The sequence below is a fragment of the Andrographis paniculata genome, unplaced genomic scaffold (genome assembly GCF_009805555.1).
Source record: "Andrographis paniculata isolate CXL003 unplaced genomic scaffold, ASM980555v1 Contig34END, whole genome shotgun sequence".
Classification (NCBI taxonomy): domain Eukaryota; kingdom Viridiplantae; phylum Streptophyta; class Magnoliopsida; order Lamiales; family Acanthaceae; genus Andrographis; species Andrographis paniculata.
In genome coordinates, this window is record NW_026137567.1 from 5,599,598 (window position 1) to 5,731,198 (window position 131,601).

Sequence of the window (131,601 nt, forward strand, 5' to 3'; positions counted from 1 at the left end):
TCCTTAGTTATACAATTTGCCTTTTGTAGACATTTAATGAATAAGGTAAATTGAATAATGTCAAACTCACACATGTCTCCGCCCCACGATTCGATAGCAAATTTTCTGCAACATGAGATTAATAGAAAAGAAAAAAACTTATGCATTAATGAAAAAAACGCATTAGTTCATATATGCCAAAATAATTTAGGTGTATTTTACATTCACACAACTATTAAAACTTATCCTAAATGCTATAATTTACTTATATCCAAGTTAAATGTAAATTTCTAACACATGCATATCATCTTCTCCACAAGGTAAGGTAGTTTGGATTTATTAATGCACGAGATAGATACTACTTAACATGAAATTACAGTAGCCATCATCGACAAGTGATCATTAATATATGGAATGATTTCCCAAACTTTGAATGCATTTTAATCTAATTAATTCAATTTAATAGAGAATAAGTATGCAGATCTATAAATGCTTACTTCGTTTTTCAGACATGAATTCACAGTTCAGACCAAATATGCAGTAGGAAAAAAAAAAAAAAAAGGAAAAAAAGGAATCACATAACAAATCATTCACGAACTCTGTGATGATTAATTACTTCATGACATATAAAAGTTATTCGAGTCGTTGACTCCATTAATTAATTGATCTGAGATCGATGTTTCCGATCACCGCCGTCGTCTACCAATAATCTGAATCTCCGGCGCCGGCGGTCTAGTCGCTAGGAAGAAAGCGCGCCGGGGCTCATCAGAATCGACGAGCACCACGCCATCGACGACGGCGACAGGCTGAACAAGGTCGGGCTAATCGCGCCGTAATTGCCGCCGTCAAAACCCAATATATTATTATTATTATTATTCCTCTGGGTCATTATTATTTCTTGCCGCGGGGAGAGGCTGAGCGGGGGCGGCGCCACCTCCCGCAGCCGCGTCGGCCGGAGCTCAATCGCGCCGGTGAGCCTCTGAACGACGTCCCTGAAATCTACAGGGTTCACTTTATATATCTTCGGCGGCGTCGGCGGCATCGGCGCTATTGGTTTCTTCGTGATCACGTTCTTGCCCCCGGGCAACTTCCGGACAGCGTGCAAGGCGGAGCGGTACGCCGGCGGCGGCCGGTAGCTCTTCTGATTCTCCGGATTGAAATGAGTAGAAGCCGACGACGAAGAAGAAGCCATGATACAATTATTGTTTATTATGAACTGATCAATCCAATTTATGATCGATATATAATTGAAAAAATAAAATAAAATCCAATGAATGGATGAGTATAGGGAAAGATGAAGAGGTGGGGGATTTGTTGGTATTTATAGGAAGACATAATTAATGTTGTAATAATTGGGCGTGGAGTTTTTGTCGGTAGCGTCGGCGGTGAGGCGATCATCGATGCGGGTCTGATGCAGGCAGCAAATGGTGGGCGGATTTGACCACATTAAAATATATATATATATACATGTTTTTTATAATAATGTAGAAATTTAGAGCCTTATCCGAAAGTGTGCACTGAGTAAACTTTTGATCAAACTATATCCTATAAATTAAATCTAGAATATAGTCACAGTAGGCGAATTATGTGTGGTTGAGGACTGAAGACGAATTTGACAATTAAAACAATCCTTCTTGTCTACTCGCTTGATCTTAACAATCTATCTATTTTTTTATATGTCCATAACAAAGTATTAATTTCATGTAATTCTACTGTCTACTTAATATAACAAAGTATCCTTCCAATTTACAATATATTACACAAATATCATTACATTTATATCATACAATAGTTAATTTAGTCATTTTACCTTTATTCTACTTTATCCTAATATTTCTAAAACTCCGTATAAAAAACAAGTGGATATATAAATATGGGATTGAGGGAATATATAGAAAGATAATTTTAAATTTTAAAAATGATAAATATTTAATTTATTGTTTTATTAAAAAGAAAAACAAAAATAATGTGATATTTAAATTATTTTGTAACGAGTAATATAAAAAAATAATATGTATGAACAGATTAATACATTGATATTCTTGTTGATAAATAAATAAAGATATATTTGATGTTAATTCTTGATAATATAAACATATGTGTGTGTGTGTTAAGGTAAGTGTGACGATGGAGATGATGTCATGAAGTATAATAATGGAGGAGGGTGGACGTGGGGGAAATTTATCTTTGGATAACCAGCAGCCATAGCAACGACTTTTTTGAGCTTCTTAAGAATTATTAGAAATAATAATAATAGTAATAATATGACACAAATGGTGTTGCAAATGCGTCTCTAACGGGGACAAGAAACATAATCTTTGTTTTTGTGTCATTTAAATTATTATCTATATCTCAATATTTGCACAAATTTTAGGATTTATTTAGATAAAAAGTCCAAAAGTTTTGAAGTTTAATACATTTTAAGACAGGTGAAATAATATATTTAATATAATATTTTACAAAATACGCGTCTCTAATAGTAAAATTAATTAAACAATAATATTAAAAAAATATTTATAATTTTTACATAAATTATAACTATACTATTTATTACACATAATTAATAATTCAAAATATAAAAGATAAAAAATATTAAAAGTATTACATATTTTTACTAACTTAGTGACTTAACTTTGTTTGGAAGATCTGTTAGAATTTTTACTATTCATTTCAAATTTTTTCTCAAAAAATATTAAATCAAACACTTATTTTTAATTTTCTATATTATACTAAAAATCAATTTACATGCAAACTATCATATCAACACCTATTTATATCACATCGTATAATTATTTCAATTCAAGATTTTTATTAACTTAAAATCCAAACCCCCAAACAAAGACAGTATGTGTTAATTTGACTCGATCAATGTAGTATAACTTACCTGCTTATTCATCTATTTTTATTTATATGATTAAATATGACAATAATAATAATAATAATAATAATAATAATAATAATAATAATAATAATGATAACTCTAATTCTTATCTTTAATAAATAAAAACAAATTAAAAGTTGAAATAATTTTATTTTCACTCAATTCCAAGTTCTTTCTACGGGGATTCCATACATACTTTGGCCAAGACAACAATATTTAAAAAATACTAATAATAAATTATTTGAATGTTTGTCCAGCTACGTAAGCAGTCACGTTATTTGTATGAATTTGTATTTCATTAAGGTAAACAAAATTGGATATGCCTGCCTATTGCTTTAATTATTCAAATATTTATTCTTCAATTTCTAACTGTCTCCTACGTTGAGGGAATCTCAGCAGATATTGAAATAATTCGACCACTTTTTTAAATAAATATATAATCAGGTGCAGACCAGTCAATTTTAATTAAGATATATATATATATATATATTTTTATTATTATTCGTACTATTAAATCATAATTATAGAATTATATATTATTGTAATATATAAAAAGCTGAAGTGAATGATTAATGCTTTAATAGACCAGGTTCAGATTGAATTCAAGAGTCAAGATATTGAATTTACTCTCACTATTTGAATAAGTCAAATTTAGTGATTATTATATTTATATATCCACTCCCATACTCATCATTTTATTTTATTTTATTTCATTTCTTCAGTTTCAAACCTCGCACGCCAGGCGTTCGTGCGCGGAAACTTCCATTACGACAAATTAACTTCATCTAAAAATAAAAACGGACACTAGTGTGTGCTTTTTGTATATGTTTGGAATGCGGTGATATTTGCTTTTTGCAAATAGATTTTTTAATATTAATATTATATTTAATTGTAGTAAAAAAAATAAAAATATAAAAGTAATAATATTTTAGGACATACGAAAATAGAAAACGATAACATTTCGATAGGACGAAGGAAATATTATAATTCATCTATCAGCTACTTATAAATATATTTACATTTATTGATACAACATGGACAGAGTGAACTCGTCGAAGAAGTCATAAGTTTAAACTTTCTACGCCTTCAAGTTACATATGCAAGGTATTAGGTTCTACCGAAATTTACTCGGAATCACTCGACAACTAGCGACGACGGATTTTCATGTAAAAAAAAAAAAAAAAAAGTCTCATTTAATTGTAAAATGCACATCTAAGAAAGAATGTATATTGAAAAAAAGGTATTTTGATTTATACTTAATATTTTATTATTATTGTTGGATCCATGTTATTATATAAGAGTTAACTTGTATGGTTAACAACAAAGTCATATAACGCTGGATACTCGCAGCCGTAGCTTTGGGTTCGAGAGGATTGATGAAGACGACGAAACTGAATTCTGGTCGGGCCGGGTCGACCCGACTTGACTTGTTCGTTTTATTCAGGGATAGTTTATTTACTGCATGCGGGGCCTGGAGCTCTGCACCCAAATGTATCGACTACATGAATTGCGTTCATCTGGTGCCGGAGTCCCGGTGCTCCGTTTATGTTTGTGATTTTGCAAACTGCATGGGGTCTAGATATAGGAGTCTACTTAATCAGTACGATAAGACTGTATGCTAAATTATGTGGAGAATTACGTAATTAGTGTTAACATATGCATTTGCTTGATGTCTGTAATGATATATAGAATTTAATTATTTAGAGAATTATTTTAAATGAATCACCAATTTATAGTTGAGTTAAGATTTACATTTACTGCAGTCTATTATTTAAAACAAAACATTAAAATATTTTTTTCAACCAAATAATTTTATAAGCCCAATATAGGCCCACTTTCTAGCGGTATATTAACATAAGCCCAATAAGAAAGTCTATTATTTTCAACAGCCCAATTAAGTTGGAAAATTGCTGCTATTGTGATAGATAATATTTATTTATTTAGAATAGGTATGGTATGTAATTAGTCACAGCCTTAAAATTAACATTTGAGTGACACAAAAAATCCTAATTAAAAAGAAATTTCGAAGTCATTAAATTCGGTTACTATTGTACTCCACGGATAAAGTATACATTTACTTTTGGCACGGAATTTAAGAAATAACAGTATTTTAGTTATAGTGGGTAAGTAAAAGTAATGTAATGACATTTTTGCCTTTACTTTTTGGTATAAAAGTAACGATGTGATGTAAAGTAAGGATATTTGTGGAAAAAAGTGGGATATTTAATGAATTAGTTACTTTGTAATTGAATGTCCCAAAATAGAAATATGTATACTTTGTAGCTGGACGGAGGGAGTATTATACTTAGTCCGTCCCAAAAGTATAGTCTTATTGTGTTGGACACGAGATTTAAGGAATATTGATATTATATTGGTAGTTAGTAAAAAATAAAGATAAATGACCTTTTTGCCTTTGTGAGTATATTAGCGTAAAAAGTAGTGAAAATTGCGTAATAATAATGAAAAGATAGGAATAATTTTATGGCAATATGATTATTTATGAAAATACGACTATTGTTTTAAAACGGATAAAAATAATAAACAAGACTATTGTATTGAGACCGAGGGGTATTTCCTTTTACCATTTTCATCTCTCTCAATTTGAAATATCTATTTTTAATTTTTTAAAAAAATAATTATACATTAATATTAAAATATTTACTCTTATACAATTTGACATTATATTTTAATGACTGTAAAAACTTCAAAGAGCCCAAGAAGTATATATTTTGCTTAGTATATTATGAATTGCCGTTTCTTCCATTCTCTAAAATTATATTCGGAAAGTTGATTAAAATTTAAGTTTATCGAAAAACGCCATCAAAAGAAACCAAGCAATTTAAGAGATTCACCAAATTATTGATTGCCCATTTAAGAGATTCATCAAACTATTAAAGAATACTAATAATAATAACAACTTTCCATTGCAGTGTATGAACTAAATCTGCAATTTAGAAAAAAATAATACAATTATGTAACAAGGGGAGAATGTATTTATTTTGTTTGCCAGTTTGAAATTGTGGAAAGGCAAAGTATGATTTAGACAGAAAATTTGGAGGCAGTTGTGGCGTTAATATCGTTCTTACAAGGACACTATTAATTTCTTCATCTGTCGTCTCTCCCAAATTTCAAATCTCTCCTACATTAAATATACAGATCCTAAAATCCTGTTCTTATACTTCTTTCCCAATTCACAGACATATTCCTGCTATTCCTCTTCCTGCCTGCCCTGCATCATTAAACTCTATCCACTTCATTTTCCATTTCAATCAATTTCCTGCAATTCCCACTTCAAAAAACCAGTCTTTATTCATTGAATTCAAAACATACATATATATATATGTGTGTGTGTGTGTACTTGTGCGTGCGTGTGTGTATTTATCTATGTATGTATGTATGTATGTTTGTATAGTAGTAAACAGTCCAGGCCTCCTCGTATTCTCATTCCCTGACATCCTCAATCTCTTCGAATCGAATTAAGTAATCACATACAGATATATCCATGGCGAAACCCCTTCTCCACGGCAAACCCTCACGCGACAGGCCGTGCTACTCCTTCTGCGTTGCAGTCATCGGCGTCGTTATATTATTCTGGACTGTATGGACCCTCACCGACTCCTTACCCACCTTCTCCGCGATTCTGTCCGTACAGGACACGAAGGAGAAGGACTGTCTGAACCTAAACCAGGCGGCGAAACATGAGCCGTCCGATAAGACCTTCTACGATGACCCGGATCTACGCTACACCGTCGATCAAAGAATCGACGGCTGGGATGAAAAGCGACGTGATTGGCTGAAGCATCACCCGGCGTTCCTCGCCGGCGCAAATAACCGATTGCTTGTCCTCACGGGATCGCAGCCGTCCACGTGTAAGAATCCCGGCGGAGATCATTTGCTGCTGAGATTCTTCAAGAACAAAGCCGATTACTGCAGGATTCATGGGTACCCAATTTTTTACAACAATCTTTTATTACATCCTAAGATGAATTCGTATTGGGCAAAAATTCCGGTCGTCAAAGCCGCCATGTTAGCCCACCCGGAAGTGGAGTGGATCCTCTGGATCGATTCGGATGCCATTTTTACAGACATGGAATTCACGATTCCTTTCGAGAGGTACGAGGATCATAACCTCGTAATCCATGGCTGGCCTGACATGATCTACGAGAAGAAGAGCTGGGTCGCTGTGAACGCCGGAATTTTCCTGATCCGTAATTGCCAGTGGTCGATGGACTTTATGGACACGTGGGCCCAAATGGGCCCAATAAGCCCAGATTACGATAAATGGGCCAAAATCCTGACTGAAACCCTAAAGGACAAAGCGTTCCCAAATTCCGACGACCAATCGGCGCTGGTGTATCTGCTTTTGAAGGAGAAGCGGAAATGGGGGGACAGAATCTACGTCGAGAATACCTACGATTTGCACGGCTACTGGCTGCCGATCGTCGATAAATTCGAGGAATTCGTCGAGGAATACGAGGGGATTGAGAGGAAGGAAGCGCGGCTGAGGCGGCGGCACGCGGAGGTGGTTACCGATGCCTACGCGGCGGAGCGTAATCGTCAATTGGATAGCAGCCGGCGCCGGCGCCGGCGGCCGTTTATCACGCATTTCACCGGCTGCCAGCCGTGCAACGGCGAGCATAATCCGGATTACAAAGGCGATTCGTGCTGGGTAGGGATGGAAAGGGCGCTGAATTTCGCGGATAATCAGGTGCTCCGGAGTTTCGGGTTTGGGCACCCGGATTTGAGAAACGGATCCTACGTCAGGCCATTGCCGTACGACTATCCACGGCGTCAATAGCAAGCACGGAGGAAGTTACTGTTACTGTTACTGTTACTGCTGGTTGGTAAGGATTCTTAATTCTTTCCATCTTTACTGATCCATGGAGAAGATCGATAGTGATAGAAAGATATACATATTTCGCAGCTGTTTTTTTTTTTTTTACCCTGTTTCAATATCAATATGGTGTCGCTTTCTGGTTTTGATGATCGGAGAAGGCCGGCGCAGACAAATTGTGAAATCCCTTAATTAATGGCAACTTTTGTCTTCTCCATCTCCTTTTTCTTTCTCGCCACTGTTCTGGACTTTTAAAAATTGAATCTTGACCGACTGTTGCAACATCAGACAGAGAATTGCTGCTGTGATGGTGGTGCAAATAAATTATTATAATCATTGGTTGTGCATTCCCCTTAATTGCAGGCAATTTTAGACCTTTTTCTTTCTTTCTTGGTTCTTTAACATGGAAGTGGATTGATGCAGTGAGTGGTGCCCCTAAATCAGGCTAATTTGGCGGGCACGCATTGTATTGTGTTCTTGAAAACTTCACTTAAAAAAGACAATTTTTGTGTGTGCTTTTACATAATTGGTGCCTCCATGTCATAATTATACTGCTGCTTTGTACTTTATAGGAACTAGATAATGAAATGAATTCCCATTACAGCCCTATTATTGCTCTTGTCATAATTAACGACTGCCCTGCCCTAATTACACTCACTCACTCATTGAATTTTGGTCACGTGGGTATAAATAAAGATCCAATTTTTAAATGTGGTTGTTGCATACAGACATACTTTCCTGTGATCCTATTTACTCACATTCATGGCGACTCAACTGCCCTTCTAATGAAATGTTTAAATTTAATACATCATAATATGTACTCACGTTTTATAAACTCGGATTAAATTTAGTACCTTGCAAAACTACATCGATTATCACTTAATTTTGCGTGGCGGGATGATTGAACGGCAGCGGACGAACGACGGCCGGATCGATCGTGTCGGGGTGCACGAATCCATACGACCGGAGGACCTGATTGTCGGCGAACAGCAGAGCTCTCTGCATTGCGTCGACGCACGACCGGCCGGAGTAGATCTCGTTGTGCGCGCCGCTGCACGGCTGGCAGCCGGTGAAATGCGTGATGAACGGCCGCCGCCAGCTCCCGCGGCCATGGCCGGCCTCCTTGAGGTGGTCCTCCCACTCCCGGGCGTACCCTTCTGATACCTTTTCGGCGTGCCGCCGCCGCAAGGCGGCGGTGCCCATCTCCACCGCCGTGTACCGGTCGGTGATGTTGTCGAGGGTGCCTACAATGTCCATCCAATACCCCTCGAAGTAATACTCCCCCTCCACGTAGATTTTGGCCCCCCATTTTTCATTTTCTTTTAAAATTAAATATGCTAGGCCTGATTGGTCGTCGGATTCCGGGAAGATTTTGTCCCGGAAAGTTGAGCTCAGAATTTTGCCCCATTCATCGTACTCCGGCGACTGTGGGCCCATTTGGGCCCACCGGTCGATTAGGTCGACGGACCATTGGCAGTTGCGGAGGAGGAAGACGCCGGCGTTGATGCTCGTCCAGCTCTTCTTCTTGAAGATCAATTCGAGCCATCCATGGACAACCATGTTGTGATTCTTGTACCTTGTTGGAATAAGAATCGAAAAGAATAAAATAAAATAAAAAATAATTGGTTGTATATAAAATGAAATTAAATTATATACGTACCTATCTAATGGGAGCTTGAAATCCATGTCGGTTATGGCGGCGTCGGAGTCGACCCACCAGATCCACTCCGCCTCCGGGTGGGCGAGCATCGCCGCCTTCACGGCGGGGGTTTTGGCCCAGAAAGAGAACATCTTGGGGTGGAGGAGAACGTTGTTGTAGAAAATGTCGATGCCGTGGCGGCGGCAGTAATCGACTTTGTTCTTGAAGAGCTTCAGGAGGAGATAATCGCCGATCGGATTCTTGCACGGCGTCGCCTGAGAGCCGGTCACCATTAAAATTCGATTCTCAGCTCCGGCGAGGAACGACGGGTGCTGCTCCAGCCACTGTCTCCTCTTTTCGTCCCAATTTTTAATCGCCGGCGAGTCGATGGTGTACGACAGTCCCGGATCGTCGTAGAAATTCCGGTCAGGCGGATCGTGCAGCCGATCTGGTCCCGAATCGGAATTGCAGGTAACCGACGGCGTCGGTGCCGCCTCACCTCCGCCGCCGCTGCCGGCGGCTGAACCTTTTTTCTGTAAATTAGACTCCACATCGGAAAATGGAGTAGCGGCAAACCCCGGCGGCGGCGGAGCAGGGCTGAGTAGAGACCAAACAGCACAGACGACAAGAAAGGCCACCAGACCCACGCCGGAATACAGAATTCCGTCGGAGAAAAACGCGGCCGCTTTGCTCCGACCGTTAAATTTGGCCATGTGATCGGAAGACACCATTATATACAAAAATGAAGAAACTCCATTACCCTAAGCTCATAAATACATAAATGGAATCTCTGAAAATTGAAAAACAATAGAGAGAGAGAGAGAGAACACGGAATTGGCAATGGGCACAAATAAATGAAGAGGAAAGAAGGGAGAAGAAACGTGTTAATAAAGGAGAGGGCAACGATGGAGATTGTAGACGATGGACACGTTACCAATTGCACCGACAGCTTCAGTACTTTTACACTGTAAAAAGAAAGCTACATACTAAATTAGAAATTCCTCTCAATGGAATCTTATTTTTTATTTAATATTTGTGAATAATTAGTACACACTGCAAATATTAGCCGACGCAGTGATCATTTTAGCATGTAGCTTTGTTTTGTGTTTGAATTTCGATCTAAATATATTTTTATACAATAGTTTGTAAAATAAAGTAATATATATACATATTTATTGAGGATTTAACAATCTATATTTAAATTTGAAATTAAACTCATATTTTTCATTCTCCATTAAACCTCATGGTCTAAAATCTAAATCAAAGATTCCAATCAACCAACGAGAAAAAGACAAGGTATATATAAATTGAAATAAATTTTCTGTTAGTCATGAATCCGAAGAGTGAGTGAGTGAGTGAGTGTTAGGCAAAGAATTAAATAAAAGAATTAAGAAAGGACAGATGGCGTGTGGTGTGTACGATGTTTATATCAATAATTTAATCAAATCTTAAACACGTAAAAACGACACACAAGAATATACATATCCATGCAACTGCCAAACCACAACGCTGCACGATCTGCATCTATCACTGTGCACATGATTTGTCTGCATCTATTATTTGACTTTTCAATTAGAATCTGCTTTTCTCACTGCACTCACTAACCATACTCATTACCTCAATTGACAATAATTAATAAATAGAAATTATTATTCATTTTTATATATAATAAATATATTGTCTAAGGATTTAATTTTTGTGGCTGATGGGAATTGGGAAATGGGTCATAGGTTGTTGGAATGAAATACAAAATAACTATGGAAGAAATAAATGAGGGGGGAAAGGAAGTGGCAGAGACGGCAGCAATAAGATTTAGGGAGGCTTGAAAGTGACAAGGAATGCAACACTATTGTCCCAATCATGTGATGTGCCTCTCTTAAATTCAGTTTTTGTCTATTACATTATATTATTAGGACAATTTTTGCTTGTAAGAAAGGGTTTTTGGTTATTCTGAAATGTGAAAATAAATAAATAAAAAGCCATCTCCTATTTCAAAATATTGCAATTCTCACTATGCACTCCAAACATTGTCACATATATCTTTTAAGAAGCCTGAAATTCAATCAAGCATGATGAGATCAGACATAATTAGATACTGAGGGGAATTTTGTTAAAATTTTTGAACTAAAACTTAAGCAGAGCCCCTAACCTTACGTCGATGTTCTTTGAATCTCCTCAACATCCTTGTTGGTCTCTCCATTTCAGATAAATAAGTCCAGCTTTGTAATGTGTATAAGCTCCAGCAACAACAAGAATGTGGAACAGTTGATGGCTATGGCCTGCAATGTCGAATTTTCCAGGCATCCATCTCTCTGGCACTCGTGTCGCATACACTAATGCTCCAAGACCATAGAGTGCCCCCATTAATACTTCGTACCCCGTTGTGTAGAGTGCCTCGGGCTGGTTCCAGAATAGGATAAGCTTGTGTAAGATAGGCGCCACGCCGGATACCCCCATTGAGAAGAAGAGAGTTGCTCGGAAGTTGCGGTATTCAGGGCTTTGAAACACTGGGAGAAGGGACGCCAAGATTGTGCCAATTCCTAGCAAGGTGATGAACCATAGATACAGATTGCACAAGAGAGGGTAGCATGTGAAAGAGTAGTAGACCGGGGGGTAAAATGATGTTGCGATAAGGGCAGCAATTCCTGCGTAGTCGAGCCTTAGCATGATGTAGGATAAGCGCTCCGAGTGGCAGGACAGCAGGTGGCATGTGCTGCTGGCTAATAAGCAAAACATGGCACCACCTAAGAATGCAAAGAACGGCCATCGCGTGATTGGTGTTACAGTCGAGGGTGCTACTATATTTGCCATGTCATCTTTCATACCATTCTGCAAGATTAAACCATTAATACAACGAATGTTAAATTGGTCATAATACTTCATCCCGGAGGGAAATATGTCCAGAGCTCTGCAAGAAGCATTTTCAATTCAAAAATATAGTTCCTAATGATAGAGAGGAAGATCTTTATTTTTAAAGCAATCCCTTGTTTTTATGAGCATCATCATTTAATGAATGTCTTCTTTCATCCAAATATCCACAAAAGGATCAAAATGAATTATTATAAATGTTATTTTCAATAGAGTTCTCTCTTTGAAAGCACATAATTGTCATTTACAGCAGGTTAAGAAAGTTGTTTATTCAACAAGAAGCTATCATATCAAGTTATGCAATATTAAGAATACCAGTCTCTTGTGCTTCCAATTGAGCCACAATTTTCAAAACAAGTGAGAAAATCAAGCAAAAGGTATACGGGAAGTAGAAAACAGCAAGTTTAAGGAAGAGAGACTCACTGGCAAACAGTTGGAGAGGAGCTCTGTGATATGCCAATTAGATAAGGATGGTAGCAAGTCCATCGAAGGCAATGAGGTTTTTAGATCATCACGAAGTCTCTGCAGATCAGGCATGTGTGACAAGAATGGAAGACAAGCAACCAGGTCAGTTTGAAGTTTCTGAAAATCAGCTTTCTTCAGAGCATCAGAGAAATTTTGTAGTGTAGGAAGGTCCACAACACTTGGAACCTTCATAGCAGTGTATATAGTTAGAAATAAGAAAAGGAAGAACCCTAACAAATGCCTGCATCGAAGAAAGATAATTCATCAATGCCTTGAAAGTAGACAAAATGTAATTTTTTCATGCTGAGAAAACAAGAAAAGATAGTGTCTTTTACACCATAGCATCATCAGTGATAAAGAACCGCCAGAAATATATATATACAAACACATATATAAATATATTAAGAAAAAAAATTAATTCAACTCATTCACATCCAGATCATGAATGTTGTATTACAAATGTATAAGGTATAAACAAAACACATCTCCCTATCTGTAAATTTGAAAATTAATCCTGCTCAAAGAATCCATCTATTCAACATTCTTTATGAATAGTGTAGTTGCAGAATCATTATTAGAGATAACTTGATCTGAGTTGTTAGTTTGTCCTAACCAATGAAAATATACAATCATCAATAAAATATACAATCATCTGATTGTTAGTTTTTCCTAACCAATGAAAATATACAATCATCAATAAACTAGGATCTTTCTTCTCCTTGAATCAGCATTCTAAAAACAGAGGAAAAACAGAGAAGAAGTCCACCCTGTGTACAATGTTACTTATCTCAAAAAACTTAAAACTGAAAAATGTCATCTGGGAAATCCAACATTAACAAAACCAAACCGAACGGTCCGTGGGTTTTTTTACATCATTTATTTATCCACTTCTCCCACTAAACAACCAATCACACAGGAGCTCAGCTTACACAATGTCCGGTCTCAGATTTCATTTTACAGTAAACATGTCATGGCCTCATGTTTTAGTATAAATTCTTGAACAACTTTGCTAATCTTTCAAGTTCAGAAGACAAGGTCTGAATGATGAGCAACAGAACCAAAAAAGATGAAAACAAAGTGGAGCATGAAAACACAATAAATAATATATAATCTTTGTAGGGTAAAAATTGAAACAAACAATTAGTAACTTTGGGTAACTTCTAATACCAGAATCAGCATTAACAAATCAAAGTACTAATAAAAACAGAAACAACAAAAGCATAAACTCTTACGTCCAAACATTGAGGGTTTCATTGTGAATGGTAAAAATGCTGAGTAAGACCTGCTTCAAAGGCCATTCGGCCCTATAATAACCGAGAATATACTCATTGTCCTTCAAATATCCAGGCAATGAGTGATATTCCACCAGCTGGTATTTAACCTTCTTCCACAATCTCTTTCCCTTACCTTCTCTCGACGAAGAACATACTCTCTCATAATCATCCAACTCAGAGCAAGATATCACCATATTATACCCGTGATTCTTACCCATGATCTGCCAAATACACTAACCGTCAAACAGGAAATAAGAACACAAAACAAACAATGAAACAATCATTCAACAACCGATCATCTAATTCAGCCACCAAAATAACAAAATTTAGTGCTCTCCCCATGCACGCCTATAACGCTGCCTCCGTTTTCTTAGGAAAAATAAAATATATATATATACCTAAAACGCGTTCCGCCGCCAGAGAAATAAAAAAATTCCTTCAATTCAAGCTTCTGCCTATCTCTGTAAATAATTAATGGATCATCACAATAGCCATCCGATGGCTCCTCGCGAATTCTTCGAGAAGTCGTCACATATAATTTCGGCCAAAACGCGTCGGAATAGGCTGAGTGAAGCCGCCAATTGATGGCGCAACACGACGCCGGAGACGTGAAACAATTTCTTGGTTTGGCCGCAATAGATCATCAAAACTCAGAGATTTCATATATATACATGCTGAAGAAAATCGGCAACCTCGAAAGCTGCGGAGGTGCATAAATCGCTTGGTTCCAGAAAATGCGACATTAACTATAACAAAAGCACGACTCTACGCAGAAGATATTTTTGTAACACGATTCTTTCGGTGTCCTCTAGACTAGTACACTGTAGAAGTTGCTTCAGTAGACCGGACCCGGACCCGGACCCGGACAGCTACATTTCTCTTGTCTGATGACTTTTTAATTGTTTTATTATATGGAGGAAATGGTTGAATTTCTAATTACAATCAATACTACTTTTCTTTTATTTTATATGAATATTAATAAAAATATAATAATTTTTTTACATAAAATTTCAAATTTAAGTTCAAATTAATGATTTAATTTCAAATCAAAATCAAACAAATTCATATTATATTATTAGCAATTATAATATACGCTTTTCATCATAATTTAATACATATTTCCTTTTTCTTATTAGAGTAAAAGTAATATATATATATAGAAATAGTAAAATACTCATAATTTTTATAAAAAATATTCATTTCATTTATGTTTGTAATGACAAAAAATAATAATTAAATATTAATTTATTATTATTTTTAAAAAAATTAACAATTAGATAAATTTATTCAAATAGACAAAAGAATAAAAATAACTTTAATAGACAAACAAAGTAAGTACTTTGAACGCGACACACAGAAAAATATTTGTGTTAAAAAGAAATTGTAAAATAAAATTTACAAAAATATCTATTTTTGTTTGTTTAGACGACCAAAGAAGTGTGCTTTTTATTTTAATTTATTTTTTATTATATTTTATAGACTAAAGAGCGCATCAAATTAAAAATTTTGGAGGATGACAAAAGCACAATTCCCAATTTGATTATATATAGAGAGAGAATAATTCACATTATAACATTATCATAAAAGAAATTTAAATTTCAAAAATATCAACAATCAAATACTAATTTATAAAAATGATATTGTTGAAATGTAATATAAAAATTTAAGAATATCAAATTACCTAATACTTTTCAATTTTCGTCTTTCATATGAGAACTTTCAAAAATTTTCTTTCGCTAAATTGTTTAGATTTAACTAAACAAAATGATAAAATTGGTTTGTCCAACTAGAAAATTTAAGATCTTTTGCAAATAAGTGTGCAAATAATCAAGATTTTATTCGAAAAATAATATCTAAATCCTATATATAAATATTTTTATAGAAATTGATAAAAAAAAAAAAAAAATTAATTTTAAATATAGTAAGCAAACCATTGTTTTTATTTGAAAAAAAATTGGATTTGAATTTAAAAAATAATAAGGTAAAGGGCTTAAAAGCAATAAGTTAAAATCAGTAGATTAAAAGGAAAATAATAAGAAAATGCGCGAGAGCAAGGGACAATTGGGGAAATGGATCGGTTACAATTGATAGAATTAATTAGGGTTTAAGCGAACCCCAATTCAGCTGGATTTCAACAAAGTGCATCACTCTGCTTCAGTCCCCAATTCCAGTAGCAATGGTTGCTGCAGTTCCGTCTACACTCATTTCATGCTTTATTTTGCTTTCATGTTCATTATTTGCATCCCTTGGGTCCGCTTCTGAGTTCTTCTTAGGTAAGCTCGATCGACAATCTGGGTTCTGTAATTTAACGCGCACACATTTTACTTTCTGTTGTCTTTTGAAGAAAAATATGTTAAGAGTATACGGCGTCACTTTAAGTTGTTGCCGCGAGCTGAAAACATGACATTTTTTACTTACTGAGCTTTTAATCTTTTGGACAAAATGTATAGAGGTTAGTGTTATGAGTTTTAAATCTTGTTTTCTAAGAATAGTATTGAGTTGGGAGTTCAGAACCAAATGCATAATTTTGTGTTTTGAGGAGATTCCGTTCTTATGGGTATTCACCGTTCGAATATTACGGACTACATAGCTCGCCGGCATGTAAATAAACACTTTTAGTAGCTAATTTAATGGAAATATATGAAATTTGTGTGGGAATGTGAGCACTCATTCATTTATGAAAATGATCTAACAATGTGGCTGACCTCTTTGGTTTGGCAGTTGTTTCTAACTCAACAACATTGCAACTATCCCCAAGCTTGTTGGTGGAAAAATCTCCAGGATCCAAACCTGGAACTACAGTGAAATGTGAGAGGGTTTCAATTCATGGTTTGCCACGAATTAAACATTTAAGCAAATTTGCCAATTCGTTGAAGGTAGAGGTTTCATGTGTAAACAAAAGTGGTTGCCCACCTTATATCCAGATCTGTTTCCACAGGCGAGTTGATATGATTTGGCTAAGATGTATAATTATTGTAAAAACCTGGTTTTCTTGTATATATTCTTTTCCACCATAAACCTATGATCTTGTGCATAAGTGTTTTTAGGTAGTATAATGACTGATTAAATTTTTTTAACAAAATGTTGTTATCCCCATTTTCTTCTGCTTGTAGCTTTTACATCGAATATACCCGGTATTTTTCATGTCTACTATGGTGTTTTAGAGTGTCTTTATTTATTTATTTTTATTCAGTCAAGTTTGATTTATTTGTGAAACGCTATGCTTTCTGCGGTCAAAACAGCCTTGGCTGAACCAGGTATTGGCACAATGTCTATGTACCCTTTTTTTTTTTTTTTTTTTTTTTCTAATAAAGTTTTATGCACAATAATTGTAGTTAAATTCTTAGACGTGAAATAAGAGAACTTGATCATACTATGTATTTACATTGCTTATAATGACCCTACACCATTTGAAAATTTATAATGTGCCGAACAATGGTAAAGTGATGGTTCTTTGGTTTGATTTGTTAAGTTTGGCCCTTAACATCCATCATGATATGTTTGAATTTTTATGTGTGAGTATCAACTGCTGTTTTCTGTGCAGAAATTCTTCTCTTGGGATTGGGATGTGCCCCCACGATCAATGGGAAAGGCTTTCCAAAGGATTATGTGTTAAATCAATGTCTCCGTTTGACCACAAAATCTTGGACATAAGGATGGTGGCATCTTATTCAGAGGTTCTTCAAATATCCCTTCATGAAGGTTATTCTCCATTACACTATCTATTCTACGATTAATCCCTACAATATGATGTCCTTTGCGTTATTCTTACTTTATATTTGATTTTCTTTTGCAGAATTTTATATGTACAGGATATTATTCCTGGTTATGGGCATTGTGTTGATGAGTCTGGCTTCCTGTCTCAGCAAATCTTTAGCTTTTTACTATAGCAGTGCAATGCTTGTCGGGGTTTTGCTTGTGGTATTAATAATACTTTTCCAGGTAAGTACTTCATAAGAAAGACCCCCCGGAAGTAGATTATGAAGCTTCATTGAACAATTGCCTGTTAAAGTCCAGGAATTTTGAATACACATTTTTTATAGTAATTAAGTACCTAAAAAAGTAGGATTCCAGATTCAGGATCCAAGAGTGTGTATACCTGTTCATATTTGTTAGTAATTACCTTTTCATGTACGTTGATAGGGAATGAAGCTTCTCCCAACTGGCCGGAAGAGTTCATTTGCTATATTCCTGTACTCATTTTTCGTATGTATCTTTAATTCAAGCCCTGCTTCATATTTTTTTATTTTAGCAACGCTGCAATGGTGACTTATACAATTATGTTCAGGTGGGCTTGGGATCCTTTCTCCTACGATATGTGCCAAGGTTGTTGCAATCACTACTTGTTGAGATTGGGCTTTCTGAAGACATGTACAATCCTGTATGTAAGTTTCCGATAGCAAATTCTTATATTTTTCCTTGTCCGCCATTAATGAGGTTATCCTGTCATGATGGTACAACTTTGAGTTTTCCTCCCCCATCTGCTACCAACAGGAAATTAGTTTTATTACCTGCATGTTCTCGTAGTTTTCTGAGCACCCCATACTGATGCTTGTAAAGCTCCATGTCTTCTTCTTCATATGCCCACTAACAGGAACTTTCTAGATGTACACTACTAAATGTTGTTGAGATATAGACAGATTCATCTTTCTTAATGAAAACCTATAAAATTAATAGATTGGTTCCTCTATTTACTTTCCAAAACTATTTCGAGAGAAATTCCACTTTCAGGCTCTATGATTTGAAATTTGCTTAATAGTCTCTTCCCCAATGAACCAAATACGTGATCTTTATACAATGCAGGTTGCAATATTTCTGTTGGTATTCCTCGCAATATTCGGAGCTTGGCTTGGCTTTTGGGCTGTGCGCAAACTTGTTCTGTCCACAGATGGATCTATCGATACTGGTGTATCTCACTTTGTCACTTGGTCAATCCGGATCGTTGGATCTGTGATGATTCTTCAGGTCTCTTTTCTCTACATTAGAGTAATAACATTATCGCAATCTTTCCTTGATGCAATAGTCACTTTTCTTTCTTCCTGCACTAATTAACGATGAATTACACCATGACTTGCTCAGAGTTCAACAGATCCTTTGTTGGCCGCCGAGGCTTTCGTAGGTGGCATTATTATTTCTTTAGTTTTGAGTAAGTTTGGCCATTCAAAAATAGCTTGCCGTATCTACAGGTGAGTTTGATTCTTAATTTTAAAGTTCTTTTGTGACTTTGTCTTCGTTCCATTTTTGCATTCAGACATTTGTTTCATTAAACCCGCAGAAAAATGTCTAGATTGAACAAGACAAATTTCAGAGAATCTCATAGTCCCTACACATCTCCAGCCACCAAGTCGACTTTCTCCCGACCCTCAAACAGATCTCCATATACTCCTATACAAAGTAAGTTTTCCCTTCCTTAGAACACAAAGATATCCTGTGCTCGATCACTGCAATTCTCAACTGATTTTGCTGCCCTTTCAGGTGCATCAAGCAAATCGCCCAAAAGGTTGTCGAATTCAGAGACATTCTATTCGACCTTCCACAGCACGCCGAACAGAAAAAAAATCACAAAGGACGAATGGGACTCTTTCACTAAGGAGACCACACGCAGCGCCCTGGAAGATCTAATCGCTTCGCCCGATTTCAACAAGTGGGCTGTCTCCCATGCCGACCGGATAACCTTAGCCCCGAAGAATGGACCTGCTGACAAGTCAGGTAGATGGTTTCACTGGTTTTGAAGATCATCCTTGCTTCCTAACCCAACCCCAGTTCAAATCATGATCTGTAGATTTCTGTATGGTTAGTTGATGTTAGTTTAGGAATTAGGACCAACTTATTCTATTATTTTGATGTATGAAAAATAACAGCGGTGATGAACTGGAGCAGACATTGTTGCATTACATGACTGTTGTAGTAAGAATTGACAAGAGGGGTTAAATTTACAAGTATGGAATTTTTTATTTTTTTAAAATATGCTTCACTAATATATTGATGAAAAATGCAAATAAATACGCACTCTCTGATTTAATTTTGATGTGTTAAACCTACACTTTGGTGAAAATTAATGGTAAGTTTATAGAATGAGTTGGAAATCATTAATGGACTGATTTCAACTCGATTCAAATTTTTATATATAAATAGAAAGAAGGATGATAAAAAAATTGATAATAAACTCTGATTCAAAATTTTATATATAAATAGAAAGAAGGATAATAAAAAAATTGATAATAAAAATAAATTATTACACCTTAGAATTTTTTAAAAAATATAATTAGTAAAAAACTAAGAATATAATAATAAAAAAAAATTATAAATTATAAATTAAAAGATTTAAAAAAAAATTAAAGATTAAAATTAAAATTTAAAATAATGTTAAAGTTTATAAAAATTAAAATGTATAATACTTAGAGCAGTCAAAATAGGTTGAATCCTTCGGGTTGGTTCGCCCCTCCTTTACTTTTAAGGAGGATTGGGTTGTGATTTTTTAAGCCCGTTAAAATGCGGGCTTAAATGGGCTAATCCGCATGGACCGCGGGTCGAGGGTGGATTAGTCCGCGGGTCAAGTAAATATAATAATCAGTACCCACTCCTCTGACCAAATGTATTTTTTTACCATTTTTTACTTGTCATATTAAAAAATAAAACTAATCAAATATTAATATAACATTATATTTTAATTTTTTCTAAATTACAAGCATACCTTTATAAATAAGTTAAGATGAATAAAATAAAATTTATATTATCATTAGATTAAATAAATTATTAATATTATTTACACATTGTTTTTATTCTCTAACTATGTTATTCATAACATTGTTATTTATTTCGATTTTTCATCATTTGTTTTTTTCATCTTCCGTTTTATTATTTTATAATTTTATAAATTCATAAAATTAATTATGATTTATTTTAAAATGAAGTATTTCTTATTATTATTATTTTTTTTAAAACACCAATTAATAATATTTAGAATTGAAAATTTTTATATTTTTTATTTATTTTAAAATATTTATTATTTAAATTCTAAAATAAAACCATTTTTAGTTATTTTTAAATATTAATTACAAAAATATTTATTATATTAATATTCTTTTAATATTTTTAAAAAGTCTGCGGGCTAGTCCACTTAGCTCGCCACCCGCCAATAAGTTGGGTCGGGCTAGCCCGCATAGCTCTCCATCCACCAATAAGTTGGGTTGGGTTGATAAAATTTTGATCTACCCTACCATAAATTGACTCGCAAAAAATCAGTTTATTTATGAATTAAGGTGAATTGTGGGTTAGTCCGTCCCACTACGAATAATATTACTTTTTAGAAAAACGAAAGTAATAAAAAGGTGAAAACTGTGGAGCGGAGAGAGTATTAAATAATTACCCCTTTTTGATTGGAAACTTTGTTAAGAGTTTGATGGGTATATATGTCTTTTCAGTTGATTATGATCGCTGGGCCTGGTGTCCTTTCATACTACAAATAATATACTTCTCTCTCTAAATATAAATATATATGTGTATGTATCTGTGCGTATGTGTGTGTGAACGAGTGTGCAGTTGATTCTTTCAGACGGCGTCGGAGAGGGGAAAAAGCGGCGAGGGAAGAACCGAACGGCGCCTCAATTGTACAATTCTACTCTATTAATCTCGTCACTATCTGTTAGGTCTCGAATCGTTCTGAAATTCAATTGTAAATTTCGATTCTCTTCAAAATTCACACAGATTTACTGTTCCCTGTGTTTCGGTATGGCCTAGGCTACTCGAAGAACGCACAGGCACACATTCAACCCCACGCCCCCTTTAATTCGATGTGTATTTAGTGAAATATGTTGTTTCATTGTTTAATCCGTTCGTCCGATTTCTGTTTATACGAAACATACTCTATTTTTTTTGTTTTTGTCAATTTGGCGGTGTGGATGGGGAAGAAGCGGAAATCTCTTTGGGGAACACTAAAAAACTTTCAGATATATGTATTTTGATGGATTGTTTGGAATATGAAGCAAATCCTGTTTCCTGCTAGTGTAGACGATTTTGTATTTTATATTTTTAATCAATATGAAATTTGAGTAATTCCTGTGAAGTCCTCGACTCCTCGTATCATGTTGTAGTTGAATTATGGCTTCTTTCTATATCTGTGAAATGAGGTAACAAATTCTTTGTCTTTCTCAATAGCTTTATGTATTTCTTGGAGAATAGTTAGTGCTATGGTAATGCCATTTTTCATTTCTGAATTATCTCCTCATGTATGTAGCTTTTAGCAAGATGTCTTCGGGTCATGGATTGACATTGGATTAAGTGAATATTGAACTTCTGCTTTTCATAATTCTTATTGTTCAGATTAGCTAGTAACTTGTTACATATGGTGCATTAGTCTTTTTCAATTTATCAGATGAGTGCCCAATGTCCAAATGTGTACTGCTGGTGTTTGTCATATTCGCATAAGCATGATCAAGTATTGCTTTTAAATTGATTTGTGAAGTAATTAGCTATCTTCACCACATGCTTTCGGAGTCCTTTTCTTTAATGGCATTCATGAGTCATTGAATGCTTGTATATTATCTCTGAAAATTCTACACGTGTCGTATGTGTAGATATTTCGGCTTGCTAACGGTTCACTTACCATTCTAGGTAATTTTACGATTTTTGCACTTCTTTATTAGTTATCTATCTATTTCTGCAGGTGGTGGCGTGTTACTAAAGTAATATTCAGTCGGCGTCTATTGTGAAAGTTCTATTCAAGAATATGGGTGCTCCTAAACAAAAATGGACAGCCGAAGAAGAAGCTGCCCTTAAAGCCGGCATACAAAAATACGGGACAGGGAAATGGAGTACCATTCTAAAAGATCCAGAATTCAGCACGGTATTGCGTGCTCGTTCTAATGTGGACCTTAAGGTAGCTTGTCCTGCATTTTAGTTTATAGTTTGCTAATTAATATTGCTTGAATAATATTGGTTTGAACCAAATCATTTCTCTTTTAGGACAAATTTAGGAACTTGAATTGCATGGCGAATGGCATGGGATCTCGGAACCGAGCTAGGGTTGCGGTTAAAAGCAATCCGTTGCTTACTAACAAGCAAGAAGATGATGCTACAGTCCGTGATGTGATAATGGCTGAAAAGGAGTCTGATGTTGTCGATGGAACTTCTCATGCATCATCTAGTGAAGTATCTCAGGATGCGGGTTCTAGAAAACCAATCTCAAGGTCATACAATTTCATTACACAAAATTGTTTATTTTCTTGCCCTTGTCTGGAGGTGAATTGTATACACTGCAGTTAGTCGCCCTCTTGGAAATTATCGTTTTGCTATTAAATTTGTGTCTGTTGCACAAATTAGATGGATAAATGTTATGTGCGGCTTTATTCTTGAGCAGATCATTCCATATTGTTGTCGTGATCTCTGAGGCTTTTTTGGTGATTACATACAGGTTGGATGATCTTATAGTGGAGGCTATAACAAAGCTGAAGGAACCTCGCGGATCCAATCGCGCCACAATTGCACAATACATAGAGGTAACCATAAAAAAAAAAACGAACATTAATCAGCAGGACGGAGTTGGCAATTACTGTTGTAATATTGTGTTAATTGGTTGGAATTTTGGGCACTTTGCCTAACAATTTGCAAACAATTCGGCTTTTATCCCCATTCGCGTCTGCTATCCTCATCTACACCTTAGCTGACTATTGGTTTTTGAAGTTTGATTGTTTGAGCATTTCTGATTTTATGCGAAAATCGTATGTGATTTTTATGGCAGGAGCATTACTCCCCAATACCGGATTTTGAAAAGACTCTGGCTAGAAATTTGAAGATTTTGACAGAGAGTGGACGATTGGTTAAGGTATTTAATTGACTGATCTGAGTTCTCGTATCGATTTATTGATTTTTTTAGTTTATGAAACCCGAACATGAGTCACTGAGTATTGTTGCCGAATATTGCATTTCCAGAAGGCTCTCTTTACCGTTACAAATTTGAAAATTTTGACACTATTAATTTATAATATTTTTTTTCAAAAATACTATTTTTCTCTCACAGTGCATCATTTTAAATACTAACTTCTTTATTATTTTCAAAAATTTTCAAAACACCAAAAATCTGTCTACTCGGAACCATAATACATTTGATCTATCGATCGACAGGTCAAAAATCAGTACAGGATTGCACCAAAGTCGGTATCTTTGGCTGCAGTGAAAGAGCAACCGATGTTTTCTGCAAATGGGGTAAAGGGTCTTCCTCCTTCAGAAGCAAAGACAACTCCGATTGTGCTTCTTACTAAAGCAGATATCGACGCTGAGCTAGAGAAGATGAAGAAGATGAGTGCAGCCGATGCTGCTGCAGCTGCTGCAAAAGCCGTTGCTGAGGCAGAAGCTGCCATTGCTGAAGCTGAGGCCGCAGCAAGGGAAGCCGAGGAAGCTGAGGCTGAAGCAGAAGCTGCGCGGTGTTTCGCTGATGCAGCTCAGAAAGCCCTCACTTGCCCGACCGTTCGTGCCTGGTAATGTCTTAATCTGTGTCTGAGTTCACTTATCAATTCTCTCTTTAATTCTGAACAATGAGTGAGAATAATGAATCCGTCTGATACACAGTTCCGACTGAAGATCGATGGCATGCTGTAAGTTCTATGAAATATATTAGTGCTGCTGCAGATATAGTCAATTTGGTTCTCGGTCTAGCAACCTTTATTGTTATTATTTGTTGTCGTGCAGATTAATAGCCACACCAAACGTGTGGCAGAAGTTCCATGGCTGCTTTGTCGAAGACCTCCTTTATTGCCGCCGGGCGTGTAGATAGGTTTGCAGAGTTGTAAATCTATGAATTTTGTCGATATTAATAGCTTGATCTGTCGATGATCCAATGTCAAGCATATGTATTTGAACCTAGCTTAGTATCAGAAGTATCTGGTTTCCGGCTAATGACATTTACAGACAGTTTCATCTTCGTAACCTATTACAAATGTTTTCGCAGCAATTTTACATTGTCAAGATTTTATTGTGAGTTGTTCGATCTCATTGGTAGCAAAAAGGGTTTGTTTCCTTAAGGTTTTCTCTGGGAAACAAACCCTCTTATTTTTCGGGGCCAAAATTTTCTCCCGACACAAAAGTGATGGTGATAAGATTTTGACTGATATTCGATGATTTAGTCCTAAGAACTTTAGTTGGAATGACCTATGTTGTAAGGGAGGCGACCAAGTGAATTTGATTCATTCAGTTGGTCGCCTCTCCCGTCTCATCGGTTGGACGGAGTGGCTTTCGCTCAAAATATATCCGAGCAAATTGGGAGATTTGTTGATCGAATAGCACATCAAACTACAAGTTATACATCACGGGATCGAATAATATGACCAATTATACCCCCATATCCATGCTCCTTTTATAGCTGATTCGGAAGAAGTTTAACAATTCAAGAAAGGATCTTGTTTAATTACTTACATATGTAGAGGAAATCTAAAAAATGCAAATGTTGTTTCTTGCGTTAGATAGAGTGAGCTAAGTCATATGAAACCAGACCACATTCAACAATGGAGGTAAGACAAGAACAATACCAAAAATTTCGATGATTCAGGTTTTTATGGGAAGATTAAGTAAAGTGTGGATTCGACTATCTGTTAACTGAAATGGAGAATTCAGTGAAGCAACATTGATATTACGGTATGGATGAACCGACACTACTAATTTGATCCAATCAAGTAAAACTACTTTGATGAAAAAAAATTCAAAAATATAGGCACCTGAATCTGAATTCAAACATTCATTCAAGCACCACAGTAGCACCGATTTCTTTGAGCTTCTCCATGATCTTCTCAGCCTCTTCCTTCGTAACGCCTTTCTTCACCACGGCGGGTGTTTTCTCCACCAAATCCTTCGCCTCCTTCAGACCTAAATCGGTGAATGATCGAATCTCTTTAATCACCTTAAGCTTTGCCGACGCGTCGAATTTCTCCAATTTCACATCGAACGCCGTTTTCTCTTTGGCTGGAGCGGCGGCGGCGGCCGATGCGCCCCCGGCGGGTGATGAAGGGGACTGTAGGCCGGAAACTGAAGCCGCCGGTCCGTAGCGATTGAGCCCCATTTTGTGACGCAGTAGGATGGCGTAATCATAGCGCTCGAGCTTGTTAAGGTCCAATAGCTCGTCCGCGATTCGTTCCAGTTTTTGAGTCCGCGACTCGACTGCGGTGCAGAAAGCCCGACGGTACATCGCCTGAGAGGCTGACGATAAAGAAAGTTTTGAAATCATGGACACCATTATGAATTGGGAATGAAATTAGGGTTTTTTAGATATGCATTTGAGAAGGAGAGTACTCCTCTGGCTTCTGTTAGGGTTTAATCTGAAAACCTTTTTCACGAAATAAAAACTTGAAATACAGTTCTTCACCAACTTCTCTCCTCCTTAATAAGCAAATTTTTATATTAATAATTAAATTAAATATATTACACTGCAACAATATTTTTTTTAAACAAAAATTAAGTATACCTAAATCTTAAAATGTTATGTACATCCCCATTGAGGGCATTATTCAGACATTTTGGTTCAATTAATGAGAATTAGTTTTAATCTCCGTATAAATTACAATAATTAATTTTAATCTTATTTATTTTTAATTAATTAACTTTTAAATAATTCAATTTTAACACAAATAATATTTCTCATTCACTGATATACTTTGAAGACATTTAAAAAATCTACAAGGGAAACACATTTGAACATGTCATTGATAGTAAACTCATAAATTCAAACTTTCGAACTTCCCATGTCATAAAAAATAATAATAATAATAAAATAAAATATTACAATGGTAGCAAATGTACATTGTCATCATCTTCAGTTATGCTTCCAAATTTGCAGTATTTCATATGCTGAAGGAGTATCAGATTCAGATCCCTCATCCATTTCATTTGTTGCAATAATCTGCTCCAAGTTTGGCTCACCACCATCGCTATCATCATCAGATTCGAAGAAATCGTCGAAATAAGGCGAAGACCCCTTCGACGTCGCCAAAACATTGTCGAACTGCTCACACCAGCCTCTAACATTTTCATCATCAATCAGACTACCTGTAGCTTCTTCCTCTGCTCTGTTGTTGCTCGGTTCATTAGCGCTATCACAGCCATGGGAAGATGCAGAGTTTAAGGATTCATGATCATCACATTTGCAGATGATTTCCAATGATCTGGACAGATTTACGACCGTTGCCTCTCTGCTTAACTCGTCGCTGGTAATCTTCTCGCATAGTTCACACAGACTCGCCGGCTCAATCCTGTCCCGGTTACTCTCAAAGAGGCTAATCCACTGCTGCAGACTGACTTGAAACGGAGCAAGAGCCATTGTGTTGATAATATTCGTCGCCCTGTCATAGTCGCGCCTGATAATCGCTTGGCATGTCATTTCGGTGAAAAATGATTCCGGAGGTACCTCGCCAGCATCCAAGATTGAATCGAATGCGTGTTCCAGCAAATGCGACTGCATACAATCATACAAATTTAACTGTTAAGAACATGAGTAGCTTTAGATTTCAGATAATGAAAATTAAAAAACAGAAATCCTGTGGAGGATATATGGAAATACCTTTCCAGCTCGAGATGCTTCGACTAACAGAGTAGAGTGTTTGCGCTGATCGACTTGAAACCCAGAGAGCGTCATCTCCTTGTACACATGTTCAAAATACTCCCATTGATGAGCGCCGGCAGATGCTTCAAGAATGGAGGTGAAGGTGTAGGCATCCGGTTTGGGGTCCGATCCATTTCTTCTCGTCTCCTCAAATAGCTCTCTAGCTCTATGAAAAAGATCATTTCGACCATAAACTTTTAACATGGCATTTACCAGACCAATGTCGGGAGCTGAGAGGGTTTTGCTGTGCTCGTAGAGAGATACACAGTCGTGGACATGGCCGCCATCCATGGAAGATTTTATCATTCCTGTGAAGGCCACTGCCAAAGGTCTTGTTGGATGAAGGTTTCGCATCCTCTCGATCTGCGTTCATTATTCATTTTTGCATAACCCCAAGTAAGATATCATATCACAACCTGATTTGTCGCAGTGCAAAAGCAGAAAACAAACCTCCAAAACGGCATCTTGTGATCTGCCATAAAAGCAAAGACATCGGGCCAGTTCATAATACACACTTGCTGTTCCGATCACTCCCCTCCTTTCCATATCCCTGACTGCTTCAACAGCTTCATCGACTTTACCTTCTTCCCAGAAGGCTCTGACAAGAACTATGGAATGCAAGGAGCGTACGATCAATTAACTACAATAAACATGTCAATGGTGGAGATATAATGCAAACCTTTGTAACTTAATGCTTTTAAAGCTTCCCCTCTTCGCTTCATTTTCTCAAAAAATTCGTGGACAAGATCATATTTTCCACATTTGAGCATTACCTTTCAAAAAGAATCGCACATGAGTCAATATGCTTCGATTATAATTCCATGTTTTAAGACATATACCAATCAGAAGTATCACCTCCATTGCCAGTCCATAACTTGCTCCATTAGGTCGGAGACCATACTTTCTCAACTCCTGGAAAACCCAAGATACTCCCTTCCATTGACAAGTCGAAACACATGCATTAAGAACCTAAAGAATCCCGCGTGTTTAGTTATTACATAAGTACTTTAAAAACATCTACAAAATAACCACTCCAAGTCCAAAACTTGCTTACAGCATTAAATACGACAATGTCGGGTTGAAGTTCAGGGCTCCAGTTTTTGCCCTTCATATGTCTCAATTTTTTCGGCTTCTCCTTCATGGATTCAACCACATTCAACAACTCTTTCAGCAAACCAGCTTGACCTAGCGTGACAGCCAAACTATGATATGCTGCCATATCAGGGTAAATGTATGCATCCTTCTACGAACAATTCGACATCAAGTAGCATTAAATAAACAACTGCTAAACACATCCATCATTGGCAAACACATGATAAAATGCAAGAAAAACAATTACACGCATCGAATTGAAGACTCGAAGAGCTTCACGAGGCTTCCTTGCTCTCCCAAGCACCGTTAACAGCTTTGTATATACAAACCTACACTTACACACAAATGACAAATGAATTCTTCGATTCTTTCGATTTGGAACAAGCATACATAATACTCAATGATGAATGCTTGAGGGAGGTTCATGTGTACCTGCTTTTGTAATATTTGTGCTCTTTCGAGCTGTACACCCAATCCACCACAGATAATGCATCCCTCCATCTTCCCCTACTCCCAAGACTCTGAACTATGTTCAACATTTGCCATTCAGTATATTGCAAACCAGAGTATCTCATCATCCGCACGAACTTCCAATTTCTCGCAGTCAACTCAGCTGCACTTAACCTAGGACACTCTGAAATGTGAAATCACGGGCAATGATAAGAATTGAGGTATGTTTATTTGATGTACCTGTCTACGAGAAGCTTAATTGCTTCAGATTCACTGCGCTTGGGGCGGTTCCATCTCTTCCCATCGTTTTCGAGCCAATCTTCTCCTATTTCAATATCGTCGTCGACGAGCCAGGAGAATTTATCCCTTTCGCACTCAATTATATCACTGAGCTCCTTCAGGCGCTCTGGAATTAATTTCTCACCGTCGTACTCCGAGTTATCGCTAGCAAGCTTCCTCAATTGAAACTTCTCTAATCCTTCCCACGGCCTGCCGACAAGCTTCTCGCAGCCTCCACTCCCTACGGTTTTCGCGAATTTCTTGTACTCGTACTTGATCAATTGGAAATGTGATTCTTCATCAAGCGCTTGCTTCTGAGCATCGGAGAGTTGCGGAGGCTGCTTGGAATTGCGCTTCGCCACACGGCGGTTGTGTTTCTGTAACTCCTTTTTGCGAATATTGTGGAGAATCCTGGGTGTTGGATTAACGCCATGCTGCTGGAGCTTTCGCTTGATGCTTTCGAGGTTGGGTTGAGGAGGAGGGGGATTGGGGAGGCTTAAAGGCCCCGTTGAAGCTTCCATTGACGACGGAGAAGTTATTTCAGAATTTTGCCGGCGGAGGCGGAGCGGCACCGCTCTCGTTTACGGTAGCAGCAAAACTATCTTCTAAGTAAGAAATTTACATATACGCTAAAAAATGAATATTGCATTATTCATTCATTATTATCGTAATTTTTCAATATATAGGTTCAGACAAGATTAGTACACCCTTTGTCTACAAACAATGACGCCAATATACGAACATAAATTTTATATTTTTACTCCAATGATTACTTTAATCTCTATTAGATAAATTTGTCATAACCAAAAAAAAAGAAAAAAAAAATCACAATATTTTAAAACAATAAAAATTGAATGAGAGAGAGTATTATATTGATAAATATAGTACAATTGAATACCCTTTTAACATTTTTTTTATATTTGAATAAAAATACATATGAGAAACATTTGTAATGGACGGATTAAAATAATAAAATTGATAGATTAGTGATGAAAGGAGTATTATAATTCTAAAAATATTTATAAACAGTCTTATGGACATGTTTTTTTTATGAATGTACAGGAAATCATGTCCTACTTGGGTGAACAAACCAATTATCTTTTTATTCTTCCACAATTTAATACAGAACAATATATTCTTATTTAAAATAAGTATAAACCTAAAAATCCTTCAAAATTCAAAACATAGTTGTATATTCGCAGGCTTTGTTTATTTGAAAATTTTTATTGATTCCCATCAAAATCACATCTAACAAGAGCTATAGTTGATACATGCTATCAGTCTATATTTTAAAAATATGTGGTTTTTATATAGATAGTTTAATTCACAAACCTAAGCTTGTTACATACTTGCTGTTTTTAAATTATACCTATGAGATTAAAAAAAAAAAAAAAAACTAGACATGTTTGATCCACACAAACGAAGAACACAAAACACAATCTTGAGCAGCCATTCAGCAATTTCAGAATCGAAATTGCACAAACACAAGCAGCAGTCAAAATTAAGCAATCATAAACAATCTCTTCACCAGGGCAATCTTTTTCTTTTGTTTTTCAAGAGTCAGGAACACAAGTTATTCAATGGAAACAGATACACAGCAAGCCCATCATCGGCCAGAAAGAAGAATGTGCAAGCAATCCAGTCAAAACGATTCAAAGAAGTCGAAACAATCTCTTTAAAAATAAAAGGATAAAATCTATAACACAACATATTGCAGTACAAAGCATTACTTATGTTCAGCTCTTGGATTTGGAGTGTTTAACAAGCCAATCGATGACTTGGTCTATGTTGGTAGAGTTCTTGCACGAGATCATAAAGCAGCATACCTCCCTATCGGTGATTGACTTCAAATCCCTGCATAGGAACAAAAAAAAAATGCAGTTTAGAACTAGCAAAAGAGATAGTCTGTCCCAATGACTCTTGACTGCGCTTACATTTGTTCGGTTAATGCCTGCTTAGATAGAGCCTGAGGTTTGTCAATCTTGTTCCCCAAAACCAACAATGGAATGCCACTAAGTGATGGTTTGCTTAAGAGGTCATGAAGTTCACCCCTGGAGATACTGATGTTGTCGTGATCAGCAGCATCAACAACATACCTGCAAGTGTTGAAAATTTTCCGAAAAAGTATAAAGGTGAGACACCGAAGACAGATATATATTTACAAAGATCACATTTTCTGCTAGATGCAGGCATTCTCTAATCTTTACTGTTCAAGTTTATGCAGGCTAAAGAAATGAGACTTTTAAGTTAAATTAATAAACAGTAGAAATATGATCCCAACATTGAAAATGGAAGTGGAATGAGCTGAAAGTCTTGTTTTGGTAATTTTCCAATTATCGCAACAAGGGAAGTGGCAAATACCATATATGACAGAATCTTTTTGCGAAAAATTATTTTGCCTATGGTATTGTTATAGAAGATACACTAAAAGCTATTGGCAGTAACCAAACTATTCATAAGGAAAAACATAAACCGAAAGGATTAATTAGCATACACAATGGCAGAAACAGCGCGGCAGTATCGCTCCCACATACTCCTGAACCTGGGCTGACCTCCAAGATCCCACAGCTTTATAGTGACATTGCCCTTGGTGACTTTCCGCATATTAAATCCTACCTGAAGAATCATATATTTGTTTGAGTGCCAAATGTCAATGTAATCTTAAATGAAATCGAGAAAATTCAAGAACATTGATAACAAGAACTTAGATCAGAGAACTAACTGTAGGGATCATATCTTCACTGTATCCACCAGTCTGGAAACAAAAAAAAGTCTAGAAAGTTAGATTCACACAAAGTAAATGCAAGTTACTTTAAACAGGTAAACAGTAGTAAGAATGTCCTATAAATTTACTCACAGCAACAACATTAACAAGTGACGTCTTCCCAGCATTTTGAAGACCTATTAGAGATAACTCCATTTCTTGCTTGAAGAAAAGGCTGCGACCATAAGTTAAAATGTGATGCCTTACAAAACTTCAAGCAATTAAATCCATAACATGGGAGAGTAACAACTATGAGTACTTCAAAACTTCTTGTCTTTAAATGAGATCAATTAGCTCCACCGCATTACGACATTGCATCAGAATCATAATACAAACAAACTAATGCTCCAACTACCACAATCAAGTGTTTTTGTATATGTGCCACGTTGCGCCATAGCAAGTCAGAACCAACTAAAAGCAACATTCCCTTTGGATTATCAATTTTGTCGTGGCCTGGCTATAATTAAAGTCTTCAGACATCGAATAAACACATCTAACAAATGAGTTGAGATTAATCCAGCAAAGGTTCTTGTCTATAAATGAGAGATCAATTAGCTCCACCGCATTACGACATTGCATCAGAAACATAATACAAACAAACTAATGCTCCAACTAACACCATCAAGTGTTTGTATACGTGCCACGTAGCGCCATACCAAGTCGGAACCAACTAAAAGCAACATTCCCTTTGGTTCATCCATTTTGTTGTGGCCTGACTATAATAAAAGCCTTTAGACATCAAATAAACACATCTAACAAATGAGTTGAGATTAATCCAGCAAAGGTTCCTAATTGCCAAAGCACCCTAACCACCATAGTGACCATAGAAATTTCTCTTCACCGCAACACATTATGCAATCCATATCATGTACTCATCATTCAATAAACAATCTAAAACTTAAATTCAACACCGAATTAGAAACATAACTAGAACAACAAGCAAACGCTTTAAACTTTTCAAACACCAAAAAACCTGATATTGAAGAGGGTGTGGGGTGGGGGTCAGATGAAACCAAAAAGTAACCGTGGAAATCAAACATGAAAGAAACAAATCCAGAATCTAACATCAAAGCATCAATCCCTCCCCAAAAAAAGCACACCAATCATCCCCTCTGAAACAGGTAACAAATGAAAGACGAAACAACATAGCCACACTGCCAATTACGCAATCCAACAATGATTATTCACCGTCAACAATCACCAAATCCCATCAAAACACCAACGAAGATTCACCCAATATACCCGCAGGGCAAAGGAGCAAGGAAACGGTACCAAACCTTCTAAGCCAATTGAGAAAAGCCTCCCAGAGACCCATTTCGTTGAATTGAGTCGAAATCGCAGCAGATCTCTTATCCGCCCTCTCTCAATTGACCTTTACCGAATTCCTTCCCGTAATTCCTTCCTCACCCAAACAAGAATTGCTGTTTGCGTAATCCACTGTGGATTTATTCGCGACTATCTCTCGCTGTATGTATTCTGCAAGTAGCCGAAGGGCTTTTATTCGTGCGCCAGAAAAATGAAATAAACCAAATATAGGACTTTCCGTATGCCCCCTGACTTCTCCGAAATTACAATTTGCCCCCACGCATGATTCGCAGCAAATTTTCGCTGTATGATTAATGGCGGTCTGGACCAATCGTAGAAGCGGGTGGCGCAAAATAAACCCACTTGCGTGTAAGGGCGCGTGTAATATACGTCGCGTGAGATGATCTCTGGACGGCCAGAGATGAGCCGTGACTTCACGCGGATTCTTTACGGTCGTGGAAGCACGTAAACGGAAACTCACGTGTATTACGTGTCGCACTGGCAACACCTCATTGGCTGAGGTGTTATTGTATGGCAGAGTGGGACCCAATTTAATTTGGTAAAGTTGAGTTTGACTGTATTTTCGAATTTAAATTAATTAGCAAATTATGAGTTTGTTTGTTTAGGCAAAGGGTTTGAGAATATATTTTTATACTCTCCCCCTAACATAACAAGTATCCATTTTCATTTTAATCTGTAATAATAAAATGTTTATTTTTTTTTAATAATTGTATTTTTTACTTAATATTACAAATATCCTTATAATTTACAATATATTACACAAATGTCATTATCTTTATATCACACATACTAATAAAGTTATTTTAATAATTTTTATTTTATTCCTAATATATCTTAATATAATACTAATATTTCAAAAAGCAAATGATATTTAGTTTCGGGACGGAGGGAGAATATAATGTTTAAAAAATTATATAATTAATATAAAAATAATTTATGTGTTTAATATATTAATTTTTTAAAAATATATTCTCTGTTCCTTAATAGTTTATCTAATTTTTTATTTTGATCCAGATTTACCCAGTACAGTGCACATTTTCAAGTTCCGATTATGGTTTCCTATATTATAAAAAATAAATAAATAAAATAATGCATATGAAAATTTTAATATATTTAATATTTTTGCCACCTATGACGGTGGCGTGGTGGGGGCTAAAAACTGGACTTGGAAATTTTAGTTTATATTTAAAAAAGTATGAAAAGATACATTGTTTGGATATATATTTTCAAGGTGTAATCAATAGCTAATTTAATTGATGTTGGTAGAATTAATTAATTTGAAAGTATTTATAAATAACTGGAAGATATATATTTGTAAATTTGAGAGTGACTATAGATAAATAAATCGTTATTTTTAGGGTGTGTTTGTTTGGGGTTTGGATTTTGAGTTGAGATTTGAACAGTAAAAATTTTGAATTTGAATAGTTGTACGATGTGATATAAATAGGTGTTGATGTGATGTTTTGAATGTAAAATTAATTTTTAGTATAATATAAAAAATAAAAAATAAATATTTGATTTAATGTTTTTGGGGAGAAAAAATTAGATGAACAATGTAAATCCAATCCAATCCCCGAAACAAACACACCCTAAAGTATAAATGTTTGAAAAATGTATGATATATTTACTATCTAATGTCCAATACAAATGAAACAAGTTTGATTTAGAATTGTTGGTGCCCTCTTGGGCGGTGTTTTTTAAATTGATGAGTAGAAAATTAATAATGGATTTCTTTATGTTATTTTTAATTTGTGTTGATATTTAAATATAAACATAAACATTTGGCTTTGGTGTAATTGAAATATATTTTCATTAACGCTTCATTCTTGTGTAGTGTTGTTTTTCTAAAATATAAAAATAAAAATAAAAATAAAAATAAAACTTCGATTTTAATTTTTTTGAAATATTATATTCAATTTTTTTTTTCATCACCAAAAAATATAGATACAAAAAAATGCTATCATAAATTTATAAATTTTTAATAAGATAGTGTGACTTTTTCGTAGGGCCTGATTCGCAGGGTATTAGATTCGCCCGAAAGTTTACCCAGTGCGCAAGTTTAGATAGACAGTAGGTTCCCATATCATAAAAAATAAATAAATAAAATAAATAGAATAGTAATATTTTTTAGGCGTAATAATATGTGCTGTTTTGGTTTGAGCTTGAAATTTTAATTTAAATAATAATTTAATATAATATTTTATAAAAATAAATAGTAGTATATTTTTATTAAGAATAAGAGATGTTAAACAATAGAAAAATTGATTTGAAATAATAACCAAACAACCCTATATACTCAAATAGATGGTTATGTTTGTTTGCTCTCTAAACTCATTTTTAAATGTTCAATATAATTTATTTTTTATTAAAATTATATATATATTATAAAATATCAAATCAAAATATAAATTAGAATTCAACTTAAAATCAAGTAAAATGTTTCAATTTGATCAAGTAACTAAGCATTGAGGAAATGATATTACCTTGGTATTTTTTTTATATATAAATTTGAAAAGAATTTGATTTGAATTTATATTAAAATAATATATAACATAATATTTTATTAAAAAAACATTTTTCTTTCTAAAAAAAAAATATATTAGTCCTAGTAAAGTTTTTTTTTTTTTTTTTTTTTAGAAAAAAGAAAACAGAGTTTTTGCAAGGCCCATTCGCCGGCTCATACTACTGCTTTTGGGCCCTCATGAAGTGACCCAATATGATCTATTACAAAGTCTACTAGCGCTGCCTTAATTATTTTCTTTATTAATAGTATATGATTTTTTCTTATACATATAATATAAGATTAATAATTAAGTAAACATGACAATTATTGTGACATAATGTTGAATGAAAATAAATTAATATAATATACTTTAGATACATACTGAAAAAATATTTTTGCCATTCATCTATAATAGTATATATATTTTTTAAATATTTAATATTTTAATACATTACATCCATTAGTCAGTCCACCCTTCCTCAAATACTCCTCCTGTTCTAAACCAAATCTGCTCTCCGCTGTTCTTCAATGGCGGCATCAAATTGAGGTAAAGCGCCACAAGGGAAGGCCCATCTTGTCCTCCTTCCGCTTCCAGCCTCGTCGTCACCCATGGATTTATCCGCCTGCTACTTTCCTGCAAGAAATTGCAGCGGGATAGAGTCAAATAATTCGTCTCAGGCGGTGGGAAGCGGCAAAGAGAGGAAAAGAGACAGCTGAATTAATTGTGTAGGTCTTCAGCTGTCATCTCCATTGTTCCGAGTGCGTCGAATTCGTCGAGATCCACTCAATGTAATCCAAACTTGTCTCCGAAGATTCCTCCTCTTGCTCGCTAAATTTCCCCTTCGAATGCCTGATTCTATGTTTAGAAACTATGTTCCGTTCTCCGCAAGCTTCTATTTAGGTAAGCTTTAAATTTAATTGAACTCAATCGATTGCAGTCTGGATATGTTAGGTTATGGATTTACGTTTCTGTTTGATTTGATATTGCTTGAGTTCGAGATAATTGCTCGTTTACTTTTCTCGATTCTGTGAAATTCGTACTGCGAAAATTTCTCGATGATTGGATTGTGAGATTTCCTTTTAGGCGTCATAGCTCGAGATTTTAGATATGCATAATGACATCCATTTGTGAAGTAATTTCTGCCATTGATCTGATGAGGTTAATTTGCATTTGTGTGCAAAATTTACCAAGTTCTTCTCTCGAATTGATGGTGCACTTCTTCCAGATCTGTTTCAATTAGTGCATTTGAATGTCATTGTGTTGTGTTCCAAGTTAAACACGAATAGAATCCCTGCATTGTAGGAAAGATAGATCCAAACATATGTTGTTCTGAATCAAGTAGACATTACTGGATCATAGTTTCTGTTCCTTTAGTTCAGATTTTGTTGCAATCCTGTGGTTTTGAGTGCAGCATTCTGCTGAAGATTTAACCGACGTCGAAATCAGGATGGCGAGAAAATACAGGAAACCAACTAGTTTTCGTTGCTGCGATGCAGGAAGCAGATGCTCGATCTCGATTGTGGCATGGAGTCTCATTGGTTTCCTCGTCGTGCTTCACTTCCACGGCATGATTTCACACACAGACATTCATCCTAGAGCAGCAAACAAGGGAATAAACCACCATCCATTGCTGCGTGAGCTACAAGACATCGAGGAGGAAGCTTTGCCAATACCTCCTCCAAGGAGACGAACTCCACGTGCAACTAAAAGGAAATCAAGGCGACCGGTAGCTCCCTGGATCGATGAATTTCTTGACGAGTCTTCGCAAATGAGGCACATTTTTTTCCCGTCTGTAAACACAGCCGTGGATCCGATGATGGATGCTGGCAATGACAGTTTCTACTATCGTCCGGGGAGTGTTTGGCTCGACACCGATGGGAATCCTATTCAAGCCCATGGAGGCGGCATATTGTACGATGAAAAATCGAAGAATTACTATTGGTATGGCGAGTATAAAGACGGCCCGACTTATCGTGCGCATAAAAAGGCAGCGGCACGGGTAAATTATCATCATCCGAATACGGTTCTTTGAGCTCGTCTCGTTCTTGTCTAAATGCTTGTATGCTGTTTCGATGCTCAGGTCGATGTGATCGGCGTCGGCTGTTACTCGTCGAAAGATCTATGGACCTGGAAAAACGAAGGCATCGTTCTTGCAGCAGAATTAAAGAACGAGACGCACGACCTCCACACGTCGAAGGTGCTCGAGAGGCCCAAAGTAATCTACAATGACAAGACGGGGAAATACGTAATGTGGATGCACGTCGATGACACAAACTACACAAAAGCCTCCGTCGGGATAGCCATAAGCGAATCGCCGACCGGCCCCTTCAACTACCTCTACAGCAAACGCCCCCACGGTTTCGACAGCCGGGACATGACGTTATTCAAAGACAACGATGGCATCGCTTACCTCGTCTACTCGTCGAGCAACAACACTGAGCTGCATATTGGGCCATTGGACAAGAAATACCTCGACGTGACGTCGATCGTGAGAAGGGTTCTGATAGGGCAGCGTCGGGAAGCACCGGCGGTGTTCAAGCATGAGGGAATGTACTACATGATCACGTCGGGATGCTCGGGATGGGCTCCGAATGAGGCAATGGCGCACGCCGCGGAGTCGATCATGGGGCCGTGGGAGACGATGGGGAATCCGTGCATGGGTGGGGATAAGGTGTACCGGTTGACGACGTTTTTCGCACAGAGCTCGTTTGTGTTGCCGGCGCCGGGGATTCCCGGGCTTTTTGTGTTTATGGCGGACCGGTGGAATCCGGCGGATCTGAGAGATTCGAGGTACGTGTGGCTGCCGATGACAGTGGCCGGAGCGGCTGATCAGCCGCTGGAGTATAGTTTCGGGTTCCCTTTGTGGTCGAGAGTCTCTATATATTGGCATCGGAAATGGAGGCTTCCCGGCAGTTGATTGGGAAGTCAATTTGAAAGGTTTATAGGGAATAATACATACTTACTCCTCCGTCCCAATACAATAGTCTTGTTTATCATTTTATTTATCATTTTTGTCTGTCTCAAAACAATAGATTTGTTTAACATTTTTGTCCATCTTAAAACAATAGTCTTATTTATATAAATAACCATATCCCCATAAAATTATCTTTACTTTTTCATTATTATTACACAATTGCCATTGTTTTTTACAGTAATATACTCAAAGGGCAAAAAGGTCATTTACTTTTACTTTTTACCAATTATCAATATAATATCAATATTTCTTAAATTTCGTGTCCAATACAATAAGACTATACTTTTGAGAGGGATGAGATATTATTTAATTTATATATTTTAAATATTATAAAATATGCCACGACTACTTACACATTAATTATATACTTTTTAAAATATATCAAATTTATGTTACAATTAATTAATACCTTTCGGTCCTAATACATCCCAAAATAGTTTCATTTTCATAAATAATCATATCACTATAAAACTACCATTATTTTTTCATTATTATTATTACACAATTGTCACTACTTTTTACACTAAAACAAGGGTTTTTATCCATACTTTTTACCCACTATCAATATAATATCAATATTTCTTAAATCTCGTGTCAAACACAATCCAGACTATAGTTCTGAAACGAAGGCAGTATAACATTATATTTATTTGAAGTCTGTACGGTCCAGTTCAAACGAGCATAAATTTTGTGAACAAAGGAAATGTTTCATTTGTGTTGAAAGAGTCTTGGATTATTTTAATATGTTGTCTGTTTATATAGTGTATTATATTAATATAAATTGTGTATTATCTGTGCTATGTATTAATATATGATATTATGATGAGATTAATAGTGTGATGTGTGTTATACATTGTCAACGCAATGTAATTGTATTATATTATATTGATATAAAGGATTTGTTTATCTATTTATAACATATTGGTTGTCAACAAGGTACTAGGGTCCTAAGTAATATGGACATGATAATTTTAATTAAACTCGGGTATAAATTTTACAAAATTAAATTGCAAATGAAATTATTAACCCATAGAATGGACAGCAAACAAGTAACAACTAAGGCTGAGCGGCCCACGGTAACATTTCAAATTGGGCCTATATATCAGCCCAATAAGAAAATGGAGGCCCAATCATATGTTTCGAAAAACTAATTGTAGGAGGAATGAGAAATCATGCAATTGCATTGCATGGTTCTCCTTTATTATTAAAAAGAATGAATTGAAAAAAAAAAAAAAAGAAAATTGTTGAATGGTCACCATCCATGGAATAAAATTTTATAAAAGGAGGTGATGATTGCTTCTACCTAAAGAAAAGGACAATGTTATAAAATACATGCCATACAGAAAATTCACTGATTTTATATAGGATATGATGCAAAATAAAACCACTTATATACATATATATAATTCTTTTGAAAAATTATTTCCCCTTTCAAAAAGCAGTCTATTACATAAGCACTTACTGTCAAGTTGCACCTGGCTTTAATATGTGTATATGAAATAAAATAAAATAAAATAAATAGTGCAAAAGAACAAGATGTCCACTTCATCAAGAAAATTCAAAAGCCCCTTTAAATAATTTAAAGGAAAAAGTGTAAAGTTCATCAATTCTCCCACAAAGAAATCCACTATGACACATTTATTTATATATATATATATATATATATTTGTATGTCATATCAAAAGTGGAGTGAACAACTCTCATCAAAAGATTAAGAATATGAGACCCTTAAAAGAAGTTCCCACTAATACATACATACAAATATATACTTGTCCCACTTTATAGTGGGCCAATATTTTAAAATCACCCCATTCATTAATCTATGATGCATGAAAACTAATAACAAGAATTATAGTAATTAATTTGGTCATATACCTCTAGTGGGCTCCACCTATCCTATTATTATTCTTTTTTTAATTTTATTTTAAAATTTTAATGATCATAGTATATATGTATATGTAGGTTGAATTGGGTGTGGGTATTTTGTAATAAAGTTTTTTTAAAAAAAAAATTAATTAATTAATTAATAAAAATATGGAGATGGCTAAAGCCATGCATACGGGAAGGGCAATGGGTATGTAATAATATATAGAGATATGATATGCATGAAAGTGACGATATCTATAAAGGCGTGTTTGCCACTACGCCTATGGTGCCACTAATGGCTAAACACCTTTTGATGGATTCCCAAACACGCCCTTACTCCATCTCCATGGCCGTCCTAAGATTCTATGGTCCCAATTGGATAACGACCCTTTTTCCATCTCTTCTTAACTGTATTTTTAAAATTTATTTGGTACTAATTAATTTCATTCTATTTAATTTAAGTTTAATCTATTTTTCTTGATGATTAGTTTAAACCACACCTAATAAGAATACCAACCCAAAGAACAAGGTAGCGTTCAACAGTCAACAATAATTAATTAATGTGAATAATTGATTTATTGAACTAATTTTCAATTTATTGATGTGATGTTGGCCTGCAGGATTAATTATTATTATTATTATTTGATTGGATGATTGTATGAGAATTAGATGATGAATGGACTAATTTAATTTAATTCATGAAACTCAGATCCAAATGAAAAATTGAGAATTGGATAAAAAAAAGGAAATGTTTTTAAAAAAACCAATGGTGGTGGTACCTCTGTTCCTATTTTGCCCTCCAATGGTACAAGCACTCCAACAACTCCATTTAACATTCTGGTTCGACGGCACGTGCGGGAAGGATCGGCGGTCAGCGCTTCCACGCGCTGGCCCACACCACCGGCTGATCCTTCCAGGAGAGGAATATTCCGGCGGAATCTGAGCACTGTGTCATTGACCATCCCTCTCTGTACCGCCGCAGCAACGCCCGGACGTCGTCGCAGACCTCCTCATTGAAGGGGAAGGGGCTGAATCCTCCGCCATGCAGGCGGTGGGACCACCGCGCCGCGGTTTCGCGCCGCTCCACCGATTCGTGCGGCGGACAAGCCACCAGGTCGACGATTGCACGTCCGGCGGACCTCTCCAGCATCAGCCGCTCGTTGCTCGTCCTCGGGAAGCTCTCGTCCAACGCCTCGAAGTAAACCCTAAACCATCTCAGGCATTCCTGAAACCCCCGGAGAAATTCGCCGCCGTCGATTCCGACGTCGAGATCGGCTTCTTCCTCCACGACGGTGACGACCCTCGGCTGCAATCCCCTAAAATTGGACACCAGAAAATCCCTCCGGTTGTCGATCGTCGTCACGGAATGCAATGCTCCTACGCAATTAATCGCCAGCGCTTCGTCTTCTTTAACGTCCAATTCAGCGAAATTCAACTCCGACAGGTCTCCGGCGTGGTGGACGACGTTGAATTTAAACGGTACTCCCATCAATCTTGCGAATTTCTCCATCCTGGTCCCAATTTCCTTCATAACCTTCTGCACGGCGGCGGCGCCGCCGCCGGATTTAGTCGTGACGACGGTGGTGAGTCTGAGATGCGGCGTTTCGTCGGTCCGTGTGGCGATGGCTTCAAGAAGAGTCGGCCACTGAGTGCAGTACGTGTTGCTGATGTCAATTATATGCAGTTTGGTCTCACCTTCGAACGCCTCCATGATGGCTCCATTACAGGCGACGTGTCCGAACATCGTCCAGGGGCTGACTTCCTGGAACTTGAGCACCATTTTTCTGGTAGATTCGAAGGAGCACGTCTTCTCCGACGCGGAGGCTAGAGACTGGTAAGTCCGGTGGCCGGAATCCGTCATCCGGCCGAAAAGGGCCTGGAGGAAGTAGGAAGCGAGTTTCTGATCGGTATCGCCATAGGGAGAGCTCAATTCGTTGAGCATCCACATCAGCTGCTGGACGCGGGAGCTATTTCTGTCAGCAATGGCTTTTCCCGTTTCGAGGAGAATATCGTTGGCCCATTTGTTCTGTCCGGAAAGGTAGGTTGAGAATTCGAGGTTGAAGGAGAATTGATCGGCGGAGTGGTCGTAGGGGTGGAGGTGGGAGGGGGTGGCGCTGCCGGTGGTGCCGGTGGTGGTGGTGGTGGGAGTGGGGGTGTTGGAGAGATGGTGGGGTTGGGGGGGATAGGTGGGATTGGGATTGTAGTGTTTAGAAGAAGAAGAGGAGAAATCTTCATCATCCATGAAAAAATTGAAGCATTCTTCTTCTTGATCTTGATCGTCTTCGAAATTGGAATTGGAATTGGAATTAGGGTTTTGGTGGAGGTGGCGGGAGGATCTGGCGGAGCTGCTGGAGGTTCTGCTGGTGGAGTTGAAGGACTGATCAGATTGGAGGCTGACTAGTCTGAACAAAGTATCCATCTAATCACAACACCAGACCCACACATGAATTATAAAAAATCGATCTTTATGTGGGAATGAATGGTGGACTCAATTTGATTGCTAGAGAGAGAGAGAGTGTGGCAGAAATAAAGCACAGAGTTGGATCAGATGAATGGAAGGAATATGGAGCTGAAGTTTTTTAAACTCAAGAATCTTCAACTTGGACCCTTGCAACCTTATAGATCAAATAGATAACCTTTTTTAAATATTAAAGATGACTGGGTAGAGAGAGAGAGAGGGGTAGAGGAGTAAGAAGTCTTTTCTTGTTTTCTCTCTCTCAAGGGTGAAACTGAATGAATGAGGGAAGGGAGGATGGTGGAGTGGTGACTAAACCATCTTTCTTGTTTAAGTAATTAATAGTAATTCTTTGGTGAGGTGGGGTGGGGTGGGGGGCTTGGCTCAGATTAATATGTAGTAGGCGTTAGTAGTACAACCATGTTAGAAAAAACACAGGGTAGAGGGATATTTGTCTGTCGGCATGGCATGGGGTGGGAGGCAGATTATTCTTGAATTGAAAAAGAATTGTATCATCTGACAAAAAGATGACAGATACATATTATATCTAGGGATTTATTAGTGCCTCACTGGGATCCCCCTTTAGGCCTGTACTACTCTTTACCATACATTTGATTTTCACTTAATTAATCAATTAAACTCTACTCATGATAAACAAATTAAAACATTAACACAGAATTCATACATGGAGTAGTATATTGTAAGAAGATGTTGGAGATGGAGATGGAGATGGAGATGGGAGCGTGGAGGAAGCAGAGAAGCAGGCAGGCAGGCGTGAGAGGAATGATAAAAAGCTGCGGGCGTGCATCATCATCATCATCATAAAACCCACCAAACCAACTCTCTCTCTCTCTCTCTCTCTCTCTCTCTCTCTCTCTCTCTCTCTCTCTATATATATATATATATATATATAGGTAGGATAGAGGATTAGTATAATATTCTTTTGCCTCCCATACACTCTCCAAACTCTGCCAAAAAAGAATTTCCCCACTTTAATATATGATAGATATATGTATGTATGTATGTGTGTGTAGAGAGTAGAGTAGTGTAGTGTAGCGTTGGTTGATTATATTCTATATATTGTTGGTAGTTCTCCAAAAACCCATACACAAAAATCTGGATTATAAAGTAGTTGTCAAAATACTATATATATATTTATATATCCCAAATCGATGGCATGCTTTGATTGCCTTTTTCGCTCCACCCCAGATGGTCATATACTGGTCGTCTCATCGTGCCTTTGGTTTCTCACAAAAGATGAAACACTATGCAGCCTACGCCATTTCCCTCTGCCTCATCTCATCACTTACTATCTTTTCTGGCTACCCACCCCCCTCTCTCTCTCTCTCTCTCTCTCTCTCTCTCTCTCTCTCTCTCTCGATATAGTGAGTGAGTGAGTTAGTGGATGTGTAGCATCAAAACAAAGTATATTAGGGTTTGCTTTTTATGTTTTGGTAATTGTCCATAGTGGGCTCAATGTGATTGATTATGTATATGTATATTATATATAATTTGTTGTGGGGTGGGGTGGGGTGGGGTGGAATGGGTATGATGCTGCTGCTGCTGCTGCACATGCTTCAATGAGTTTGAATATAATAATTGTTTCAGCAATTATTCATTATCATAGTTTTTAGTATTAGATATACAATAATGAATGCATGTGTGTGTGTGTTTCTTTTTCTTGGCATACTGATTCCACAAACATTCTTTTGGATTGTAGTTGTCTTTTTCGAGAATTGAGTAATATTATGGTTGTATGTAGTGTAGTTTGTATTCAAGACAAAATTGTGGACACAGTAGATCACTAGATCAGTTTGAGGGCTTTGCTCCCTAAATCCAAGAAAAACATTTGAACAGCAGCTACCTAGCTCACAGCCAAATTTATTTCGTCATCCATGCACTCAGTTTTGGGTCTATTGAATTTATTTAAAATTAATAAATAATTGGTATTATCATTCTTTGAAGCTCTAAAGTACAAAGCCACCCCAGAAAAATAATTGAATGATATATACGTACAAATATTTGTGTGTACGGCACAATCTAGTAGAGTATTTCTGAGAAACTAAAAACTAAAATAAAAAGGTCAATATATATAATAGTGCAGAGAATATATAGAATAGGACATATAGTAGAGTTTGATAAGATTTGTCCTGAGAAGATATAGTACTACTGTTCACTCTTTCAAACTAACACTACACAAATATAAATAAATAAATAAATTATACTAGTAATTCAAGAACTTTGCTGTATTTAGGATTTAATTAGTGCCCAACAAAACTTGAACCTACAAAGCCATTTCACACTAAAAGAAAGACCTAATTTTGATGTATACATACAAGAGAAGCAAGAATTTGACTTTGTTGTGTTTCTCCAATTCTTGTCCAACCAACCAAATACTGGAAGAAAAATCATTCCTGTTTCCACACTAATTAACAGGTCATTATCCACTGTTTGGCAAAAAATAAATGACACCACTATCTGCTCCACTTTCCTTCAATTCCACTTGTAAACAAAAGAGGAAATATCATATCAATTTCCTTTCCATATCCCCACAAAAATCTCTACAACAAAACAAACCCAAAATGGACTCACGCACACACCTTCTCTCCCCTTTTTATTTCTTCATCCTACATTAGACATTGTGGGACATTTGCCTGATATATATGCACCACACCAAAAACACATATGCTTTTATGTCACTCTTACCTGCTGAAGAAAGCCCACAAGAACCCACCCCACCCCCGTAGCAAGATTTTCAATCACACAGGATCAACCCATGTGGGAGCAGTGTACGCCATCCCAACCTGGATTCTCTTCCTTTCTATGGGAGCTAAATCTAACCACCCCACCCCAGTTTTTGTGATAAAGCAAAAGGACCACAGAATGGCCCTTTTGTGATAAGAAGAGAACAAGCTATTGTAGCTGGTAACAATTCAGATAAAAGCAATCTTCTGGGCTCAACTGGGGTGACATGGTATTTCAGCTTATTACAAGATAAAATGATTTCTAGACCACACCTAAGAGATCACATACATATTAAGCTAATGGGCTACCAAGAGAAGAATCCGCAAAACGGACTATAGCATGGTATTAAGGTGAATTTGTAATGCAGATTCTTAACTATTCATCTAGTAATTCAAAGGCTAGATATAGCAATTATCAACATTACATAGAAAACTAGCACTTTAGAAGGGGCAAACAAAATGGAAAAGTAACCACTGACAGATGCCACCTCATCTCATGCAGAGTGACACACTTCGACTTATTTAAAATTTCATAAGAATACAACAATCATGAATTCATTTCGGCCAATAAACTGTAAAACACAAATACAGAAGACCATGATTAACATATATATGTATAGATATACATACTGTTGGACCACATCTTGAATCCGAATCAGTAAGTGCATTTTCTTACAAGTTCAACTAGCTCAATGATATAAAATCTAATCAAGTTATACAAAAAGATTAAAAGCCTTACCAGGAAGAAAAATCTTTGAGTTCACTTGATACTCCCAATTTTCTTTTCTTCGCTACGGCCCCAGATGGTTGTGCATTACTATCTAGACTGGGGGCAGATGCTGTATGAGCAATCTTTGCTTTCAAGTATTTTCCCACTCCACCACCATTAGCAGGAGTTTCTGTTCCTGTCACAGGATTACTGTACCAAGAACCGATCTTATCCTGAAAGTATTTCCACGGTATGTTAAAGAAGGGTTATAACCAGGTAAGGAGAAGACATCACCAACAAAAAATCAACAGAAATATTAAGGAGGTGCAACTAACATTTTCTTCATCGTTGGCTTTCTCTTCCGCATCGTTCTTCCCTTCCTCCTCTTCATCAGGCTCAGTATATGGATTAACATATACTTCTACACTGATAATTTTGATCTCTTCCTGAAATATATCCAATGTGTTAGCGGTCGGGGAAGGGGAACTTACGAGTATTAAAACTGGAAAAAGAAGCCATATATATATATATATATGCATATACATACACAATTAACCATACTGATTGAATGGAATGGGAATCAGGAAAAACAAAAGATAAAAGTTGATAATCAGAGCAAAAGAGAAAAGAAAAAAGCACTTATCTATCCACTTGAACCATAATAACAAATGAAACTAGATACAAATTGGATTTATACTACATTGTCTTTTAAAGGATGTGATTACTAAAGAGTAAAGATGAGAAATAAATAATGGTGAAGGTAGTGTACAAACCTTAGGCCGGTCATCACCGTCAACTTCTACTTTCTCCATCGTTGAAAGGGTTGGCAATCCTCCAACCACCATTCCAAAAACCGTGTGTTTGAAGTTCAAATGATTTGCTGATTTGTATAGGATGAAAAATTGTGAACCGTTTGTATGAGGACCAGAGTTCGCCATACTAACAACACCTCGACCAGAATGAAGTAGCTTTGAGTTGAGTTCATCTTTAAAAGGCTTTCCCCAAATTGACTCACCTCCTCTCCCTGTCCCAGTGGGATCACCACCTTGAATCATGAAGTTTCTACACATCAAATGCACAACACAGAATGACTAAATCTCAATTTTAATGCAAACATACAATTCAACACAGATGGTGTTTAAATGAATCAAGTACCTTATGCTTCTGTGAAAGGCTACTCCATTGTAATAACCACGTTCACAAAGAGTTAGAAAGTTTTCACATGTTCTTGGAGTGATGTCACAATGCAGCTCAATATTCAAATCACCATGCGTAGTTTGTACTCTAACATAACCTTTCTTCTTGGGATTTTTCTCAACCTTCAAATATTCATATTCATTTTTCGTGACAGGGTCATAAGAGGTAGAAGTGAAAGATCGTGAAGCAGCGCCACTTGTGTAACGACTTTTGACCTGGAAGATACATAAGTGCATCAGGAATGGAATATCCATTAGGGATTTTGAGTAAACATTGTCCAGACTGAACACATATATGGAAGATGGGAACAAGCCAAAGTATATGGCACTCTGGTCATAGATGAAAAAACCATCAGTTCAAGCAGACTAACATATGCACCAAACGAAGTAAAGAACAAGGTAGAGATTTATAAAGGCATTTTTAGAGTTTGTTCACTAATATATCACTTTCTATTGTTTACCAACCCACAATCTAGAAATTACATACAAACACCATAGTACTAAACAACTTTACCCAAAATAGTTGTACATAAAAACACAATATAGAAATTCAATCATGATACACTTGCTCCTACACAAATTTAGATTCAAACACAACTTATTCTTACTTACATTCACAGATAACCTGTACCAAAAAACCTTAACAGTCATTCCTACCAACATCAACCTATCCAATCTATTTTATGATGAAATCAAATAATATTCATATGAAAAATTGCACCTCATCCCACTGCCAAAACAATAAAAACTGCAAACCTCCATGTGACTTAAAAAGGCACAGAACAATGTTTTATTAAATAATATATCATAAAGCCTCAGTTTGAAGCCCTATAACAAATTTATAACATTTCTTTCTCTTTGATAAACATTTATACCCTTTATTTCCAATATAAAGTAAAGCACATCTTCACAACTATAACATCAGAATTTGGAAGCAATCGTGACAATGGAATCACGCAGCATATGCATTTAATTATGCATAATTAACTTGGCAAGTGGCTCGCATATCTGAATTCATTGAAGAAACGAACTACATTATCCACATGTCCAGGAAACAGTGCTTTTAATATATTGATCAACATAAGAGGAAGTACTATGATGATATGATATGGATTAAAGTTCCAAGTAATTTTGTTTCATGTATTAATTATTTGCCAATCTATGTGAAGAAAGATTACAAACCCAATGCTTTTCTTGATAACATTTCCTGCAAAAGATAATCATAAACAAATTCCACAAAAGCAGAAAAACTTACCAGCTTTGCATTTACTGCTGTCCTATCACCAGCCATGTGCGCGGCTATGCGAGCAGCAGTTTTATCACTAGCATCGGCCTTTGCAGCAGCAGCACTTCTTCCATGAACAGACGCAGATGCAGCATCCACTATACTGTACGTTTGCTTTGGCTCCTCTCCATTCTTTGACTCATTGTCCTTAATACGTGACCTTGCCTCTAAAATTGCAGCAAGAGCGGCAGCTCTTTCATTTTTAGCCTTGCTTCCACCACCACCATGTAATGCAATCTCCTTTGCTTTTTCAGTCCCAAGCTCCTTAAGCATTTGCTTTATATCCCCATTAATGTTTATGTTATATGATGGATCAGATTCCATTTTCTTTAGTTCTGACATAAAGGAAGATACTTATTTGCAAAACAAGGAATATGTGAAAAGGCAGTACCAGTAAATATGAAAGTAAAGTTGTTTACCTTCGTCATCGACTTTTAAGTTTTTCTTCACATGGTCAAAATCCACAAGAACTCTGCTATCAAGTGCATTAGGATTCTAGAAAATAAAATAAAAGCACTTCATGAGACTCTAACAGTCACGACCTAAATTCAACTTGAAAATTAGAAACATCAGTCACAATAATCTTACCTGAATGGTAACAATATCTACTCTGGTGAATGGCTCATCAGTGAGAAGCTCCTTCCAGTTCTTTGTTTTAATATTTAATTCCTTAATTGCCTGTTCAATGAGGTTCTAATAAATGAAAATGTACTGAAAGTGCAGAAGAATGGTAAAGACAAATTAGAAAAGAGTAAAAGACTGCACCTCATAACAGAACACATTTCCAGTAGTTTTTACAGCGACTATGTGCGTGAACTCAGTAAAAACCTTATTTAGAACCGGGCAATGATATTCTCCTACAAAAGAGATGTTTGAGCAAAAATAAATTCTGACATTCTATCATTCAAACCATAAATTCATTATTAATAAAGAATGAAGGAAAGGAAACAGATGAACGCCATTCAGAACTTTTCCATCATCTCCTACTTAGGGAGGAGACAAAAAGAAACAATCACTATTCTCCTAGACCCCTTTCTAAGAATTCTCGTCAATCACACTGTCAACTAGGTAAGTTGGTCATTGAAATTTAAAGTTCTAAATCACTGTGTGGCATTCATTCAGATGCTTCACAGAGAGCACACTACCTTCTGCATTCTTGTGAAAATTGAGTGGAATCAAATCCGCCTGCTTGAGTGAAGCCCCCGTTACTGGATGTCTCCCATACTTCCTTATGTATGGCGTGATGTGCCTAAAAACCACGTCACAAATTAGGTCTTAAAGATCATCACTCACAAAAATAAGACCTGATTCACTCAACCAAAACTGAACGACAAAAGAATATCTTGCTTGTAGTAGGTACTTACATGAGATCAAATACGCTACCATCAGAAGTGGCAACGGGGACTTCAAACGGCGTAAACGTCAAACTGCATTGACATCGCAAAAGTTAAATAATTTCTCAAAAAGAAAAATAAAACATCGATAACACCCACAGAAGGGGAAACAAAAACCGAGGGTTAATTGCGCTTACGCGCAGCAATAGAAAGGGAGGCGTTTGAACGGAGTGCCGGATTCTTTCGATTTGGCGCCGCCCCATTCAGTAGCCCACTCCGTTTTCGTGATGAACATCCGGTCCTTGCTGTGCTGCTTCTTCCCCATGTCCGCGGTCCACGCGAGCTACTCGTACCGTGGAATTTGATCGAGTAAAAAGCGAGATAGGGTTTTGCAGAAGATTGAGAAATTTGTCTGAAATTGGGAATGATTTTAACAAGACTGAAAGATGGTCTTTATCATTCCTCAGCCGCCGTCACAGTGGTCGCCGGCTCGACCCGGTAGTTTAATTCGGGCCCTGATTAAAGATCCGAATGGTTAGTCTCATTCTGGACAGGCCCAAATTAGAAGCAGGCCTCGCCCATTCCGAAAATTATAATGAGCCCAAATTAAATTAAATATTCTTTTTTATTTGAATGTTTCAAAAATTTAGAGTGTGCGCTGGTCCACAAGCACGATTTTGCGGGTCTAGGTGTCACAATTGGTATCAGAGTCGATATACGATAGTTTGCAGTCGTTGATCGGACGACTATTGACGTGTCTATAATATTTGGTGTAATATGGACATTGTATTATAAAATAGGGTGATACAGATAGTGACAAATTGTATATAAATACATAATATTAATATTTTTAACATTGAAAAAATCATACAAAAATTGGAGTGGGATCAATTATCTCCCAAGCCTAGTGTAGTTCTACCCCTGGCTGGCCACAGATGTGATACCCCAAGTTGAGCAGTTGTTTGGCTAACCCCGCGTGGATGAGCCGGTATTAGATTATAATTGAATATGTTGTTGTTGTCAACAATTTACACATTTTTTTAGAAAATCCTACTAAAAGAATTCTAGATAGGTGATTTCGCGGCGCGTGGATGACGATAAAAGCATGCTGTATGCGTGAGTGAAGACAAAAACGTATCGAAATGACTCGTGTTGACCTATGAGACCAGTCTATGATATCGGCGAGTACGCCTGACTTTGCGTAACTTCCGGGCCGAGGTGTCACAGTATTTTTATATGTTAGGTTGCTAAGGTGGTGATTACATATTCTACACAATATATACTTACTATTGATTTAGAATATATATATATATATATATTTAAGTTTGAATTGACATAATATATTGTATCAAATAAAAATATGTATCAACGGAAACAAATAACACTCTAATAATTCCGCCATGAAATCAACGATGCCAAGGTGCGTGAAGTTATAGACTCAAAGCTCCGACGACGCCTCCAGGTCGGGGTTTACCCCAAATACCACTGCAGATTTTCACGTTATATATATATATATATATATACACATATAAAAGCAATACCAAGGAACAATGAAATTCCATTCATCAAACAAGTTTATTCATTACATAAGCAAATGCATGCATATACATAATCACTGGATCATTTCCAGGTGTTTTTGGTACTACTTTCAGACAACAAGGATGTTTTATTGACTAATAATTTAACAATAACAATAACAATATAATCTAGCTTAAATTCGAGCTTCTGTTGGCGAGCAGGATGGTAGAAGAATTATGCCTCCAGATAACCTTTCCTTTCAAGGTATGAAATCACAATTTCTGCCGAGGCATCGGGAGCATCGCAGGATCCTTGTCTTTGAGACAGCACTATCTGCGGAAGCAAAAATAGAATTAACTTTCCAAGACTGTACTCCAAGGAATGAATTCTAAAGACAGTATATGATAAGAAGCTCTATTGATGGAAAATGGAAATACAAACCTCGGGGTTTGATGGTGGTTCGTATGGATCATCAATTCCGGTGAAACCTGTAAAAGAGTAATATATCAACATAATGTAACAATTTCTTGAAACAAGAAAAGAATGAACATATTTTTTTTCTGTTAAAACATCAGCAAAATGTAAACAAAGCAACAAACATTCGTTGATTTAGTTGTATGATTCACACATATGCCCAAATTCAATGTTGTGGGAAAAAGATATGCGGAAGCATTTTCTATGGTGCTTATAACTCTTTGTTGTTTGTATTAACAATGTGTTTATACGAGTGTCGAATCAAAACCCATTATTAAACAGTTCCTTCTAATTCTAACAAGATCAATCTTGCACCAATCTTTCCAGGTAGCTGTTCTAAACTGATGGTGCAAGAAGCAGTAATAAAATAATTCCACAACACTGATATCAAATTTCCGGCTGGACTAAACTTAACTAATTTTAAAATCTAATTTACTCATATGAGAACAAGAAAAATACCTTTGATTTTTCCAGCTCGAGCCAGCTTGTATAATCCCTTGGGGTCCCTTGCTTCACAAATTTGTAGAGGCACATCCATGTATACCTGAAAAGGAGGGGAGGTAAGGCTTGGTCTTTCCGGCATAGATGGAAACATGAGAAATTCAGATCCGTGTCAAATTTGAACTGCAAAAATAATAACCTCAATAAAATCTCCTTCAGGCAGTAAAGCTCGGCAAGCATCTCTGTCCTTCTGGAAGGGTGATATCAAACTTGCAATGCAAATAACTCCGGCATCAGCGAATAGCTTAGCCACCTCCCCTGTTTCAAATAATAGGAAGGTAATTAGAATCTTCTGTTAGAAAAATAAATAAATAATTACTACTATTGAGGCAGCAACAAACCCATCCTGCGTATGTTCTCTACGCGGTCTTCAGCTTTAAAAGTAAGATCACGGTTCAGACCATGCCTACAATTATCCCCATCAAGGATATATGAGAGCTTCCCTTTAGCATGTAAAGCATTACTTAAACTGCATGCCACAGTGCTCTTTCCTGAAGTAAAAGCTCAGTATCAAAATAAAGTTGCATCATAGAAGGCCAAGATATGATAGAATCCAAGAATAAAATCACAGTTATGATAGGGTTGGACCAATTATGTTAAGAACAAAGGAGACTAAATTTTATTCGAAAAATTCTACAACAATATTACAAAGCTCTATTATAGATGCTTGCATTCTTCCCTTTTCCATGCCTTTCTGGAAGAACAAAAGAAATTATGTTTTTAACTAGTGCAAACTCATGGAAACTTCAGTAATCCATAAAGAGATAAACCATGGTGCCAAGAAAATATGAAGTTTTAAAGCAAGTTTACACCATAAATCATCAGACTAACCAATTTTTGCAAACTTTCCCTGTTTGAGATTGAAATAATTCACAATCCAGAACTCTCCTCACTTGGTACAAACCCGCTACATTTTCGCTGAAAATTAGAGATTGCTGATAACCTAATTCCTCCAATTATACCATATTAATTATCAACAAGCACTTTCCAAGTCCAATGACTAAAATTTAAAATCAATCTCAAAAACTCTGTTTTACCATGTTCCTAAAAGAGATATTACAGCACATGGTCCAAAGTAATAAATATACAGGAATTGAGCAGTATGAGAACAAGAAATTGAAACCATAAGGGTAAAAAAACAATTCAATATATTAAACCAAGTCAATAGCAGCTCAAAGAAGCCTTGCAAACCTGAACCACTTAGCCCCGTTATCCAAATAACGCAGCCCTTCTGATTGAGCAATCTCTCTCTGTCGCTCTTCTCCACAGAACAGTTGTGCCATACAATATTCGTTGAATTCCCAGAGCTGGGCTTCTGAACTGTTCCTTTCCCTGGTCAGTGATCGGCGCAAAAACTAATCAATTAATTGAAGACAACAGATCGGTCAGCATGGAGACGGTAGATAGTGATGAAATAACAGCGTACCAGACGAATTGCCGTTCTCGTTGTTGAGAAATTCGCCTTTGGAACCCCGCTCAACTTCCTCTGCTCGGTCATTGACGTGCGTCGTCGTTTTGGAGGACTCTATTGCCATGACCGGCGCCAAAACCTTGGATCTCGGCCACTCGCCGCAAATTCCCAATTTCTTAGATCCTGAATTAAACGCCGACAAGTCTACAAACGCCGGCTTGGCGTATAACACATTGGAGAGGAACAAATCCGAGGACTTGCACAAATTCATCGCATGACTGCTAACGGCGGACATATTTGCTCTCCCCAAATTTCCAAACAACCCAATAGTTCTTGCGGAATCGCCTTGTTTATTATGTTGACAATGCAGCGCGCATTAAATGCAGATACAGCCCAGATTCATCGATGGCAACGAAATTCTCTGCAAAAGTAAAAAAATGAAAATAATCAGATTGACTCCACAACTCGTTTTCAAGTGAAATTCAATTTGATTCATTATCCCATCCAGTAAACGAATACTAAATTTTGGCGATGCTAGATGCTAGGGCAGCAGGAATATCGGAACTCAAACCTCATGCGCACACGGTGAGGACACTGCGGCTCGCCACGAAACAGGAATGGATCGATTGTAGGTTAAGATTAGAGCCTAAATTTTTTGATGGAACAGATTTTCTGGAGTGCCGACAGTCTGCAAGTTTTCATTTCTATTGTTGGAATCAGGCCATAAATAGATACTTCAAATTTTGGGAAGATAATTATTAATTTTGTTAGTTTTTAAATACACTTTCCTTCCCCGTAAAAAAAATCACTATTTTTGCTTTTTGGCAAGTGCCATAATGATTTCTTTCTACTTTTTAAAATTTTATCCAATTTAAATACAAATATTAATTAATTTAATTTTAATTTAAATTTATATTTATTAAGACTTACTTAAAATTCTTTTTTTTTTCTTTAAAATTTTCTACATTTTTTTATATAAAATTAATTTAGGATAATAATAAACAAATAAATATATTCTTTTGTATTTTATAAAATTATTAATCTTTAGAATAACTCTATTCATCGAGCGTTTTGGATTGATTAATCTCTAGTACGTGATATGAAGAATTGTGTTAAAAGTATAAAATATACCCCTCAAAAGAGTTGTGTTGTTTTTTCATTTTTTTTCGTCCAAAACAATGGTCATGTTTTTTTATTTAATAAGTGTGATCCCTATTTTTATAACAAAATTATCTATAATTTTCTAAACTATCTATAATTATTACTCTAACCTATTTTTTAAAATCTTTAAAAAAATAAAGGTATTTTTATCTTTTGCATTCTATTTTATATTAATTTTCAATTAAATATCATTATTCTTTATTTCTCGCGTCAACTCCCAACAAGACATCTCTGATGAACGGAGAAAGTATTATTTTAATGTTTGACTTTTTTTACTTTTTGTAATAAGTGTAATTTTTTTATTTATCTTTTATACATGGTATAAAGAATTATGTAAAGAATATAAAATATCAATTATATTTATATTGTATATATTTTATTAAAATATAATAATAAAAAAAATAAAATATCAACATTAGTCGTATAAAAAAGAATATAATAATTTATTAATTTAATAATAAATTATTAATGTTTACTATCTAAAAACATTGTGAACTGTGTGCCGAGCCCTCACGTACTTATTTTAGGACATCCCAAAACCACCCAACATCCCAAAACATTGTACTAAAAAAATATTGGATTTGGATTCTATGCTACGCTGATTTGTTCATAAATTCAACATGGATTTATTTTTATCTTAATCATTTATTAATTTTAATTAAATAAGAATACTTTAATTATTTAGATTATTAAGGATAGTGATTAATTTCAATCAAATAATATTTAAATATTTAAAAATGAAATCGAACTTTTAAACAATTAGGTATGAATTATCCTTATTACACGGCCAGGTGCGTGCAATGAAGCATTATTATTGATATCAAATCATGGCAAGGCTATCAATAATAAGTATTTTTATTTTTATTTTTTTGTTTCATGTGACCTAACAATTTAGTGATATATCCAATCCACCTGTCACAATTTAAATTTCTAAAATTATTATTTCCTGGATTGTTTTCTCGATATGTATAATTGAAATTAAATTATTTATTTATTTATTTATTTTGTGATGAAACTTAATTTAGGTGGCAATTCGACACAGGAAATTCTGCAAAACGATTGAGCACAAATTGTCGTGTTATTACACAGATGTCGCATCAGGTCATACGTTTCACCACGACTTCGATTTTTATTTTCTTTTCTTTTCTTTTTAGGTATAAAAAGTGATATTATAATATATATATATATATATATATATATAATGGATGGCCCAAAAAGCTTTTACATATTTATTTATTTGTTTTCAGGACAAAGAGGTGTCGATTTTGTAATGGAGTGTTTGATTGTACATTATATTTATATTTAAAATATTTTATTTAAAAAAATACAGTTAAAATATTATATAGCTTTCAAATCTTTTACTATCATACGTTGCAATCTTTTTTTTTTATTTTCTTATTCATGTTTTTTTCCCCTTAATTTATGTAACTTTCATTAAAAATAAATAAAACGGTGATGGAATATTTAAATTATATCATTAAAAATTTGTGTCGTAACTAAAATTAGTAAAAGATACTATATATTTGTGAACTATTGGCTTGTATTTCAATATCATATTCAAAACAAAGTTGCAAATTATATATATATATATATATATTTCTTTTTTTTTTTTTGAATTTGAAATGTATTGGTGTAAAACTATTCTTTTTTTTCTTTTAATAATGTGAGAACTGCATTCGCTATTTTTCGGTTGTCATCTGGGTAAATCCTGATTGAATTTAATAGTCAATAAATTAAGATTTTTAAATTTTTTTTCATGATTGTGATGTGGGAAATTTGTATTTTGTTTCCTCTTTTCTTTTCTTTTTTTAAATAATATTTAATATTATTTTTAAAAATTATTTCTTTCGAATATTACTATGGTTTTTTTTTTAGTCCGGTTACAATTTTTTATTACACAATTTTTTACAGGAAATTTAAAGATCAAATCAAAAGAATACACACACACATATACACTATACGGGCATATAGGATATACTTTTGGTGTTTGTTAAAAATTTTGATCTAATTTTGAATTATTCATCAAATTTTTTACTACATAAATATATCGGGTTAAATATTTTTATTTAATTTTTGAAAGAATAGAAATAGAAATAAAATAGAACATGTGTAATTGACTCATATGATTATGTTATTTTTTATTTTAAGAACTTAATAGATAGAATAATAAAATAATAATAATAACAATAATAAGGGTGAGTTTATTTGATATTTTGTTTTGAGTTTTATTTTGAATAATAATCTAATAATATATTGTGAGAAAAAAAATATATTTATATTATCGTTGCAAAAATTGAATTAAACTTCAAGTAAGAATTTTAGGTTCTATACTTCTATTTATATGCATATATTTTTATAAAATTTAAGTACTATTAATCAACAATTTTATTACAAAACAAAAAAAAAAAATTACTCCATCCTTCCACGAACTAATGTCTATTTTCCTATTTGATATTCAATAACTATTCTTTTTTTTTAAACACAAATTTTACATTTTTATCCTTAATTTATTTATTACTCTGCTATACAATTAAGGGCAAATTTGTCGATTCATAATAAAAAAACAAACACCTACAAACCCGTACAAATATACTTAGGACAATAGAAATTTGACGGAGGGAGTATTAAATATATACTGTATATTTTTTTCATAAAGTACTATATAAATGCAACAAACCTTTTACTAATTTTATATATTTTTAAAAAATTTAAAACCTCTATATATAATAAGCTTAAACCTCACTACTTATCTTCTAATATACATAATCTTGTAAATAAATTAATTACTTAGGATGGAAATGATCATTGCATTGAAATAAAAGATTTTATAATTTTTGTGTATGGTATTGGAAAATGAATATATATAAAAAATAATAATAAAAAAAATTATTTTTTCAGTTTATTTTTTCTATATGCAAATAAATGAATATTGAAAAATCAAAGAGTGTGTGTTCATATGTTATTTGTTTGTATTGTTTAATTTTTATATTCTTTTTACAAAATAAATCATTTCAGTTTCACAAATGTCATATCTAAATTATTATATATATATATATAAAATACCAACTAAACACTTTTGCAATATTTCTCTATGAATTCATATTTCATCGAAATGATCTTTTACAAGTAAATTTTGAACTTAATAACCTGCAAATTAAACTCGATAAAGATAAATCATACTAAACAAATCATGTGTAGCAAGTAAAATTTAAAGACGTAAAAAATTTAAATTTATTACTTTACGGTCACAAATTTATCCGTAGCAAGTCATTCATTGCGGAAACACCTTTATTTTATTTATTTGGTGTCGTGGATTGACTATCAATTCATTTATTATATTTTGGCTCATTCTACCGATTAATTGTCCTGTTGGACTATACTATATAGATTATGAATTTAAATTAGGTTAGATAATGTTCGTAATTCATGACTCTTGCTAAAATTTTAATATTTTTGCCTACACGTTTTTAACTTTTAATATTTATTTGAATGATACCATATGTATTAATTTGAGTGTAAAAAAATATCAAATAAATATATAATAATAAAAATATATCAGGTGAATCAGGACATATACCCACCACAAAATAATAATAGTAATATTAATAATATGATGTAAAATAAATAAATAAATAAATAAATAATTATATGGTCTGCATTAGGCTTCCATAAGATTTTATTTATTTAGTGGTGTCTTGCGTGCCCAAAAAATTTAATAGGGTTGGTGTGAAATAATTATTGCAACTTGTTTTAAATATGCATTTTTAATGTTGGTTAAATTGCACAAAATACATCCGCCCATGTTTTCGTAAAATTGCATCAAATCTCCTGTACTTTCAAACTTCCTCGTGGTTTCGTAAACTTTGCGTCTAACCCCCTCAGTGGTCCTTATTTATCGGTATTTGACCTAAATGCGCTCAAACTGCGAATAAATTTTAAAATATCAATTTATAAACCCCTAAAATTACAAATATATTTATTTTTTTTATATTTACCTTAAAAAAATAGTAAATATACTAAAAATAGTTATTTTTCTTAGGTTTTAAAAGTTTATTTTTACTATTTTTTAGGCTAAATATATAAAAAAAATAAATATATTTGTAAATTTAGGGGTTTAAAAATTGAGATTCTAAAATTTATTCGCAATTTGAGCGCATTTAGGTCAAAATACTGTTAAATAAGAACCATTGAGAGAGTTAGACAAAAAAATTTATGAAACCACAATGGAGTTTGACACAAGTACAAAAAATTTGGTGAAATTTCATGAAACTACGGGTGAATTTTGTGCACAAAAATATTTAATTCGTACAGACAGGACTCTGGCTATACAAATTTGCAAAAAAAAAAATAAAAAATTGCAATATATATATATATATATCAAAAATAAAATAAAAAGTCGATATCAAGGAAAACATAAATAAATTTTGCAATGGCAAGAAAATGACTGCACTGCAATTTTTGCATTTTTCTAAAAAATAATCGCAATTGACTATTCTTTTAATGGTGGTTTCAGTTTTGTTTTTGTTTTTTTAAACATTCACTGACTATTGAAATTGAATGTTGAATTTAAAAATCATTAAAAGATATTCCCTCCGTCTCCCTCCGTCCCAAGATACCGTGTCTGTTACACTGTAGATACGGTATTTTAGGAAATATATTAGTGAAAATAATTATCCTATAATATAAATAATTATAATAACTAATTAGTTTAATTAAAATTAAAAAATTTAAAATGAAATTAAAGTGTGTAATCATTTTCCAAAAAAGAAAAGTGACATGGTATATAGGACGAACAGAAACGACAACGTGGACATGGTATCCGGAACAGAGAGAGTACAAAGGTAGTCTTCATATTGTACTTTTTTTTTAAAAAAAATAATAATAAAATACATGCACAGTTAAATATTTTCTTAGAAAAAATATAAATCAATTAAACAATGATAATTATATGTTTATAATAATATGTATTTTATAATGATTTTAAAATTATGTAAAAAGTATAATTTCTAAAAAGATTATTTTTTAATGAGCCAAAAGGAACATAATACATAGATTAATTCCATATTGAGATATTAGTAATTAAATAATAATAATAATTATTATAAATTTATAATCTCACAACTACGAATTTACAAACAAACCAATATATATAAGAAAATTATTAAATGAGTGTTTATTGTATTTTATTTTTAAAAATTCAAGTTAGAAGTTTTTGAAAAAAAATATATATATTTATTAGTATAATATTGTGAAAAAATAAAAACAAGAAAAGAAAATCAATTTTTTATAGAAAAAAATAATAATATATGAAAAATGTGACATAAAAATAAATTAAAAATATGAAAGCGAGGTTGGGTATGTGGCATAATTTAGGGAAAAAAAGGCAGCAAGTGTAAGATCCATTAGAGGTGCGGGCCCCGTTGTTCCAAATGGACTTCCATAACGTGTCATTGCTCTGTGGAAATAAATTATAGCGTGACCACTACCGAAAACGACGTCGTGTCCTCTTTGTAGGATCCACCTTGGGAGCTGAGGTGATGGGACTTGCGTCCAATTGGTAGTGGACCTGGACCTGGACCTGGAGCATCCTCTCTGTACACAAATTTTACATTATTATTATTATTGGATTAAATAATGTGGATTTTTTCAAATTTCTTAAAATTTTATTATTGGAATTTTATATATTTTTTTTACAAAATATTTCATTCATAATAAACTTAAACTAATTTTTTCTAAACTCAATCAAAAAAATACTTCCGATTATTTAATGTATTGAAATATACATATTACTTTATTTAATTAATTTTAGCTTACTATATGTTAAAATTTTCAAAGGTCCATTTAGACTTGAGTTTTGGAATTATTTTTAATTCGGAGAGTTTTGAATTTAAATATTTTTTAATTGAAAAGTTGATAGTATTTTTTTTTTATGTTTGCTATAAATATATTTAATTTTTCATTTTAATATGTTAATTTTCGATATATATGTTTTATTTAATAATTGTATTTTTTTATTTAAGTATAAAATATTTATTTAATAGGGACATGCCTCACCTAAACACAAATGTGTTTGTGACATTTAGGTGAGAACTTTAAACTAGACAATGCCAAAATTGTTCAAATGTGATTTGTTTTGTAGGGTCAAATTTGTAAGCCAGTAATTTCGATATAATATTTATTCGATTTACAATTAAAGAGTAACGGTTGTAAATTTTTATATTATTATTTTATTTTTTTTAGAAAAAAGTTCAAATATGTTGTCTAAATAAAACAATTTGTTGGTTTGGGGTGTGATGTAATGCTTGTTTTTTGATTCAAGGTTTGAAAATAGTACAAATTTAAAATTTTGATAGAAGTTATTGAAGTTATTTTAATTTGCAAAGTATAGAGGGTTACTTATTATTATACTATCCGATTTTTAAATAAAAAATTATTATATCAAAATACTTGAAAGTAATACATAAAACTTTTATAATAAATCGGGTCATAGTGCAACACTTTTTTTGGAACTGTGATTCTAAAAAATAATATTTTATATTTTTTTTATACAATTCTCTATATTAAAAAAATTCAGAAAAAAATTTAAACACTTATTACAAAAAGTAAAAAATATCAAATATTACATTTAAAATAATATTGTACATATTTTATATTTTTAGTCGGTAATATTCTCTGTTAGTAACGTATTCTCACATTCTTTTTATTTTTTGTCATCCAAACTTATTCTCGTTTTTTTAGGTAAAAATATACTACTTTTTCTATTTTTTTTTTTACCATAAATAAATTTATATTTTTACTCAATCTTTTAAAATCCGTCCTGATCAAATACACATAAATTTCAATTAATTCAAAATCTTTCATTTGGGCTACCAGAAGATTCTGTGGTCCAACTTGACTCTCTACCATGCCAAAGCCCAAAAGGGCCGAAATATGCAATTTAAACAAATCCTTGATATAAAATTAATTAGTGACTAATATAATATTTTGAATAAAAAAATATATTTGTATAATATTCTAAGAAAAAAAAAAGTAAAAATTTGAGTTGATTTCAAAGTATTTTCCATTCCAATTAGAAAGTACTTTTCCATTATTTTTGTCCCTAATAAAATATTTTTAAAAAAATAAAAGTAATTATACATTAATACTAAAATATTATTATTATTTTTTTAAATTAAAAATATACTATTAAAAACATAATTATTTTATTGTAAAATCAATGGTAAAAATATTAAAATTGTTACGTCATATTCACTAACTAATAAAATATTATTAATTTTTAATTTACTACAAAATTTTAAAAAAACCCATTAAAATATGACAAATGATGTACTTTTTATGAATAGTGTGAGACCAACCTCAAACTTATCATACACTTAATGTTACGAAAATGATCAAAATTTTAAATTAAAATAGTTTTTTAAATGATAACTTTGGGTACAGAAACGTTGTTGTTGCTAAAATTTAAGACATATGGACCGGTATTATTTTGGGATAACAATAATATATAAATATATTAGTAAGCAAAAATGATATCTTAAGAAAAAATAGATTGTTGTAAATATTTATTGAATTGAATTTGTGAAAATACCAATTAAATCATAGAATGTGTTTGGTTTCTATTTTTTTTGCAATGTGTTCATACATCGAATTCAAGGGAGATGAAAGCCCAAATTAATTTTTAGGTCAATTTAATGTCGATTGGGCCATAAAGTCCATTATTTGGAATTTGCAAGATCAAATCCAAAATAACTTTTATATATACATTTAGAAAACCTAACTAATTATCGGGCTCAATATCGGCCCATTTCAAATGACCGTATATATAAATTGAAACAAAAAACCCTAATCGCGACGACTGCAGGCAGCGAATTCCTCCACCACTCCCGGCGGCGAAGATGAAGTACAATCCGCGCGTTTCCTCCTCTCGGCGCAAGAGCCGGAAGGCGCACTTCACGGCGCCGTCGAGCGTCCGCCGCGTCATAATGAGCGCGCCCCTCGACACCGATCTTAGGTCGAAATACAACGTCCGTTCGATGCCGGTCCGTAAGGACGACGAGGTTCGCGTGGTCCGTGGAACCTACAAAGGACGCGAGGGTAAGGTAGTTCAGGTTTACCGCAAGAAATGGGTGATCCACATCGAACGCATTACTCGCGAGAAGGTTAATGGATCCACCGTCAACGTTGGCGTACATCCTTCCAAAGTGGTCATATCGAAGCTCCGCCTAGACAAGGACCGGAAGTCGCTGCTCGACCGCAAGGCGAAGGGACGCGCCGCAGCTGACAAAGACAAGGGGACAAAGTTCACAGCAGAGGATATTATGCAGACCATTGATTAATAAAGGTCTTACTTCATAACTTTCGATATATTTTATTTAGGTAATCGATGAGAGTTGATTATTCGAAACTACGTTGCTATCTCGACGGAATTTCGATTTTGCCTATTTCCATGCAGTGCAGATTTTGCTATTGAAATTTTCCTTTGAATTTGATTCCTATATATATATATATATCTATATTCACTGTTCTTCTGTGACTTCTTGTTTAAGGATTCATCTATTTTTTATTTCATGTGGTTTTGAAGATGAATTTATGTGATAATTCAGAATCGGAATTTTATCTACACTATGTTATTAAAGATCTCTCTTTTTTCTTAATCCTAAAGCTTTAATTTATGTGGTAATTTGAATGAAATTATTTCACGTCTTTAATATATATAAAAAATAAAAATATATTTAGATTTTAATTCACAGCACAAAATCTCATGTGATATGTATGAGCAAGCAAGCAATAAAATCGCAAAATTTACTGACATCAAGAATTAAAATGGATCAAGAAAACTATGCCACTTCATAGCAAGATATCATTAGTCATATTTCTTGTTAATTGCCAACTAATATTTCCTAACATCAATTATTCTTGAATAGCTTCAAAAAAAAAACCTCAAATGGTGTTGTTTATTGCTGTCGATAACTTTTCCTTGGGTTTTCACCAGCCATGCTTTCATATTTACATTGTTATAGTTCAACATATCGGCAGTGCACAATCGATAAAACAGAGGACCAGAAATCATGTTGAACAATTATTTATATACAACATATTTTGCCAGAAGTATTCCCCTAAGTATGAATGTTAACAAATGTCGATTTATATTTCCATCATTATAACGAAAAGTTCCGAGTTAATAGTTGGATTTGAGCAGTTGGTACCTGCACGCTACCTCTCTTTCGGTCTCAGCTCAAATTCTCGAGGCTTATTCATGGCTCTGGCTGTCTCAAACAAACGGTGACCCCAACTCCCGGAGTCTTGTTCATGGCTTTGGTATCGAATTCAGTGGATAGTGTTAGAAGTAACTTGTTAAAGAACTCATGCTGCAGTACAGCCCCCAATATGCCATGGCTGTCGAGTTTCACTTTCATTGAGCGGAAATTATTCGGGGCATAAGATAATCCTACTCCGAAAACTTCCTCAATGGTCGAGAGCCTGGTGGAGCGGTATACCACAAGAGTGCTCCTCTTTTCTTTATCCAGAGAGACTATGCACGAGGACTTCATGGTGTCGCCATTGTCGCCACTTCGATGAGAAAAAAGAAAAAGGCCAAAAGGCTGTTAACTACCTCTTAAAAAGATCTAAGCAAAGTAGACGAAATGATTAAGAGAGATTATCATGCATCATATTGGTGAATTGCAAGACTTACAGTATCACGGTGGATCGTAAATTTGGACTTCCCAGGGTAATGCCAGCAGATTTTGTTAATTTGTGTTCGGTCATATTGTATTTGATCTTTGCACCCAAAGCAAAGGTTGGAGTGCCAATGGCGAATGAAAAATCAATTGGAGAAATTCTGTACAGCCGAGAGACGTGGTTAAGATCAACAGCTGCTGTGTACGTTGTATGAGGGAGGAAGTACTGAAATTCAAACTGCAATGGCAATGAAGTGTGTTAAGAACTGAATTTGGTAATGGCAGAATGGCAAGGTGTACCTTTCTAGATTCGTAATTGGGATAATGCAGAGTGGTGGCAATGATCTTTGATGAGGGGATAACATCAGCCACAGCCAGAGTTGATAAGATCTGCAAAAGGGAACAGAGGTATCAATGAATCGATTGTCGAATGTGCGCCTTGCGCTGAAAATTTGTTAAGCTCACATTCGAATTTTCATGGACTTTTAGATCTGATGAGACATTGTTGTATGTGGAATGTGATGTAAATTCTGTAGATGTGAAACCTAATTTTCTCTTTGTGGATGTTGTCATTACCTGCATAAATGAAGTTTGATGTTGTATATGGTCATTACCTACCTCATGATTAATGAAGATGATAAAACATTTACAAGAACTAATCAAGATATTGAATACAGACAGAAAGATTCACCAATGGATGCATCTCAAGAACATTGTTTTGAAGATTTGAAGCTCCCAGTTGAACATAAAGCAAAATCTTCTAATATGCAAAGAATGTGACTTCATAGAATGTTTGAAAAATGAATCCATGGACTAGAGTATTAAATCAATCTTAATTTAGTCAAAATTCAGTACTCTGCATCGTGCATAAACTTTATAGAAGGTGGAATTTGCAGATCTGAAACCCCCAATAGAAAGGAGAACAATTGCAATTTACAGAATCATTAGTTTATTCATAGCTACTACTTCTAAATTCTAATCCAATGTTAGTGATGCAAAACCAATCTAACTAAGAATCAGAGAGGAAGATTTCAAATGCCATCCACAAAACACTCTTCTATTGGAAACCGCCACTTTATGCACATGTGAAATAGATACAAACCACACTCTTCTTCAACGTGAACAAGCACAGTGCTCTACGCAATGATTGAAATCCTATCAAACTATAGAAGCTTCCATATTTTGTATTATTATTTCTTTCAATCGTCAAGCTACAAAAACAGAGTATACTGTTACCACTCCAAACAATAAAACAGACCTATCATGGAAGAAGAAAGTTAAACAATAATCTTACAAAACGCGGCCTACAATCGATGGAGAAAGAGAATCTGCAATCCGAGCCTCCAGAGACAAAATCCTTGGTAAGAAGATCTACAAAATCAAAATTAATTAAAAAAAAAAACACAATCGTCGTCACTAGAACTCAAAAACAGAAACGCAGGACAAAAAAACAAACCAACCTCTGGCTTTCTTCCCAAAATCCGAGAACAATCCCGGTCCCTCGCTCATCGTCGCCGTCTCTGGTTTCTCAAACCGCCGAAGCAACCTATACTGAAATGAGAAATTCAAAAAACGCGGGAGAGAGAGAGTCAGAGAGGTAGTTTTAAAAACGCGAACAATAATTTCAGACCGTCGATCTGAATTTCGACGGTGAGGATCTGAGATCGATAAATTGCCTTTGCTCGGAATTGGTTCGTCTGTTATGGGCGTTATATCACAGACACGTCAACGTAGCACACCTCCATAATCGCATTTTTCATAAAGTCGCATTTCCATATAAATAAATAAAAACGGTTTGACCCGTTCAAGAAAAGAGAGTCGTTAGGACACGAGTGGACGACCGTAGTTCAGTTACTAGAATCAAGATTCATTCATTCATTCATTCTTCCTAAAACATAGAAAGAAAGAAACAAACATGTTGGGATGTTTACTCTTCACTTTCACCTTTCATTGTCCAAAATGATTCTTCTCATTTCTTCCCAATCCTCAAAGATGATCCTAAACAAATAGAAACAAGAATCAGATCATCATCATATTTTACAATACAAAAAAACAATCCAAGAAAATGGAGAACTTACTAAGTGATACATGGGAAGTTAAGCCGAAGCACGCATCGGAGGAGGTGCTGCAGCGATGGAGGGATCTCTGCGGCGTCGTCAAGAATCCGAAACGGCGATTCCGATTCACGGCCAATCTAAGCAAGCGTAACGAGGCCGCGGCGATGCGAAAGACTAATCAGGTCTTCTTTTTCCTTTTTTTCTCGAATCTTTTGTTTTCATGTTAGCATTCATTGAATTGTGTTGTGTTGTGTTGTAATTTCAGGAGAAATTGAGGATTGCAGTTCTTGTATCGAAAGCTGCATTCCAGTTCATACAAGGTTTGTTTCTGTTTTTATTTTTCTTTTTGCTGTTCGTCGCGCATTCGCTTTCATCTGGCGCCGATTCTGTTCTTCTTTCAGGGATGCAATCGAGTGACTACACCTTGCCTGAAGAAGTCCGAGCTGCCGGTTACCAGATATGTGCCGATGAATTAGAGTCCATAGTCGAAGGGCACGATATGAAAAAGCTAAAGCTTCATGGAGGGGTGAAGCAAATAGCCGATAAGCTTGTGACGGATACGACCTCAGGCATTTCTACCGATCCTGACGCCTTAAGTCGAAGGCGACAAATATATGGCATCAATAAGTTCGAAGAAAGCGAAGTTCAAAGCTTTTGGATGTTCGTTTGGGAAGCACTTCACGACATGACACTTATGATCCTCGGCGCCTGCGCCGTTGTCTCTTTTATCGTCGGCATTGCGACAGAGGGATGGCCAAAGGGAGCTCACGACGGGCTTGGAATCGCGGCGAGCATCTTGCTGGTGGTGATGGTGACTGCAACAAGTGATTATCAGCAGTCTTTGCAGTTCAGAGATTTGGACAAGGAGAAGAAGAAGATTGCAGTTCAGGTGACAAGGAATGGCTACCGGAAAAAGATGTCGATCTATCAGCTGCTCGCTGGAGATATCGTGCATCTTTCGATCGGCGATCAAGTCCCCGCCGACGGGCTTTTCCTTTCGGGGTTCTCGATGTTGATCGACGAGTCGAGTTTGACGGGGGAGAGCGAGCCGGTGATGATCAGCGCCGAGAGTCCTTTTCTGTTGTCGGGAACTAAGGTTCAGGACGGGACGTGCACGATGCTGGTGACGACTGTCGGGATGAGAACACAATGGGGAAAGCTAATGGCGACGCTGAGCGAAGGAGGCGTCGATGAGACGCCTCTGCAGGTTAAGCTGAACGGAGTGGCGACGATCATCGGAAAGATCGGTCTTTTCTTCGCCGTGGTGACATTCGCCGTCTTAGTCCAGAAAATCTTGCTGCGCAAATGGCACGACGCGACGACGCTCAAGTGGACCGGCGACGATGCCTTGGAGTTGCTCGAATACTTTGCCATTGCAGTCACCATCGTCGTTGTCGCAGTTCCGGAGGGACTTCCTCTGGCTGTGACGCTAAGCCTCGCCTTCGCAATGAAAAAGATGATGAACGACAAAGCGCTCGTTCGACATTTGGCTGCTTGCGAGACGATGGGATCAGCTACAAACATCTGCAGTGACAAAACAGGAACATTAACAACCAACAGAATGACTGTGGTGAAGTCCTGCATATGCATGAGAGTTAGAGATTTAAGCGAGCCGGGAAGCGCTCGATTAGCTTCGGAGATCCCGGAGAAAGCTCTTAAACTTCTTCATCAGTCGATATTCGCCAACACCGGAGGAGAAGTTGTGGTTAACCGCCACGGAAAGCGCAAGATTCTTGGAACGCCGACTGAGGCAGCTATTCTGCTGTTTGGGCTGGCGCTAGGCGGAGATTTCCACGCCGAGCGAAAAAGATCGAAAATACTTAAGGTCGAGCCGTTCAATTCGACGAAAAAGCGAATGGGGATTGTGTTGGAGAATCCTGATGGAGGTTTAAGAGCTCATACCAAAGGTGCATCTGAGATCATCTTAGCTGCATGTGAAAATGTGATCAATTCGGACGGCGAAGTCGTTCCACTCGACGAAGCATCGAGCGATCGTTTGAAAGAAACCATCGATCAATTTGCCGGCGAGGCGCTTAGAACACTCTGCCTCGCTTACAAGGATCTGGATCCCGATTTCTCTGCAGACGATGCTATTCCGGCCTCGGGTTTCACCTGCATTGGTATAGTCGGGATTAAAGATCCTGTACGTCCGGGGGTTCGAGAGTCTGTCGCGCTTTGTCGATCAGCTGGTGTGACGGTAAGGATGGTCACCGGAGATAACATCAACACTGCCAAAGCTATTGCCCGCGAATGTGGGATACTAACCGATGACGGGATAGCTATAGAAGGTCCTGTTTTTCGCGAGAAGCGTATGGAGGAATTGAACGATTTGATCCCCAAGATTCAGGTAAGTAAAAGCTTTGCTCGATGCATTTGTTCATACGACGAATGATGGATGATTATACCATTCTATTAGGTGATGGCTCGTTCTTCGCCGCTCGACAAGCATACGCTGGTGAAACACTTACGAACGACGTTTAATGAAGTTGTAGCCGTAACGGGAGATGGAACAAACGATGCGCCAGCGCTGCACGAGGCAGATATTGGACTTGCAATGGGGATCGCCGGGACAGAGGTACATTGTAAAAGTGATTAAGGTTGTGATGATCCGTAGTGTATGAACGAATACGACTAATGAATGATCGATCAGGTGGCTAAAGAGAGCGCGGATGTAATAATTCTCGATGACAACTTCTCCACGATCGTGACAGTCGCAAAATGGGGGCGATCGGTGTACATCAACATCCAAAAATTCGTGCAGTTCCAGCTGACAGTGAATGTTGTTGCATTGGCTGTGAACTTCTACTCAGCTTGCACCACTGGTGAAAAGAATCTCCACTTCTTCGATCAAATACATCGCGTATACATATCTCATACTTTTATGATGATCGGTTTGATTCTTTCAGGCGAAGCACCCCTCACTGCTGTGCAACTTCTTTGGGTAAACATGATCATGGACACACTCGGAGCACTTGCTCTTGCGACGGAGCCGCCGACGGATGAGCTAATGAAGAAGCCTCCAGTGGGGAGGAAAGGAAACTTCATCAGCCCTGTGATGTGGAGGAACATCTTAGGCCAATCCTTGTTTCAATTTATTGTGATTTTGTTCTTACAGGGATCTGGAAAGACATTTTTCAGACTCCATGCTCATCCTCAATCAGATTTGGTCCTCAACACTATAATCTTCAACACATTTGTCTTCTGCCAGGTAAAATGCAACAGTTCAGCACAGTAATCGTCGCCATCTTTTCTTTTTTTTTTTACTTGGAAGAATTTCGACCAAGTGTTGGTTGCTCTGCAGCTATTCAATGAGGTGAATTCCCGGGAGATGGAGAAGATCGACGTGCTGGATGGTATACAGGACAACTATGTCTTTGTCTCGGTTGTGGGATCGACGATCTTCGCGCAGTTCATTATCGTCCAATTTCTTGGGAGCTTTGCAACTACTACTCCTCTTACAATCTTCCAATGGCTGGTGAGCATATTCATCGGATTTTTAGGCATGCCCATAGCAGTAGTCTTGAAAAAGCACATCCCTGTGTAGTAGAATAGAAATGGAAATAGAATGCCAAACAAGCCTTCATCTTCATTCCACCATGAGCTGAAGAAGATAGCTAGCACAGAGAATTTTAAGATCTTCACCGTCTACAACTGCATAGACTGACTGACTGACAGACTGCTGAAAGTTTCGACATTACAGAAGCAGGAAGGAATGCATTGTAGTTAGAAATTTTCTTGCTCAACAATAATCAGTAAAACCAATGTTATGTCATGTGGGTTCAAAATTTCAAACTATAGCAATCTGTACCCTTTTGTTCATTGATCAAATTCCATATTTTAAAGCATTCACATTCCATTTATTCTTGTGAATACTACTATATAGTAGAAAATTACGAAAAATTGAGATTTGATTGGGTGTTCTATGTTGAAACTAAATTTTATGGAATATTTTAAATAAAAAAAATATTTAATATAATGTTAAAGGATAGTGCCAAAACATATATATAACTTGGATGGTAGTGAATAGTAGGCATATTTGGATAGTGGTCTTCTAGAAGAGATTCATACCATTGCAGATCAATAGCTGTTATTCTGTTAACAAAACAAAAACTTGAACTACTAAAAAAGTTGTGATGTCAGTCCACACTTATTGGATATGTTGTATTGGTATACTTGTAAAGAAATGTATTATCTAGACTATTATCATATTGTTAATTCTTATATTTTATATATTGTCAATCAATATTTAAAATATTATTAGCAGTACCCTGAATAAATTAATGGACAAACAATCTCCAATTAAAACAATAGTAGTAAAACATTTCCGATCAAAAAAAAAAAAAATGTAGTAAAACATTTTCAATTTTTATCTACCATACATAGGCAATAGTAGTAAAACATTTTTAAGCCTAGTGTAACTTTTAAATATATTTTACCTTCCTGGTTATGGAGAGAGAAGCAGGGATGCATATTACTTACAATTTCCTTGCACAACAAAAAGCAGTACAACCAATATCGTATGGCTTCAAATTTTCTACTCCAGAAATAGTACTAGAGAAGATTACAGAAGCAAGCAATCGAGAAATACCGTTGTTTCAACATTCTTTTCATTTCTTGTCAAAGAGACTTACAATCTTATTCTTCTTCAGTTGAATGCTTCCTTCCATGATAAATAAGTGATGCGCAGACAGGTTCGAGCACCGCCATTATACACTGCAAATTTTCACTATCTTTTTCACTCTTTCGCGCATCTTCTAACTCTGTCTTCACCTCAGAGTATATCCCTTCAAGAGATGCTGCCATCAACTTAAGTTCCTTCCATTCCATGTTGGGGCTGACTAACTTTACACACACAAAATGCAGAAGGCCTAATGCAAAATCAAAGTTCTTTTTCTCTAATGCTTTGATCGAACATGTTAAGAAAAGAGCTCCACCGGCATCTAGTACTTTATTGTTTGACTTCAATTGCTTAGACATTGTTGCTACAAGTCTCCTAAATGCAGAGAAATCCTTCGGAAGCTGGACTCTGTCTGTTTCTTCGTCTGAGTTTTCATCTCTCAGTTCTAAAAGCTCAATCTTGGCTAAAATGTATAACCATGAAGGGAACTCAGATGCAACGTCCATAAATGAATCAAAACTACTGTCTTCATCTGGGGTTTGTTTCACTAAGTAGTAGGAACTCAAAGCCAGAATTAGGTCAGGAATCCATGGCTGAACAACATGAATAAGACGACCGGTGTATCCATGCCCCAGAAATTCTTCAACTGAAACCAAAAGATTAAAAAGTTCGTTGACAAGACCACAGACTCCCTGCCTAGGCACTGGAATTTCCACGGTTGTAAGCACAATGTTGAGTAATTTGGCTCCATAGGTGATGAAACATTTCAAACAAACATAAAAATCTTTCATGCCTTTTTCACCCAATGGAGCAATGGATCCTTGTCTTAAATTTGTAACGATGAATTTCAAAATTTCCATTGTGAAACTCAAGGATAGTTCTTGATGCTGGGAAGAAGTATTTATAGCAGCGACATCAACTACAAACTTTAGAACTGCAGTAAGCATCTTCGCCATAGTTAGTATCCTTCTTAGTGTAGTTGGATTGGTACCTGTGCAAATATATGCAAAATTAATGGTGTCTATGTAGATATCCGAAATACAAAAAGGCAATCTACCACGCATTACATTACATCAATGTGTTTGACATAAAGACTGAAAGACAGTAACTAATGCAACCATATAAATTTCATGGTATGACCTCATAGTTCACTCTTATAAATTGATCAAGATGAACAGTAAATTCCGCAAATTAAATGTAAGTTAATTGCTGAATCTTACCTTCCTTTGCCCTTCCCCTGAGCTTCCGACATAACTTATGAAACTATGGAGTTTTTCTGCTGTAACCAAGTTGTCATGTGACTATGTATCCCCCAACCTAACCTAAGAATATCTCTCTTGTACTAATACCGTGTTATGAGGTTACCCCTTATCTCTGCTATATTTTAATCTATTACCCCTTAGGAAATAAGTACAGAAGGGCACCAAAGTTTAGCATCTACGAAAGGATAAGCATATCATAGGGCAATTCTCAAGTATATCAAGAGCTAGAAATTTACCTGATTTTTCAGCAGACCTTAATATATTGTAGGCACAGTGAAGCAAATGTTCCAATGTTGAATCAAGGATAGCTGCCTGGTAATGAACAAAATAGGATCGAGTCAGAAACAATAGGTCCAACATCAACAGAAAATGCTTCTAGAGGCCAGTTAAAGGCTAGCTTGCTTGGATAACATAAGTCAAATCAATTCCTAGTGATTTTAGATAATAGCAAGCCACAAATTGTGCATCTTGAACATCAACATAATTTGTTAAAATGGCCATGGATGGAACATTTCTTGCCTGTGTAAACTCCAGGGTTCCATCTGGCTTAATTTTATGAAGAGACATGCACAGAGTAAGTGCTGTGTAAGTAGAAATTGGACTTATTCCCAAATGATCATACTGCAGAACATTTAGAGTCCATGCTTCAGAGATGACCTTTAGAGCATAATGTGCATTAGATAAGATTCCAGAACCTAGCATTACTTTCCTTGCATTTTCAGTCAGCAGTAGATCCTTTATGTGCCATGCTACTCCATCGGCAACTACACAATCTTCCAAAAATTTATCTTTGGCCGTATGAGATGACTTATGACCCTTGACATGTTTTGACTTTGCTGAAATTCTTATAGAAGATTTAGTCTTCTTTCGTGTTGCTGACCTAAAATTCTGTTCTAATTCTATACCAAACTTCTCATGACATCCCCAGGCAGCATCTTGCAGAAACCCAACAAGAGCTTCAAACATTTCATCAAACCAGCCACACAAAAAGATCATCCTTTGGGCAGATCTTACATCAGCTTGTCTTTCAACACTGTCAGCTAAACCACTGAATTTAGAAAGCAAGTTCATGCAATCTTCAAAAAGGCCACCAACAGAATCCAGAGACATTGCTGAAACAATGTTGCAGACGGAAGATTGGGCACGTGGTGTAGAAGCAACAGAAAATAGTGTTTTCAGCTTCTCAACAGAGAGATCCTCTTTCAGAGCAGCGTTAAAAGAATCATCCTTTGCAAGATTTGAACAAAGGTTAGAGGCAGCTACGAGTAAACTCTCAATGAGCTCCTTGCTAAGTTTAACAGATGGCACAATCAAACCAATAATAACTTTAAAAAGTTTCAAAAGAGATTGCGGGCAAGCTCCTTCCAAAGCTAGAAACTCACAAAATCTTGCTCCAGCCGCAGGTGACCTTTTGATAAGAGCAATACAGCGTTTACAAGCTTCTTCCACTGTCACTTTAGATGGGAAGTACGATGGAATAAGAAGTTTGGTGATTTTTCTTCCAATGACTGGTTGGTCATTTGCAAGTATTGAAAGCAAATCATCTACTGATACCACCTGAAGAAGCAAACAGAAATTTTACTAGACAGACAGGATCATAAAGAGGGGAATTGAAACAACTGTTTCAATAGTTATAATCTTTTACCTTATGGAACTGGAAATTTCCGATGTCATTCAAGAGAAGGAGGAGATCAGAGAGAGAACTACGGACAACTGCTGTAGGATCCATACTTAATTTGCTCATCCTAGGCAAGAGCACTTTAAGGATCTCATGGGACTGAGGATTTCCAAGCAAATATATGACACCATTCACTGTCGAGAGTCTGACCTCAGCACAAGTATCAGCAGTCATGTTGTCAAAGATTTTGGTGATAATCTTTGTAATAATCGGGGATGGAATGACTTCCCAAAATAAATGAAGAATACGACAGCAGCCTTCTACAGCTACTAATCGTACATCTGGGCAATCATCCATGAGTAACTTCTCTAGCAGAAAGAATTGTTTCTCTAATAGTGTGTCTTTAACCTCCATAGTGACATCAGGATCTTCCAAAGGAAACAGGACTAAAAGTAAGTTCAGTGCATTCCGACGGACATTCGAGTTTGCAACCTGCAGAAGATCCAAATACTTTAAGTTGCTAGAAAGCAAAATGTAAAAGAGCCTTCCCTCTGGTCCATGATTCACTATAGAAATGAATCAAATCTCAGGAACACTACGGAGAGAGATAATTAGATTATAGAAGTACACTAGATGCTGAAGAAACTGTTTACGTGGGCATAAGTCATTTTCTGTGGTGGCTCAAGCTTCCCATGATACACAATAACACTAAAGAAAAAGAAAATAATAATATTCTATTATAAATAAATTGCTCACTCCTCAAAGACTAACTAACTTATTTTAAATCTAGAGTTAGTTTTGACATGATGTTCCACAAGTCAACATGAGCAACAAGAGTCTGCAAACAAAGGCGCAAATAAGTCAAGCTCAAATACAAATGAGCTTGAAAACTATGAGGATTTGAAACAGAAGTGCAAATAAGCATTCAAACAAATATTGCTGTTAGATGCAGAATTGGCAATGTTGAAGGATGACCATGCTGAGTTGAACAAAGTTGCAGAGTGTGGAAACAAAGAGTGAATAAGTAGAGCAAAAGTGAGCAATGTGCCAAACACCATTGAGTGAGGAGCAGTCTGCCAAGAACCATTGTTCAAACTTTCAAATCTTTTTGAAGTAGAGAACATTTCAAATCCTTTTTTTTTCTTTCTATATACACTGATTGCAAAGAAGTTAAACATCTGGCAGAAAGTCGAAGGAAACAGAGGGGCATATATTAATCAAATTCTACATCAATACTTTAAAGCTTAGCACATATTTGTGAAGATTTATATTGTACCACACATACTTCAGATCTGCAGATTGAGAACATTGCAAGATAATACTGCAAAGCCACATTATTGGAATATCCAAGCGCAAGTAAGCCAATTATGCTGAAGAGTTTCTAAGCGAGATTATTTCAGAAATCTACAAACAAGTCCCTTTTTTTTAGACAAAAACAGAGTACCTGAAGTGACCGGAAAAGAATCGGCTCAGCCAGACCAAAAATCAGCTTCTCAACTCCCTCTGTGGTCCGGTTGTCAACAAAAACTCCTAACATTCTTCTAATAGAAGCAGCTAATGCTTCTGTGCTGGCGTATATTGCACCCTCAACTAATTCTTGTAAAAACCCCTTTTCAACTTCACATCTGCACTCTCCCTCCACAGCCTTCCATGCCCTGAAAACAATTTCCCCATAAGCTTCCAGCACCGATTTTCGCCCAAATGGGATCTGAGATTTTACCATAGCGCACACTTCCTTTGTAAGCTGCACATTTAGGATGAATATGAATGCCAAAAATTTTCTGCCCTCCTCTGTTTTCAAATACAAAGGCGAGATCACACAGCGGATCAGCAAATTCTTCAAGTCTTCAATACTCTCATCCTCAAAATCGAAGAGGACGAAAGCATCACGAAGTCTGTAAATTCGATGAACATCCGTTTTTTTCTTCAGGGTCAATGAGCGAGACAAAATTACTGGTAATGACTGCGAAATTAGGGTTTCTTTTCCACACAAATCCCCCTTCCACCATTCTTCACATAAGTTAGCTATTTCATACAGCAAAAATGAATCAGATTCGAACAGAATTAAGTTGTCATGCAAATTTTGAACTGCAGGAAACAAATCAGCATCGGAAAACACATTTTCATGGTGGAAGGCGCAAACTTGTACAATGTATGCATAAAGCTGGAGCTTCTCAACAATTGACTGGTGACAATTGTTGTCTTTAGTGGGAGACATTCCGTCATCCTTCTTGTTCCTTCCAGATCTTCGGATGCGCTTCGCCGGAGGCGTAACCGGGGAAGCCATGAACGCTGATTCAGATTGATTTTTGAACTTTGAGATACATTGGGCTATGGAAATGCAGAGGGCGCGGGGTAGGGAGGAGGTCAGGTCGGATGTGGGTTTAATTAAGCTATTAATCAGAGTTTTGATGAAAGATTTGGATGATTTGAGAGGAAATTTAGCGGCGCAGGAGAGGAAATCTTCGGCGGAGGTTTGCAGCGACGAGCGGAGCCTTTTCTCCATGTGTGAAATTTGAAGTGCTTGCGAAATAGGTTTTCCGTTGCTGGTTGGTTTTGCAAACCGGAGATGGGACTGTAGCGTTTTGGCAACAAGAACAGTTTGCTTGTGATTCGTCGGTGACGCAAATAGCATTTGAATTATTTGATTTTCGTTTTCGCGGTCGCTTCCATATTTTAGCCCTATTAAAAATAATATTAATACAAATGATAAAAATAATAATAATAATAATATTTTAGCCCTATTAAAAATAATATTGAACAATCCACCTATGCATACCAAGTGATAAACAAATAAACTCTGATTAAATTTTCACTATTCATCCTATTTTTTTTCCTAAAAATATCACACTTAATTTTTTATTTTTTATATTATATTCCCTCCGTCCAATTAGAAAGTATATATGTTTCTATTTTAGGACGTCCAATTACAAAATAAACATTTCATTAAATATATTTTTTTTTTCATAAATACCCCTACTTTACATCGCATCTTTACATTTTACACCAAAAAACAAGGATAAAAATATCATTACACAACGCCTCTCTTTAGATCTATTGTTTTGGAGTTTCGAAAATTTTTGAAAATAGTAAAAGATTGATAGTTCAAACAATGAGATTAATGATTCGGAGAAAGAATGGTTGAAGCTAACTCACCTTATTGAAAGCAGCACGGCGATTTTTCTATGAGACAATACACAGTATAGAATGATCGAAGATCGTGTTCTTCGCCTTAGGCTACTATGTTCTGCAGAAAAAAGAATTTATGCATCTCTTTGCTATATCGTTTTCGCTAATCATATTCAAAACTCTTTGCTCTCTATCTTCTTATTCCAGTTCTTCTAAGGAGCTTCGACGTAGACTTTTGAGCATCTCGAGCTTCCATGACTTTACGACACGTCTGCAACTCTTCCCTTCAAAAAGGATGCTCGAAAGGCATACTAGGCATGTACAAGATGCTTCGATTACATCGCATTTCCTGCAAATTGATGCCTGGAGACGAATTTGTCCAAGTTCTTTCATTGATCATCGTCTGAATTAGGATTGTTGCGAGCATTGAATCTATTGAGCACAGGCAGCGACGCAGTCGCCGCCATTCTGAATGATCTCCCAGCCCCCATCGTCGCTCTATCCTGCATTCTCCCGACATCTTTGCACACGTTGTCGAGTATGGACAGAAAGTCGCGTACGATCATGAATATTCGAAAAGGATGAGCTTCCTCTTTCGCGGCGTCGCCATGGAAATATTCGGTCACTTCTTTTACTAAAGACACGGCTTTTCTTTCTTCTGTTTTGATTTTCGCGATTTCCTCAGCTGCATCGTTAAGAAACTCTTTTGTCGAATCGAAGAATTTTTCACTCTGTTTGCTCTGTTTCTCATACTGCATAACTGATCTGACTTTCTCCAGCCCCGATTCGAGCTTGGAGACATAGCTGCTGAGCACGTCGGAGTCCATTCCGGCGGCCCTTCTTACACTGCCGAGCTCTTTACTCAGCCCCGACACCACTTGCAATTCTTGCTTCCTGAATTCGTCTTCCTTAAACTTGATCGATATTTTGTCGGCGCCTCCTTCCGACCTAATGATCTCTTGTACGACGAAGTGCAGCAGCGTCGTCTTTCCGTCTGTCCCTTTGACGTCCACCAGTTTCAGCAATGTATCCAATTTGAAAGCTCTGGCATCTCCGCGGTTCGTGCCGTCATTCATTCGGTTTCCTGTCCTTAATACGGCTTCGAGGAGTTTAAGGAAGAGGCGACTGTTCTTCAGTTCTTCGCTGGCTGCCTGCATCGTGAGGAAGATGATTGAAACATTTGTGTAGGTTTGGTTTGGTAATTGTTCGATGGAGTGATCGGTACCTCGAGTGTTTGGAAGGACTTTCTTAGGTAAGTTACTTCAGCATCAAAGTTTGCTCTGTACAGCATTGATTCTACTCGTTTGAATGCAAATGGAATCTCCAGTATTGCCTTGAGGAACCGCTCTGCTGATCCGAGCTTTGAGGTTTCGCCATTGTAGTGTTTGAGCTTCATCTCTTCCTCCCTGTTTGGTGCCATCTTCACCAGCGTCTCCAAAAGCTCTGGACCTAATCCTTCTGTGTTTCCTGCGCCATTAAAACGAAGTACATATTAATGTTTGTTAGTAGTGATGAAGGATTGTTGTGTTCTAGACTAGCAAGCATACCATCTAGAAGCGCTTCGGAAACCTCTTCTTTGGTCACGTTTAATGCGCGCAATAGTATGGCAATGTTCTGCGATTTCTTTTGATCCAGCACGCGGTTCTCCTGCTCGGCTGTTGGCAGAGATGATCTCCTGGTTATTTCTTTAGGAGCTGAATTTGCTGAGCATCCGAAAAGCGATTCCATGGCGTCCTCGTTCAACCTGTGCAGGTAAACAATTTGGCTCTTAGAGAGTATCCGTTCAACATTATTTCGAGATTTGGAATGTGCTTCGCTTACTGGAAGGAACTCGACTTCAATTGGTCCCAAACTGTGGCTCGATCTGAAGTGGCTCGTACTTTGTCCCAATGCAGGGGTTTCAGCCTCGGTTTTGATCCATCCTTGTCCTCTCTTTCATCATTTTTGTCAGATGAATTGGCTACTTTATTCGATTCGGTACTGGAATGCGTTTTCTCCGACTCTGAATTTGATGAGGAGCTAGGGCTTTTTGACTCGGGGTTTATTACTTGTTTGGGAATCGGCGGAGGGGTCTGTGGTTCCTTAGGCCGGAAATTTCTAGGGATTGACGCCGGAGGCGGCGGAGGCGGAGGCGGAGGCGGTGGTTGCGGTGGCTGTGGAGGTGGAATTTGGACCTTCGATGGTTGTTGATCGTAATTGCTTATTGATCTGAGCCGCGCCATGTCCGGCGGCGGTGGTGGGGCCGAAAATTTCGCCCTCTTAGGAGTGTAGGATAGCATCTTGCTCGGCTGCAGTGGCCCCAAGGAAGAACCCTCCGGCGGCGATGGCGGCGACGGCTGCTTAATCGACGGAATCATCACCGGCTTTGTATCCGGAGACGATGCTGCCAAACGTGATTTCGGCGAAGTTCTCTTCGAATGAGGAACATTACCGACACCACCACGATTGTTACTCAGATAGCTCTGCCGTGAACTCGGAGATTCATTGCTCAACGACGATCCCTGCGGAGTGTAGAAATTGGTGTCGTGGCTCTCATCGTCGGACGACGACATCGGCGGCGGAGAATTAATGTTCGGCGGAGGCGGAGGTTTGGGAAGCGGCGGGAGTGGCTGAAGGTCAGGACTAGGTCTATACCGGTCAGATCTTTTCCCGAAGTTCAGTTTCCGATACGGCGAGCCACTAACGACGCTACCGCCATTCCCGTCGCCGACTAAACTGGTGGCGGAAGGCTCCACCGTGCCGATGTACAGAAAAGTCGACGGCGGCATTCTCGAATCTTCATGGATCCTCTGCGAATTTCCTCCGACAAGCTTCTGCGAATCATCCAAACCTCTCGTCCTGTGCTTGTAGATATAGAAAGCCAAAGCCGACAGCATTCCTAGAGTGAGAACCCCCGATGTGATTCCAATCGCCATTTTTTTGGTAGAATTCGACGCCGGAGTGGGGCCTGGATTGGCCACAGCTGTACTGCTGGTAGGCGGCGCCTCCTGCCCCCCCTGATCCGGTGTCTGTCCATTTGGTATTTCATTGAAGAACGGCTGGTCCGGCCCTGACCCCTCCGCCGTCGCCGGAGGCGGCGGCGGCGGCGACGGTGGGGAAGATGTAGCAGGGTACAAGGGTTGATGCAGAATTCTTCTACTATCTGAAAAATTGAGAGCCGAAGAAGAAACAGCAGCAGCCAGCAATGGTGGGATGAAGAAAACGATTATAAAATTAGGTTTCATAATATAATTCGTTGTTCTCTGTCAGGATGGTTATTCATTTCTGGTGTTTGTTTTCCAGGGCCTAAATTTGTGCTCTTCTCTGCGTCTTCCACCATGGCAGGGAACGGCTGTAAAGGTGAAAGCTTCTGTAGGAGGATCCAAGATCTGAAATGGAGGATTGCTTGCTATTCTTTTCCATATGATAATATTCCTTTGGCAGTGGCACAGGTACACAAATTTAATGCTTTCTTTACATTTGATTTAGTAGCTAATATTATATATATATGAAAAGATACATAGCAAGTATAATATAAGAACATGCTGTTTAGGATCTTGGGCAATATTAGAAAACAATAAAGTAGACACTGGTGACCTTTAATGGAGGATGATTCGAGTAGTAGTACTAGAGGACCACGTTAACGCTGCTTTCTGTCCTAAAAGAAAATTTGTATTCATGTTTCTGCCATTAAAATATGGGATATTTATTTTGTGCGAGTAGAGTGAAGATGATGGTGCTCATATTTCATGATCTCACCTTTTTCTTGTGTCAAGATGTAGGGCTGAGAATTGAATTTAGATATAGAACATAATTAATATCAGGAACAGTAATGAATGAAATAAACTGAAATATATAATAATATCATTAGCCCTTTCTTTTTCATGCAATAAATAACTAAATAAATACAATTTTCGCTTTGATTCTAGCAAAACTAGTGGAGGATTGTTGAAAAGGACAGCAGCAGCTTCAGCTACCCTTTTCTTTTTCTTTTTTCTTTTTTTTTACTACCACAAAAAAAATAAATAAATAAAAATGTCCAAAGTCCAAACTCTATTCTCTATCCACAGGCCCACTCTTTACCCTTTATTATTTATCTTTATAAAAATAAAATAAAAATCAAAGAAGGTATCAGACAAGGAACAAACCAAGGTAAGAGTGTCGGTTTGGTGTTATATGAGAAAATTATTTCATTCACAACAGTAGAGTAGTATTAATAATGCATTTGGTACATTAAAATTGAAGCATGGAAAATAATTACAGGTGAAAATCATGGAAGACAGGTGTCAGTGAAGTCAAGTACACTTGGCTTGTACTGTTATTTAATTTGATGTTAATATTTTAACAAAATATTGAACATATTTCTTGAAATGATGGGCTTATACTAAAAACAGTGATATTTGGTGTGTAAATTGTCTGTTAAATAAAAACCCCAAATCTAGAAGATTTCTTGAGTATAAAATAGAACTTGATTGTAATAATTATTCTTCTTGTGTCCAATAATTGTTCTAATTTGATTTCTCAAGTTAAGCATCCTCACCTTTGCTTGCTTCCAAATTTGTTTCTTTGGATCTAAATTACTATTATCGTCACTATACATTTCAGCCTACACTAAGAAACGAATAGTGTATTAAATATATATATAGTCTAGACACATGCAATTTTGCAATTAATACTGAGGCAGACTTTTTTCTAAATTGTCAATACAGTATGTAGAATGTCATTTTTTCAAAAGTTATGTTCACTTTATAAGGTTCAATAATAATTATTGTAACAATGTCATCAACAAGTCCCTTAATATTTTATGGGGGAAAAGAACAGGTTCGTTTCTTTTGGGATTTCATTAATAATTCTTAATAAAAAAAATCATATCAAATATTTATTTTCTTTTAAAATTTCAAAATTTTAAAAACTTTTATTTGAATGTAGCCTTAATATTCTCAAATCCACAAAAGCTGTGGAGCCCACCAAGAAGGTATAATTATTGATATATTATTATTGTTTATTCAGTATATTTTGCTAAAAACATTCTGATCATTGTTCGTGGGTGTCGAATCTTTTGTTCTAAGTTTCCTTTTTTCGAATGGCATAATTTATTGTCTGTCTATGTGGGCTTTTGGGGTCACAATTTTTCAACTTCAATGGGGGCAAACTTGTCAATTTCATTCATGCTAGACACAATTACTCCATCAATTGGTTGTTAAAAAAAAAAAAACACTCCTATAATTCTGGATATGATTTGGTTTTATTTATGAGCGGCATCTTTCTAATATAAATTACGAGGAATAATATATTAGGGTTTTTTTAGATAGGGGTTTTTGGAAATTTGAAAAAAATAATAATAAAAAAAAATTAGTATTTGATTTGATGTTTTACCAGAGAAAAAATGCATTTGGTGTGATATGTTTTTAAAAATAAATAGTATTAAATGAGTAAAAAGGTACTTAAATTAGTTAAGTAAATAGTGAGTATTAGGTCTAGGAAGTAAATATGGCATTAAAAGAAATAAAAAGAACACTAATTTATCTATGACATTAATAATCAATTGTATATACAACAATAATTTGTATGTCATGTATTAAAATTAATTGTTATGTATGTATATGATTATAATATGTATTGTTAGTTCATGTGTTGTATTTTTATTATATTATACTCCATTCGTCCCGGTCCAAAGTGTTATTTGGGCTTTTGTAGTAGATTAAAAAATAATAGTATTTTATTAATTAGTGGAAGTGTGCAAGAGGTTTGGCGTTTTTGCCTTTTGATTTTATATAAAAAGTAATAGTATGTGTAGTGATATGTTTGTAATTTAAGTAAAAGTTAAAGAGTATTTTAATATTGATGTATAATTACTTTTAAAGAAAGAGATACTTAAAAATGAGACAGACGAAAAATAAAAAAAAATATACTTTGACATGAGATGGAGAGAGTATATTGTCTATAATAGTGTGCTCTAGGTTATTTTGTTGTATAATTTATTTATTTAATTATTTAATATAAAACCGTATAAAGTTTCAGTCAAAGACAATTTTTTGGACATATTAAAGAAATAATTCATACAACAACACCATTCAAACAATCCTCCCTGCAAATAAAAAGTCACAAAGCGAAATTTTATTAAATTATTTCATATATTTTTCCATGCATTTTCAGTAAAAAGTCATCATTTTGTACTAAAATTACTGACTTTTTTTAATAGCAACTTCAACATATTTCTTTTAATAATGTCTACTTGAACCAGTGTCGGGATCGATGGCCTTCACCATTGCAGTTAATCGATTTATTTATTTAATAGTTGCCCTGCGAATAAATAAATAGATAAAATAAAATTAAGTTTTTTTTTTTTTTTTTTTTTTCTAAAAAGTTAGCTGTTGAAAATTTTGACTATCTTGTTCTACAAATAGTGGCATCTTTTCCTGTAAACAAATATTACATTGTTTATATTAGAAACATTGTGACAATATATGTTTACAATTATAAAATTTGAAATTTAGGGTTTTATTTACCTCTCATTGATTGTGCACATAGGATGATTGTCACACAAATTCACTTTCCACATATCATAGGGATTGCCGACCTAGGATTTTTTTTAGAATCAAATCTGAAAATCAAAAGGCCATATAAAAAATAATAATAATAATAATAATGACCACAAAACTTGGAGGATAAGAATCGCACATAATTATTTATTTAATAATTTTTTTATAAATTTAATGTATTATCTAATGCACATTAGCAGTTACACTACTGAATTATTATTATTATTATTGTCTCTAAAATATGTATAGAATATTATAATTTATGAATATTTTTAATCAAAATAAAAATCATGTTAAAAGAATATGTATTAATTAATTGAAGGTAATTATTTTTAAATTCCATAAAAACGAATAAGTATTAAATAATGAAAACATATTTCATCAATAAAAATATCTATAAATAACATTGAAGTATTGAAAATAAAATACTCCCAACGTCCCAAAAAAGTTGTTTTGTTTTTTCGTTTTCGTTCGTCCCAAAACAATTGTCTTTGTTTCCTTATTTAGTAATCGTAGTCCCCACTTTATAACAAAATTATTCGTACTTTTCCAAACTACTTCTCATTATTACTCTAACCTACTTTTTAAAATCTTTCGTAAGGGCATTATAGTTTTTTTACATTCTACTTTATACCAGCTTTCAATTAAATATTATTATTCCTTAATTATTGTGCGAACTCCCAACAAGACATCTCTTCTAGGACGAAGCGAGTATTAATTAAGTTTTAAATAATAATTGTAAGGTGATATCAAAAAATTTTAATGATAGCGTGGTAACTCAAAAGTTTTTTCATATAGTTTTTATTATTTCTAACATCCCTCTATATATATATATATATATAAGATAAACACAATTAAGAATTCTGTATGTGGTCTGTAATTTTTTAATTTTTAATTTTATTTTTCACTTCTTTTATCATTTCAATTAATGTTAGATTTTTATTTTTTTTCCTAGAAAGAAAAATTTATGGTGTGTCCAAAAAAACAAATGGTTAAAAGGAAGATGGTTCAGATGATAACATGTATTGAAATTTTGAAATTTATAAAAATTCAAAAACAAAAATGTTTTGTATTTCTAAAATGCTAAATGTTACATAACCCTAAAATTATACTCCTTCCGTCCCAGAAAAGATGTCTTATCGGGAGTAGACACAGAATAATTAATTAAAAGTGAGTATAAGGTAGAAGGTAAAATAATAAAATATTTTTACGTTTTGAATGATTTGAAAAAGTATGTTAGAGTAATAACTAGAGTTAGTTTTGAAAAATAAGAATAATTTTGTTATAAAGTAATGACTATAAATTACTATATAAAAAAATAAGACAATTATTTTGGAACAGATGAAAATATAAAAATAAAACAACTTTTTTACATAAAAATATAAAAATTTGAGAAAATTTTGATACGATAAAGATATTTTGCGAGAAGAAATTTTTTTTTTTTTTTTTTTCGGAAAATGTATAAATTCACTCCATTTCGCATTCAACTATGTATTTCTCTCTAACCTTACTCTCTCACACTGCCTCTCTCTCTCTATCAAACTCTCTTTCTCTAAACTTTTAACACAGACACGTACATATATATACATATATTAATTTATATCTCTATTGGTAAGGTGCACATATTGTTATTATTATTATAATATTTTATAACATTTTAGAATATTTTAGTAGTATATTTATACTATATTTTATAATGTTATTATTATTATTATAATATTTTATAACATTTTAAATATTTTAGTAGTATATTTATACTATATTTTATAACATTTTAAAACATTATAGTAGTATACTATGTAACATATAGTATAATTAATTATACCGTTTTATAACATATATTATAACATTTTATAACATATATTAATTATAACATTTTATTATTATACTATATTTTATAACATTTTAAATATTATAGTAGTATAATTTTTGTCCTTAATTTTTTATTATAATAAATAGTTCAAATTAATGTAACGATGTTTTTGTCCTTAATTTTTTATGTAAAAGTTATAATGTAATATAAAATAATAGTATTTATAAAAATATATATATATATTCAATAAAATATTCTTTATATATTCATATTCACGTCTAACAAACTCTCTCTTTCCATGTCTCAACAAACTCCGACCAGTAAATACAATCCTCTTGATATATATACATGAGAAAAGAATGAAAATGTTAACTACTTGAGGAAGAAAGATATGGGTACGTTTCTTCAATAAATTTTTTTCAAATTTTATTATTAGGACTATGTGTTTTTTCGAAAAAAATATATTTTTTCTTCTCACAAAATATTTTATTAAATATTATTTAAATATCAAACTCAAATAAATTTTTTTCAAAATCAACCTAAAAAAACACACGCTTGATTTCCTTCCGAAAGAGATAGCTTGATTTCCTTCCGAAAGAGATAAATGAGTTGGAAAAAGAAAGAGACATTTTGAACTCACTTTCTCTATAGTATACCCAAATTTTGATTTCAAAAGTAAGAAGATTGGCAAAATCTGAACCCAGATTCAAAAAAAGGTGAAGAAAAAAAACTCTCTGCTTGCTGCCAGCAGAACCAGCCAAAGAATAAACTCGATAATGAACAAGACTTTGTTGTTTCAAGTTTCTTGTATTTCAGTGTCGAAAGAGGTGAGTCAAAATTAATATAAATGGTATTCTTGTTTTCATTAGTTTTAGACTCAACAGGGATAAAAAGATTAATGGACGACAATAACTTTACCGAGCTAGAGATCGACAACCACAAGTAACTCAAAAGAACCAACATAGCGGCCATAAAACAAATAGAGTCGAGATGAGGAAGATAGATTCTAGTATGTCTCCGTTAAATCGGTCCGGAGCCAACTTTTCTTCATTCACCTACTAAGATTAAAATAAAAAAACCCGGTTTAGGTCATGAATTTAGAAAATCGTTCCTTCTTATTTGTTCCTATCGGTAGTTTCTGCCGTGCCAAAAAAAACTAGTTTAATTTAATGCTTTCAAATATATATGTGAGAGTTGTTATATTTTATATGATATATTTTTAATATTTTAATTTTATTATCAAATTTAAAATATATAAACAATGGATATATATATAATATTTATATTTAATTTTGATTTCTTTCAATAATATTATTTTTTGTTTGAACGGAAAGAAAAAAACCAACTTTTTTATTATTGTATTTTGTTTGATTTTCTAAATTCAAGTGAGAATTTGAAAAGATAGAAAAAAAATTTTATATAAGAAGTTCTAATTATATAATAAAAAATTATTATAAATAAATAAACATCTAAGTTACATTTTTACTAAAAATAAAATGATATTTTTTGAAATTATAAAATATTTATTATAAAAACTATATACACAAATTGGGAAAGATAAAAATATAGAAAATATTATTTGAAACAAAAAACATTGAAGTAAAAAATCAAACCGTTAATTAATTATGTATTTTATTAAATAGATAATCATATATATTAAACTTTTAAAAATAGAAAATGTTTATACACAAATAATAATTAAAAAGGGAAAATTTATTGAACATTACAACTAATAAAACTACTTCTTGAAAATTACTATCATATTACGTTGGACAAATATGTTGTGGGATGACAACATTAGCTAATAATATGAATATGAATATGAATATCAGTGCTTACACACTAACCCTAAGACTGTAATTTAATTGAGAATTTTGATTTTTAAAGTTTAGTTATATAGAACGAATAATTTCATTACAAAGAAATTTTCCATTAATTTGTGCTAATAATGCTTGAAAGAAAACAACTGGACTCAACAGATACATGGGCCCATTTAAAAGAATTTCTGGGCTGGGCCGATGGGCTTATTTAGCACTGTTCTCGAAACGGTGTCGTTTTGTCTGTATGCATTCACAGGTCCCTACGACCCCCAAGGTCTAGTCTTTTTTCACTCTGACATATCCTACTTTAGCCCTTTTTTCAATTTTTATTTCATAAATGGATTTTCACTTTATCGAGCTATGGCTGTAGTACTTCAACACACAAGATTTTTACTTGCACTAAAATTTTAAAAATAATAATAATAATAAAATTCCAAAGGAAATAAAAAAAATAATAAATTCCAAAGGGTTACCTTACTGATATGGCTGCTTTTCATCTTTTTCTTTTTCCGTGCTTGCTTTCTCATGGCAGCTCTGCATAGTACACTGGCACTGAGACTGAGCCTTGGAAAAATGACAGAAATAAGACTCAGGAACTGAATAGAGAGAGAAGGGAAAGGTGTGGCATTTCCCAAAATTGGCAGAAATCTTACAAAACTGCACTACCATTTCTCTGGTTTTGAACTTCTAATCTTCTCTCCATTCAATACACTTGCTGCAAAATGATGAACATGGTCTGGTTGGTGTCTCACTTTTTGTACCTCCTCTGCTCAACAGGTAAGAATCAATGGAGTTCTTACCAAGCCAAGCTCATTTGATTCCTTGAATGTCTCTGTATTTGCATTTATGATTTTTTATTTTTATTTTTTAGCAAGTGTTTATGATTTCCCTCCATTTTCTTTTTCTCCAGCTACCTGTCAAGAATCAGTGGAGTTTCTACCACTTGAGGGCTCAGATGATGTCTTCCAAAATGGGTTACCTGTGGCTGTCCAGGTGGAGACTCAACGGCTAGAGGGTCTATCAAGAAGTGTTCTCATGGCTGAATCTTGGCTCAGAAGCCATGTTCTGGCACATTATCCTGGTGTCAACATAAGCACTGTAATAGTCGGACAATCTGGTTCTTGCAACAAGGATCAACAGCATGTTTTGGATCTGGTCTTGCCATCCATCAAGAACCTTCACCATTCACTCACCAGGTGGGGTTTGCAGAACCACATTAAGGTCTCTGCTTCTGTTTCCTCTGACTGTTTGGATATGGAGTCTGAAGCCTACAGAGAAGATATAGCTGAGAGTTACATCAAACCTTTGCTCACCATTTTGCAAGAAATTGGTTCACCTTATGTTGTTAGCTCACCCCCACATGATTCAGGTGGTAAAAACCTTACCTTTCTGAAACCCCACTTCAAATCCATGAAGAAATTGGGATTTCTTGATTTGCAGAAGAGCAATGTGATCATACATAGAGCAACACAAGGAAGAAGAAGACCCTTTAGTAGAAAGCTGTCATTCATTGATGTAAGCAGCAATAAGGATAAAGTCGACCCCTACCCCCCAAGGCCAACCCCAATAGCCCCCCCAACTCATTCCCCTCACAGTTCTTCAAATCCAGGAAGCCCTCTCCCTCCATTAGTAGGAGTTATTTCACCTCCCCCAAATCCCCTCCCTTTCCCCCCTTCAACTTTTCCAGGTCCACATCTTGCACCAATGGCTGACCCTCCATATGCCCCCCCCCCATTTGCCTCCCTGCACTCCCTCTGATGGCAATGGCTATGGCTCTGTGGGTGCACCTGCACCAGGGGGGGTGACTCACCAGGGGCTGTGGTGTGTTGCTAAGCCTAGTGTCCCACAAGAGACACTGCAGGAGGCCCTGGATTATGCCTGTGGAGAAGGTGGGGCTGACTGTGAAGAAATTCAGCCTGATGGGAGCTGCTATTTCCCTGAATCTCTTGTGGCACATGCATCGTATGCTTTCAATAGTTACTGGCAGAAGACGAAGAGGAATGGTGGCACTTGTGGCTTTAGAGGCACTGCTATGCTCATCAGCTCAGACCCAAGTAAGCAAAGCACCTGTTTTTATTTCATCAATCGATAAATGAATAAATAAGTTAGTGTGCTAAACATGATGAGTACTCTTTGCTTGCAGGTTATAATCACTGTAGATTTGTTCTTGCCTAGATGAATATGATGGATCATTGTGGCTAAACATGATGAGTGTAAGGACATTTTGATCTTTTCTGTAACAGCTTGGGATTTCATGTATTCTGGCCTTACTTGACATGTAATGTAACCTTGTTTCCTTCCACTATGTAGTTGGATTGGATTTTCACTACATATCATACCTGAGTTTTTTTGTCTAGAGAAAGAGAAACTACTGATATACATATAATATGGCTTTTGCATAGTTTAGAGGGGGACATATTTTTTTAGGAGGAACTTTAGTGAAGCATATAAAATATGAAACAAATCCTCGGTAACTGTTGTGGTCAAATCAAAGGAACAATCTTTCTATCTTTTTGTTCTTTTATCAATACTGTAATGGTGGTGGTCAAAGGAACAATGTTTCTACTTCATTGAAACTACAGAAATAAAAGATAATGTTCAAAGTGACGACCTGAAATAGACTGCCAATCACGTCGGTGGGCGAGCATGATCCCGATAAGATAAGCCGGAGGAATTTTTTGAGGATCTCCGAATGTGGCTCGGCGCCGTTCTAACCTGCGCCGACACCCGCGAGAAGATCAAGCAGCTTCTAGAAGACTTGGCCAGCAATGGCGTCACGTCGATTTTCCAATTGCTCGGATTCGAAAGGTTTGATACCAAGTCAGGCTAATGACCGTTCGCCAGATTCATCCACGCTAATCTAATCTAATCGTGTATTGTACAATTTCACTTAGCCTCCCGCCATTAATTTTGTAAGTTGCTGCCGCCTGCCTACTACTCAAATACCGCCGCCGGCGTCAATCCGGCCAGGATGCTTTTTCACCATAAATGGAAGGGAAAGGGAAAATTATTTAATCGATTGAGTATTGGTTTAATTCTCATTATTTTCGGATATATTATATTTGAAAATTTTCATAAACAGTGAAATTTTTGTATGTTTATATATATTATTAGCATTATTTAATATTGTATGCTTACTTTTCTTTTAGTTATTATAAATATATTTTTGTATATTATGTTAATTTTTTTTTACAGTAGGAAGGACGATATTAGCAGAGAAACTACTATAAGAATATAGGAATATTGTGTTCACGTGAGTGTTTGTATTTTCTAATATAAATTTTGAATTAAAATAAATATAAATATATAATTTGACAAATAGATGTTGATATAATACTTTGAATATAAAATTAATAATATAATATATAAAATAAAAAAAAATCAGTGTTAGAGTTGATTTTTTTTTAGAATTTTTTTTTATGAATAAAATTTTTAATATGAATTATGAATATATATATATATATTTTTTTATAAAATCTCAATTAAAATTTAAATTTTGTGAATAGTAAAATTTTGGATAAAATAAATATATTTAGTTGAATCTTTATAATAATTTTTTTTTTCTATTAAATCTACGTAAAAATCTCTTTCTCCATAAATAAACTTCAACCGAAAATTTTGCTTTTGAATTGAATTGGTATTTATCCAAATTTTGTTACATTATATATGTATATATATATATATATACAGATGATTCAGCTAGATTTTCTATTATCCTAATAATATTGGAGTGATTTTAACCATTTCCATTGCCTACACATAGTATGACGAAGTGCATCAAGTGGATTGGTTTCGGCTGATGTTATGGAGCTTTTTCTCGTGCGACTCCGATTCAAATCTGTTTCCTGCGGCATCTGGTCTCACAGAGATGCCTAGTACTTGTAATTTTGGGTTCTCTCGGAACGCCTTCTCTCGCCCTCTGGAATCCATCCGCAAAATTGGGGTCTCCTTTTTCGAGCGATATTCTTTGGTTGAGATGCGGTGTCGGTTTTGATCCATTTTCGAAGGATTATAAAATAGTCGTCCCTGATTCTAGTTTGAAACGATATGCAACGTTTAACAATAGAAGTTGGAGTTGGAACAAGTTGAAAAAGGTGAAAATAACAGTTGTAAATGACTTGAAAAACTTTCCTTTGGATGATCATATTTATTCGAGGAAAATTATTTTTGAAAAAGAAAATAGTTATGATATAGAAATAACCTCCTTCAATCCGAGAGATGAAAAGTTCTATCAATTAATTTGTAATTCAGGGCAAGGTTTTGCACGTTGTTCGGTTGATTGTCCACCCGGTCTATTTTGCAAGCTCCTTGCCAACATTGATTATGATAATTGCCTAGTTGTATTGAAGGAAACTGGTGGCGAGAGGATGGACTTTGACAGCGTAGAAGCTGTATAAATATGGCCATATGTTTTGGTAGAGAGCTTATTTTTATTTTTGGTTTCCCCTCAATCATATCTGATAGTTTATAATTTGATTGAAAAAAAAAAGTAGAAAGATTGCATATCCACGTTATATACGTGTTGTGTTACTTGTCCTTTGTTTAAATTAGTAGATAATCTTTTTTTTAGTAATACATAGTTATGTTTGGAAATAATAATGTAGATTTTTTATCCTCAGTTTTTTATATAAACATGGTTTGGTTTTTGTTCTTTGCAGTAATACCTGTATGGTTAACAACAAAGTGTTATTATTATTATGAATTTTTCAATATAATATCTATTAAGAAAAATATATTAAGTAAATGGTATCCACATTAATTTATAATTATAAACTTCAACAAATACATACTACAAATTGAGTGTGTTTGTTTGGAGTTTGAATTTTGAGTTCGTATGGTGTGATATAAATAGATGTTAGATTTGATGTTTTGAATGTAAAATTAATTTTCAGTATAATATAAAAATAAAAAATTTGGAAAGAAAAATTTGATGAATAGGGTAAATTTGGGAAAGTCTCCCAAACAAACACACCCTAAGTATATTTAGATTATTCATTTATGTCTTTATTTAACATGTTTTAAATAATAGTATTTGCTTTTAAAATAATAATAATAATAATAATAATAATAATAATAATATTATGAACTAATTGAATTCCCGTACCATAATTATTTTAAAAAAATAATGTCATTTGCATAGAATTTTTAATGAGAAGAGATAATAATTAATATTCAGTTGTTTTCTAAAAATATACATATTTTACCTCTCATTATATTTTCACTATTTTTTAGTCAATCTGTTAATTTATGTATTATTAATTTTGAAAAAGTCAATAAATATCACAATTTTGTTATATTATCCTTTTTTATCTATTCATTTACTTTAATTTCTAACTATACTTTTAAAAATACTACCAATTACCTTTTCAGTATTATTGTGGATTCATTATTTACTAAATATAAAATGTGCATATTTTATTGGAAATTGAAATATAGAGAATATTAATTTAAATATACCGAAAAGACAATCATCTTTAAAAACTATACAAATATACTTTAGGACAATAGAAATTGAACGGAGGGGGTACTATTTTATTATTTTTTTATTTAAAAATAATTGTTCATAATTTTAAAATAAATATTAATATAGAATTAAAATAAATATTTTAAAAAGATATCTCAATAAAAAATATATATAATATGTATATTATATTATATATAATAAATTTTATGTAATACATATAAAGAAAAACATTTTTTATTTATTTATAATTAATATAAATTAATTTATAAAAGATAAAGAGTTTTAAGTGTATATAATAATACTTTTCTGCCCGATGCAAAGTATTTTTTCTATTATTTTGTATGTCTCATTTCAAAGAATCAATTTCTTATTTTTGAAAAGGTAATTATATGCTAATACTAAAATACTCTTAACTTTTACTTAAATTACAATTATATATTACATATACAATTATTTTATATAAAAAATCAAATGGAAAAAATGATACTATTTTCATTTTAGTCTATTTAATTCAATTATTTAGACTATATAAAATTTGTTACCAATTATTTATTTATTTGGTTAAGAATTTTTAATTCAATTTTTTCAAATTTTACTATTTAGACTATATATTTTTCAATAAAAAATACTGTTTTTCGTCGAATATTATTTTAATATCAAATTAAAACTAATTTTTTCAAACTCAACCAAACAAAACATATGAGTTTTAGTATTTGGGCCCATACCACACATTTCTAGAAGAAATTTGAACAAGATATTTAAAGTGAGATACAATGTTTAATGAGCATGGGCGAGACAAAGGGCTATAATTTTATTGTCGGATACGAGTTTTAATAAAAGTGAGTAATAATAATTATTTTTTTTATAATAAAAAAAGTACAAAAATGTAATGATTTTTTACTTTAAAAAAACACGAGAATATTTTTTGATGACAACCCAAAAATGAAATGAATATAAATTTGAATGACGGAAGGAGTATTACTTATTTTTTGGATTTAGGGCCCGTTTGGATTGACTTAAAAAATAAGCAGAAGCCAAAAGCAGAAACAGTTAGATGTAAGCAGAAGCAGTTCGATGTTGTGTTTGGATAAATCATTATAAAAGCAGCTTTTCGTAAATAATTGTTTGGACGTTATATAGTTAAAAGTGCTTTTAAACTGTTAAAATTACTTAAAAGAACATGCGGTTAATATAATACTAGTATTTTTCTATAACACTTTTATAATTTAATTTAAATTTTATAAATTATATTTAAAGATTTTAAATTAAAGTATAAAAAATACTTTTAAATTTTGATTATTTATATTCTAAAATTTTAATTTAATGATAATATATCAATTAAAGATACAATTACGGTATAATATTATATAATTTGTATTTTATAATTTATTTTAAAATTTTATAAATTATATTTAGTAATTTAAGTATAATTAAAAAATTTATATACTCCTATTTACATTCGTTATTTAAATTTTAAATTTTAATCCAAATATAGTACATAAATTAAAAATAATAAATTAATTATATTTTTTAATTTGTATTAAAATATAATATATAAGTTATTTATTTTTATTTTATATTATTATTATTATTATTATTATTATTATTATTAAGGATAAAAAAATAATTTTAACTGAAAACTATTTCTGCTTATTTCAAAAGCTCCCCCAATATGCTTCTGAAAAAAGCGCTTTTCAGCTTCAAAAGCTACTTCTGCTTTTGGGTACAAGCCATTGCAAATATGTGCAAACTGCTTTTTTTAGAAGTAGAAGCCAAAAGCTCTTGCCAAAAGTCAATCCAAAAGGACGTTAGTATTTTTCATACAAAAATATATACAAAATAATAATAATAATAATAATAATAATAAAGATCAAATATTGTTGTCATGATTCACGTAATATGACTTAACTTATCAGATCAAATTTGTCTATTATTAGGTTCGACCAATAATACAATAATTGACTTTATCAATCTTCTAAAAATACTTGATTTGAATTAGACATATTTTCATTTCCCATCACACACAATTTTTTTAAGAATTTATTAGGGATCATCACGTCATATCTTCTGCATTTTTTTTTCTTTGTAATATTTTAAAGATTTCATTCTCAGGCTATAAAAATCACATTTGAGCTTAACCCCAAATTTTACTATATTTGTTAAAATTTTGCATTTAACAAATTGACAATCACTATAAAAGAGCGTACCAAATGTTCGCCGGTGATTCTCCTATTTTGACAATATTTTAAAATGGAATAGCCAAGTTCATTTAAGAATATAGAGACTCATGTAACGAACATATGCATCAATATAAACTCTTGATGTTCTGTAAGGGATGACCTGATGGTGTAGGAGTTGAATTTGTGACCGTAAGATCATGGGTTCAAACCTCCGACCTTTCACGTCCACCTGCCAAACCCCATAATGACTTGTTTGAATGTAATTGCATTATTAGATGATCATGTCATAAAATTTCAAAGAGAGCTAACTTATATGATTTAAATACAATCTCACAGAGATGCTATTTATTTGACCCAAAGATATAGTATATAGATCCGATTAATATATTAATAATACATTAGTTATATATATTTTTTATGATAAATTTCAACAATATAATTATATTAAAGCCAATTTTTTAGTTTGATTATTTATTTTGATATGATTTTATTATAATATTTTTGAATAAAATATATAAATTTTGATGTAAAATTTGAATTCAATTTTAAGTTAGATTTTTAAAACTTAAAAAATATTTCGAATCTCTCAGGTCATTAGATATATCTCGGGTTGGGTATATATAATCGGATTCGTATATTATCGAATTTGATTTGAACCTGACATCTAACGATGCATGTATATTTGAATTGAAAATTGAACCAGAGCCACAATTGAGTAAAGGCAGAGGCACAGTTGCCATTATTTTCATTACAATTTGAAAATTAAAATAATCTATTTCTTTTTTTTTAAAAAAAAAAACTTTTTTAATATACTATAATTTTTACAATTCTTAAATAATAGTAATAAAAATAATAATAAAACAAAGTCTCGAAGTATGGCCCTTCTCTTGCCCCACACACCTGTTCGTTTTCTGGATATTTCTTGTCCAAATCTCCTCCACAAATACGTTTCTATGCGACCACCAATGACCAAACCCGTTGATCATCCTTGACCCAAAAGAAAAGAAAAGAAAAGTTTACAGCTGAATTGTAGAAGAACTTTCTTCTTGTGTTCCAAGTATGATTGATCGATCGATTGTATTGTATGAATTGGATACGTCATCTGCCCATGGCTCCACGGGGGCACCCACACCCACACCCACCCACTCCCTCTGCTAATATAAATATCTTCCCGGCCCATTTCCTTGCATCATTACATCCACATTTCAAACCACCATGGAAACAACCTGGCAGCTCTACACTCTCCTCTCACTTATCCTCCTATACATCGCATACATATTCTCACCCATTAATGGAACTCGCCGCCGCCGCCGGCTTCCGCCGACTCCCGGCGCGCCGATGCCTTTCATCGGACATTTCCGTTTCCTCAAGTTCCCTCTGCATCGCACGCTTCACCATCTCTCCCAGAAGCTCGGCCCGATCTTCTCCCTCCGCTTCGGGAACCGCCTCGTCGTCGTGGTGTCGTCTCCGGCCACCGCCGAGGAATGCTTCACCAAAAACGACGTCGTTTTAGCCAACAGGCCTCGCTTAATCATCGGCAAGTATATCGGCTACAATTACTCCACCTTGGTGGCTTCTCCCTACGGCGATTACTGGCGTAACCTCCGCCGCTTTGCAACGGTTGAGGTGTTCTCCACCGCCCGTCTGAACTTGTTCCAGTCGATCAGACGAGATGAAGTCGGCCGTCTGATCGGAAAGCTCCGCCGGAATTGCTCCGACGGCTTCGCTAGGGTTCAGTTGAGGGAATCATTGTTTGACCTGACTTTTAATAATATCATGAGAATGATCGCCGGGAAACGGTATTTCGGTAGGGATGAAGATACTGAAGAGGCGAAGCGATTTCGAGAGCTTAAAGATGACATTTTTAGGGTTTCCGGAATATCGAATCCACAGGATTTCATTCCGGTGCTCAGATGGTTCGATTTTAGAGGGCTTAAGAAGAAAATGGGTAAGCTTTTTGAACAGATGGATGGTTTCTTACAAGGCTTGATCGATGAGCACCGAGGCAATAAAGATGCAAATACGATGATCAGTCACTTGCTGAATTTGAGAGAATCAGACCCTGAATTTTACACCGACACCGTCATCAAAGCACTTATAGTGGTAAGAACTAAAAACAGATTACAAAATGTAGAAATTGATTAACTAGCTCTGTTCGATTTATTTTTGATAATGGGATCGATTGATCGATGCAGGTCATGATTCTTGCCGGGACGGACACTTCAGGAGTGACCTTAGAATGGGCGATGTCGGCGCTTCTCAACCACCCCGACAAGCTCGACAGGGCAAGAGCGGAGATCGACGAGGTTGTCGGCGGCGATCGCCTGATCGACGAATCGGACTTTTCGAGACTTCCGTATCTCCACCACATCGTTTCGGAGACTCTACGGTTGTTCCCGGCGACGCCGTTGTTGGTGCCGCACGAACCGTCGACTGACTGTAAGATCGGCGGGTACGATGTTCCACGTGGCACGATCGTGCTTGTGAACGCCTGGAGCATTCACCGGGACCCGGCGGTTTGGGATGAACCGGAGAGGTTCCGACCGGAGCGGTTCGAGGGAGAAGCTGGACTTGCGACGCCGCCGAAGCTGATGCCTTTCGGGATGGGGAGGAGATCGTGTCCCGGTAATGGGCTGGCGCTGCGCGTGGTGACGCTGGCGCTCGGAGCTCTGATACAGTGTTTTGAATGGCGGCGCGTCGACGGCGAGATGGTGGACATGGCCGAAGGGAAAGGTGTGTCGACTCCGAAAGCTGTTCCCTTGGTGGCCATGTGCAAGGCACGTGAGGTTGCTCTGAAAGTTGGACCACTCTCTCCTGCGGTGGAATTATCTTGAATTTGAATTTGTGTTGTTTAGTGTTTCATGTTTTGCAAATTCAGAAAGTAAGTGGAATAAGTTTTACGAGAGATACAGGATTGGTTTGGTTTTATTTTGAATTTAGAAATTTTATTTGATTTGTAATTTAAATAATGTTATATTACTATTTTACAGAAAATAATAATAATTTACAATATTAATGGTTATGTTGCTACTTATTGTCACCCGAATTTGAGGTTACAAAATTTGATATTTCTCTAAATGGGGTAGTCTTTTATTTTTATAAAATAAGAGAATTTCAACGAATACTCAACACCCTTCCTTAAAAAATTCAAATACAATCAATATTAATATCATGATCTAATACTATGTTACGACATAGATCCAAAGTTTTAACTTACAATCAATTAATTGTAATTAAAGTAGTACTTTCCTAACATCATATACAATGTGGAATACTTTTACTTATCAAACAGATTTGATAAGCCTTAATCCGGGGCGGATGTATGGCCCTGCGCCATCCCTTATAATTTTTAATTTTTAATTTTTATTTTATAATATATAATATAAAAAATAATAAATAAATTAAAAAATTGTAAAAAATTAATAGAATATTTATGTGAAAATTTAAATTTTAAATAATAAAAAATTTTATATCATAATAATTTTTTGATAATGTAAAAATAGATATGAATAAAAAAAAATAATAAATAATAATTAAAAAAAAATATTCAAAAAATTCTCAACCAAATTGGGAAATGATATTTTTAACAATTTTTTTTTAATAAATGTTTTTATTATTTATCAATTTCATATAATACAAAATTCATCTTGTAATATGCAGTTGTTAATGTAGATTGATATTTTACAAAATTTTCAAAATATGATATAAAATTATTGAATGATAAATAGATAATAATTGTTTCAAAATTTTAAAAATTAGCCAACTACTTTGTGAGCCACCTCACGTGCCTTGCACATGGCCACCAAGGGGACGGCTTTCGAGGACGATCCCCCTCTTTTCCCTTCGGCCATGTCCACCATGTCGCCGTCGACTCGCCGCCACTCAAAACACTGTATCAGAGCTCCGACCGCCAGCGTCACCACGCGCAGCGCCAGCCCATTACCGGGACACGATCTTCTCCCCATCCCGAAAGGCATCAGCTTCGGCGTACCAACTTCTCCCGCCTCGAACCGCTCCGGCCGGAAGCTCCCCGGTTCATCCCAAACCGCCGGGTCCCGGTGAATGCTCCAGGCGTTCACGAGCACGATCGTGCCACGTGGAACATCGTACCCGCCGATCTTACAGTCACTCGACGGTTCGTGCGGCAAGAGCGTCGGCGCCGACGGGAACAACCGTAGAGTCTCGGAAACGATGTGCCGGAGGTACGGAAGTCTCGAAAAGTCCGATTCGTCGATCAGGCGATTGCCGCTGACAACCTCGTCGATTTACGCTCTTGCCCTGTCGAGCTTGTCGGGGTGGTTGAGAAGCGCCGCCATCGCCCATTCTAAGGTCACTCCTGTAGTCTCCGTCCCGGCAAAAATCATGACCTGCATCGATCAGAGCTAATTAACAACGACAACAACTGTCAATAAATTGTCATATTTTGCTTATTACCAATACGAGTGCTTTGATGACGGTGTCAGTGTAAAATTCAGGGTCTGATTCTCTTAATTTCACCAAGTGACTGATCATCGTATTTGAATCTTTACTGTCTTGCTGCTCATCGATCAATTCTTGTAAGAAATCATCCGTCTGTTCAAAAAGCTTACCCAATTTCCTCTTAAGCCCTCTAAAATCGATCCATCTAAGCACGGGAATGAAATCCTCTGGATTCGATATTCCGGAAACTGTAAAAATCTCATCTTTAAGCTCACGAAATCGCTTCGCCTCTTCGGTGTCTTCATCCCTGCCAAAATACCGTTTTCCTGCCATCATTCTCATGACAATATTAAAAGTCAAATCGATCAATAATTCCCTCAACTGAACCCTAGCGAAGCCGTCGGAGCAATTCCGGCGGAGCTTTCCGATCAGACGGCCGACTTCATCTTTTCTCATTGACTTGAACATGGTGAGACGTGCGGAAGAGAATACCTCAACCGCCGTCAAGCGGCGGAGGTTCCGCCAGTAATGGCCGTAGGGAGAAACCGCCAAGGTCGAATAATTGTAGCCGATATACTTGCTGATAATTAAGCGAGGCCTGTTGGCTAAAACGATGTCGTTTATGGTGAAGCACTCCTCGGCGATGGCCGGAGACGAGACCACGACGACGAGGCGGCTGCCGAAGCGGAGCGAGAAGATCGGGCTGAGCTTCTGGGAGAGATTGTGAAGCGTGCGATGGAGAGGGGACTTGAGGAAACGGAAATTTCCGATGAAAGGCAGCGCCGCCCCCGGACTCGGCGGAAGCCGCCGCCGCCGTCGGCTTCCATTGGTGGTTGATAATTTGTATGTGATGAAAAGGAGGACGAGTGAGGGGAGGAGATAAAGGTGCCAGCTTGTTTCCATGGCGGAATAGTTTGAAATTTGGAAATAAGCTTGTGGAGGAATCCATCCAACATACTCCTATTTAATTTAGCAGAGCAGAGCTTGTCCCTGTCGAGTACTCTGAGAGTAAATAACAAATTAAAAGATATATTTCTATTTTTATTTTCTTACATCTAAAACACCTTCATAATATATTCTGATTTTTAGGGCGTGTGTTTTTCATGGGTCTGAAAATTTTCATTTTGAGAGTCAAAAGTTGCACAGTTGACATTAAAATCGATTTAGGATAGTCTACAATCATTGATCTGAAGGTTCAAGAGCTTAGTAGTTGACAATCTCTAAAATGCAATGTAGACGATTGCATTATAAAGTAAGAGATAATGTGATCAGAAATGTTGTTTGGCCAACTTCGCTGAATTCGATGTTAAACAATCTAGATTGAATAATAATTAAATTGATTGAATAAAGGCTAAAGAGCCTTATTGAAATATGGATGACTGAAGATGCAGAGACTTACGATCCTGATACATATCATAGTTAATTTGAATTTGTAAAATATATATATATATATATAACTTTTAAATGCATAATCCAAACAATAGAAATTTGAGATTTATGTATTTGGGATTTGAGATATAAAGAAATACACATATTTTCAAATTATTTATTCATATGAGTATATTTTTATAAATTATAGTATTAAATTAAATATTTGTTTGCATTTTAAAATATTAAATTGAATGTGCATTTAAAGGGTGTTTGGAAAACAATTGTTTTACTAAATATTTTAATACAAATCAGCTAATTGAATCGACTAACAACTATAAATTATCAGCTAATTGGCAAACGCACTCTTAGTTGAGAGTTAAAAGTTATAGTTGAAATTTATGGTTTTTTTTAGTTATTAGTATAATCTCTTTTTCTTTTTTTAAGTAAAAAAAATAATTAGCATTTTGGCACTTTTAATTTTTTATAATAATAATAATAATTATTAAAATTTTATGTTCAAATCAAATCACATAATTTTCAACAACGAAGGAAGTAATATATAATATTTTATTAAAATAATTTTAAAATTATATTGTAATAAAGTATAGATAATATGTAAAAAAAAAATACTACATTCGTTTATATAATAAAAATAAAAATTTATATTTATACATAATTAATATAACATAATTTATAAAATATAGAAAATAATTTAAAAATTACGGTCAAATCACTTATAGTTTCAAAAAATTTATATTTAATCATATTTTTACCATTAATTAACAGTGATTGTTTTAAACATTCTCTATCTGCAATATCAATTTTAACTAATGAAGAGAAAGAGATTTAAACGCAAATATCACTTTTAACTAATGACAATAAGGGGTTTTGTATAATTTTTTAAAACTACATATGAGTTTTATGCTATTTTATTTACTTTATGAGAATAAATAATATTTTTTGAAAATAATACAAATTGAATAATAATTATTTTTGAATTTTTTTATAAAACAATTACACTCTTTTTTTTTTTAAAATATATATTTTTTATAAAAATATTATTTAAATATAAAACTCAAATCAAACTTTCTCAATTCGTACTCAAAGATTAATATTTCTATAAAATTTATTATACCACTATAAAGAGAGTATGAATAATTTTGAAAGATAGGTAATTTATATAAATGAACATTTTTAATTTGTGAAAAAAATTTTTGGACATGTGATTGAAAAAAATATATTAAAGAAATGGATTATGGTAGGGGTCACATACAACACAATTGTGGAGAAGATTTGAACAAAGCATGGCATGTTTAAAGTATTTCTAGTCTTGTAATTCCTACATGCATGTAATTTTATCACTAAAAAAATTAGGGTAAATTAGTTTTTTAGTCCGTAACTGGACCCTTATTATTTTAGTCCCGTAAGAGAAGCATGTAGCAAACTAGTCCCATAAGTAAAAAATTTTCGTTGTTTTAGTTCTCCGGCGCCGAAGATGCACGCATGGCTCGCCGGAGGTGACGTGTCTGCCAGGTGTCGTTGACCTGGCGGATACGTTGATTTTTTTTTATTTTTAATTTTTTTAGAACTTATTTTTAATCTATTTTAAATTTTATTTGTATTTTTTTTATTTTTTATTTGGTCCAATTAAAAAAAAATAAAAAATTTTAAAAAGTGAAAAAAAAAATAAATCAACGTGTCCGCCAGGTGTCGCTGACCTGGCGGGACACCTGGTGGACACGTCACCTCCAGGGAGCCACGCGGGCGTCTCCGATGTCGGGAGACTAATACAGCGAAAATTTTTTACTTATGAGATTAGTTTGCGACAGGCTCCACTTACGGAACTAAAACGATAAAGGGTTCAATTACTGGACTAAAAACAGTTTACCCAAAATAAAAAAAAAAAAATAAAAAAAAATAATAATAATAAAATGACATGTTATATATAGACTGTGCTTAAAAAAAAAATAAAAAATAAAATCTATTTTACCTATTCCTCTTTCTTGATATTTCATCCTTACTTATCCACCAAATTTTGTCAAATTTATGATTGTATACAACATCGTAGCAAAACTAAGACTGCAGTATTTTTATAAAGATAATTTTGTCCTTGAGTGTAAAGATGATAATGTGATCATAAAATAGATGTATTTTTATATTTATGGAGAATGTTAATTTATTAAAAAAAGAAAAATGAGAAGATTTAATTGAACATAAAAAATGAAAAGATTTTGAGTAGAGTAAAAAAAAATATATTTTACCCTTTTACTATGTTCATTTTTTTGGATTATATATTTTGTTGAATTTAATAAGTTCACATTGGGCCAGTTGAGATTATAGTTCAACAAGTGTGTTTGTTTGAAGGATTTTGGAGGATTTCCACTATTCATCCAATTTTTTCCCCCCAAAAACATCAAATCAAACACCTATTTTTCATTTTTTATATTATACTAAAAATCAATTTTACATTCAAAACATCACATCAAACCCTATTTATATCACATCATACAACTATTCAAATTCAAAATTTTTACTATTCAAATCCCAATCCAAAATCCAAACCCCCAGAAACAACAGATTATTTCTGATTAAAATTGAATGTAAGGGCCCAACTTTACACGTTAATGCATGGAATAATTTGGCAGTGCACTATCGCTCTATAATGGAGATGTATTTGAGGCCATCAAATAATTAAGGCCCATTTAGCCCATTTACGTTAATGGGCCCAATACCTCTGCCAAAGCCCATTTGTGGGAAGGCGGTAAAATAAAATCGAAGCGAGCTGGCAGGGTGATATATCAGCAGCGCCGGTTATCGTCACCTATTTAATGCTGGAGGATTGGCAGCGGATTCACAATCATCGTATGATTATCACGCATCTTCCTTGAAGATTTCGTGCGAATTTGCTGCCGCAGGCGCCGCTCGGAATTCGACCTGAAATCGCCGGAAAGTTGCGTCGTATGCAGAAGAAGTTGGGATACAATGTCTAACCCCATCACTTCCGACGAGTTGAACTACTTGATTTTCCGTTATCTAAAAGAAGCAGGTCTTTATCGTATATGTATGCGCTTCGTTGTGTGTATCTGAAAATCGCTATCTGCACCAGTGGAGGCGGTATTCCTTTTTTTGTAAATACGGATTGCCAGTAGTAGCTGCGAGATTCACGACTGTTTCCTTAGTAACTTCACGGATCAAACTACTGATGCCAATCCTTGGTGGACTCGATGTCAATCGCGTTGATTTAGATTAACCTTTTTTTGTGTGTGTAAATTGATGATCGTGTTTCTTTCTCTTGCTTTCTAGCTTAGATGCCTTTGGCCCGATGATAAGCTTTATGTAGTGATTATATCGGATGTATGAGTAATTAGGTTTTTACTTGGTTCTGAAATTGATATCATGTTTCTATTGACTCTATATATGGACTGATCGTCATAAGTGTACTCATACAAGATGAAAATCATCAAATTCATATTAAAATCATTCTTCGATTGTGATGTTACGGAATTGGCTTAGTTAAATGGAGCATGCGAAGAAAAAACAAAGAAAACATTGCAAACGTGTTGCATATCCGTTTTCTTTCTCCTTATTTGTTGATATTTGAAATAGTATATACAATAATATGTATTGGAGGAGATTATAAATTTTGAATATTATGTTTTTGTGCTACAGTGCATTATTGTGTTAATTATTATGTAACTGTAAGTGATTCTCCTTGTATTCTTGCTGTTGTTATTCAAATCTGTTGTTTCACAGTTTAAAGATTAATGATAAAAGGAAAGCGGTAAAAGAAAAGAAAATGGAAATGGTCTTTCAATATGCATATCATGTCTTGCTTAAATCCTCTATTTTCTATCAATTAAGTGATTTTCTATGAAACTATCCTGTAGGTTTTACTCATACAGCTTTTATGTTTGGCAATGAGTCTGGTGTAAGCAAATCCACAATTGATGACAACTCCGTTCAGCGAGGAGCTCTTGTCAAACTTGTTGTGAAAGGACTTCAACATATTGCAGTGGAAGCAAACATGGTCAATGTAAGTAATATGCATTTCTAGATGGTATTATAATTTCAAATTCTCATATATGACGACATCAAATAGGGATGTGCTTATTAATTTAATACGTTGTATGTTGATCAGCTTAAGAATGGTGAAGATGATGACTTTGTTATATTGGATGCTATGGAGCTCATCACAAAAGGGGTCGAAGAATTGCAAAAGGTAGTGAAGAACAAGAAAAAAGACAAACAGGCTGCTGAAGGAGAACAATTATGTAAAGAAACTAAAGAAGCTAGCGGCCGAGTGAAAGATACAACAATAAATGATCCCCAGAAACAGAAGACGGTACATAGAAGCGCAGTGGGAAAACGTTCTCAAGGGAAAGAAAAGCGAAAAGTTCACTTTCATTTACAGTAATAGATGAATCAATATTTGAATGCATACAAGAACTCATCTAAATGCCAAATAAGAAAACAAATACTATGATATTCATTATCCGGTGTGTCTCCAACTTGGTTAACATTGTCAATAACCATTTACTATTATGAGTCTTGCTTTGTTGTCCACTTGTCCTTGTTTATACCTTCTTTTTGTTTTTTTCTATGAGTGTTACGCACCGTGCTCTATTAGTTTTATGTGAATTGAATGAATTTGGTCCAGCTGTGAGAACTGGTGATGCACAGCATTGAAGTCTGATTTTTCTTTTGAGAAACATAAATAAAAGTTGCAGTGTATGTTATGTTTCATATATTTCTTTGTTTTATCTAACGGCGTTAACTAGTTCCGTACATATTACATTATCTGAATTTAATGCACGAAATTTTATGTTCCTCGCTAGGGGGATTTACCACATTGGAACTCTGAAGTTGCATCTTGATAAGAGTAGTTATCTTGGATATTTCAGGTAGTTGGGTTTTTGTTTTTGTTTTTCTGTTATACTAAAGTTAAGCGGTAAATCTGTTAATCTATTCTTTAATGTAGGTTTATGCCCTTGTGAAGGAACTTTGTTAGTTCAGCTACGCGACTTTGGACAGCACAAGTAAAGAAAGAAGGTACTATTGCTCAATAACGCTTCTACTTGATTATTTACGAATGAGCTAGACCCACCTATATATATATATATATACATTTCATCCTCGTTGGATGGATGAGATCAAATTGATCCAAAGGCTAGGATTAACCTACTAGAATGTTCTAGGCAATCTAGAATCTTCCACACTTTTCTACAATATTCCACGTGAATATTAACATCGAAAAATATAAGTTCTAAACTTGTCCACAACCTTCTCAGTCTTCCGGGGAATTTTAGTAGCCTCCCCATTTTTGCTCCTATTTCTTGGAGGCAACTTCAGTTTGCGACATAGATACCTTGTTAAACTCCAAAAATATGTTCTAGAAAATTGAACGAATCAACGCAATATAATAATGTTTGTGTTTGTTTGAAAATCTAATGCATAAGTAGAAATAAAAAGTTGAATCCCCTTAAAGCTGGATGTGAAGAAATTAAGGAAAATGATACTGATGTGATGTTATTCAAAGAAACAAATGTTGATGTTTCATCTGAACTATTGGTAATGTAGCTGAATTGTTAAGTTTAGCTACATGTGAAATGAACTCCTTTTTATGTTTAGATAAATCGTGTGTAACTAGAGGTTTAGCACTGTCCTTAAATTTCGCCATGGAGATTGTCATTGTGTTGAGTGGATCGTCGCAATAAATTAGCCCTGATCAAATCAAGATTACTACTAAGCATAAAATCCTCATGTGGATAGATCATGTATATGTAGAATAACAAGAACCAAATCAAAACTTCCGAATATGAATTCTACACTTGAAAAGGTTTTTGATTACTAGATTTAATACTACTCTGCACCTTGCTTTGTCATGCAGATGCACCTGGTTTTGCTCCTTGTGGTTGCTGTTGTTGCGAATTACTTTGACACAACTGATGTCGGAATGCTAGCTAGTTTTCTATTCTCCTGTGATCTGTGATGCCATTGCAAGTAAGGTGATAATTTTTTATAGGATTCAACCTTTCCTATACCCATACAACTCATTAAAGAGAACAATACCTTACTCTTGTCATCTTCTCCTTTACAATTTTCTCTTGTTATTATCCAGATTGGAGATTCAATATTGGTACAATTTTGGATTGGATCAGTTGATTGTATCTGCAAAGCAACCATTTTTAATATCGGTACTAGTTATGTGAATCCAAAGGAGCTGAGCAAGGCTTTTAGTTGGATAGTCATATGTTCTTCATATGGAAGAACCATTGCTGGTTTATATTCTTTAGCTTGTCTGTCTATTTGTTGTTCCATTCTGATTTTTGACAGTGGCTACTTTTTGACCCCTGCAAATGCCTTGTGGAATAGCTTTGTTTATCTTGTTTTTCTTGCTGTTTGTATTTTGATGTTTGATATTACTTTGAACTGAATTAGTTATCCTGAGACTGAAACTCATCTTTTGGTTTGCTATAGCTGCTGCTGGAACAAGGAATTAGAGGAGTGTTAGCTAAAATATTTTTACAGCACTTCCATTTTATGCCTGGAAAATCACCATATGTGTGAGTGTGTGTATTATATTTCGAAACTAATCCTCAAGTTGCTTTGCAGCTAGTCCATTCCCAACAACCAACGTGGCTCATCATTTATTACATGATCGACGTGGGTCGGCAGCAACCTGATCCTCAAAAAAAAAGCACACAGAAAATGCAGAAATGTATATGGAAAACACAGTAAGCCTTCTTATGCTGTAAAATTTGAGTTAAATTTTCTATTACATTGTACACTCATTTTCTGTATCTGGCAATCTCCTTCACTCAAGCCAAAGGATCAAGTTCATATCACCAAATAATAACTGACCTCAGATCTTCCTGCAGGATTGGGATTCTTTGAACAAATCCATCACTCCCACAAATTCCAGGCCTAGCAGAGAGGGATTGCTTCTACTATCCTCATCACAAGAAATCAGCCCATTCCTTCTCCTCCTTAATCCTCTCCAAAACGCCTTCAAGAGCAATATCAAATGCATCCTTGAAACTCCTCACTCCAGCACTCGGCTTGGCATAAATAATCCGAGGTATGGTGTCCACAACCTTCTCCCTTTTCTTCCTAATCTCCTCTTTGCTGTAATTCATCAAAGCCTCCTTAATTGACACTGTCCCATTTTTCACTCCTTCCTGATCCAGCAAAACAGAGTAGCTCTCCGGCTCCCCCGGCAAGAACCACTCGTATTGCTCGTATGCCGTCGTCTTGGAGAAGAACACCGGCACCGCACCTGCCACCATGCAGTCGAAGACTGCTTTACTTGTGAAGCTATCCCGCTTCGGCTGCAGGCAAAATTCTGAATCCAGCATTGGCTTCAGTGTCAGAGAAGAATTTGTTGGACAATCACTCACGGCGCAGTCCACGGCACGGCAAGAATCGGACTCTTTGGCGCAGTAATCCATCAGAAACCGCCGGAGATCCGTTTCGGCCCAATTCCGGTTGGTCCCGATGAAGGAGAAGAGGGCTGATCGGTTGTAGTCGCGGACGAAGGTTTGCCATTCGTTTAGGGCTTCCCTTGTCTTGGGGTGGAATCCAGTGGGGTAAGGTACAGTGACGTCCATTTCGTCCCCAGGATACTTTTCGACAATGAATCGGGTCACCCTCTGCATCTGTGGCATGTTGAGGAAGCTGGAGCCCCAGGACTGGCCCGGGTCGGTCAGTCGCCGGAAGTCCCAGGTGATCCGGCTTATCGTCATGAAGTGATCTGAGCCGTTGGATTTCTTCCAGTGGTCTTGATTGCGGACCCACCGCAGCATCTTCTTGCATTGGCGATCGCGCTTGGCGGTGTCGTTGGTCCACAGGTACTTGCCGACGGCGAGGCCGGCGTAAAACGGGATGTAGAACGCCGTTGCGGATTCCGGCGATAGGGTTCGGCATTTGTGCTTGAGAATCCGGTGGTGGGAAATTACCTCGAGAGTGAATTGATTCGTGTGGTACCAGGATTTGTGCATGTCGTCCGGCAGTATCCGGCGCAGCTCCGTCGCGGCGGCGCCGTAGCCGTGGTTGGCGATTATGCCGCACTCCCAATTCCACGGATCTAGATCGGCGCAGTCGCGGAGGACTAAGTCGGCGTTGAACTCGGAAGGGAGGTCGTAGGCGTAGACTCTGCCGGAGGGGCAGTCCTCGCTGTAGCGAGGGATTGGCTCCGGCGGCTTGGTGGCGTTGGCCGCGGCGTCGACGCTCGACGGAGCGGCGCGGACGGGGAGGGTCGTCGGAACGGAGGCGGCGCGGTCGGGGAAACAGGGCGGCGGAGTGCGGGCGAAGGAGATGATTAGGGCTTGGATCCAGAGAAAGGCTATGAATAACCAAAATCGAGGGTGGGAGGCGACGTGGATTCGGATTAAATTGAGTGTGGATTTCAGGCAATTCGTCGGCTTGGGGGGTTTCTTGCCCGACGGAGATTCCGGCGAGTAAGAAGGGACCATTGTCGTCGGCCGGCGGGAGTTGAGCGCAATGGCGACGTAAGAAACTGTAGGGAATTGGAGAGGAGGAAAGATTGCAGCTTTGCTTTCCTTGTGAAGGAAGGGGGAAAAGATAAAGTGGCTTTAGTTAATAGCACAGCATTATGATGACCGACACAAGACAACGTGGGTTGTTCAATCCAATCCCATTTTGGTAAGAAAAATTCACTCAACATTAAAATTATTATTATTATTATTATTAGTTTTTTATAAATAATTAAAATTCTTTTCTTTGAGAATAAAACTGCAAAAACTGAAAAGAAGCAGCACAAGAAAATGGAGGGTGAGAGCCAATCGAAATATAGCAGAGGTCTGCGTGGTCACGTGACCCATGGCCATAAGATCATCTGTGACTTATCATCGAATACATTTATTATTGAAGTGGGAATTAATTAAGAGGAAAATGAATTATATCATGGTATTAATAATAATAATAATTGTGGAGTGGGTTTTAAATTTAATGTTGTAATAATAGTGTTTATTCCTTCATTGACAACTTTCTAGCTGCCGGGATTAGGTAAGGATGATGACCCTTTCCCTAATCAAGAATCTATTTTTATCTCATACACATAAATACACACGTACTACGTTGTATATTGTAAAGAAGAAATATGTGTGTCGCATCCTTACTACTCAAATACTTACACGGGTAAGTGTAAGTTAGAGATATTTGAATTGTAATAAGGTTATTTATTCGAATTTTATTGACATTTTTTTAACTGAAACCTTTATTTAGGATTTGTCTAAAATATTGCTCTTCGGAAATTTTAAACAATACATACTTGAAAGTAGTAGTGGGTTTTTACATTATTAAAATTATATATAATAATATGACCACTCGGATTTTATAATTATAATCTTGACTATTCGATTTGGTATTAGATAATGAATAGGTAATGCTACAACTTCCTAATACCCGTTCAAAGAAATAATATAATCTTTTTTTTTAAGGTTTCATATTTTAAATCATTCAAAACTCTGTTGTATTCATTGAATGGCAAACTTTTGCTAAGTTCCAAAGAAGTGTCCGCATAACACTGAACTTGATTATAATATTTTATTTCAAGTTATAAAAGAATACATACACTGACATCAGAAATATTCATTAACAAATCTAATGCTGTTCTGATAGTAATATCATTTGTTTATTTATTTATTACGTAATATAATTAAAATATATATATATATATATATTGGACTAACACCAAAAGTCAATAACAGTGAAGTGTGTAATGTAATTTAAGAAAAGAGTGCAGAAAATTAAGCACTAGTCGGATCCCACTTCCCACTAATTACGGCGGGCCTTCTACTTCGGCCCGGTTGCGGGAAAAAATGTTCACACGTGTCCAGCTCCTATTTGCCAGTAAATCCACGTCATAAATATCAAAGTTAATAAAGTAGTATTTATTATTTATTATTTTATTTTTTGGCATTTATAGTATATGGGAGTCCCCTCAATTAATTCAAGAAATCTTTTATGGAAATGTTGAATAAAACCTAATCAGATATCTAAGGAAAGTGACCAACCACGAAAATATTACTTATACATAAATATGTTTAATATTATTGGTCGATTCATTTATTTCTTCCTTTAAAAAATTAAAAAAATATATACAACAGCCACATAACCAGCAACTTATTGTGGGCCGGGCCCCACAGGCTCAACCCGGATAATCTGCATCGTTGATGATGTAGGGCCCACTTCTGCTGTTAGGATTTATTCTATTGGGCCCTAATTGGGCCTCAGGAACAATAAAATAAATATTGCGTGTGTTCCTACCATAAAGCAGTATTGAAACACGATCTGCCTCTAATTAATTCTACAAGATTCTGTTTTTATTTATTTGATTATTTATGTTATTTTATACGATCCAGTATTTGTTTCTATAGATGCACTTACCAGAGGAAAATAAAATGGCAATAATCATATTACGAAAATAGCCTTCTCAAGATTTCACAATATTACAGTATGGGCTTTTAAGATCGAATCCAGCCCAAATAAATCTGGACAAAAAGCCCAGAAAAATGAAAAACCCTAACATAGCGAACCGAGTTAAAGATACACTTATTTAAACAAACAAAACAAAAGCAATCCAATTAGTAATTAATTAAATAAATAACCAGCCTATTCATCATTGAACCCAACAAATGAAATGATTTAAAGTGTATATATATATATATATATCAAATTTAAAGCAACACTTTTTATTACCCCTAAGTTAGTGGTCACCACTTCTGAAATTTGTGGTCTTCGATAATATGCGCTGATCTTGAATTAATTACCATCACCATTATCATAATCCCTTGCCTCAAATGATGCAAAATTCCCCAAATCACGGGTTGTTTTTTGTTTTTTGTTTTTTTTTAAAAAAAAATTAATTCTTAAAATTAATAGGATCAGCCACGTCAGCATTCTTAATACAGTTGACCGTTGTTCATTGTTGATTCTTTCTTCTCCCATTTCGACTATTCTTGAACCTCCTCAGCACTCCATCAATGGCGACGTCGAAAGCATCTGCAAAACCCTCGTTTTGGTCCTCATCAGAAATACTACTGTTTCTGTACACAAATTTTGGTATAAGACTTATCACTGTCTCCCTCATTTTCTTGACTTCGTCTCTGCTGTATCCTTCCAGAACCTTCCTGATCGACGTCGTCCGGTTCTTCACTCCCCGCCGGTCGATAAAAACCGAGAAACTCGCCGGCGATTTTCCCAGGAACCACTCGTACTGACGGTCGATGCTCCGGTTCCAGAAGAAAACCGGAATCGAACCGGCCAGCATGCAGTCGAAGGTCGACCGGCGCGTGAACGCGTCGCCGCGTGGCTGCAGGCAGAACTCCGACGATAAGAAAGCTTCTAGAATCTCCGACGTGCCGTCGTAGCACCTCCGGCCGGAGCAATCCACGACTCGGCAGGAGTTTGAATCATTGTAGCAGTTGTTTAATAATAGGGTTCTGAAATCGCCGGCGACCTGGCGTCTGGCTCCGACGAAGGTGTAGAGGCGCGTCCGCCTCCGGCGGCGGACGTAGCTCCGCCATTGATCCATCTCCGATTTCGATCGGGGATGGAAGCCCGTCGGGTACGGCACGCTGACCTCCATCGGATCCCATGGGTCCCGCTCCACCGCCAGGCGGAGGACGTTTTTCATCGCCGGCATGTGGATGAAGCTCGATCCCCAATCGCCGTCTCTCGACCGCCGGAAATCCCACGTCATCCGGCCGAGCATGGTGAAGTGATCTGAGCCGTTGGATCGTTTCCACGGCGGCTGATCGCCGATCCACGTAAGCACCTTCTCGCAGTACAAATCTCTCTCCGTCGCCGTGGAATTCGTGAACAGATATTTCCCCACCGCCAGTCCGGCGTAGAACGGTATGTAGAACGCCGCCGCCGATTCCGCCGCCGTCGTCCTGCACTTGTGCTGCAACGCCCTGGAATGGTACATAACTTCGCCGGCGAACATGTCCGTCCAATACCACGCCGGAATGAGATTCTCCGGCACGCCGGAAATCCCCGTCGCCGGCGGCCCCAATCCCCGATTCGAAATCGCGTTGCAGCGTGAGTTCCATGGATCCAAATCGCCGCACCTGTCCAGCAATTCCTGGTTGAACATCGCCGGAAGATCGTAAACGTACATCATTCCATTTGGACATTTCTCCGATTTTCGTTCCGGCGGAATGGCAATTCTTCCTTCTTCCTCTCCTTTCCGATCGATCGCCGGTGGTTTCACCGGAAAACGAAAGACAAAATCAAGAACAAATACCTGGATAACAAGGATTACGGAAAGCTTCGAGCAACTGTTGAAACAAAATCGAATAGAAGAATCGTTATGTCTGCTGCTTTTCGTCAACAACATCTTTGATTTTCGGAAGGCCTGAAGCTCAGATTACGCCGCCGCCGGATGTTATGAAAGTTTCTGACGCCGCGCTGCCGGAGAATTATACAGATATATAGCCCTAAGTCCTAAAAGTCACATTCTCATTAGTATTGACTTCACTATAAATAATTTAAAAGACATGTTTGTGTATAAATACAACGAACACTAACAAAAATTCTTAGTATTGTAACTTTATTCATATTTTTTTCCTTTTTAAATAATAGTAAAAAACCATTAAATATGATATTAAAAAAAAATCCAATTCATTTAAAAATAAATATTACAAAATAAAAAAAAGTTTGTAATTAGTGTAAAATGAAATATATATGTATATATCATGATTTAAATATAGTATATAATAGTAGATAATAATTATGACACTATTATTACATCACATATAGTATTATTTATGAATTAAACACATTAATAAATTTTCCAAAATACCTTAATTAACATAAAATTTAAAACCTGAGCCTATGAATGAGACAAGGAACGAATCTCTCATTTATTTCTACCTTAAAGTTCTATAAGAATCACTGATTCCTTCCTATTGTTGTCCGCTAAAGTCAGTTTCAATCGACAACTCACCTTATAAAATATTTATTAATTATTTAATTAATTTATACTCATCTCAATAATTTAAATTAAATAAATACTTCAAATATGTTTAGAAAACGGTGCAAATAGGATATATGTTTTCAAGAAAAATAAAATAAAATAACCAACAATGCAAATAATTGTGTGGGTTTGTTTGGAGTTTGGATTTTGAGTTGGAATTTGAATAGTAAAAATTTTAAATTTGCATAACTGTATGATGTGATATAAATAGGTGTTGACGTGATGTTTTAAATGTAAAATTAATTTTTAATGTAATATAAAAAAAAATAAAAATAAATATTTAATTTAATATTTTTTTTAAAAAAAAATAGGATAAATAGCGTACTGGGAGAATCCCCAAACAAACACACCCCAAATATATTTATTTGCATCTGGATTAATTAATTAGCAAAGAAGAACACTTGTCCGAAAATCCAAAACTTAGGGCGGCCGACGTGTTGATATTATGTGTGCAGACTTCGACCACCACCTTTGTATCTCCACGTATTACATCCTTAATTAATAAATTAATTCATACTAAGAATGACTCGACTTGTTTCCATGGAATAATGCCATGATAATAATAATAATAATAATAATAATAATAATATAATGGTATTAGTGAAGCTGTCTTGGGGTCATGAGAATGTCACGTGGTACGGCCGCCTCTACTATCCCACCCTTTATTCTTTTTCGTTCTTTTTTTCTTTAAATAAAAAAATAATGATTAAAGATGTAGATTTATCATATGGCCCATAAAATTTATTAATGGGCTTATGTAAGCATTATGAAGCCCAAATAAGTCTCACTGTAGTCTGTGGACTTTCTCGACTGCTAGGCCCAACAAAATCTATAATGATGAGTAAATTCATTCTAGATCATTTAATGAGTCCTATGATAATTTGAATTCAACAATGATTGGTGAAGGACGAGAATGCAATTTTATTATTGCCTAATTTAGTTATGGAGTCCAAAAAACAGATATGTAAATTATATTTATAGTTCCTACTAGATTAATTAGGAATAATATGTACATAGTCATGTTTATTTCATTTAACACTACTAGATAGTATTGGACCAAATTAGGTTACTCATATAACTAATTTGAATTGATTAATATATATATATATATATAATATTTTATGAGCAAGTGATAAAATGATTCTGATATTTAATAAGGGTGTCCAGGAGCAGACCAGATGGGGTGGAGCTGGTTTAAATTATACCTCCGTACTACCAATCCTGTTTGACCACATAGATGCATGCATTGTTTGTATTTGTATTTAATATTTAATATTTTATAGAAAAATAGTAAAAATAATACTAATATAGTTTTCTTTTTTTTTTTTTTTAATGAAATAAAAGAATAGGCAAAGGTGTCGTCTCAGACAGTGTGTTTTTAGAATCTGAAAGTACTCCACATGGAAAAAGAGATTTGGCGAATCATAGTCTGTTTTCCCACTTAAACCAAAACAAACAAAACAAACAAACTTCAATCGGGCTGGAGAAGAAGATCTATTTTTTATATATATCCCTTCTTACACAGTAACTGAATCAACGGCCCTCCTTCAATTTTCAAGAGGCAAGCACTGCTGGCATCCGGAAATTGTTTATTGCAAAAGATTCTTCCCATACTATGAATAAATAAATATCCACTGATCGTATGATTGATCGGTTGATTATACATGAGAGTAGAGTAGAGTCGAGGTGAGTAGAGTAGAGTAGAGTGAGATTCAACAGGAATTACTGTAAACAAACATGAATTAACTAGCATTGTGGTCGCTTTCACTGCAATAAATGTGTCTGTAAGAGATTACATCACCCGCCCACCATCTTGTCGGCTCTGCACTGCGCTGCTCTGCACTGCTCTGCTCTGCTCCGTCAATTTGCTCTCTGAAGGTTTAAACTTTACCAAAACCCAACCACTATATTCCCCCAATTCCTTATCGGTCCGAACTTCAAATTACATATCTTTGAGGTTGAGGTGCGACGATGAGGTAATTAATGGAGTTTGATTTCTGTATGAAATGAATGATTTTTCGTGAGATCTAACTGTATGGTTGTTTATTTATTTATTTTTGTTTATTTTTCAGAAACTTAGCTGCAGATGCCAATTGAGAGAGGATCCAAAGGGGATGACGATGAGTTGGAGACGAAGTTTCGGTGAATTCCATGGATTTTTGTTGTTTTCTTCTTCTTCTTCAGTGGGAGTCGTCAAGGTGAAATTCAAATCACCACCACGGATCTCCATTTTTATTCAAATAACTTCAGATGGAATGGAACTGACTGAGTGATTCTTGGTGATCAGGATAACGATGATGAGCAAACTCATGCTTTGGTGGATTACGCAATGCGTTTGGCGTTCTACGCCGGCCTCACTGGTATGTTACTTATTATGTCTAATTTTAGTCTGACCAAAAATAGCTAAACAGACATGGGGGGCTACTAGGCTAATCAATTTACTTTTTTGCTGAACATTCAGCGACAAAATTACTAGACTGTAAAGTCAATGGCGTTGTCAAAAAATTGCTTTTTGTTTTTTTATCTTTGATGTGTTAAACTTCAGCAATATTCTTGATGATCACTGCCTTGATCATCAAGCTCATGTGGAACTGCGACGAGGAAGAAGGCGGCGGAGGAGGAGAGGCCGCGAGGGAGAGCAGCAGATTGCTGCCGTCTAAGAAGAAATCAGGAAGAGGAGGAGGTGAAGGTAGCAACTATGGCGGCACGGGCAGCAGCCCGGATTTAGAAACGGGCAGCAACGCCACGTCATCGTCGTCGTCCGATGACGAGCTGTACGATGGGCAGATATGTGTGATATGTTACGACGACCAGCGGGATTGCTTCTTCGTCCCTTGTGGCCATTGCATTGCTTGCCACACCTGCGCAGCCAGGTGGGTAACCTCACCTACATACATACATACATACATAGTTATTATGAACAAATGAGAATAGATGGAGGGATTGGATAATTGGATTGGATTGCATTGATTAATGTTGCAGGATTATGAAGGAGGAAAGCAAGAGTTGCCCCATTTGCAGAGGGATCATAGAAAAGATAAGAAAGCTACACATCCTTTGAGAAAGACGACGACAACGACCCAACAACCATTGTAGATTGTGTGGTGGTGTTCAAAATTCATTGATGTAATAAGTAGAAGAAATGGCACCAATCATGCCAATTTGTAAAATTAATACTATGCTGATTTTTCAAATAAACACTTAAATTATCTAATAAAAATCAACTATTATATGTGATGCTAATTGATATTCAGTATTTTTTTTATATTATATTAATATATACAATATGCTATCTGTCAGACAACACATTAATTATTAATTCCGCCATCATATAGCGGAGGTAGTATAAATCTCAGCTAGAAGGAAACCATAAAAAGGGAGAACAGAAGTCCATCACTATCAGTGAAGAGAAGAACATTCACATGTCAGTCCGATGTAGCAGTAAGCAGATTTTCAACAACAAAAAAACAACAGAGACAGACGACAAAGAGAAGTCTCTCAAGGATAGGGTACAACAAACAACAAACTCATCCTACGCAGGTAGGTTGTCGAACAACAAACAATTAATGTTACATTTTACATGAATAATAACACAACGGAGTTTCAGTTTGGCATCATGACATCCGCCTGAAGTTCTTCATCTCGTCGTTATTTCCATAAGGGAGAATGCCTGATGAATGGTTTGCACTATTAATGTTGCTTTATTCAGTTACCTGCATAAATATATCTGCTGTCATCAAAGAACTTCATAGTTGCAAGAAAACAAGAAAGAAAAGCACTTCTGGCCAATTTTCCTTTTTATTTTTTTTTCAATGCAGTTGTTTCATAGCAATGCCTACCTCTTATATGAACTGTTTAATTAGCGTAGGTGCTCAATGCAGTAACTACTAATCCGGTTGTATCCAGAGTTGATACGACATCAGGGTACCCTTTCCAGGATGTGTTGATCTTGAGAGAAGGATAGAGCCAACTTTTTACGGAAGATATGAAGGAATTAGGATCAGGTTGTAGGACTGCTTCCCAATCCACTTGTACGCCCTCGGGAATGCTCCCCTTAAATTCCATATTAGCAGCAAGTAACAGTCCAAGCAACACAACAAAGCCAACGACAGCAGTTCCTCTTGATAGTGGCATGAAGTTATACCTGAAAATAGAAGATCAGCTAAAAAACATATGAAGACAGGGCAATTTATGCAATTCACCACATTGCATACATAGATTTTTACCAGTAGTATGTCATTCTCAAGATAGCTTCTCTCACATTCTCCAGCACATCAAAATCCGTTGACCCAAAATTTTCACCACAATAAGCATCACAGAGAGCCTGCAATATCCAATTCAATATTTATCTGTTCAATGAATTGAGCTCCCAAAACTAAATGGATAACTTGTGAGGTTACTCAGGCATTTCAAATAATGCAGTGACAAAGGTGTGGTGTTCGGTACAAGCTTTACAGAGCTTACTGATGTCATGTATAAGTCAAACTGAAATTTGAACAAATACGGCAAGGTTGTTATCTAAATATTCAAACCCAATGTAATGATTGTCAGGCTCAAAAAATGATCAATTGGGATGAAAGTTGTTCTAACAAGCAGTACTTTTGCATTTTCAACGAGAAATACAAAGAAGCTGGAATTAAAGACTGATAAAGAAGTATCTTGGCCAGAAAGATACCTCCCATGCTGAAGCCATTTCCACTTCAAAGTCATCCCATCTGGTTGGTGGGCAAGGTGTTTTAATGGAAAAATCATAACCTATTTCATCCCTGAAGGAGAAAATTAGTTAACGAAGATTCTCAATAAATAGAAGTCTACGCGTGTAAAGAATGAGCAATAAGTGAACAAAAGAGGAAACCATTTCATTTGACATACATTTTTTGTAAAGATATCCTTGCTCCCTCTAATCGCTTTCTGAAATAAGAACCAAAATTGAACCAGTAAGGTCAGTACTAAAATGATTGGGTATATAGTGATGATGTTCATAAACCAGGAAAATATGATGTGGAAGTTACCCCTCAACTGTCATACTGTCGCACCAAGTAGCCAACCAGAAGTCTTCACCCACAGCTCTGAAAAGATCTGAGCAGGATTCTGCCTTCATTACCTACAGGATGAATATTAAGGCATTCATTAAGATCAGAAAAGACAACTTACATAGGGCAGCTAAACAATTGTGTTTGTGTGCTCAAGGGGCTAACAGAATGAATCACCTGTAGACAATTCATTACTGTAAAAAGGACATATATCTAATAAAAAAGTTACACCGATACAATTCTCAGGGACGAGGTAATATATATCTTAGGTGTAAAAGGTAATAATGAATTTTCTACGCAACAATATAACTTACTTCTTGCAGTTTCCCATTTACAGTGAGATTGATAATGTTGCCCTTCTTTCCAAGGGCATACTTATTTTCCTTCATTACTTCTTTAGCAACATTAATTGTTCTGCAGATCATTAATTAAATCAATCATATCTTGTCAGAGTAGAATTCACTTAGGTAATGAAGGTGATGAAATTTTTGGTGTTAGATTTACCTCTTAAAATATGGAAAATAGCGTACAACCTTGGTTTGTCCAAGGATAAGAGGCGTCTCAGACCCAAAACCAGAGTCGTGCTCCTCACTAAGTAATAAAAAAGTCCACAGATCAGAAATGAAAATTCATGCACACACAAACAAACACAAAACTGTCGGTAGACCATGCGTCTTTTTTTAAACAGAAATGCATATGTATCTTTACTTGCTATCCTATAAAATATAAATCCATGAAATATGAAATGAAGTAATGTGAACTACTAAAACATTTTCTACAAAAACTACCCAAATTATATGAGTCTATCCAATATGTTATGCAGATGGTCACAGAAATAAAACTGTACCTACAGTTGCATAATTTCATAAACAAATATGAAGTACCTCAGATTGTTAATCCAAAGAACTGGATCAGATGGTTCAGATATCTGTCTCCATTTGACAGCCACTGAATAAATACTGTGCCATGGCATTGTAGGGCGCCCAAATAATTTTTCCTCTGCAGCATTAAATGAAGTAGATTGTTCTAAGAAGCTGCTGGTGCTGCAACCAGCCCCCCCTCTATTTTGACTAAGATGGCTAAGTTTCTCGCGTCTCCTAACTTTCTTTCCATTTTTGGATGTGCCTTTATTTGAATGCTTCCATTCAGTTTGTATAGATCGCCAAACCCGTACAACCTTTTGGGCAATCTCTATAGCAGCAAGTCCCGCCATACGGTACTGATGGAGGTTAACATATATATGAGCCATCAGTTGGCACAAGAAGTAACTAAGAAACTCATGAAAATCCTTGGGGGTGTTTCAGCAGTTTAAGACATAACATATTTTGGGATGCCAAGGAAGTGAAAATAGACTTTAATAATTCATAGTAAAACTACTAATTCATAGTTTAGAGAACTAGACATCAGCAATCAGAAATTTTTTCACATAGATGAATAATAGAACTGAAATTTTTCTTCTTAGTCTTTGTGATTTCCCCATTTTCTTTTAGCAGTTTACTAGCATACAAAGGGACTGAGCCAAACTTATGCAAAGCAAGAATAGATTGAGAGATAACAAAATGATCCCTAAATTCTACTAAAGAAACTTAAATTTCTATATTAAATATTTATCAGAATGGGTGATAAGAAACATAAAAAGAAAACCCGAATGGAAATTAAAGCTTTCTTGAGAAAAGTGAACTGTGATTTGGAACAACAGGTTCAACTAATCATAAAATTCCTATAACTCATTCTACAAATAGTTACCTGCCGTTTATTTGGCAGGAATCCAACGCAATAATACTGAATCCCATTGCCAATAGAATCTGCTGCATGCAATAGGGTTGCCTTTTGCTTTGAAATAGATAATTCCTGTTTTTTCAGTTTTCCTTTCCTTAGAGAATCTCGCAGAGGAGGCTGTCTGTACACTTTTTCACAGACATTTTTTGGATGCAGCTTTTTACACCAATATTCCTAGGAAAAACAAGCAGGAAACAGTCAAAGTCATAAGTGTTATTTATACACAGTACCATGAAGATAAAGATTGATTGCAAAATATACCTCCAAAAGACTTCTAAATGTTGGTTAAAGATAAATGTTGCTGTACTTATTAAGTAGCCCAAGCAAACAACCACATGAACTAAAGTTCTAGTACTGGGTATATTATCATTTCAAGTCAATGAAGAATAATCAAAGCAATGTAAAGATTGGTGATATTGACACATTAAAGGCAGTGTGATGATTCAATATTACCTTAAAGAGGGGATCTATGTCACCATCAAGATCAAACCAAGAAAACTCAGAGTTGAACTTTGAAGCTGTGTATAATGCTATTTCTTTCTGCAATTGTTATAAAGACAACACTCAGCTCCTTATGATCACATATGGTGCCATAGATTTACATTATGATCAAGAATACAATTGTATCCATGCATTCAATGAGCAAGAAGTAAAAAAAAGCCAATGATGCACATTAAAAATATTAAAATGCGAACACAAATATTTTAAAATTTGTCTGTAAACAAAAAGGTGATTATCTTCAATAATAATGTGAGAATAGCAGTAGTTAAGGAGAAGTCATATCGAAGATTAAATAACCTGATAAAAAGCTGAGCACTGGAGTACAAATTTTTCCATTGAATCTAATTCAAGATCCAAAGCTGCATCATAATCTTTAACCTGCATTGACACATGCGTGCATGTAAGTCACTTAACAAACTATACACCCATTCCAATGCACTCACAGAAATAAATAAGAAAGTAGGGGTGTGACAAATAAAAGAAAAGGTCCATACTGCTTCTCTAAATTCTCCAATTGCATGATAGCAGGAAGCTCTTAAATACAGGCATTCAATATTTGAGCTATCAATACTTAGTCCTGTTGATAACTCCTTGATGGCATTCCTGAAATCATCGATTCAAATTAAGGAATTAAACAAACTCTTCCGTCAGTTCCATGAACAATCATATCAATGCAGAGGGCTCCGAAGGAAACAGTAGTTGGGTGAACAAAAAATAAGTTAATTAGTAATCATTACAAACCCTAGGGCAATGATAAAAATCTAGAAGATATTGAGAGGAGCAAAATAAAATTTCAAAGAAAAAGAAAGGAAACAAATAGAATCATAATGAGACAAATGTGTACTAAATGCCATAAATTAAGAAGCAATATTTAGTATATCTAGACATATATTTCTACACTATCAACTAGAGAAGATTTAACATTTTACCTGTGCTCTCCCATTCCATGGAGCAGAAGCCCATGCAGCTGATATGCTTTGGAAAACCTAGTAAGAGAATCAAATCAGTGTATTCCAGCAAAAATTCCAAAATTATTAGTGAAGAAAGCTATGCCTTGAACCTTTGAACATCTTATACTGTATGCAGTACCCATTTTTGACACCCATGCCAGACATATAAGAAAAAACATATCTGAACCAAAATGAAAAGAAATGGAAAAGAAACAACCATCGCATGCGGCTTAGCATTGGACTCAAGCATAGAAGCCAAGAAATTTATAAATGGAAAACTATTGTTGACTAGACTAAGAAAAGTACATTCATATTTACCAGAAGACATTGTTTATTTAACCTTTGATTGGAGCATATTGGTTCAAAGAACTGAGACAACTGAAATCTCATATATCACCCAAAGGTAATCACTTTGAACTCTCCTTAGTACTTAATGATACACTATCTGTCAGGACTGAATAGGGTGAAAGAACTAATTTATAGCTGTACAGAACATGACAGTTGAAATTATCAAAAGAGCAATGTGTGGATGTTTCTTGATTGTAGGAGTTCAATTAGTCAAAGTATTTCCAGTTTTAGGAAGATACAGATATGTTTGTTTTGTGAAATTGTTGGAAAGTAAATATTTTGATGTAACGTATAGGAAATTGTGTAGGGAATATAAAAATAATGAATGTGTGTAATGTATTAATTTTTTTGGAAAATGTGTAGGAAAAAATAAGAGAAAGAACAAAGCCTCAGTTTTCCTTAATTTAGTTTCTATGTAGTATTATGTAAAGGATATTTTATCCTGATACTAATGAAAAGAGAATAAGGTTAATTTTTCCACTGTATCTCACCATCTATGCAAAGAATAAATTTATTTTTGGAAAAAATATATATATCGCATTAATGCATTCTAGAGCCTTAAAGCATTTTCGACTAGCATGTTTTGACCGTATACCTTTGATCAATTTGAATTATCGCATTAATGCATTCTAGAGCCTTTTCTGAGCTTGCCATGTCTTGATAAAACTGTCAAAAAATTCCAAGGTCAAACACCCATAAATCTTGTTCAATCAGATTCCAATACAACACAAAGCATGAAAAGCAACAAAGGTGTATCAAAAGCCTGATAAAAAAGTTAGTGAGTACCTGAGCTAAATGAGTCCAAGCCTCAAGAAAGTTTTTGTCTATTTCAATTGCTTTCATATGTGCCTCTTCTGCCCTTTTATATTCACCAAGTGAAGATAAAGCCAAACCCTTCGAAAGTCAAAATCACATTATTATTATTATTATTATGGTTCTTTCCTTATGAAGCTAACCATTGAATTTACTAAACTAAAGCAAAACATGTTTTGGACTCACCAAATAAGTATATGCAGATTTGTTGTCCTTATCATCTTTTACACATGCTAACAGATCCTCCGCAGCAGCTTGGTAATCCTTAAATTTAAAATTTACAATCCCTACAGAAATAATCATTAACATAATAATTTCTAGGATCAAATGCAATATAGGAGGAATGAAAAATATCTTAACTGTTATATGTCTAACATTGAGACCAGTAAGAAACTTTCTTACATTTAGACCAGATGGTGTTGATTTATCTCCTTTTACTGTTCTGGCAATTATTTTGAAGTAATGGCAACGGAAAGGGTAGGAGTTTATTTTTAAATGTTTTCCTTAGAAAGCAGGACAAAACAGTGGATTATAGTAAAATATTTGTATTTCTACGAGTACACAATGATTTGATTTCATATTCTATCTCCTAACACCAAATGATTTTGGATCCTTCTATTACATTTCACCTGTATGCCACAATGTACAATATCTACATATAGACCCAATTAATCATTTGCGTACGCATGGTTAGCCAGGAATTAATCAGCAATTAATTAAGAATCATATTCATACCCCTTTCATGCAATATATCAGGTGAGTCTGGTTCAAACTCCAATGCTTTTGTCAAATCTGCAATTGCCTGGGACAAAAAGATGGTTTGATATGTCAGTCCACAGATATATAGACATGCTGGCATGTATTTGGGGATGCATGGACATTTATTACCATCATGAATGTCTTAAAAAGAAACTTGGATAAAAAATTTGGTGAAGAATGCAACTACTGAATTAACTTTTTCAAGTGACTGCTTTCCATAATAATATAATATGCTCCTGGTCAAGAAAATGACTGGTTTTTGCAAACACAACCAAGTAAAATTGTCCACCTAGGAAGAAAGTATCAAACTTTGTTAATTAAAATTCTGTATGAGCAACTACCATGAAAAGAACCATGATCAGAATTAACAAATATGTTTCACATATAAAGGTTGTGGTGGATAAAGCAATTATTTGTATTTAACGTGGCAACATCATATTTATTCTAAATTTCTAGATATTTGATGGACATTAATCATTGTATGGATCTGAATATGAATGACCTTGATTGACTTTCCAATAAGGCTTTGGTGATTTGACAACTGATAACATTGATGGTTTTGAGCGATGTTCAGGGAGCTTCTACAAATGTATATTCCTGATCATATAAATGGTTGGACAAACTAAAGTTGTGATAACTGCACCAGTCTACATGGGTATATTTGACATTGATAACATAGATTGTTTTGAAAAAAGTTCAGGGAGCTTCTACAAAGGAATATATTAGATCGCATAAAGTTGTGATAACTGGATCTGATATGCGGATATTAATAAGTGCAATTAGCATCCGGTGATTTGTAAAATGGGTTTTTGTGGAACTACTCAAAAGTAATTGAAGCTTAATAAAGTATGAACTTCATTAAGCATATAATTCACCTCTAATGAATATGAAACTAAAGTTGTGATAACTGGATCTGATATGCAGTCTACATAGGCATTTGACAACTGACAACATAGATGGTTTTGAAAGAACTTCAGGGAGATTCTACAAAGGTATATTCCTGATCACATAAATGGTTGGATAAACCAAAGTCGTGATAACTGAATCTGATATGCAGATATTACTAAGTGCAATTAGCATCCAGTGATTTGTAAAACAGGTATTTGTGGAACTACTAAAAAGTAATTGAACCTTAATAGAGTATGAACTTCATTAAGCATATTATTCAGCTCTAATGAATATGAAAACCAGGTCCAACAAATGCTAGCACTATTTCTCATAGAAAATAAATAAACCAAAAAATAACTGCAAATAATTCCCAAAAGACATGACCAAATACAGAAAAACCATACTTTAGCAGATTCTCCCAGAGCTGCTCGAGCCTGCCCCCGACGTTTCCAAGCCTCACCTGCCGATGGATTTGATTCTATTGCCTGTTCAAAGTACCCATGTTCATTTGCACATTCCCCTTGATAAAAAAGGCTCGTTTAATCTTTACCTGGGTAAAATCAGCAATAGCAGCATGTAGTTCTCGTTGGAAAGCATATGCTGTGCCCCTTCCAATTAATGCTTCAGGGTAATCTGGCTCTTCTTCTAGTATCTAAGATATACAAAAGAAGAGAGAAGATGTTAATAGGGAAATATCATCGAAACTAGTCCATATGTGGAGGGAGAAAACATAGGAGCATTAACAGTGATGTAAACAAAATTAAAAAAGAAAATAAATAGTAACCTTATCAAAAATGGATACAGCATATGCATAATTTCCATCATTAACCTGCAAAAGAACAGAGAATCATTTCATATCACGAACACCGGAATCAATAAAAAGAAGCAGGTATTAATTTATAAGACCAACTTTCTTTTTTCAAGTACACTGTTGCATGTGGTGTAGTAATGAAGCTGAGTGAAGGATATGAATTGCTAATTTTATTGAGCAGCTAAATGCATTACATGATTGAACTTAAACGAATACTAAGATTCTATTCACCTTATATGATCACCAAGATTATATTCAAGAATTCATTACTTAATCAGGATCCTTATAAGAAAAGAATAACAAAGCATCAAAAAGAGGCCAAATATCAAAACTAATATCAAAATACATTACATTACAAACTTGCAGAGTCATCAGAGAAATTAGCAGGACTAAGTGTGTTTGGTTGTTAGTTGGAATTGTGGTTGGATTGGATATAGTTTATTTAATTGATATCTGATTTATAATATATATATATATAATTAAAATCAATTTAAAATGTGTATGTAAGTGTTTCAAAAAACATACCTCAATAAAATATATAATATAAATATCATTTCGTAGAGAATAAAATTTTATATACATATATACTCCCTCAGTCCCATGGGATTAATACCAGTTCTTTTTGGCACACAGTTTAAGTAGTGTTCGATTAGATAGTTAATTAATTTGATTTAACTTATGTAATGCTTGTAATAGAGTATTATATTATTATTAGTTGAAGAATGAAATTAAAGTTTAAATAATTTTTGTTTAAAGGTTTATTTATATTGAAGATTTTATGTACTGAAATTTAAGTGGGAAAAAATTTAGGAGCATAGTGCTAACCAAAATTGAAATGGTAACCAAACAGAACTGTTACATCATTTAGTATGTTCTATTGGAAAAAAAAAAAAAACCCTTTGCCACTTGCTCAATTTGAACACCTCAAGAATAGTTCAGTTTAGATATCAAATTGGGCTGTTCAAAGTGCGGTCAACTATCACATCAATTAAACCTTGAAAATCAAAACCTTAATTGTCAGGTATGGATAGATATTTGGAAGAAAATATCAGTTGCAAACTTGAAACTAATGAGCCTGAAAACTTAGTGTGCGATAGGATGTTGATGGTAACCATACAAACTTGGGGAGGGGAGTTAAAAACAGTCAACTTATGATGGTGAAACAGTAGCAACTGTAGATATTTTAGCAAGATATCTAAAAAAGCATATGTAAAATTACCTGTGCAATACCCCTTGATAATCTAAAATCAACATTTATTGACTTGTTCTTTGAAATTCTAGCAACACAGAACTTTTTGTTCCTGTTGGCCTCATCCATTAACTCATTATGAATTTCTGATAAGCTGAATGACTCGCTGCATATATCAGAACTATCACTAGGTTCACAGCAGTCCACTGATGAATCAGCGCTTGATTCAGCTATATCGCTCAATACTGATTTTCCGGTCGATTTCTTGAGAATCCCATTAGTTTCTATAGGGAGAAACTCATGTGTTTTTATTGATTGACTAGCAGCAGTAATGCTACCATTAACATTAGCTTTAGCTCCATTATGTAATTTGTCATTGGCCTCCAATTGCTTAATTGCCTTGCTGGTAGGTTTGGTTTCCCCATTTGATTTTCTTTGATCATCAGATGTTTCAGTTGCCTCTGAAACAACTGGTCCAGATGCATTAACTGTTACCCCAGATGACTTTGTCACATGGTTCTCCAAAGAAATAGTTCCATTTTGTTTAACAGTGCTCAACAGATCTTCCAGCTCCACAAGTTGTTTCAAATCTGCAGACTGAAAAGCAGCATGCTCATAGCCTTGCTTCCAAACTGAAAGGGCATCATCTTTCTTTCCCAGAGCATGTAGTGCACGCCCTACAATACAAATAAATGAAAGAGTAAGGTAAAATTTTGTTGGTAAAGTTGGAAATCAATGAGGCAAACTTGATTGAAGAGCAAAATAATATGCAAGACCTCCTGTTTATATATCCATCCAATTAACTGTTGGAATAATATATTCTGAGAGACAGACTATGTGCAACAAAAACCACGCTCAATTCAATTGAATCTAATCACTGAAGCTAATGTCCATGCGATAAGAGCCTACAATCATTTGGGTTGCTGTGGTTGGCTCACATCTTGTGAAGGGCCAATGAAACAATTTCAAGAGCAACAAACCAATCTTAACACACACAGCTATTTCAACATCCACCTTTTTTTTGTTCTTTCATTTGTTAGTATCTGTATTTCATGTATGACTTGAATGCTTAGAATATTCTTGATATAGGCTAATGGTTTTTAACTCCACAAAACTACTCTACTTTCAAAATGCTAAAGGAGGCATGTGACATCTTCCATCTTAGAAAGCTTCTGTGTTCCTTTATTTTTTTATTTTTCTTTTTCTTTGTTAATAAATAGCGAATAACTACAAAGTACAATGAAAATAAAAATGAGTCCAATCCCACAAGGGACGAATCACAATTGTAGCATGTAATTATAACCAGAAAGAAATCTCTTCACTACCCCGAATCAAGAAAAAATATAAGCCAAAATGTTTGCACTTCTTGGGAGATGCTTTTTTTTTTTTTTTCTGAATCTTCATGCTCTTTTTAAGGACTCGTATGTGTTTTTGCACTTATTTGAGGTTAACTATGGTGTATCTTATAAATCTTTTCCCAGATTGCATGTTAATCACTTACATGATCATTGTCTGTTTAGGGCATGATTAAACATGTTGAGTTTTCCTTATTTTACATGAATTTTAAACTATCATTACTTGTCTCCAGCATACATAAATTGACCCTATGTCTCAGTTGGCCAAGTCGAAGAGGGAATTGACAAGAATAGATCAAACAAAACTGTCATTTCAAGTTTGCATTTATGGTTATGAGCTAAAGACTAATCAACAAGAAGCAAGACTAAGATAAACTTAAGCTCTAACACTTTAGCTGGAGTTGCATTCGAACAAAATGGGGCTCCATTCAAACTCACTCTTATTTACAATAATGCTTGATTACACCCTTAGTAGAAATATAAATACTCGCTACTAATATATTTCAAGTCTAACAATTACATGCTATTCATCCACATTTAAGAATGTCACATTTGTTTAATTGAATGCACTCATGGTTTTGGTAATTGAAAGAAGTGTTACCATTAATGGATACCGTGTTGTTAGGAAACATGTCAAATCAAAGCAATGTTAGTCAACCAATAAGAAAGGACTACTGGAGTCAGACAACATCATAAAACTTCAACTGTGTATTTTACGACTTTGAGTAAATCAAAATTGAGTCAAATAGCTTGGCTTAACCCAACCTCTATCATAAAACTAAACTTGTGAGTAAATACCTTGTGATGAGAAAGTATAAATTGGCCATTCACGGCAAATTTATACTATTGCCAGTAAATGATGAATGCTTCGGACTAACTAAGCCTGATTCTAATGTAAAATTGCCATTACATGAAATAGAGAAATTTTCTGGAAACTTCCCATTTTTTTTTCTGGAATCATTGAATATTAAAGGTCAGAATTGTCACAAGGAGCTATTTAAATTTACTCCATTACTCAAAAAAGTACAGCCTACTGTAAATAGAACTAAGGGTACAAGCTTGAAGGTAAGTGAAGAATAAAGAGCTAACATTTAGCAATAGAACAGCATCTAATAAGCCATTTCTTCTCATTCTTCGTGGAATCACATCAGTTGAGAAAATATGCAATTGACTCTTTAAAAAGAAGTATCTAAAAATTAAAGTCATCTAAAACGTAGTATCAACCATGGTGTCAACAAAAATCAGTTCCAAATTCGTAAATGCATTATTTGTTTATTGGTTTGTTGAATAGCAGTTGACTTCAAATTTGAATTGTCGCCAGCATCAAAGTACATTTTCCGCCTCAACACTCTGATTCTAATCCAAAGATAGTTCTCATCGCCCAAACGGAACAAACAAACAACTTACTCCAATACAAAAAATGTTCACCTTTAAGAATATAAGCTTGAACAAGCTTAGAATCCTGCTGCAATGCCTTATTGCAGTCCTTGATGACGTGCTTGTGCAGCTCCAATTGGCTATAGCAATACGCTCGATTGCTAAAATTCAAGGAAATAAATACCAAGAAAAACAAAACAAAACACGGCAGATTAACCTACTAGTCAAATCCAAATCAAGCAACCAAATCCAGCGAACAAGATCAATCCAATTCCAAATTACCAGAGGTCCTGTATGGACCAGGACTGCGAGAGCAGCGAATCGAGCACTCGAATAGCTTTAGACCAATCCTTGGAGCTGCACAGCTTGGCGAGCTGAATCCGCTCCGCCACGCCCGACGTCATTCGATATACACACCAGTTACACAATTAGACTGAAAAATTAAAGAGAACTAAACAGCAGATCGGAAGAGGCAACGCAGGTTATCCGCCAACAAGCTCCGCCGAATTCTTTGCTTGCGGTTGGGGAGATGAGAAGAGACTTCGACTGTGAGAGAAAATGCGAGCTTAATGGAAATTTGTTGTACAGAAAAAGGGCATATGTATCGGAGGAAGGCAAGTGTTTCTCAATACGAAATTACGAAAGTAACTGCTCAACGACTGTAAGAACAGCGTCTATAGAATATCTAGCTGGGGGTATTACTGTCATTTTACTTTATAGTGTTAAGCTAGCAAACTTCGAACCATGTCCACACTCACTCCGTAGGATTTGGCTCCAGTAATTCGATGACCATAAGTAATTATTTTAAATGGTTATTGATATACATGCCACTTTCTATATTCCGATTATTTTCATACAGTAACAGGTAAGTGAACTGGATTTATTTAAGGAGTTTCCTTGCTAACCATATAAATGTATATATTAAATTTATGTGAAATCGTATGTAATAATATTAAAGGTTTTTATCTGTTACTCCTATTTAGGATGTGTTTGTTTAGTTTTTATTTTGAAGTATTATGTTGATGAAAAGTTTTTATCGGTAATAAATGATACTTCCCCGAATCCAGCTCCTTGGAATTTCACAGTGTGGAAGTGTGTAAGAGTTAATAGATAAATTTTCGGTCGAACCTAATACCTTGCAAATTAGGTTCGATGGAAAAGTCACACTAGGCAAACCATGTGTGGCAGGTGACCTGAGGTGTCGGATTTGAACCCATGACCTCACGGTTACAAATCCAACCCCTGTATTTTGGTATTAATGTATACTTAGTTTTTCTA

The 131,601-nt window shown here is 35.2% G+C and overlaps 25 protein-coding genes and 1 pseudogene across 37 annotated transcripts; 10 read left to right on the plus strand and 16 right to left on the minus strand.

Moving 5' to 3' along the window:
- Positions 1-536: 536 nt before the first annotated feature.
- LOC127248682 (uncharacterized) lies at positions 537-1,282 on the minus strand. The gene has a single exon (XM_051271149.1). It carries the CDS (start codon positions 1,169-1,171, stop codon positions 719-721), a length of 453 nt encoding a protein of 150 aa, XP_051127106.1. The 5' UTR covers positions 1,172-1,282; the 3' UTR covers positions 537-718.
- Positions 1,283-6,017: 4,735 nt separating this feature from the next.
- On the plus strand, positions 6,018-8,255 carry LOC127248534 (putative glycosyltransferase 7). The gene has a single exon (XM_051270909.1). The coding sequence runs from the start codon at positions 6,363-6,365 to the stop codon at positions 7,656-7,658; it is 1,296 nt and encodes a 431-aa protein (XP_051126866.1). The 5' UTR covers positions 6,018-6,362; the 3' UTR covers positions 7,659-8,255.
- Positions 8,256-8,364: 109 nt separating this feature from the next.
- LOC127248533 (putative glycosyltransferase 7) lies at positions 8,365-10,073 on the minus strand. The gene is made up of 2 exons (XM_051270908.1): positions 9,355-10,073; positions 8,365-9,270 (listed from the first exon to the last, which is right to left on the minus strand). Exons 1-2 carry the CDS (start codon positions 10,062-10,064, stop codon positions 8,574-8,576), a joined length of 1,407 nt encoding a protein of 468 aa, XP_051126865.1. The 5' UTR covers positions 10,065-10,073; the 3' UTR covers positions 8,365-8,573.
- Positions 10,074-10,210: 137 nt separating this feature from the next.
- Positions 10,211-14,784, minus strand: LOC127248535 (heptahelical transmembrane protein ADIPOR3-like). 5 transcript variants are annotated; one of them, XM_051270912.1, is made up of 5 exons: positions 14,339-14,784; positions 13,899-14,161; positions 12,625-12,907; positions 11,483-12,162; positions 10,211-10,298 (listed from the first exon to the last, which is right to left on the minus strand). In XM_051270912.1, the coding sequence occupies exons 2-4, from the start codon at positions 14,156-14,158 to the stop codon at positions 11,509-11,511; spliced, it is 1,197 nt and encodes a 398-aa protein (XP_051126869.1). In that variant the 5' UTR covers positions 14,159-14,161; positions 14,339-14,784; the 3' UTR covers positions 10,211-10,298; positions 11,483-11,508. The 5 variants fall into 5 exon arrangements, with proteins under 5 accessions (XP_051126869.1, XP_051126868.1, XP_051126867.1 ...); XM_051270911.1 differs by lacking the exon at positions 10,211-10,298 and adding an exon at positions 10,637-11,385; XM_051270910.1 differs by lacking the exon at positions 10,211-10,298 and having other exon boundaries at positions 10,641-12,162; positions 14,339-14,783.
- Positions 14,785-15,990: 1,206 nt separating this feature from the next.
- On the plus strand, positions 15,991-19,881 carry LOC127248532 (uncharacterized). The gene is made up of 10 exons (XM_051270907.1): positions 15,991-16,213; positions 16,662-16,878; positions 17,485-17,642; positions 17,737-17,882; positions 18,084-18,146; positions 18,229-18,321; positions 18,744-18,905; positions 19,020-19,126; positions 19,216-19,334; positions 19,416-19,881. Exons 1-10 carry the CDS (start codon positions 16,117-16,119, stop codon positions 19,670-19,672), a joined length of 1,419 nt encoding a protein of 472 aa, XP_051126864.1. The 5' UTR covers positions 15,991-16,116; the 3' UTR covers positions 19,673-19,881.
- A 1,539-nt stretch (positions 19,882-21,420) lies between these two features.
- LOC127248950 (telomere repeat-binding factor 1) lies at positions 21,421-24,863 on the plus strand. 4 transcript variants are annotated; one of them, XM_051271549.1, is made up of 9 exons: positions 21,429-21,550; positions 21,648-21,700; positions 22,606-22,818; positions 22,905-23,128; positions 23,353-23,437; positions 23,680-23,763; positions 24,063-24,415; positions 24,507-24,532; positions 24,627-24,863. In XM_051271549.1, the coding sequence occupies exons 3-8, from the start codon at positions 22,669-22,671 to the stop codon at positions 24,514-24,516; spliced, it is 906 nt and encodes a 301-aa protein (XP_051127506.1). In that variant the 5' UTR covers positions 21,429-21,550; positions 21,648-21,700; positions 22,606-22,668; the 3' UTR covers positions 24,517-24,532; positions 24,627-24,863. The 4 variants fall into 4 exon arrangements, with proteins under 4 accessions (XP_051127504.1, XP_051127507.1, XP_051127506.1 ...); XM_051271547.1 differs by lacking the exon at positions 21,648-21,700 and having other exon boundaries at positions 21,421-21,550; XM_051271548.1 differs by lacking the exon at positions 21,648-21,700 and having other exon boundaries at positions 21,449-21,589.
- A 634-nt stretch (positions 24,864-25,497) lies between these two features.
- On the minus strand, positions 25,498-26,278 carry LOC127248691 (uncharacterized). Its single transcript, XM_051271167.1, has one exon. It carries the CDS (start codon positions 26,161-26,163, stop codon positions 25,669-25,671), a length of 495 nt encoding a protein of 164 aa, XP_051127124.1. The 5' UTR covers positions 26,164-26,278; the 3' UTR covers positions 25,498-25,668.
- Positions 26,279-26,629: 351 nt separating this feature from the next.
- Positions 26,630-30,012, minus strand: LOC127248570 (pentatricopeptide repeat-containing protein At5g67570, chloroplastic). Of its 2 annotated transcripts, none has more exons than XM_051270976.1 (9): positions 29,308-30,012; positions 29,050-29,241; positions 28,865-28,946; positions 28,580-28,765; positions 28,381-28,494; positions 28,205-28,298; positions 27,976-28,133; positions 27,484-27,888; positions 26,630-27,378 (listed from the first exon to the last, which is right to left on the minus strand). In XM_051270976.1, exons 1-9 carry the CDS (start codon positions 29,865-29,867, stop codon positions 26,740-26,742), a joined length of 2,430 nt encoding a protein of 809 aa, XP_051126933.1. In that variant the 5' UTR covers positions 29,868-30,012; the 3' UTR covers positions 26,630-26,739. The 2 variants fall into 2 exon arrangements, with proteins under 2 accessions (XP_051126933.1, XP_051126932.1); XM_051270975.1 differs by having other exon boundaries at positions 28,580-28,768; positions 29,308-30,011.
- Positions 30,013-30,847: 835 nt separating this feature from the next.
- LOC127248571 (ADP-ribosylation factor-like protein 8a) lies at positions 30,848-33,598 on the minus strand. The gene is made up of 6 exons (XM_051270977.1): positions 33,388-33,598; positions 32,204-32,285; positions 32,069-32,101; positions 31,841-31,962; positions 31,281-31,442; positions 30,848-31,200 (listed from the first exon to the last, which is right to left on the minus strand). Exons 1-6 carry the CDS (start codon positions 33,423-33,425, stop codon positions 31,083-31,085), a joined length of 555 nt encoding a protein of 184 aa, XP_051126934.1. The 5' UTR covers positions 33,426-33,598; the 3' UTR covers positions 30,848-31,082.
- A 2,803-nt stretch (positions 33,599-36,401) lies between these two features.
- On the plus strand, positions 36,402-38,941 carry LOC127248860 (uncharacterized). 2 transcript variants are annotated; one of them, XM_051271407.1, is made up of 3 exons: positions 36,402-36,840; positions 37,352-37,939; positions 38,021-38,941. In XM_051271407.1, the coding sequence occupies exons 2-3, from the start codon at positions 37,388-37,390 to the stop codon at positions 38,855-38,857; spliced, it is 1,389 nt and encodes a 462-aa protein (XP_051127364.1). In that variant the 5' UTR covers positions 36,402-36,840; positions 37,352-37,387; the 3' UTR covers positions 38,858-38,941. The 2 variants fall into 2 exon arrangements, with proteins under 2 accessions (XP_051127364.1, XP_051127363.1); XM_051271406.1 differs by having other exon boundaries at positions 37,437-37,939.
- Positions 38,942-41,421: 2,480 nt separating this feature from the next.
- On the minus strand, positions 41,422-43,709 carry LOC127248944 (protein SHORT-ROOT). Its single transcript, XM_051271540.1, has one exon. It carries the CDS (start codon positions 43,197-43,199, stop codon positions 41,652-41,654), a length of 1,548 nt encoding a protein of 515 aa, XP_051127497.1. The 5' UTR covers positions 43,200-43,709; the 3' UTR covers positions 41,422-41,651.
- A 2,730-nt stretch (positions 43,710-46,439) lies between these two features.
- On the minus strand, positions 46,440-50,939 carry LOC127248882 (peptidyl-prolyl cis-trans isomerase CYP65). The gene is made up of 11 exons (XM_051271432.1): positions 50,701-50,939; positions 50,534-50,596; positions 50,315-50,418; positions 49,935-50,026; positions 49,758-49,847; positions 49,589-49,664; positions 49,140-49,504; positions 47,844-48,100; positions 47,462-47,750; positions 47,024-47,134; positions 46,440-46,921 (listed from the first exon to the last, which is right to left on the minus strand). Exons 1-11 carry the CDS (start codon positions 50,826-50,828, stop codon positions 46,715-46,717), a joined length of 1,782 nt encoding a protein of 593 aa, XP_051127389.1. The 5' UTR covers positions 50,829-50,939; the 3' UTR covers positions 46,440-46,714.
- A 1,102-nt stretch (positions 50,940-52,041) lies between these two features.
- LOC127248749 (adenylyl-sulfate kinase 3-like) lies at positions 52,042-55,148 on the minus strand. Its single transcript, XM_051271266.1, has 8 exons — positions 54,979-55,148; positions 54,423-54,828; positions 54,188-54,328; positions 53,338-53,487; positions 53,136-53,254; positions 52,955-53,039; positions 52,463-52,509; positions 52,042-52,354 (listed from the first exon to the last, which is right to left on the minus strand). Exons 2-8 carry the CDS (start codon positions 54,700-54,702, stop codon positions 52,256-52,258), a joined length of 921 nt encoding a protein of 306 aa, XP_051127223.1. The 5' UTR covers positions 54,703-54,828; positions 54,979-55,148; the 3' UTR covers positions 52,042-52,255.
- Positions 55,149-63,405: 8,257 nt separating this feature from the next.
- Positions 63,406-64,188, plus strand: LOC127248673 (60S ribosomal protein L26-1). The gene has a single exon (XM_051271135.1). It carries the CDS (start codon positions 63,464-63,466, stop codon positions 63,902-63,904), a length of 441 nt encoding a protein of 146 aa, XP_051127092.1. The 5' UTR covers positions 63,406-63,463; the 3' UTR covers positions 63,905-64,188.
- A 375-nt stretch (positions 64,189-64,563) lies between these two features.
- On the minus strand, positions 64,564-65,348 carry LOC127248674 (mitochondrial outer membrane protein porin 2). The gene is made up of 2 exons (XM_051271136.1): positions 65,263-65,348; positions 64,564-65,138 (listed from the first exon to the last, which is right to left on the minus strand). Exons 1-2 carry the CDS (start codon positions 65,334-65,336, stop codon positions 64,823-64,825), a joined length of 390 nt encoding a protein of 129 aa, XP_051127093.1. The 5' UTR covers positions 65,337-65,348; the 3' UTR covers positions 64,564-64,822.
- Positions 65,349-67,170: 1,822 nt separating this feature from the next.
- LOC127248672 (calcium-transporting ATPase 2, plasma membrane-type-like) lies at positions 67,171-71,096 on the plus strand. Its single transcript, XM_051271133.1, has 6 exons — positions 67,171-67,487; positions 67,571-69,652; positions 69,722-69,880; positions 69,956-70,127; positions 70,212-70,513; positions 70,607-71,096. Exons 1-6 carry the CDS (start codon positions 67,314-67,316, stop codon positions 70,847-70,849), a joined length of 3,132 nt encoding a protein of 1,043 aa, XP_051127090.1. The 5' UTR covers positions 67,171-67,313; the 3' UTR covers positions 70,850-71,096.
- Positions 71,097-71,776: 680 nt separating this feature from the next.
- Positions 71,777-77,411, minus strand: LOC127248671 (uncharacterized). Its single transcript, XM_051271132.1, has 5 exons — positions 76,248-77,411; positions 74,831-75,295; positions 73,705-74,742; positions 73,422-73,497; positions 71,777-72,914 (listed from the first exon to the last, which is right to left on the minus strand). The coding sequence occupies exons 1-5, from the start codon at positions 77,307-77,309 to the stop codon at positions 71,941-71,943; spliced, it is 3,615 nt and encodes a 1,204-aa protein (XP_051127089.1). The 5' UTR covers positions 77,310-77,411; the 3' UTR covers positions 71,777-71,940.
- A 517-nt stretch (positions 77,412-77,928) lies between these two features.
- On the minus strand, positions 77,929-81,221 carry LOC127248649 (formin-like protein 6). Its single transcript, XM_051271105.1, has 4 exons — positions 79,754-81,221; positions 79,480-79,676; positions 79,158-79,399; positions 77,929-79,083 (listed from the first exon to the last, which is right to left on the minus strand). The coding sequence occupies exons 1-4, from the start codon at positions 81,154-81,156 to the stop codon at positions 78,322-78,324; spliced, it is 2,604 nt and encodes an 867-aa protein (XP_051127062.1). The 5' UTR covers positions 81,157-81,221; the 3' UTR covers positions 77,929-78,321.
- A 7,352-nt stretch (positions 81,222-88,573) lies between these two features.
- LOC127248650 (glucan endo-1,3-beta-glucosidase) lies at positions 88,574-90,524 on the plus strand. The gene is given in 4 exon segments (XM_051271106.1): positions 88,574-88,863; positions 88,997-89,813; positions 89,815-90,140; positions 90,230-90,524. Coding segments are annotated over 4 exon segments (1,230 nt in total). The 5' UTR covers positions 88,574-88,808; the 3' UTR covers positions 90,262-90,524.
- Positions 90,525-96,914: 6,390 nt separating this feature from the next.
- LOC127248896 (cytochrome P450 81Q32-like) lies at positions 96,915-98,752 on the plus strand. The gene is made up of 2 exons (XM_051271452.1): positions 96,915-97,833; positions 97,926-98,752. The coding sequence occupies exons 1-2, from the start codon at positions 96,946-96,948 to the stop codon at positions 98,562-98,564; spliced, it is 1,527 nt and encodes a 508-aa protein (XP_051127409.1). The 5' UTR covers positions 96,915-96,945; the 3' UTR covers positions 98,565-98,752.
- Positions 98,753-99,382: 630 nt separating this feature from the next.
- LOC127248735 (cytochrome P450 81Q32-like) lies at positions 99,383-101,091 on the minus strand (annotated as a pseudogene).
- Positions 101,092-104,330: 3,239 nt separating this feature from the next.
- On the plus strand, positions 104,331-106,069 carry LOC127248689 (WD40 repeat-containing protein HOS15-like). 3 transcript variants are annotated; one of them, XM_051271160.1, is made up of 3 exons: positions 104,331-104,566; positions 105,408-105,553; positions 105,659-106,069. In XM_051271160.1, exons 1-3 carry the CDS (start codon positions 104,503-104,505, stop codon positions 105,932-105,934), a joined length of 486 nt encoding a protein of 161 aa, XP_051127117.1. In that variant the 5' UTR covers positions 104,331-104,502; the 3' UTR covers positions 105,935-106,069. The 3 variants fall into 3 exon arrangements, with proteins under 3 accessions (XP_051127117.1, XP_051127118.1, XP_051127119.1); XM_051271161.1 differs by lacking the exon at positions 104,331-104,566 and adding an exon at positions 105,056-105,218; XM_051271162.1 differs by lacking the exon at positions 104,331-104,566 and adding an exon at positions 105,283-105,301.
- Positions 106,070-108,110: 2,041 nt separating this feature from the next.
- Positions 108,111-110,214, minus strand: LOC127248688 (xyloglucan galactosyltransferase XLT2-like). Its single transcript, XM_051271158.1, has one exon. It carries the CDS (start codon positions 109,989-109,991, stop codon positions 108,477-108,479), a length of 1,515 nt encoding a protein of 504 aa, XP_051127115.1. The 5' UTR covers positions 109,992-110,214; the 3' UTR covers positions 108,111-108,476.
- A 1,740-nt stretch (positions 110,215-111,954) lies between these two features.
- LOC127248779 (xyloglucan galactosyltransferase XLT2-like) lies at positions 111,955-114,000 on the minus strand. The gene has a single exon (XM_051271301.1). It carries the CDS (start codon positions 113,879-113,881, stop codon positions 112,463-112,465), a length of 1,419 nt encoding a protein of 472 aa, XP_051127258.1. The 5' UTR covers positions 113,882-114,000; the 3' UTR covers positions 111,955-112,462.
- A 2,206-nt stretch (positions 114,001-116,206) lies between these two features.
- LOC127248557 (E3 ubiquitin-protein ligase APD1-like) lies at positions 116,207-117,768 on the plus strand. Of its 2 annotated transcripts, none has more exons than XM_051270945.1 (5): positions 116,207-116,496; positions 116,593-116,718; positions 116,808-116,880; positions 117,066-117,393; positions 117,503-117,768. In XM_051270945.1, exons 2-5 carry the CDS (start codon positions 116,635-116,637, stop codon positions 117,579-117,581), a joined length of 564 nt encoding a protein of 187 aa, XP_051126902.1. In that variant the 5' UTR covers positions 116,207-116,496; positions 116,593-116,634; the 3' UTR covers positions 117,582-117,768. The 2 variants fall into 2 exon arrangements, with proteins under 2 accessions (XP_051126902.1, XP_051126903.1); XM_051270946.1 differs by having other exon boundaries at positions 117,101-117,393.
- Positions 117,769-117,896: 128 nt separating this feature from the next.
- On the minus strand, positions 117,897-130,907 carry LOC127248556 (suppressor of RPS4-RLD 1). Its single transcript, XM_051270944.1, has 24 exons — positions 130,606-130,907; positions 130,375-130,484; positions 127,622-128,268; positions 126,376-126,420; positions 126,142-126,243; positions 125,996-126,076; positions 124,680-124,746; positions 124,131-124,231; positions 123,918-124,025; positions 123,727-123,797; positions 122,763-122,819; positions 122,328-122,436; positions 122,131-122,211; positions 121,786-121,872; positions 121,300-121,506; positions 120,438-120,772; positions 120,058-120,144; positions 119,868-119,967; positions 119,533-119,624; positions 119,393-119,431; positions 119,196-119,286; positions 118,747-118,844; positions 118,360-118,664; positions 117,897-118,233 (listed from the first exon to the last, which is right to left on the minus strand). Exons 1-23 carry the CDS (start codon positions 130,725-130,727, stop codon positions 118,376-118,378), a joined length of 3,126 nt encoding a protein of 1,041 aa, XP_051126901.1. The 5' UTR covers positions 130,728-130,907; the 3' UTR covers positions 117,897-118,233; positions 118,360-118,375.
- Positions 130,908-131,601: the final 694 nt, after the last annotated feature.

Bases quoted from the DNA above. Each gene is read 5' to 3' on its own strand.
- LOC127248535 (XM_051270912.1), bottom strand. From the start codon at position 14,158: ATGGGTAAGAATCACGGGTATAATATGGTGATATCTTGCTCTGAGTTG. The intron at 12,908-13,898 runs GTAAGAGTTTAT...TCTTCGATGCAG, and splicing joins GAAACCCTCAATGTTTGGAC to GCATTTGTTAGGGTTCTTCC. The intron at 12,163-12,624 runs GTGAGTCTCTCT...TTAATCTTGCAG, and splicing joins TCCTCTCCAACTGTTTGCCA to AATGGTATGAAAGATGACAT.
- LOC127248779 (XM_051271301.1), bottom strand. From the start codon at position 113,881: ATGTTGTTGACGAAAAGCAGCAGACATAACGATTCTTCTATTCGATTT.
- LOC127248944 (XM_051271540.1), bottom strand. From the start codon at position 43,199: ATGGATACTTTGTTCAGACTAGTCAGCCTCCAATCTGATCAGTCCTTC.
- LOC127248749 (XM_051271266.1), bottom strand. From the start codon at position 54,702: ATGTCCGCCGTTAGCAGTCATGCGATGAATTTGTGCAAGTCCTCGGAT. The intron at 54,329-54,422 runs GTACGCTGTTAT...ATCACTGACCAG, and splicing joins CGAGAACGGCAATTCGTCTG to GGAAAGGAACAGTTCAGAAG. The intron at 53,040-53,135 runs GTTATTATTTTT...CCTCCTTTTCAG, and splicing joins CTGAAGGAGATTTTATTGAG to GTATACATGGATGTGCCTCT.
- LOC127248882 (XM_051271432.1), bottom strand. From the start codon at position 50,828: ATGGGGAAGAAGCAGCACAGCAAGGACCGGATGTTCATCACGAAAACG. The intron at 49,665-49,757 runs GTAAGATTATTG...TTTATTTTCTAG, and splicing joins TAGATATTGTTACCATTCAG to AATCCTAATGCACTTGATAG. The intron at 47,135-47,461 runs GTTTGTACACTA...GATATATTTCAG, and splicing joins ACGGTGATGACCGGCCTAAG to GAAGAGATCAAAATTATCAG.
- LOC127248688 (XM_051271158.1), bottom strand. From the start codon at position 109,991: ATGGTCCCTTCTTACTCGCCGGAATCTCCGTCGGGCAAGAAACCCCCC.
- LOC127248673 (XM_051271135.1), top strand. From the start codon at position 63,464: ATGAAGTACAATCCGCGCGTTTCCTCCTCTCGGCGCAAGAGCCGGAAG.
- LOC127248649 (XM_051271105.1), bottom strand. From the start codon at position 81,156: ATGAAACCTAATTTTATAATCGTTTTCTTCATCCCACCATTGCTGGCT. The intron at 79,677-79,753 runs GTAAGCGAAGCA...TTACCTGCACAG, and splicing joins TTGAAGTCGAGTTCCTTCCA to GTTGAACGAGGACGCCATGG. The intron at 79,400-79,479 runs GTATGCTTGCTA...TTAATGGCGCAG, and splicing joins TTCCGAAGCGCTTCTAGATG to GAAACACAGAAGGATTAGGT.
- LOC127248950 (XM_051271547.1), top strand. From the start codon at position 22,669: ATGGGTGCTCCTAAACAAAAATGGACAGCCGAAGAAGAAGCTGCCCTT. The intron at 22,819-22,904 runs GTAGCTTGTCCT...TTTCTCTTTTAG, and splicing joins GTTCTAATGTGGACCTTAAG to GACAAATTTAGGAACTTGAA. The intron at 23,764-24,062 runs GTATTTAATTGA...ATCGATCGACAG, and splicing joins AGAGTGGACGATTGGTTAAG to GTCAAAAATCAGTACAGGAT.
- LOC127248671 (XM_051271132.1), bottom strand. From the start codon at position 77,309: ATGGAGAAAAGGCTCCGCTCGTCGCTGCAAACCTCCGCCGAAGATTTC. The intron at 75,296-76,247 runs GTACTCTGTTTT...GATCTTCTGCAG, and splicing joins TTCTTTTCCGGTCACTTCAG to GTTGCAAACTCGAATGTCCG. The intron at 72,915-73,421 runs GTAAATTTCTAG...ATATTTGCACAG, and splicing joins AAGGTCTGCTGAAAAATCAG to GTACCAATCCAACTACACTA.
- LOC127248682 (XM_051271149.1), bottom strand. From the start codon at position 1,171: ATGGCTTCTTCTTCGTCGTCGGCTTCTACTCATTTCAATCCGGAGAAT.
- LOC127248534 (XM_051270909.1), top strand. From the start codon at position 6,363: ATGGCGAAACCCCTTCTCCACGGCAAACCCTCACGCGACAGGCCGTGC.
- LOC127248691 (XM_051271167.1), bottom strand. From the start codon at position 26,163: ATGGTGTCCATGATTTCAAAACTTTCTTTATCGTCAGCCTCTCAGGCG.
- LOC127248532 (XM_051270907.1), top strand. From the start codon at position 16,117: ATGGTTGCTGCAGTTCCGTCTACACTCATTTCATGCTTTATTTTGCTT. The intron at 17,883-18,083 runs GTAAGTACTTCA...GTACGTTGATAG, and splicing joins TATTAATAATACTTTTCCAG to GGAATGAAGCTTCTCCCAAC. The intron at 19,335-19,415 runs GTAAGTTTTCCC...CTGCCCTTTCAG, and splicing joins TCCATATACTCCTATACAAA to GTGCATCAAGCAAATCGCCC.
- LOC127248896 (XM_051271452.1), top strand. From the start codon at position 96,946: ATGGAAACAACCTGGCAGCTCTACACTCTCCTCTCACTTATCCTCCTA. The intron at 97,834-97,925 runs GTAAGAACTAAA...TGATCGATGCAG, and splicing joins TCATCAAAGCACTTATAGTG to GTCATGATTCTTGCCGGGAC.
- LOC127248533 (XM_051270908.1), bottom strand. From the start codon at position 10,064: ATGGTGTCTTCCGATCACATGGCCAAATTTAACGGTCGGAGCAAAGCG. The intron at 9,271-9,354 runs GTACGTATATAA...TATTCCAACAAG, and splicing joins TTCAAGCTCCCATTAGATAG to GTACAAGAATCACAACATGG.
- LOC127248556 (XM_051270944.1), bottom strand. From the start codon at position 130,727: ATGACGTCGGGCGTGGCGGAGCGGATTCAGCTCGCCAAGCTGTGCAGC. The intron at 122,437-122,762 runs GTAAAATGTTAA...CGATGATTTCAG, and splicing joins CATGGAATGGGAGAGCACAG to GAATGCCATCAAGGAGTTAT. The intron at 118,845-119,195 runs GTATCTTTCTGG...TGGATATTGCAG, and splicing joins AAATGGCTTCAGCATGGGAG to GCTCTCTGTGATGCTTATTG.
- LOC127248570 (XM_051270975.1), bottom strand. From the start codon at position 29,867: ATGGAAGCTTCAACGGGGCCTTTAAGCCTCCCCAATCCCCCTCCTCCT. The intron at 29,242-29,307 runs GTACATCAAATA...AGAGTGTCCTAG, and splicing joins ATTAAGCTTCTCGTAGACAG to GTTAAGTGCAGCTGAGTTGA. The intron at 28,299-28,380 runs GTGATACTTCTG...TCTTTTTGAAAG, and splicing joins GTTATGGACTGGCAATGGAG to GTAATGCTCAAATGTGGAAA.
- LOC127248557 (XM_051270945.1), top strand. From the start codon at position 116,635: ATGACGATGAGTTGGAGACGAAGTTTCGGTGAATTCCATGGATTTTTG. The intron at 116,719-116,807 runs GTGAAATTCAAA...CTTGGTGATCAG, and splicing joins CTTCAGTGGGAGTCGTCAAG to GATAACGATGATGAGCAAAC. The intron at 116,881-117,065 runs GTATGTTACTTA...GTTAAACTTCAG, and splicing joins GTTCTACGCCGGCCTCACTG to CAATATTCTTGATGATCACT.
- LOC127248674 (XM_051271136.1), bottom strand. From the start codon at position 65,336: ATGACCGAACACAAATTAACAAAATCTGCTGGCATTACCCTGGGAAGT. The intron at 65,139-65,262 runs GTAAGTCTTGCA...TTCTCATCGAAG, and splicing joins TTACGATCCACCGTGATACT to TGGCGACAATGGCGACACCA.
- LOC127248860 (XM_051271406.1), top strand. From the start codon at position 36,786: ATGCCTGATTCTATGTTTAGAAACTATGTTCCGTTCTCCGCAAGCTTC. The intron at 36,841-37,436 runs GTAAGCTTTAAA...GCTGCGATGCAG, and splicing joins CTCCGCAAGCTTCTATTTAG to GAAGCAGATGCTCGATCTCG. The intron at 37,940-38,020 runs GTAAATTATCAT...TTCGATGCTCAG, and splicing joins ATAAAAAGGCAGCGGCACGG to GTCGATGTGATCGGCGTCGG.
- LOC127248689 (XM_051271160.1), top strand. From the start codon at position 104,503: ATGTCTAACCCCATCACTTCCGACGAGTTGAACTACTTGATTTTCCGT. The intron at 104,567-105,407 runs GTCTTTATCGTA...ACTATCCTGTAG, and splicing joins CCGTTATCTAAAAGAAGCAG to GTTTTACTCATACAGCTTTT. The intron at 105,554-105,658 runs GTAAGTAATATG...TATGTTGATCAG, and splicing joins TGGAAGCAAACATGGTCAAT to CTTAAGAATGGTGAAGATGA.
- LOC127248571 (XM_051270977.1), bottom strand. From the start codon at position 33,425: ATGGGTCTCTGGGAGGCTTTTCTCAATTGGCTTAGAAG. The intron at 31,443-31,840 runs GTATGCTAATTA...CAACACTTGCAG, and splicing joins CGCGCTGTTTCTGCCATTGT to GTATGTTGTTGATGCTGCTG. The intron at 31,201-31,280 runs GTAAGCGCAGTC...GTTCCTATGCAG, and splicing joins CAGGCATTAACCGAACAAAT to GGATTTGAAGTCAATCACCG.
- LOC127248672 (XM_051271133.1), top strand. From the start codon at position 67,314: ATGGAGAACTTACTAAGTGATACATGGGAAGTTAAGCCGAAGCACGCA. The intron at 69,653-69,721 runs GTAAGTAAAAGC...CCATTCTATTAG, and splicing joins ATTTGATCCCCAAGATTCAG to GTGATGGCTCGTTCTTCGCC. The intron at 70,128-70,211 runs GTGAAAAGAATC...TGATTCTTTCAG, and splicing joins CTACTCAGCTTGCACCACTG to GCGAAGCACCCCTCACTGCT.